At 33.4% G+C, this 121896-nt stretch overlaps 1 protein-coding gene across 1 annotated transcript; it reads left to right on the plus strand.

The window, feature by feature from the left end:
- The first annotated feature begins 67578 nt into the window (after nt 1-67578).
- Nucleotides 67579-121490, plus strand: LOC137924556 (multiple C2 and transmembrane domain-containing protein-like). The gene is made up of 18 exons (XM_068767946.1): nt 67579-67733; nt 76967-77064; nt 81442-81553; nt 82831-82985; nt 86488-86679; nt 111501-111652; nt 112497-112655; nt 113644-113830; nt 114673-114869; nt 115316-115529; nt 115965-116110; nt 117428-117573; nt 118161-118217; nt 118335-118411; nt 118475-118581; nt 119306-119415; nt 120099-120196; nt 121040-121490. Exons 1-18 carry the CDS (start codon nt 67616-67618, stop codon nt 121115-121117), a joined length of 2403 nt encoding a protein of 800 aa, XP_068624047.1. The 5' UTR covers nt 67579-67615; the 3' UTR covers nt 121118-121490.
- The last annotated feature ends 406 nt before the right edge of the window (nt 121491-121896 follow it).

The following is a 121896-nucleotide window of genomic DNA, read 5'->3' on the forward strand; positions in this document are numbered from 1 at the left end:
GTCCCCCAATAGAGGGGTTTATAGACATCCCCGAATCTTGACTATATCACCGCTCGAACTAGTGGGGAATCTTCCTACGCCGCGTAGATGTGGCTTGTGGTCGCCACTCAAGAACTTTTCAGCCCGAACGGTAACTTGCCAATGTAATGCAAATATGTAATGCAACAAAAATTCATTACATAATATCTGTCCTTCACACTGTCAAATGTTGCCTTTTGCATATTGCAAAAAGCCTGCCGTAGTCAAATAGAAAAGTAAGAAATTATGTAATTTTTCAGATTGATTACTTTATTTATTGATGTTTTATGGATAAACAAAGATTACTTACAAAAATAAGTCTTCGTTTTCATATACTGCAAGTGTTTATTAATATATTTTTTTTAGTAATGGTTATTCTCATTTGTGCACTCTTGTTAGAGTGTTCGATACTCCGGTCGGTTCTGGTGCTCTCGCTAAACGACGCCATGTAGCTCGATTTTTCGTTGTGATATGTACACGATCTTGTATGTTTGCCTATCCTAGCACGTCTACAACATGTGGAGCTAGATAAAAACTTGACCCGTAGTATGTATGAGAAAAGTATTGTTTTAAGTATGTCCAAATTCTTGTTATTTTTTCATTCACGCATTATTGTTTTTACTTACAAAGATTTTGTATTCCGTAATACAGGGTTATTTGTTGTGTGTGTAAAAAACTTTAAAACGGTAAATGTGGAGCATATTTGTTACTAAAAAAGGCTTTCTCGCTTATTTTAAAACACTTGTATGGTGATCACTATGAATTATGTGACAATAATTCACTCTTTTGGAATGCGATGTAATAACTCCTGGCAGTACAAAATCTACATTTACTGTTAGGTAACAATAATTAATTATAATTTGTAGAAATCCAAATTATGAAAACGCTTTTTCTTACAACATTATCATTATGTTATTTATTATTAATCCTATGGAAAATAAAGGGCATACCACCTATTTAAATATTTTACTCTTATTTCAAATCATTCTGTAAACTATTAATTGTTAAATAACATGTAAAACTTTCGCTTGTTAATAGTGAAATGATAACGAATATACGTGAACAAAAAAAACATGAGGAAAATTTGCTGAATAATGTATCAACACGGACTAACACGGAATACAAATGTTATGCGGTTTTTAATGTTGTACATGAGGCACGTTCGCAAAAGCTTACGGCTTACGAGTTTTGAAAGTTTTTTTTGTTACACTCTCCTTCTTTTATTACGAAAAATGTAATACCAACTTTTTAACTAAATCAGTAAGTTTCAGTAACTTTGCTTAAAACATGGATGGATGAATTGTTATTCAAGTTTGTATTTAGATTTAATCCTTGGAATGTGAAGTTAGGACGCGTTAATCTGATAACACAGAGATGTAAAACTTTGTGTGAACTCACTCGGGGTTGTGGCTTTACGATGTTAGCTTTGATTTATCACTTTGCTTGCTAAAGGTTATAGTGCTATCGAAACCGCTGTACTAGCCAGAAAGCGTTGCAAGGTGGGGGCCGATATAGAAAGTATAAGTACACATGAGATTAATATACAGATTAATCCTATGATATCAATTTACATAAACATGTTTTTAGCGACTTCAATTTCCATCAGCCTAAATTTTCAGCTTATACAATGCCTGCTTTCTAAATGTTTTAAGCAGTATATATATTCTAACACTGCAAATGAAGGTCCTGGGTTCTTAAAATAATGCACGAATGGGTCGTGCATATGTATATTTATCTCACGTGTGCCTGACATAGATCATCTGGTACAAAAAACCACAACAAAGCGGACATTTCTTTTCCTCATTTCGCTGCGCATACCTGAGGCAAAGTATGGCTATTTCGGTAGCACTCTAATATAATGGTCTTTTGGTTCAAATAAAATATTTGGTCCCTACCATAGTAGTTTTTTGATTCAGGTAACAATGAATTCATTTCTATGAAACTTCACAGCCTACCATCTCCGTTTCTCAGTAGGATGAGCAGGAAGTCATTCTCTACCACCCTAACACTGTGGATTACAAAGCGTTTCGACTTAACATTACTAATCCGCACAGCTCGAGTATGGTATCATCTACCGGCTCCCTTTTAGGGCCAAGATTTATAACCCAGGTCGCTTTAGAGTCAAAGTGAATAGGTATCTACTGAGTCCGTGCTTCATCTTCGATCACATCCACGCCTTCTATAGAGCGAGTTGGTGGTCAAACGTGTGTTTTGCTTTAAGTAAAACATTACGACATTAATATAGTAGTCATTTGATTTAAGAAACAGTTTAAAGTGTAGTGCTGCGAATTTTCTAATGAAAGATCGATGTAAACACGTCTATCGCCCGCAGCTATCGCTTAATATCCGGAGAGCTGTGTAATACCCTCAGTATGGCTTCTCTGCGTTATTTTAATTGAGATCTCATTTCTAACAATCGGAGCCGATTTTCAGTCGATATTTATGTCTACGACTTAAAAGACGATGATGATTTGATAAGATGATGTCTACAAATAAATATTTTCCTTTTCATATATTAGCAATAAAATTATTTTTACCATAACTTCTTTAGAATATATGTAAGATTATATAACACAAAAGTGTTGCTTTGTTATCAGAAAAACGACATTCATATGTTTATTGTTTCCAAAATGATCCCTTCACGTTATCATTTCACCTGCCTGGTTAGATTTTGCAATCATAAGTTGATAGCCTCTTATAGTTCGATAAAAATGTAATATACTAAGCCTATTGTGGTATGTAAGCTTTATACAAAAAGAAATGATACCTTTACAATTATTTATCCAATTTTTCTTTTTCTTATAAAGGCACATTTCTCAAGCTGTTATAAAAACATTTCAAAAGATTATACGAACTTGTCATGTAATTCTCGATATCTGCGCTTGATAACACGATCATTTTTATATCAATTTATATATATTGCATTAGGTATTGCATCCTTTGCCTCAAATTTCACATCCTGAAATCCTTTTCTAATGACGTTGTGTCATCCGTCATTCAAACACTTCACGTTATTAAATTATAAAAAAACACATTAATTATAATTAACCAAATACTAGACCGGAGTCTCGCACCAATTTCAATTTTTATGTAACCGTAAAAGTTAGTTGACCTTAAAAAAATTCCATCCGGATAACGCTTGGGTTGCTTTTTATGAGTCGCATTATCCTTTTGTACGGATAATTTGATTTGAAATCAGTAGCTGCCGAGAATTACCGGAATTTAAATTACCGCTACGGATGGCAATGCTAAACTTGATCGTATTTTTTAACAATAATTTCTTTCGGCCTTTGTCATCTTCATCACTTTAGATGTAAGACGTCCACAGCTGGATTAAGCGCTTCCCTATGATTTACAATAATACTGGTTATAAGCAGCCTGCAGCCGTCTTCTGGCGACCTCAATAAGGTCGTCTGTTCAACTTGTGGGCTGACATCCTTGGCTGTGCTTATTGTTCCGTGGTCTCTACTCCAGAACCTTAAAGATCCAACGATCATCTCTTGAAGGCGTTATGTGACTTACCTACCAGCACTTTAACTTGCCAATACCGAGCTACGACGGTTTCTTGAAGTCACGTGATCTCATTTCTGATTCGATCTCGTGAAGAAATCAAAATAAAAATATACTTTACTCGAGTAGACTGTTACAAACACTCGAATTGTCTATTAACACAAAATATCAGCATTGGCAGCCATCCAGGAAGCTACCACCAGCTAGGAATGCAGTTCTGCTGAGAAGAACCGGGAAACTCAAAAGTTGGTTTCTACAAATATAGTTTAGCAAAGAATCCATAACAATACTAGAATCCATAACAAGCTTCCTGAGTAAGCATCAACATTTTATTCAAAACATTAACATCAATTTTTGGATAGAATAATATACTTTTTTAATCTCGAGCATAGCTTTCTTCGTGGCTTTCTGAGATACTGTTAGCTTGTTAATGAGATCCAGAGTCAGAGATCACATTTCAAATTAATTAGTCTCATTCAAAACTCATGTTCACAGTCGTTATTTAAATGTAATTATGTAAATTAAAGTACTAATGTAAGCCGTGATTAACGGCCAAATCCTTTCCCTCTCGGATTAAGTTTGTTCCAAACCCTTACATTATATTTTTCAGCACGAAAAGCTTAATTCGCAGAGCGTTATATAAAAGTCGTTAACAAATTTTAACTTCCATTTGAAAAAAATACATGATTTTTTTTATTAATTTTGACACGAATGGCAAAATATCGGTATTAAAATCTCTTATATTTTTGTAACATAAAACAAAAAAAAACACTTAATGTAAGTATTTCTAAACTAACGCTCAAAATTAATGTCGTTTTAGTTGAATTTGTTTTATTTTAATCGTCGTTTTTTTGAAAATTTCGCAATGGGCAATCGCCCATTGCCTCCAATATCGTTTTAATTGTTGAAAGTAGTAGTCCTCTTGACATGGAGATATCTTCGTTTTTATTATGCTGTGCCAAGTGATTCTATCTTTGGCGCTGTTAAACATAGTATGAAGTTTAGATCAGCGATTAGATATGATAAAAATAAAGATAAATTATTGACATTTATTTATTTTCCTTCTCTTCAGCTGAATGCACGCTATAAGGCATAAGCCTTTCCCAATGATCTTCACGATGACTTACGCTGCCCGCATTTATCATAGTTGCCACTGGAGAACCTTTCGACCTAGTAGCCATCGGTTGCACAAGCGATAGGTTCCGCCTACAGCCACGTAAGAGGAACAATTGTTCAAGCTACTGATTCGATCTCCCAGCGACACTCCGAGCATAGCCCTCTCCATTGCTATCATCATCGTTGTAGATTAATCATAATTATTTAATTTAACCCTTGACATATGTCTAACCACGCTTTGGAAATTAATAATACCGTTTAAATGTTATTAATTTTATTATAGGCCTGGCTGCCCCGTCCGCTTCATATCGGTATATTACAATTTTATTATATAATAGCTCTGCCCGTATTTTCGTTTGCTTAGAATTTAACAAGAATTATTTACTTTATTAAGTTTTTATATTGTTTAAGTATTTTTCAAAAATAATAGTAGCATTAGTTACTCCTTATTACATAGGTTGCCTGCCAGTATAAGTTACTTTATAACCGATCCAGCCATTTCAGAGGTTAGCCGGAAAAAAGGGCAAACATTTAAAAAAAATGTTATTTTGGTATATGTACTCCATATATATATTCATATGCATGTAGTAAAAAGCAGTTATTTTGATGTTACAAAAAACTCTTCAATTTTATTTATTCGTACAGATATAGTAATCCGTTATCGGTTATTTTTAATTAAATACTCTTTGTATGTAATATATATTCATAAAAAATATTCTAGCCAAATTGTATAAGAGCTATGGTTTGAAAATATGCATTTTCAAAGAACGTTCCCATAACCCCGTTTCCGTGTGGAGTTTCGTAAAAACTGCTCGTAAAATCGTAGCTCTCTACATAGCAAAAGAAATTTTCCTCATAAATTCTTTTCTCTAAAAATTATGGTTCCTAAGAGTAAGTACATAGATTGAAATCCTTGTATAAAGAGATCACTAAAAAATTATAAATTAATGATCTTTTACTTTGATCGTGGTAGGTCAGTATAAAGATGGCAATCGTAGTTAAAGAGATTATTCTAAAAAAATTACTTTAATTATTTTTTTCTTAGAGCAGTGGTAGCCCTGCGGTCGAAGGTCGCGTGTTCGTTTTCCGGAATACATTCTTTTATAATTCACATTTTCTACATTAATTATATAGGGTTGACTCTGTTACAAACGAGTTTCCAGAGGATGGGCAGCAGTATCCTCCGTGTACCTTAATACCACACCGCGATCATCAATCCTGCCAAGCGTGGCTATGCCTTGCAGTGGGCGTCTATGGGCATAAACTACGATTGAAATGCTGAATCACACTGAATCGCTCAATAACTTCTATCAGTACAAAGTCTGTAGGGACAGATAATATACAATTATTAATTTTTGATAGTCAGAATTTAAAAAAAAAGTAAAAGTTTCTTAGTTACATTATTTATTGTTTCTGAAATTACTGATATTTGGACAAGGTGTACCATACATTAATTGAAGACTAATGTTTCTGCAAAAAGCTTGTTTCAAGCTACTGATTTAACTATATATCTATACCTATAAGAGCTACATATTGATTTTTGGATAGTGTGTCCAATATAATAATTGACACTTTGAGCTACACATTTACTCATTCAAAGTTCTTAAATCAATCACCCTGTATTCATTTATTCATACAGGTCAGTTGATAGACGCCCACTTTTTATTTAAATGGCTCCCGCTATTAGGGACCTCTCGTACCCCTATATTATGGAAGGACAGGGTCATTTCTTTTCATTCAATTATTTCTTTTATATATTTTTTGTATTTACGCGCTTTTCTTACATTCTCCTTATGATCTTACACTATTTTCTTTGCTTTCCACATTTTCTCTAACTTTACCTTTCATTCCAATTTTCCCTCTTTTACCAAACATTTTTTTCATCGCCTCATTCCTTAATTATTACAAATTTTAATTATTATTTATTCCACAGAGTTTACTTCACTTACTTATTTTATGATTTATAATAATATCGATTTTATTAACAATTTTCTAAAGGTTTTAACTTTTATTTCTACTTATAATTTGTACAACAATTTTCCTACCAAGCTCAAGTAATTCTGGTCTTGTCTCTTCTTCCTTGATTAACGAGGCTATAGTATCCTTGCTGATCTTTGTGCTTAACCTGCATTCGGAGTCGACCGAATGCTGACAGTTGCTACCAGGTGGACCACGGCCTGGTCCCTGACCGGTTCACAGAAGCAAGAAGGGTCAATAGACGCCCATCATAAGGTAGACCTCCCCCAACGATCGCCACAATCACCGGTCTTTCGCTCCCGGAATCCAGTAACTCTTTATATAGACAGATTAATTAAAAGAGTTTTCTTGACGTCATGATTTACTTTTCCAGAGCGGTCAGACACGCTCAGCGGTCGTCTGTCGAAGTCCGCGTCGGAGTTATCCTGTTCATCACCAGCAGCTACCGCACCCCCTCCCCGCGCCCGCTCTGCACATCACCACACGCCACTCTCCGTGGTGCACAGGACGCAACACTTCTTCACCAATTTGAAGGTATGAGGAACTGGTATTATCGAATGACAGCCCTACCCGAGATTCTCTCAAGGGGACACTTTAGCACTATATGCGTCTTCACACTATATGCGTCCGCCTAAACGATTTGAGAGCCCGGCAGCCTCATAATGCGGTGAAAAGTTAGTATGGTGTAAATAAGGAATAAAAGCTTTAGAGAGGGGAATTTATAGCTAATTCTCTCTGAATATGGAACACCCCATCCAACTCAATTGTTTCAGAAATAATAAATAATGTAATGATATTATATTTAAAAAGGAGTTTTCCAAATTCGTATTACTACAGATTAAAATTAATTATTCTTTACAATATGCTATTTTTGTACTGTGAAAAGTAATTGACCTGACACATTCGAACAAAAATAAATATTTCGGAGTGATCACTTTATACTGGTTGATTGTTAATAGTTGAGAAAGCTTAAAGCTTTTTGCAGACGAATCGAATTGATTGCAGCCTAAAATTAAGTAAGAAAAGGACCAATACACAATACCCGCCAGCCCGGTGATAAATGCATATGCGGCAAACAATGCGAATTACACAACTGCCTCCGTTAAATCACTCAACACATGTTTCACCCCTCTACGGGGCATTTTCAGGAGTTATGTTACACCGATTAGTGCTAAACACCGAGTGAAATCTACAGATCTGGGCTAGCGGGTGCATGTGCGGAAGTGACTAAATATTGGTCCTTTTCTTACTTAGGATGGACTTCCGCAAGGTAACGCCTGATTCCATTAAAAAAAACCTAAAATTACACCATACATTAGAAAACAAAAATCTAGAAAGAAATGAGGTTTATTCAATTTATTGTAATCGCCAGAACGTAAAACTCGAGCTTAAAATACAACCTTTTGTGGAAAAGCTTGAAGCAATACTTGAAGCGTATAGAATCAATAGCATCTAAATCCACTTCAGCAGATTTTTGCCAAAACAAAGCATGATAAACAAATAATCTTACACGCATTAATATAGATGATTTGGATTCTTAGTTAAGTTTTTGAATGAAATTTGTTACGGATGGAAAGGATACTAGGGAAGAATTCCTCTCATACTGTAAGGAAATAATAAAAAAGTGATACAAAAAAATAAAAATTAAAGAAAATATGAAAAGTTTTAAACAGGCAATAAGAAAAAATGTGATAAAATGTAACTCAAAATGTGATAAAAATGTAAACGAAAAGAAATAAAGATAAAATGTAACATGTAATGAGGGAGGAGTGAAAGGTCACAGAGTAAAAGGGAAAGATAGCAGAAATGTGGCATGAAAGAATAGATTGAAAGAATATGTGAAGAACGAAAGGAGAGAATGGAAATAAATAACTACGTGAAAAAATAAATTGCCCGTAAAGTCCCTGTCTCACCAAAGATGGGGATGGGACGGGAGGCCCCCAATAGCGGGGGCCATAAAAAAAAAAAAACAAAAAAAAATTGTTACGGATATAGCTGGTTTAGATGTTGAATGATTGAAGGAACTGTTCACAAGTTTAGTGACGTTCAGGTTGCCGTTCTGAAGTGAAATTTGACTCTATGTGGACTTAGCTCCTTTTGATTCTACACGCCTCACTTTTAACTACCTAAGATTAGTGTTAGACTACTGTCATAAAAACGCAACTGCAAACATTCGTTTAACAATTTAGGAACAGTGAATTTGTTGACAGCAGCGCGCCATAAAACAAAATGACGTCATAAATTATTCCGGCTGTGCTATGTTACAGCATTCCGATATGAATTATTTATCATCAACTCTGTTGACAGTCACATGCAAACCATATTCGCTTCATTTTTGATGTATGGATCAATGCAATAATATTAGATTATTAAGTAATACAGGGTGATTGTTTATAGGAGTAAAAGTTTTAAAGGGGTGAATGTATATCACATTCGTCAGCAAAAAGCTTAAAAATTTTTACACCTATTTTCAATCAACTTATATTTATTGAAAACTATTTTTACTATTGGAATGCAGTAGGCCAATTCTTTCAAGCAATAACAAATTTGCTAGCACAGATAGTTTACATTAATTGGTCTTAATATGTGATAATCCATTTTTGAAAAAAAATTCTTATAACCTATTACTATTAGCCTGAACCATTAATATTTTAATTGACAGCAAATAAGGTATAAATTCGTCTTTTGAAGCTTTTAAATTTTCAAAGAGAATCAAAGAAGATCGAAGCAATGGTAAAGGGTTATTAAGTTTTTGCTGGAACGGTAAGAGCAGGAGCGCTTTGTGTGACTCGGGTAGGAGTTAAATAACAAATGTCTGCTATTTTGCTATGTCATGGTCTTTAAAAATTTCGTTCCTAGTTCTGCTACGGTAGATACTCGTAAATTGAGTGACCGAAAGCCGCCTTGCAAGCTTTATTGTGCAAAAATTAAAATAAAGAATTGTTCCACAGAGCCGATGGCAGAGAAGTCGCAGCAGGGAACGATGTCCGGCCGGAACAATGTTCTCTCTCGCGCCAGGTCCGGACAGCAGCGGAACAGAGTACGCCGCAGACCAGAGCTCCGAACATAGCACGCCGGCTAACTCACCGCGCCATCGACTTAAGAAAGGTTACACACATCTAATATTCAACCCGCTTGTCTCGACTAACATTTTAAGCGAAGATATTAGTATCTCATGGGTGAGACTTCTAAGAGTGCGTAAAATGCAATAGGACACCACGTTGACAAAGTTAGTTACATCAAGCTTCTCATTCCCACAAGTTTATAAATATCCATATCATTCTGTAAATACAATCATCCTCTATGGAATAGCCACGCTGTTTACTACACAACAGTGTTTCGTTTCAGTTAGGATGGACAACTTCTGTACTACGGTTTTCTACTCATTACCATCCTATTATATTATATTTCTAGTTCTACCCCACCGCTAGATAATTGCGCTACTTCAAATTGGAGTTACTGTTTTTCAGAAATTTTAAGAAAAATAGTCTAATAATAAATATTTAAATTAAACTAGGCTACAGTATCTTGATAAACAAAAAAAGTTTCTATATATTGTCTTTATATGCATGTCTAAAAAATTTTCGCCTGTATGCTGACTCATCAAGATCTTTCTGGTACCAATAGGTTTAGAGATTTCAAATTTAGTGGAAATATTTCTTTTTTTCGTATAGAGGTCTACTAAGAAAGAATATTATTCCACCGACGAGGTACGTAGAGAGGGCTTTTTAAATACTCTTATATGTAAATATAAAAGTTGTCTAGAATTTTTTTTGGCACTATTAAAAAAAAATATTTTGATACAAGTAGCCCAAATTAAATTTCATTAAATTACAATCACGAACGGCAGTGCACACAAAGTGATCGGGCGGGGGACAGCTAAGCAATTAACACATAAATATGTTTATCCTCGAATAGTGCATATATCACACTCCAAGTTTCGAATCGTAATTGTATTACTAACAACGCCTATGATTAAATCATTACTAAATTATAACATAGAACATTTATTTACACTTTAACATAGATTATTTATTTGATTCAAATTTATTTAGGTGTTACGTTGTACCTTTTAAATTACAATATACATGTAATTTGCGAAACCAGAAAAGTTTTTAACTATTAAGTAAAAAGATGTGCAACGGATTCAGCTGATGGTAAATACATCATCTGCCTGTAACAACTTTTCGTACACTGCAATATATTTGCACAATGACTAGTCATCCATCTTAACAGGGTTGTAATTTCATTTATTACTATATGTTAAATAATACACAACAATAGTGTTTTCCACTGATGACCGATTAAATTGGTTTTGACTTAGTCGTTAGGTAGTCATAAAATTAAAGGTGTTAGAAGCTAATAGTTTGATAAGTCGGCTATAGATGTCACTTATACGAAGCTCTAGTAAATTGATTAAGCGCCATCTGTTGAGTACAAATTAAACACACAGCAATAAATTTTTACAGGTTAAAACATCAACGTAGCTTCTTAATTTACACAAGAGATGGCAGTGTTATAAAACACCGTTCAATATTTCTTCCAAAAAATATTTTTATTTTTCTCTCCGTTTGAGTTACATAAAATACTGGGAGTCAAAGACACTCTACTAAATTACTTCTCGTTTCAATGCTTCGTGTGAATTTTTTTTGTTGTTAAAATCGTTCACTTCTTGTGACAAAACTTAATGAATGTGGTATTTCTGAACGGATTTTATGTTTCTCGCTGCATACTATTTGTATATACGCTTGTCATTTTAACAGTTGAGTAATAAAACAATATTCATCATTGCTAATGGCATAGCTTATTTATGAGATTATAAAAGGTAAACATATGGAATAAATGACGAAAGAAAGCAATCGCGATGGCTCAGAGGTTTGGCAAGTGGAAGTGGCAGTGACCTGTTCACTGCCACCACCTTTAGGCTTTAAAGTTCTGGAGTGGTTACCACGGGCCGACAAGCGCAGCGTTGGACGTTCACCTGCGGTGGGTAAACGGTATAGGACGTGATATATACCCCGCATTTTACTCGTCCTATTGGAAATCTATCTATAATTCGTTGACCTTTTACCGTTGATATGGTAGTATAATAAAAGATTTGATTAAATTCTTTACGGCAGATTTTATCTTTAATATTTTAAAGAAATCTTAATCTTAAAAGGATAAAGCATTATTTTAATTGGGAAGATAGATTGCCAGACGAGCTTGTTAATGCCCTCGAAAGACACTGGATGCAGGACTTCCAAAAGGCCCTATTGAAAATTTTATTGACCTATGTCCAGCTGTGGAGTAATGGTGAAATGATTAATGAATTAAAAAAATTCATTATGTCTTTATTTGTGGTTAACAAACCCTTTATGAGTTAGATCATGGAAAGAAACAGGGACTTTCCAGTTACAGATCCTCTATTATACAGATACAGACCTATTGTCCAGTGGTCGAGCGTTGTCTTTAAGGAGCAGTAGGCTAAAGCGATTCTAATTATTTAGATCATTTGATAATGAAATTTTTATCGCCAGCGATGGTACGATTAAGAACATCTTTATTTTTCTGCCAGTTGAACAACGCAAAATTGCACTCAACGAGTCGAGTCTTTCGTATAGCATCCACTTTTTGAGTTTATTTTTTCACTTTTACGATTTGGTGGTAATTCATTAAGATTGTTTTTTTATTTGTTGCCATTACCAAAATACAAATTGATATACTTATTCAACCAATCATGTGTTTGGTTAAATAACCAATATATATCAATTAGGTTTATTAGTTTTATTCATTTATTAGGTTTTTAAATACATTTCTGTACATTTAGTATCGTTTTCGATAGTGCGTTTTATTATCTGTGTTTGGCACTAATCGGTGTAACATATCTCCTGAAGATGCCTCGTGGAGGGGTGAAACGCGTGTTGAGTGATTTGACGGTGGCAGTTGTGTATTTCGCATTATTTGCCGTTTGCGCATTTATCAGCGGGCTGGCAGGCGGTGCACTTTGTTGCACGACTACCACTGCATGTGCGGAAGTGGCTATACAATGGTCCTTTTCTTAATAATATACAATCAAGATTAAGTGTACAAAATAAAGTACATAAATAAACGTTAATCACTTAAAACTTACGTTAACTCTTGATATGAAAATTAAATTTGTAAATTTATTTAATAACAAATTAGCGTATAAGTAATAATCATTCTGACATCACTTTATGTAATTAAACCCACTTTAAATCACCACATGATCTAATTCTCAATAGGCGACAATTTAAATGACGCAATGGCAGTAATGGGACATGACACGTATAGGGATCAAGTAGTACATTTTCAAGATTTTGCATTAGTTATTCTGCAATTATTTTAGGTACTTAGATATTGTAACATAATGAAAGCAGAAAACAACAAAAACATGCCAATTATTTATAGTTTCATTTGTTATTTTACAAAAGAGAAAAAACGAAAGCACATGAAACTGGAAATTTAGTTCTGGACAAAATGTAGTTATTCCAAAGTAATGGCACTAATGTCTCCATTATTAAGGAGCTCAAGATCGAATTTTAAAATATTTTGTCAGCATCATGCAAAAGATGACGCTTTGGCTTTATAGGAAATTGTCTTCTGTCTTAGTGTGATGAAACCAGGATAGTCGATTTTTTATTATCAGGATCTACGTTCCATAGACATTAGCGTCCAAGCCTTTGCGTTTACATTTACTTTTAATATTTCTGAATTTTTTTTGGGCATGTTTTTCATGTTAGAGTGTTTAAGTAAAAAGTACGTTTCTCAAACTATTTTAAACGGGCCCTAATAATGTCCAGTTGTTAAAACTACGTTTCGTACGAATATTTCATGTGGATAGTTAATGTTGACTTGCAATGTTATGCGTAGCGTAGGTTACAAAGATTCAAAAGAAAATCGAACAAATCGATATTTCCAAGGCGGATCGTATCTTCAAGTATAGCGCGTAAAAGAGTGGCGTCGAATATTGAACTTACGATATTAAGTAGGCTCGAAAGTCGACACAACTTATTGTCTATGGTAAAGTAAATGTCTCAAATTCCTAGGTCACGAAAGGATTATATATTCTATACTTTCATAACTCTGGTAGTTTCGATAAAATAGTTTTTTTAGCGTAGATGCTTGTATATAGAGATAACACTTTAAATTCTACACGAACTGAAATGAAACGACAGCTATATGATACGTGTTTTGTCATATTAGAAAGACAAAGAAATTTTGTTTTTTTATTAATAGTCTGTCTCCAATTTGTGTCCAACAGGTGAATTTGTATTTATTCTTTAAAAAATTTATAAGGCGAGGATAAGATAATGTAAGGAGTATTTATATTATTTAAATATTAATATTTAATATGAGCTCTTTATAACTAAAATTTTAAACTATTCAACGATTGAAGAACTTAAAATGAAATGAATAAGACTGCTGATTTTCTAACGTTTCACTTCGACTTACTGCACGTACGTAATGACATGCTCGCTACTGCAGTTTCCAATTGATTGCTCTTTCCTTACACTCGGGGCTGACTTGAATGAAATAGGTATGAAACGAGAGTGCTTTGAGAATTGAACGCTCGAATGTGGAATTATTTAAGTCGACCTTTGTGTATGTAGGGTTTGCGCATTGTACATAAAACTGTGACACGATCTGCTAATACTAAATCTTGTACAGAGTTTTAAAATACAAAATGTGTCACATCGATTTTATAAACTTGAGACTTAAAGTGCGTCTAAGTTGCTAGAAAAATAATATGTGTTAAAATATATTACTATAGACATAGAATTTCATAATTGAAATATGTTTACAATAAGTTGAGTATGTAAAAATTGTAACTACTAATCTTACTTTCTAGTTTCGCTAAATATTCGTATAATTTTTTTGAATTCTGCACAAAAAATAATATACAAGGTATTATATTAAAAGGCACCGGTGAGTTATTAAAAGGAAACGATGTACTATATGACTTTAATAATGACGTAATAAATGTTTAACTATAGACACAGATAGTACATAATATAGCAATATAACTAAGATATTATGTCCTTATTGCGATGTTTTTTATTGAATCCTAACGTGCCTTTTTTGTTTTATTTGACGTGAAATGTTTGACAGTTAGTAATAATTGTTCTATTTTACTCTGTGGTTTATGTGAGAAAAGAAAGGAGTTGTTTATATTAATTTCATATTAAATTTTTATTACTTTGCCTCTCTTTAAGAACCTACCTAGTACTTTAGTAAAATTACGAAAACAATAGCCGAATATTAAGACATAGTTTTAAATAAAAAACGCATTCGTCGATTCTTTTTTCTTTACCCAGTTAACGAAGCTAGTGCATGTTAAACCAAGTAGTTTTGCTTGAAAATAAGCTATTAAAATATGTCATAGTTTATAACAAATACACTATGTACTATACAATGCATTGTTTAAAAGTATTAAATTTCTTTGAGTATAAAAAAGATCATTCTTTAGTTTAAATAATATCATTACCACGGTTATTTATAGAGACATTATCATTAAAAAAATTTAGAAAACCGTTGATTAAATTAAATTTTAAGAAATATATGACCAACCAATCTGCGCCGGGCTAACGTATTGAAGGCTCTATGCATGACAGCAATGACAGCGTTAAAAGAATAATTAAATGTAATTCTGTTTCAAAAGAGACAGCGAAAACGTCTGTAGCGTTCAACTGTCAACCCATAGCCTACGATTACGACGGTGTAAGTATACTTTTGAACAACCGTCTTTTTGACATGCGACTTGAACGCTGCCGTCACGGACAACAGCGCACTTCAAGGAATCCCACCGCAAAAGTTCACCGCGTTTTAATAAACGTCACCACAATAAAAGGCGTGCCATTCCAAACGCCCCACGACTTTCATAACTGTGTGATATTATTCTCGCGGGTTTTTAAATAGCTATGTTTTGTCAATAAAAACAATCCATATGAGATAGCCCTTCGGTTTACCTCACACAGCAACAGTGTTTCATTTCAGTTAGGATATATACCGTACTTCTAAACTTCTGCAGCATTACGTTCAGTAAATCTGTATTTATTTCCCATTGGGGAATTATTCATTAGTGAAACTGTCAAATGCTCCGAATATAACTCGAGGGTATTTGCTACATTAATTATTTAAATTATAACCTACATTAATTGAAATAGCTATAAAGGTTATATATTTTTCTTTATATATTATATGTTACCTATTTGCTTGTGCAGTTTTTACTTGTACCTCGATCTATTTTATTCCGTTATGAAAACGTTAGATTAGCAATTATCAATTGATTTTATATTTGTATAGTTCATACATTTACTTATTTTAAACTTCATGTACTATATAAATACAATACAGGTATAAAATACGTACCTAATACCACAGGCCTTCTCTATCAATTAAACTTTTGAGAAGTGTACAGAAAAATTAATGACTAGATATAATAAATAACAAATGATGACAAGACAATAAAAATCAAAGAAAATGAAAAGCAAGGTAGCATACTTACATAGTAAAAGCTTTTTATTCGCGCTTCCTTCATTCGCATTTTCATTATTTGCGAATTAAAAAAATGTGAAACAATTCCTATGTTCGGAACTAAAAATTTCTTTATTCGCGGATCTAATTAGTAAAACCGTCTTGGAGGAAATATTAAATTCACAGCCCATTGAAGAAGAGGCTGACGAGTACTGGAAAAGTGACATTGAATTTGAAAAATCTTAGTGAAGGTTTACGAATGGCAAATATAATAAATATATTTCTTGTTCATAACATTGATCCGGCTATGGAACGAAGTTTTATTTTTAAGAGTCTAATTTCTGATGCGACTGCCGCATATCAGTCTAAATTAAAGAAGCCTTTGAAAACTTCGCAGCAAGAGAATATTACAAAATTCTTCAAACCATTGTTAAAACTTTTAATTACCATTCCGTATTCGCGATTTCTGTATTCGCGAAATATTTATGGGACGTGACGAATGGACGAATAAAGTGCTTTTAATAAAGATAAAGGAAAAAAGATGTAAGGATATAAATGATATAATAAAAAGAATAAAAATCTTGCTTATTAATATATACACGCCTTACACTTACGTTAGTTACAAATAAAATCGTTTCTCACAGCCACCCTGTGAACGTATTTATTTTTTCTTTGTTGGCAGGGAAATAAAAGCCAGCTGTTATGGTATGGGTATATATTTTATTTAAATAAATACAGAGATTATTTACAATCGTGAAAATATCACAATTTAGGTGTAAACACAATGGCAGCGACTATCTCATTGCTGGTGTTCGAATTTCAAGCGTAACTAAAATATTACTTTTAAAAGTGCTGTATCCATAGTGGCCAGCAATATAGGGGGTACTCACATCCATGCCACTTGTATGTGTACATAACACCATAATATCTAATTATTGTGATTCTATCGGAACCTCTGTTCTGAACCCCTAACAATTCTTGGTCAACGTAATATTGAGTGGGAGCGTTCCAGTGAAGAATAAATTTTATTATTCATGAGAAATTAGTAGTCGATATGACTACTCTGTGAGATACTTAAGTAAAAGGTTGCTCGCAGAGCAAAGTGTTTACTTATGTTTACTACTGTGCCCATATACAATTCCATCACTAGATATAGGACACTAACTATATATAATTTACACACAAACTTCTAAATTTTAACCAACTTAATCTACAATTTTTTTATATATCAAATAAAAGCAAAACTTATCAATGGCTGTACGTCTTAGCGACTTTTGTCTTTTGTTACAAAATGTACATTGCCGATTTTTTTTTAAATTTAATACTATGTTTCACAGTGCTTAAAAATACATTTGAAATAATATTCAAATGTAACCAACTTACGTGCCGTATTTTAAACGATAATATGGTGTTATAAAGATTTATTATCATTATATTAATGTCTCTCTGTATTGCCATGTGACTACGCAATGAATTTTTAGTTCAAGGGAGAAAATTGTAGATGTTTAAGATACCAAGCCTTCTGTAAAAGGACAGTACCCCAGTCGACTCCGTTGGGAACTTTGTTTGCTACAGTCGTTTGCCCAGAGCTATTGAAAGTTGCTCATCCCTGGGTACATATACACCCTGCATATTAATATATAACGATGGTTCCAGCTCACGTCGATTCATTTATCTCGGAGCCGCAGCGAGTGGGAATTTTGGACCGCCGCCCTAAACACTCACAAGAACACCATACGTCATGGTTTTTTTATCTTCGTAAATAATGTACAAGGTATCACTTACAGCCATTCAATCTCAATACTATGTTATTACTGCATGATCTAATGTCCTCATTGCTGCATCTCTGTAATTGAACGTAGCCGACTGTTTACCTGAGTAGCAAGGTCGAAGTCATCAGTGAATTTACTACAACCGTTTGAGAACGCCGTGTCGAACAAACAGGTTTATCGTGTTTTGCTAAAAACCTATAACAACAGATTATTATTAGATTTACATATTAGTGAAAAAGATCTTGCGGTACAATGAGGTGCTAGTACGATTAAAGTTTACGAAATAAAAGTAGTAAAAAAATATACGGGACCATGAAAATATTTCTTGATTTACTTGCTGTTCTCGACGATGTCGCAGGTACTGTTTATATTATATTATGTTATGTTATGTCATGTTATGTCGTGTCGTGTCATGTCGTGTCATGTCATGCAGTGTCAATGAGCATCATTTTTAAAGCTGATCACTCGATTTAACTTCAATGCATTCTTCTATAAGAGTATAATATGCACTATTGCTACTTCAAAGAGAGAGCTTACAGTAACAATATCCAAACGTTTGTAAATTTTAAAGAAAATAATAATGCTCCGTTAAAAAACCGTGTGCAACTCGACGGAGAACATTTGGATGCCATACTCTTTAAAAAATTAAATTCGCATTTTCATTCTATCATACATCATTCTATTATTCATCGCATTCTATCGTACAACGCTTTATTGAAACTATATGTTAAATATAACATTTTTATTAAAGTTTTAAAACATAAATCTGCCGCCATACGCTTGTTTACAAGAGATATTGTGAAGATGACAACAAAAAATCAGTCTGCTATGATTCTGATATGTAGCTATATGAGGCATTTCTTATCATCCTTGTATAAAATAATTATCCTAACCAACACATCTTGTTCAGGTAAGACCAAATGCTTTATAAACTTCCCAAGTAGTTTATTATATAAAATAAAAATTTAAATTACGAACGGATGTTTTAAATAGCTATAGATTGAAAAAGATTTTTTTTATAAAACCAATTCATTTTGATAATATTGAGCTTAATAAACTAAATCATTCGAGTGTACAAACATTTACCTTTAAAACTTTACCAATTTATATAAGTTGGAAAGTTCTAAAAATAGTTGGTTATCGAGAAAAGTTATAAAACCGACCTTTTTTATACAATAAAATGGCGAGATGGATTAGATATTATTCTGACATATAGTACTCTATGTCTGTTAGAGTAGCAAATATTTTTTATTTGGTTGTATGAACGAAAATAGCATCACTCGTGTGTAAGTTGGGAACTTTGGCACGACAAAATATCGATCCGCAAAATAATGTTAAAAATATAAATGAAATGATTAATTGTGAAGTTATAGTACTTGTTATTTCACGTAGTCTCCACAACAATGGTATTAACAATAAGGCGTTCTGGATATAAACTACTCAAAACAAAATAGGGCCCACCGCAACTTTTTCTCTAATCGTGTTTATAAATAACTCATTTACTAATCATTGACAAAATGAAGCCCTACCACTTCTAGCACACATGTTTATTAGTTCATAATGATGTTTTAACAGTTAACTTTTTTGTTGATTTCAAGTGGGTAGACAAAAAAGTAAAGTGCTCAAAATTTATCCATTTCTTAAATTTTCAATCGTTTGTGTTCTCAGTCTTGCCTTAAGCGCAATACTTTGATCACACTTTGTTTAGCTGTGTTTTTTTCGTTTCGGCATTATTCCCGATTACAATGCCAGGTTCTCGTCGTCATATGGATGTGGAAACTTCGACAAGGGCAGTTCTTTTGCTTCAAGAGGGAGAATCGCAAAGATCGGTTGCATCTCGCCTTGGTGTGTCACGGCGAGCTATTCGAAACGTATGGGAGCGGTTCCAGGAGACAGGTAGTGTGGCTAGAAGACCTGAATGAGGAAGGATTCGAGCCACAACTGCTCAAGAAGACCGGTACATTCGATTGACTGCGCGCCGGGACCGCATGACAACCGCCCGGACCTTGCAATCCTGGCTAAGGCAATCTACTGGCACACGCGTTAGTGGTCAAACCATTCGGAATAGACTCCACGAGGACGGACAACATTCTAGGATGCGTGTTATTCGTTTAAAATTAACAAGGGCTCACCGGGCAACACGTTTAAGGTTTGCGCGTGAGCACTTGGACTGGATCATGGACAATTGGAGGACAGTACTCTTTTCAGACGAGTGTAAAGTTAAGCTTTTTAGCGACGACAGACGTGTACGTGTGTGGAGAAGAGAAGGAGAACGTTTTACTGAACCATGCATGCACGATACTGATCGTTTTGGGGACCCGAGTGTGATGATATGGGGCGGTATAAGCTTGTTAGGCAAAACAGAGCTAGTGATCTTGAACAAAGGGACGGTCACTGCAGCCAGTTACGTCGAGCAAGTAATCCGACCTTATGTCATCCCATATTCACAAAGAGTAGGTGATAATTTTGTGTTTATGCAAGACAACGCTCGTGCGCATACAGCTAGGGTCACTCATAGGGCACTTTCTGATGCCAATATCTCGGTTTTACCTTGGCCAGCAATGAGTCCCGATCTCAACCCGATTGAGCATTTATGGGATCAATTGAAAAGAAATCTTAAAGAGACCCATAGCCACGTTAACAGCCAACAGGACCTCACAAACGCGCTGAAACTCTGTTGGGAACGAATACCCGACCAAAACATCACTCATCTGATTGAGAGTGTTCCAGACAGGCTCAGAGAGTGCATACGGAGAAAAGGAGGTCCTACTCGATACTAAAGAAAAGCTCCCGGCAAGTTTATTAAAAACAAACAGTGACTATAAAAGTTTTTATTGACAGTCTACTTAGTGCTCATTTTCTCTAAAAATGTGTATTTGAGTGTATTGCAATAAAATTAAACAATTCAAACGTTATTTTGTGTTTACTTAATGTGTAAAACCCTAATTCAACATCGACTAATTGTAAAAATTTAGTAATCATGTATGCACAAAAATTAAGGGGCAAAATGATGGTGGGCCCTATTTTGTTTTGAGTATTATATTTCTACACAAACGCGTGTGAGCACGAAACATTAAATAGAGTAATGAGGGTACCAAAGAGGTTTATCTGGACTACGCAAAGCAGACTTTGCACCACCTGAAATTCTATCTTCCGATTAAAAATTTATGTATGAACGGAATTAGCTGTGAATTGAAAGATTCATATAATTCACGGTCTTGGTGTCAGATCAAACGAAATAGTTTTTTTTTTAAATAAGAATCTGTCATCTACATCTAGAAGTCGTACCCTGGATATGGGGTTATCTTCGTCTTCATTATGCTATGCCACCTATTCTTATCTTGTGGTTAAATAATGCAATTAAAACTATTAAAGTTTTAAACAAGTTGAAACAGTTATTATTTTTTCTAGAAACATTTTGTCACGATTATTATTTTCATTTAATATCTAACTTAGTTATGTAACAACAGGTATCTCAAGTCAGCATTCCGACTCACATTTATGAATATATTAATTAATATTATTAATGAATTAAATCATAAAAAAATTTAAGGATAATTTGTTATGATATTTTTTATCGTGGTGTTAAAAAGACAATATAATCTGTAATTACAAAAGCAAGAGTTTACGACTTCCCAATAATACTTCCGAAAGTCATTGCGTCTCCTTCAGTAAAGGTGATTCAATAAAGATAGCTTCGTCTCCGTACAAATGGATCAAGTAATTTCACATCGCAGCCAACGTAAGAAGCTCTAGTGTTAATACTTGCAAAACATTCACACACTGTATATTCAACCCTACACACTAAGCATAAAATCTAAAATCGTTTGATTTGATCTAAAGTTATAACACTCGTAAACTTCGTCGAAAAACTTAATTTGACATAGAGCATCGATCCGTGAACTTACGTGATTTTTTAAAGTTTAGTTGGGCTGCCTTTTTGTTGCAATACCCAGCTAATATAAACTTTTTTAATATAATATAGTGATTTTTAATATGTCATAAATCATTACAAGCGGACTATTTTATGAACTATTTTTTATATCACGTTGCTGACGATTCTTTCTGGATTTAAAAAAGTTTTTGACTTTCAAATTTTAAGCAATTATGCTATAAAGCTACCAGGGTTCCAGATGAGTCCTGATCCGAGATTGTGCAACTACAATGAGCTCGATTAAAAAAAGCAATTAATTCTCAAGCTTTACCTTTATGAAAAAAATTCCGTACACAAACATTTTTTTTACTCATTTGTATAAACCGATTATGTGTTTCATGCATCAATTTTAAAAACATTCACATGATAACATACGTCATTTGTTTCATTTTCGAAAACCATGAACATTATTTACTTCTTTGTATGAAATAATTATTTATTTGTTTCCCTATGTATTAACAAGTTGTTTACTACTACTCCGTATTACCTCGTTATTCATGTTAAGACTGTACTTGGAAGAAAATTGTAACAAATTTTAATTAGTTTTCGCCCACGCGCAATGAAATAGAACAAGGTTGACCCACGCTTTATGAATAAGTATTCCATTTATCTTTTTCCTCTTTGGTACGTAATAAATTTAAGTTATCTTGGAACATAATTTTGGGAAAGACTTTACAGGTAAACTGGCGTGTCTGTTCTGTCACAAGCAATTTAATTTTTAATATTTATAATAATTGTTATTATTTATAATGTACTTCTTGGAACATTAAATGAAGTAAAAACTTTTGAGCTTATTTCGTTGAATATAGTGAACCCTGATTTCACGATTTTAAAACTTACATACAACTTTTTGCAGTAAAAGAAAAATGAAAAACAGACTTTCCTCATTTCCAAACGACCAAGAAATACATTAAAACAAGCGGTGTAGATTCATTGAAGATTAAAACTTTGAATAACCTAACAGAGTCGGTTAGAAGGCAATTCATTCAAAATAATTAATTCGAGGAACAAACAATCAGGTCTTGTTTTCAGTCAATAGATGTTCACTGCAAGGAAAAGGTGTCCCCCAAAGATCGCACTGATGATCGGCCTTGTCCTGTCCGTATCCAGCGACTTCCCGCGACCTTAAATATGTTGTTGGTCCACCGAATGGAAGGTTAACCCACGCTGCGTCTACCTGCTCGTGATCGTCATTCGAGAACCGTCCATCCCGAACGGCTATCATTTTTAGGAGCCATGTGTTCCGCCCACTGCTAGTCACATAATAAGAATTTTGACAAGTATAAGATAGGAAGAAATTAATGCGTAACTCACTACGTTGGCCACGGATGTATTATAACTTTCGTAATATAAAAATTAAATGAAGAGTACATTACATCGTTATGATTATCATTACTTGTCTAGGTGATCACAATTGCTCATCAAGATCGTGTGATTTAACATCGTTAGATTTATTTTTATGGCGTAATTTGAAACCGCAGGTCTATATAAAGAAACACCCAACCACCCGTGAATTGAAGACGGAGATTCAACGCTATATCAACGAAATGCAGCCATATTTATGTAAAATGATCTTGGAAAATTTGGATAAACGAGCACTCGTCGTGCACTCGTATATGCTTGCAAAGCCGCGAAGCCTAATTTGCCGGGTGTGTTATTCTATAAATAACTCTATCCTGTGTACTTTATAGTTCAAAAAAAAATAACAATGAAAAGACTAAAAACTATATTTTTTATTTATTTTAAAACTTGACTTAATTTTTGAACAGCCTTTACATGTTAAAAGCGAGTGAAATAATATGATTCGAATAATATAAAGAACGATAACAAAACAAAGTAAGTTGTACCATATAAGAACCGAAGCACTTAGGTTCCTAGGTATGCCTGACGCACCGTCAAATATTGTTGATTATTGTAGTATACATAACAAAATGTATTAATTCAAATCTACGAATATAATACTCAACAGATATAGCAAATATACTTATATCGTTATATATTTTTTACATATTACATCTTAAATCTTAAGTAAATCGTGTAATATGTTAGACAGACTGGCCAGAAAAGTCAGAATAAAAACTTACACGCCATCAAATATTAAAAATAAATCAATTTTTTTCTTTTTTAAAAGTGGAATCCATGCAAAAAAGGAGTGATCGTGATTATTTCACTGCGCCGTTTGGTAGTGTGCCAACAGAATTTATTCGTTTAACTATATTCAATTTTAATGCAGCGCTAAGGTCGCATATCGTGCTTTTAAGTAATTTGGTAAAGATTTGCCCAATGAAAATTAAAAACGCGGTTGACTTAAATATGCCATACCACAATGAGTGTCTTAAACTATTAAGTCTCGAGAAATTCCAGACTTTGTACAGTAATTATCTAAAGAAGTTATGACAAAGGATAATAAGTTTTATAACAAAATAATTAATAAAGTAGACATTGCAAAAGCGAGCAGATATATGTCCAATATATGCACAGTTAGTACAACACGTTATTTATTTACTTGCATTTAGGAAAGACGAGGCAACAAAAAAAATTGCGTCCTGAATCATAATACCTCTATTACTATATAACTAATATTTAATTGTTTTTTTTTATAATTGTACAATATATGATTCAGCCTTAGTACAGCAGTATCTGGGAATAAAATTTCTTATTTCACACATAAAACATTATTATTTTTTTTAAATCTTCATTATCATTCAAGCCGTAGGATGTTCACTGCTGAAAAAGGCCTCATCTGTATGTTTTTAATATAGCTTGTTGGAAATTGCCGGCATCCAGCGTCTTCCGATGACGTTAATAAGATCGTCTATCCACCTTGTGGGTGAACGTTCTTTGCTGTGTCTACCAATCGATGATCACTACACTCCAGAATCATCATCAAGTCTCCATTAGCCATCTGTTCTATGACCTATATGGCTTGCCTACTTACAGTTTAACTTGCCAATCCTATAAGCTACGTCCTTTGCTATCGTTCGTCTACGGGTCGCCTCATTCTTGATTTGATCTCTTAGAGAAATCTCAAGAAATGCTTTTTCCATGGCTCGTTGAACTTTAGAGAAAAACATTAAGGCATCAAAAAGTCATCATCTAGAATAATTGTGCAACTGAAAGATTAATCATTCTTTAAAGTACCTAATCAGCGTACTAATGTCAGACGCAAGTCTCTCGTGAACTTACGTGACGTAGTCACCTTGATATTTTTTATGACTTCCAGAATAAAACCCTTATTATTCCAAAAAACTTTTGCATTATATCCTTTATTATTTACTGCACTTCTCTTTTTATTGATGTTTTTAAGTTTTCATTTTGTTGCTTGCAAAAGAAAAATTTTTACTGTTTTAACGAAAACAGTAAAAAATTGTTTATTATAATAGTAAAAAGTTGTTCTCATGAACCTAATATAAATAAAAATAACGATAAAAAGTTGTTCACGTCTTATTAATGTAAGTTTACAGATTCACTGTAATTTTTTCGTGTACATTTATGTTAACATTATTGATGCACACTAATTAGAAAAAAATCTGTAAAACGTGAAATAAAAAGTCGGCATTTTGCTTACATATGCCCACAGAAAAGTATAGGCTTCCCTCAAAAATATCTATGGGAGATATACCCTAATCGCTACGCTTGGTGGGCGGATGGGCGTTCGCAGTTTGGTAATATGGTACGTAGAGGACGCTACTGTCCATCCTCTGGAAATTTGTTTGTGAGCAGTGGCAATCTTATACGATTAAGTTACAAAGTGTGAATTATTAAAGATTTCATCCAGGTAATCGAATCCTGTGAACAGGTATGAACTGGGTTGAACACGCCGTCTACTGGGGCAAAAGGTCAAAATCAATGAGTATAATTTAAATAAGTGTGAAAATAATCCCTGCTAGTTTTCTTTTCTCTTTGGAGTCACAGAAACATGAACCTAATCAAACAGGACATTTTATTATGCCACCTTTTTTTAATTGTTTTTTTACGAGTATGATATACGATATGTAGACTACACTATGAGGCACTGTAAACAGTACTATGGGACACACCTTCGTTTATTGTAATTCCAAATAAATCACGTAACCGTATATCCTAAAAATTATTTACGTCTACTAAATTTGCTACGATCCGTAGTAGAGGTGCTACGATGTTGCGTAATGAATTATAAATAAAATATTATTTGAATTCTTACACGGTGTGGTTACATAATGCTAAATGAACAAGAAAGCTTACATATTTGTAAAACTTTATTGCTTCTGGTTACAAATACACATAAATGGATACATATGTAACCAAAATTAAATGAAATCAAGAGATTCGCTGAAGAACCAAGGTTACCAACGTATCTTGAAGAACTGTTCGTCTATAGTGGTACGAGCTGGTAAACGCAGCGTGGATAGGCACCCCACTAGTAGGATCGATGACATAGTTAAAAAATAGCTGCATGCTGGCATCGCAAAACCGATAATCGTGGCGGTCATTGCGGGAGGCCTAAGCTTAGCAGTGTGCGATTATCGGCTGATATTATCACGATTATGTTATATTTTAACTTACCCACTTCGACGTATATATGCATATTATAGTTTACAAGTATTAACATAATTATTATATATTTTATAAATAAAATCAGAATAATGTGAAATTTGAAAACACCTGTTAGTGTTTATCTATATGAATTTATTTTATATTTATCATATTCTAAGCTCGTAAACGGACAAAATCTGTATCGGCTAGACTCTATCTGTTCGTCATCTGTTTCCATGCTATGGTTATCGAAAAGATTTTGCCCAAGTAAATATCATATAGTCGATACAATATAATACAAAAAGTATTTTTTTTATTTTAATAAAAAATAATTAGCTCACAGAATACTGATCCGCAATTCCTAAATTCAACGAAAGTATAAAAGCCAGAAATGTACACATTGCCCAACACCAATCGAATAAAGCCTATTGCCTGGAGTGATAAGACCACACGTAGTCCTATTTAATATTAACTTATATATAACTTAAGGTTTTTCTATCTGATGTTAAGTGCAGAAAAGTGTATTTACAAATCAAAAAATAATCCACTCTATTTATAAATTCAATTTTATTAAATAATAACAATCGAAAATCAAATTACCGCAATGTTGCTGAGCGTTTTATTACTTTTTCCGTTAACAGCTGTCGATTATGGCCGGCTTCGTATATCGATGTGTGAAAGGTCACTCCAGATATAGACATAACTCTGTAGTATTTTTATTTTAATTGCGGGGCTATAGTTGTGGGCTGTTTAAACAGATTTACCAGTTTCAATATACAGGTTATAACATGTTATGCGTATAAAATAATTCTGGGATTCAAACTTACTGTCTCACATTACACGAATACAAAAAATAGACGAAATAGGACCCAGAAAATCGTTTATTAATTTACGACATCAGAACTCAGAATACATGTTGGTGCTTAGTTAATGGAATTTTAGAATGAAGTTACAAGAATAAGGTACATCGGCGTACAAAATAATACTAACATTGAACAATAACATAGTATTAAATGTTTTTAAAATATAAGTTACAAGCTTGCGGAATCTTGGGCTTGTTTACCATTCCGTTTGTTTATTACAGTTCGCCGCATTTTCAGTTTGTTTGAAAACTAACTTAGTTATTTTAAAATAACATCGTTACTAGAAAGACGCGATACTAAAACGTGTAACGAACGTACTGTGCTTCATGTCAAAAGTTAAAATGTAAGCTTTCTCCCATTGAGCTTCTTTCAAGTCGGTGCTTGGTCCGATTTCAAAGTGAAGAGCTTATAGAGCAAAGACTTTTCGTCATGCTTTTAATGATCTTGTGAAAATGTATACAATTTTTTTTAATGCACTCTTTAAAAATTATTATTTAAATATATCTATAGTTAATGTCATTAATAGAACGGAGACTCGTCTTAATAAGTCAGAAAGCCGTGTTTTACCAGTTGCTCTTTATAAAATACAGACAAGTAGAACTAGGCAACTATTTTCAAAACGCGAAGAGAATTCGGTTGAAATTGCAGGTATGTAACTATAGAAAATTAATAAAAATATCCTGGGGCATCTACAATATTTATAAAAATAATCAAAAAGAAATAAAATTTATGATGATGTTTTTTTTCTATTAATATGACTACAAATTTGATTTGACATTGATGAAAATGACTGACAAAAATTTATTCAATATTTGCCAAACGGTGCACCCAAAATTTCTACTACATTCTTCTATCGACCGTTTAAATATGTGACATCACTTGACTTCTACTTCACATTGACTTATGGGACATGATGTATACGGGGTTTTATTATCCAGCATTTTTGTTACATCACCCGAAAAGATGGATATCTCGTAAAGTTCGTGAATCTTATTAATCCTTATTGATACTAAATTCAAAGAAGAAAGTCCATTACGCTGGACGTACCAAGTACGCACATACACAGCAAAGAACTTACGTTATACATGCAGCTCAAAATTGCAACCGATGGCACAACGTTATAAATAAGGAATTATTCGTAGAGGAAACTCAAAGATATTCGCATTATGCTCAGTCCTCGCAACTTAGGCGGCTATTACAGCGTTATTGAATTGTATGGACGCGAGCCTGGGATTCGTTGGCAAGATATTTAAACGCATTTTAGATATTTTATAAGCGGTCGTGTGAAAATATTTATGACGTTTTTTCACATTTACTTATATATGTATTATTATAAACATCAAAATATCGTTATTAATATTAATTATTATAAACTAGTGTTAAAGTTGTAAGTTTTTCTAATTCAATCAAATAATTTAGATTGTTCAAAATGAAGTAGCCCTAGTGCTGTCAAGCTTGTATCGCAGAGATAATGGTGGTTTCAATTACATTTATTAATGTATTTTTATCCATATATTATGTATAGGTAATAAGTCAACATAAAGCTTTTAAGCTTTTACACCTATTTCTAATCACCACGTGTAAATAGATCACTTTAAAACAGGTGGAACGCGACAAACCAACTACATATAGTAGTACATTTTACCTTGTTAATCGAATATAAGAAGATTCTTCAAAACTGGATGTATCGGAAGTGTGTTGTTGTCACTGAAATTATTTTAGTGTTTAATAAAAAAATATGCAAAGCAATGGTAGCGTTAGAGTACTGAGACTTGCGATCATAGGTCGCGGGTTTGATTGCCGAGATACAATCTTATGCATTATTCACACTTTGTACATTAATTATATAGAATTGCCACTTACAGCAGTGTCCACTGCGTACCATAATACCACACTTCAATTGACAATCCGTCTACCAGGCGTGGCGATTTTGACATAACCACCATATATCTTTGAACGACGACGACGAACAAATAATAGCTATGTAAAATAATAAATTATTACACTTTAAATAATCACTGTAGAAATTTCTCTGACATACAAAGCTTTCTGGGGAAACAACATGGCGTACTTAATAGTGATGGTAGTCATTAGTCTTTGTCTCTGTTGTACAGCGTTAATAGCATGGTTGTGGTTTGTGGTTCTGGTTTCAGATAGTTCTAATTCTACATAATAGAACCATGTAACAATACGCGTTTTAAAATTGTATTTTGTATTATTATTGGCATGTGATTGATCCTTGTTGATGCTGAAATGTAATGCAATATTTTGACGTATTCTTTGGCATGCCGCACAAATAAATTAAAAAAATCTTAACCTATTACATACTACAGTTTCGCAACGAATCATTTACAGTATCCGCGAAAAAAATACTCTTTTGTGGAATGAGGTACTCGTGTGGCCTATAATAGATAAATTATTTTAGCAAGATGTAATCAAATATTATGATAAAATGATCGTCATCTGTGTGTGGTGTTCGTGTATATCTTATCACCTCCAATAAGTAAAACACTAACTTTAACCCTGTTTTTTTATTCGGGGGCCCTCTGGGGAAATTACAAGGTTATGTGGGGTTCCTATTCTCTAAAATCACCTCGGCTTGATAGTTGTCTTCTGTACCTTTGAAAAAGTCATTGGATCTCCTATAGAAAACGCAAGTACTCTTTAGTACATATCCCAAGGCAAATCCTGGGGAAAGACTGAACCTCCCATAGCATCCTTGTTGTTCCGCAGCAACATGAGACCACACCTGTTACTTTCATCCTCGGATTCATTTTGAGTGAATGATAAAAGTCCTATCTTCAACGTTCGAACCCGACGCTCCTTTTAGTCGCCTTTTACGACTGGATGGGGAAACCTTTGCTCTATTTTAGTAAACGAGAGCTAAACGATTAGAAATTTACTCCAACTTTATGTAACTTAATTCCAAAATTGAAGATTTATAGAACGAGTTTTTGAACTAAAAATATGTGTGATAAACGTACATTTAGATGCCACACAATTTGTCTGTCAAGTCATTTACTGTACATGATGTTCGTCTGTAGTAAAAGTTACCTGTATCGCCTGGGGTCACTTCAGCGACGATATCTTTTGACATAAACATTAAAGCAAGCGAACAAGGCCCATAAATTTTTTCTTTATTATGAGAACGGGTGCTTACCTGGAAATGCTTTGCGATCAGATTCATAAATACTGTGAATTCATATTAGGAAAAGTTAATACAAAATATAACTACACCGCGTACTTTTTAGCCATTTAACGACCACAGAGAGGAAGCAAACATCTATGCACTAACAACATTACCCATGGCGAATTGCATGTCAAACAAGTAAATATTTATGATTGGATTGAGACATGAAGCAATTTCTTTTTTATTGTTTAAATTAAATTATAAATTTAAAAAAGCATCTCGTAAAATTGGTTCACAGTTACATAGTTATAAGACGAAACTAGTAGAGGTTGTGTAATTGTAAGATTATTAATAAACCTTAATTTATATTCATCTTATAATGTAAGTGAAAATGAGCACCAATACAAACAAATTACTTTATTTGGTGCATTACCTAAAAACATTATATCTTTCTTTGTGATAAAAAATGAAAATAAACAGATTAAGTCTGTTTTATTAATAAAATGCATGCCTCTTACACCACCTGCGTCATGTTTGCACGGAAACTAAGAGGCAGACATGGACTTCAAATTTATATTTTGATTATTTATTTAATTTTAAAAACAAGCGTTCGACTGCGTTCTGGTCTGATTTACATCGTAGTGAAGCCATTTTTTTTTGATAATTTCACATGTTTAGTACTTATCTTGTCTTGTAGGTAATTGCGACATCATATTGCCGCGGAAAAACTGGTGCGGCATATTATTCAACACTCCTATGTTGTAAACATTAAAATGAATCCAAACGCTTAGTTTGCATGCGAGTACCATTACGATAAAGGGATAGTTGTCTTTACTTCCTAACAAAAATGAGAAATCGGTTCACAAAACATGTAATTTCTATCCATAACCTTATTTATGTTAGTAAAAAAAATATGAGGTAATCTTGTTGAAAAGTATTTGGTTTTATATGAACATGGTATATTTATATTTATCTACTACTAGCTGTCCTCACAGATTTAATACGGCTATAAATCATGGGTCAGGCGTATTTTATTAGATTTTTTATTTCACAAATTTCATAGTAATTACTTTATTTACTCACTAAATGTGAAGTATATAAAAAAATTGTAATTGGTAAATCAGATGTATTTAAGATAATCAACATAATAAAGTTTTAAAGCGTGAAGTGTAAAATGCGCTTTGAAACGAGCAGCCCAAAGCGCAATTATTTAATTATATTTTATTTTATAACCTGTAAGGAAACCTTTAAAAAATGTGAATAAAATTTGTACTCCTTGTAAACAATACTATATAAATTAATACATTATGTATATACTAGATTTTTGGTAAAACTGTAATATAAAATATGGGTCTTTATGGAAAAACAATAAAAAAAATAACCAATTAATGTATATTAATTAATATACTTACAAGTTGCATCATAGAGTCACAGAAACGATGTCTTGTTGGCAAACTTACAGTCTTATTGAGCCATGCAAACGAATTCCTCTACGGGATCGAACACGAACGAGGAGATCCGTAGACGAACGTTACCTTTACATACAGATTGATTTTGTACAAATGTAAAAACTTTTAAGGAATGAACGTAAAGTTCGTTCGTCGGCAAAGCTACCAATTTCTAATCATGATATATAAAGTAATCACTCTGAAATTTTTACAATACTTTTTTCTATTACAATACTACAGAGCAATAATTTATAGTACTACAAATTATAGTACTACAAAAGACAGTAAATAATAATTAACTTTTATACTAAGTATCCGAATTATGAAAACGCTTTTTCTTAGTATCATTTTTTTCACGTTATTTATTATTTCCGAAATCTACGATTTTGGATAAAGTGTACTATACATTCATTGGCAGCATATAAACTATAAATTCACCACTTTAAAGCTGTTATACCTACAACTAATCATCCTGTATGTATATTGTCTAACGGTTATCCATGTAAAGCACCCATTATAAACATAATTTTAGTGTGTAGGCGCCGCTAACGCAATTACTGAACTAAATTGACGCGTCATCTAATGTCGTCAGCGTTAAACGATTTTGTACTTATTATTCTGTGTACAGCACCATTATGCCCACTCGAGCAGTGGCAGGCTAGCGATAGACAATTCAGACTTGCGAACGAAGGTCGCGGGTTAATTCCTGAGTACAATCTTACATAATTCACACTTTGTACATGAATTATAAAGTATTGCCACGGCTGCAGCGTCCTCTGTGTACCATAATACCACACAGCGATCACCCACCCAGCCGAGCCTGGCGATTATGATATATCCTTAGTCATCCCTTCTCCTTATCTTTAACGGAGGCCTATGTCTTGTAGAGGGTGTCACGGGCTAAAACGACTGTACTTACTCCTTTAGGAAGTTTGGCCAAACTTTTCTGTGGTTTTTCATGTACCCTGCACCACTAGTGACACAATAAAACGATGAAACAAACATTTATTCTTTCGAATAGACTTTTTTGAGCACTTTCAAACAGTCGAGACTTAATATACATATAAATATACGTTTATTTATAAATAGTATTATCGGCCTAATTTTCTCCATATAGCCAGGTTCGGAATGTTATCAAGAAAAATGTGACAAAAAACTCGATATTAATTCTAGGCATGTTTGTCTCCTATGTAATATTTAATACTAACAGTGTGAGTAGGGAAATTAATTAAAATTATTTGATAAATTATAATGTAAATACAAACCAAGACCCTGTCCACCCATGACAGGGGTTGAACGGGAAACTCTAAAAAAGGGGCCATTTAAAAAATACTAATAGTGTATATAGGTACTAATAGTTGTTCAGTGAGAAACCACCCGTGCACGTACTAAATATATTTCCATAGCTACGGGACATATATCGAAATTTTAAGTGGATGTGTAGGGTGGATCTTCAACCACATGGTTGCTTTCTAATAGGTTAGTTGATCGTCAAAGGCGGACTAGTAACCGATAGAAAAAAATAATTGCCAGGTAATGGTAACTATTCTAGAACTTTAAGGATTGAACATCCAGCTTCGTGCTATGTGACCTGTCCACTACCAGTATAACTTGCCTGTTCACTGGGCTATGTCAGTTACATTCGTTCATCTACAAATCTTCGAATAACCCAAACGTAATGGCAGAGACTATATAGCAGTTGGCGTCCGAATTCAAATCGACATTCGAATTTCAATTCAAACGAACATTAAAAAGTATTTTTAACTGCAGTGGCCAGTAATATGAAGCGTTCTCACTTGAATGCTAAAAGTTAAAACGCAATTATTTTCGAAGTTGCTATCATAGGACAGACAGGTTTAATTTGTTGTCTCATTCACACAAGCAGGTTTGGTTGTCCGTCTCGTTCATGATTTCGTATTCAGAGATATATTCGATGTAAGAGTGTTTTACATAATAAGCCGTCACAGTAACTTTGGGTAAATATTTATTTAAATATACAATCTTAGCTTATCAAGTTTATAACCTCACTTAAAGGATATTTAAAATTATTTTTAACCAGATGATCTGACCGATGCCGTCTTAGTTATGAATAATCAATTGGAACCTTACAGTGTACTGTCTAGCACGCGAAGCAATAGCAAGCTACGCAAAGTTCAATGGTTATAAAATTTTTCAAGTTTTTGCGCAATTCTTAAAAGTTAGTACGAAGTTATTTTCCCGTAAGAACCTTAGATAAAGATAAGAAACTTATTAAAATGATAAAAAATCCTTAGCTTTAGAGGTAAATATATAGCATACTTGCTGTCAATTAATGTTTGGTACATCTCATTTAAGAAATGGTTTTGGAAATAATAGATAATATTCCAATCTTGCAAAGGGTGTTCGGTTGCAAAATTCACAGAGCTTTGTTATTCGTGATGTCGCTTTGGACAGGTGAACAATGCGCGTTCGCAATCGCAGCGTATGATGATGAGCGTATGATGATGATTCGTGTAGCATTTCTCGACGTAAGTAAGAAATAGCGTTTTCAAAATTATTTATTAATTATTATCTGTCCCTGCTAACTGTGTAGTGTACAACTTATTGGCTATTTTAATGTAACAAATTGTATTTATGACTGATCATTTTATATGAAGTTATCGGAAAAATGTGTAAAATGTCTAGAGCTTTTCGCTGACAATAAGCTGCATATCCTACCGTCTAAAAGCTTTTACAACTTTATATATAAAGATGAACACACTGAACAATCGATAAAGGGATATTATTTTAAATGTACTAAATAATGTTTTTTTTTTTCATGATTAAGCAAATTGAGACTCTTTTCAGAAACTTTTACAAAAACAAGGTTATCTAAATTCTATCAATACAAAACGGATGACTTTTGGGAACGTTATTCTGGGAACTGTCTCTCTGTAATTATTCACTAACTTCTTATCTTAATTCGGTTTATAGTGAACAGAACGTTTCGAAATTACATTTGTTTTACGAAATTAACAGGTATCCAAAAAAACTTTTCTCGTGGATGAGTTGCAATTTAGATACCATTACGGTATCTTTTATGTTGTATTTGTGTCACAAAAAAAATATTTATTGAGATAATGAAATAATTTTACGTCTTAAGGCGAAAAACGCAGTCGCGGTGCTGTTACATTTATTTTAATTCAAAAGCCTGGGTAACACAATTATGTAATGTACTGACAATATCATAAAAATTCTCGCAAGCATTTCGCTGTGTTAATATTTTTAATTTCTTTTTATGTTAATATTCTCCATATTGTTATTATATTAATCAATAATTTTAAAACGTTCTTTTTTATATAACACATCCATCTTTATAATGTTCATTATTTAAATTTATTTACGATTAAAATTTAAAAAAAAATTATATTGAATTCTATACAATTTAGACGATGATTAATTTTAAAAAATAACATTTTTAGTTTTATATTTAAGATGGAATTGAGTTTTTGGTTTTTACTAGTTTTTTTCCATACATGTTTTCATTTATAAAATTTTAGAAGGTTTATTATCCATATAGGATCATTTACGGTAACTACTTGTGTAAGTCATGACAAGAATATCGGAGAAGCCCAATTTCATAGAAATTAGATATAAAACTGCAATACCTCCTCCTCCTCCCGGTATCGATTACCTCACTACTAAGGATAATGGCCCTGTAAATCAAAAAGGATCTCCCGATAAACTGTGACTCTCAATAATATTTTTTGCATGTTCAAGGTATTTCATAAAGTTATTTCCATAAATCGTTCTCTTACTAAGTTCCTCCAATAAGTTATATAAATTCATGACGTAATTGCTAATAATTGAGATAAAGTACGAAGTTTTCAGTCGAAGTTTATTATTCAAGTCAATTTTCTCTTATCACGCAATATTGGAGGATTGTTTCCTTGATATATATATCCGAATATATTTGGTGGAATATTTATGAACTTTATATATGTCAAGTTCACGAATGTAACCTGAATTTTAAATAATAATATTGATTTTACTTTGCGTTCGTTTTCTTTGAACTTACTTAACTTTAATATAAGATCGGATAGGTAACTCCTCAGCATTCTATGAATTCATGGTGAAGGTGCCGAGTCCTAAACGTTGTAGAGAATGAAGCCGAATACGTCGCTAGGGGCTGATGATCCGCGTATTAAGTTAAGGAAGGTCTTCTTACAATTAATTGGCATTCACCAAATCCGATCAGACTCCTCTCTCTACCAAACCAAATCCTTTTATAATCTTACCAATACTGCTTTGAGGGTCCTCTTGACAGGACCACATCCTTCAGCAGGTTCTAGCGAGTTTTCACAGTTAGCTTTCACGTTAGGTCAATATTTTAAAATAACGTATTATGAAATAACATTATAAAACACCCATTCAACAATATAATAATCAACCAAAGCATTGTAGGGAATAATGCTGGGAACGTAACCTACATTTTTCAAATTTCGAATCCTAGCGAGAGAGGAGAGACCTCTAGCTATTCCGATTGGCAGTTAGCCCCGCGGCCTCGTGTGAGGAGGTTGTGTTCAGGAACTCGAGTTCTATTTCCCGCCTTTTTTCAATTGTGTGCAACCCGGCTTTTTTGTATTATCTGTGACATAAAATAGAGCGTGCACAAAGAGTTTTTATATGTAATTACCTGAATAAAGTGAATGTGGTGACGGTGTTTATTTAGTAATAAATGAAAATTTTATGAAGTGTTTATGTATGTGTTTGCGATTATAAAAAAAAGCAAGAGAATATATGCTTTGAAGTAATGTAATTTTAAAATGATTTAAAACAAATACAGGATGATTTTTCATAGATGTAGAGGTATTGCTTATTTATCAGTAAAAACGATTAGATAGAAAGCATTTACATGTATTTCCAATAACTCCGTATAAGTGATCACTCTTAAAATTGTTACATTAATTTATATTTTGTATTAGAATGCGATGGGCAAATAATTTCTGGCATTACAAAGGCTGCAAGGACAAATAGTAAACAACAATTAATTTAATGTGTAGTAATCCGAATTTTAATATTATTATTACGTCATTAATTATTTGATTTTTGGATGGGATTTATCAGCTCTCGTACAATATCATAATATCCGAAGCGATTATAAAATCGTTATATGAAAAAAACATGTATGCCCGTATGCATAAGGTCGAGCTAGACTTCTTCATAAATTTGAAACATGATATTACTTAGGTTGTTTCGGCATGCAAACATTTTAGGCTGCAAAACTAACTATTTATACAAAACTGTTTTAAAATCTTTCATTTAGACGTCTCTTTTTTTCTTATTTCGATATTTATTCATGGTATATTAATAATGTGTTATTAAATATTACTTTTTATCGACCTTTGTCTGTGATACACTTATGCAAAATTAAATGTTTAAAATAAATATAACAGGTGAAGTAAGTATTGGTGAAGAATGCTAGTTTAATCATTCTATATATATATTTTACGGCAAACGTTATTTCGCAGTTGTTCTTGTTCAACTATATACAGTTAATAAAAAATAAAGCTATTGAATGACTCAGCGATTTATTTTTCGTAGATAATAATAGTAACGATGAGGTTTAATCGGCATTCGAAACACGACTATAGACGATGGTCAATTGTTTTTTAATATAGCTTTGAAATGACTCTACAAAATGTTTATACATGCTTAAAATACTCAATAGATGAGTTGGTTAGGTGTAACTTGTTTAGATAAACACAATTCAAAATAAATAAAAATAATTATCTGCAAAGGCTATATTTCTAATTGAGCTTAGTTATATTTATAGCTGAGACTTAAATATAATTCAGTAACATCTATTCTTTTTTGGCCAATGGCCTTGACATTTTCAGATTAAACAAGTTGTTTAATTTTGATTTCGTTTACACAACAAAGGCTTTTATAAATTGGTAATCTTACAACATTTAACTATTGTATCATTTTTTATAGTTTATTAATAACTATTATGCTAAGTAAATACCAATATTTTAGCAAAGAATACCAAGGTCAAATGAAAGTCTATGATCATAATTTTAGACGAAAGACGTCCACTTCCGGACATAGGATTCCCCCATAGGTAGTCAATAAGACCATTTGGAAGCGGCCAGCATTCAATGTCTTCGACCTTTATAAAGCCGTCTGTTCACTTGGAGGGACATCGCTCCCGAACCTTAAGGCTTTGTGGTCATCTGTCCTACGCGACATGTGGCCTGCTCACTGGCCAGCCTTCTATTAAAACGGTAGACATAGTAATTACAAGTCTAAAATATAAATATTGCTTTGTAAAGCGCGTTGAGAGCGTCAAAAATATCTATGGGCGTTAAAAATCTTGTCACAGATTTTTTTATACTCTAACAACATCCATCAAAAATACATTAAAAACTCTTAAATTACGTCTTTGTGTATAAATAAAATGCTGTTTTCAGTGAACGTGCGGCAAAAAAGTTAAGTTCAATAATCAATACTTTATGATCATTTCAGTCGTAGGACGACCACAACTGGACATAGGCTTCGTCTATAGATTTGTATCTTTTCGTGTGCCTGTCTAGTCCCATTTACTTAATCATGTACATATATATACTTTTTATAGTGCCTGTGCATATAATGGGCACCACTAGTGCTTAAGAATGACAAATAAACTATGCACCAACAAGTTTCCATTTTCACTAATGACTACATAATTAGACATTTTGCTAACTTCCTCATTTTTTGCTCGCTCTAAGTTGCGTGTGTAGACGTTAAGTGTATGTGCTTTGATGTAAATTTCTTTAGTATTATGTCAAAGGGAGATAAATGTCCCATATAAGTTAGTTTTTTAAGATAGTTATATGTAAAAATCTCATAAATCTTACGCGGGAAATAAATTTAATGTCGGCAGCGTTCCAGGAAAATATTTGAATAAATTATTTGTTATGTCCATTGGAAAACATTTACTTTGCTTCTATCTCGAAACCTTTCAACTTTATACACAGTTTTTATTATATACAATATTGCAAAGGTAGCGAGTACAAATAAATAATTTATTTTTCTTATACAGACGGTTTTCATTCATTCCTGTTTTAACTGACGCAAAACTTGGCGCAGTCTTACGGTTTCGGTGTTGCTTGTGATTCTACAAACAATACGCTCATTTAAACTAACTTATTTAACATCAAATATCTTTTTTGTGCTTTAATGAATGACTTTAAATCATAATTAGATTCCTTCTTGGATCTAACCAGTGGCTTTTAAAGTTTATTTTATTTATTAACACTTTATTGTACACCATAGATAATAACAAAAAAAAACAATTTACATGTATAGGTACAAGGGGCGGTATTATCGCGATCTCTACTAGATAAACTTAAATGGAGATGAGACTCACGAAGGAGAGGTTAGTTTAGGGTATACATACACACAAATGCAAACATATTTACATAAAAACCTACATTTACTTATATATTTACTTCTGCATATACTATGTGTCTTCGTGGAAAAGGTATTACATAATACGAATAAATAAAAAAATATTACACGATATTCTATTTTAGAGGCCAAGGAAGTGATATTTTATTATCTTTTTAATGCTGACAGCAATTTAGCGCATATTATTGGTTCTGGTAATTTATTCCATAACCTGACAGCGACAACAGAGAAAGATTTTTCATAAATATAATATTCATCATCAGCTTGACTGACGTAACTGGAGAAACAAATTTAAATTCAAATAATTTTATACAATATAGAATGAACAACTTCTTATTCACATCGAGATGTGTATACCGATATATATACAGAAAAGGTTTCTGATTACAAACGCCTCAGATCTGAAAACAACAGGTGAAAGAAACGGCAAATGCTATGTATTTTTAAACGACAATAACATTACATATTTATTATTTGAAATACCCTGAAAGCAAACACATTTACAAGGCTTAGCAACATTCTATGAAGTCATTTACATTGTACACTTAAAAGACAAACGTTGTTTTGATTTTTTAAATCTTGCAACAGGGGCAGGTATTATTGACAAGCCCAAACCAAGGTCCCATCGTGGGGACCTTTGAGCTTAGTTACTCCATGGAGCGTTCACCGAAGCGATCTAAGAGCTCGGAGGCCTTCTAGTCCAGTGAAGTAGTAATATGTATTGTCCTGAGCCGAAACTTTCCCTGGAACCTTCGAGCTTTGCTACTTTAAAAGAGGTTTTTTTGCGCCCTGTCGCCCGCAGGATCTGCAAATGCCATATGACCAGCAGTAAGAGTCTATTCTCAAAAATGAATTGCAACAGAGGATTTCTAGACATTTAGAATCCTATTATTAAAGCTTATGCATTGCAAATAGAATGGTTTACTAACTCGATGTAGTCGAGACTTAGGTACACAAAATTTAATTTTGTGTACCTAAGACTCGACTACTTTTATTTTCTTGTATTTATATTTTGTATATAACCTCTTGAGAAAATCGTTAAGGTTTTTTTGTACAAACAACACATTTACATAGATCTATTGAGAAGCAACGGTCAACATTTTAATGTCATAATTTTTTTCTTAATGACACTACGACTTTAAACACTATAAAAATATTCAATTATATTAGGTGACGTAAAAGTTTTAAGCTTTTAAATCTTTGTAGAACTGTCGCCTTGTGGATTCGTATTCTATAATAGACAGCACGGGCTTATTATTATTTTAAAATATTATTAACTAACAAAAATAAAATCCTTAGTAAACTTAAATAGAACAAATTATCAAGTAAAATGTAAATTCATCATTGACATTATATCAGCCAATCGACGCCCACTGCAAAGCGTAGGCGTAAATTTAAATAAAAATAATTATCACTAATCCTTAATTGAAAAAAAAAACTTTCAAATATCTCGCATTTTGCAAAACAGGAGAAGCGGCATTCGTGCCTTGAAATAAAAGTGCAATATAGTCACGAGTAATTGGTTTTCTTCGCTAAACCTACACAAGGGAGAGTAATAAGAAATTCTCATTTTACTATGTCATTTCATGAAAACTTAGAAGCTAGTATAAATAGTGCTTCAAACTTGAAAGTACTAGGTTCTGTCTTTATAACTAGAGCAGGGGTGTTAAATTCGCGGTTCGCGAAAGTGGACGGGGATAAAATTTTTGCGGGTCATTCAATATATCCAAATATTAAATCTCACACGAAATAGGAAAAAAAGTATCAGGGATGCTAATCATTTTTTTTGGCACATTTAAAGTCGAGCATTGTTTATTTGGCCTAAATTAGCTTCTGAGTTTGACACCTCTGAATTCGAAAATGAAAATATTTAAAATATGATGCTCCTACCACTACTTATCTATAAATCCATGCCTTACAAAACAATATAACGTTATGATACATTACAAATAGGACATTTTTCACTTTCAAATAGGCATAAATGAATATTAAACCTATCCTTTGTACAGTAGAACGAATGTGTAGCTCAGATATTGTTAATTCCAGAGGCATTATAGTGAACCTGGATAGCATATAAATTCTTTCGCGTATCCAAAGCTAATAAATAAGCTTGAGACTTAAAATTTTTATATAGGCTTTGAAACTAAATATGTATTTTATCTATGTAAGTGGCTGTCATAATGAAACCATGTAGTGAATAGAAAGCAGCGACTTCATTGGTTAAACACAAGAAAAACCTTTTGAGACACTATTAATAAATCTACATTTTACCTCAAATAACTACAAACATTACTATTATCCAAATTAGAGAAATTCTGTGACTGTTACAAGTAGTAAAATTTGTTAAAAACTTCCGTGCCTATCAAAATTTTGTCATGTAAAAGAATGGTTATGATAAATGACTTATGATATACTATCACAATCATAATCATATCTATAATTGGAGGTCTACTGGGGAAGGTCTACTAAATATAGGGAAAGCCTTTGCCTAGCGATGGACATAGATTGCCATTAATAGGTTGGAAGGCTTGTCTTTTGGTGTCTTCTACCGCCAGTCCAAGTTGTGGGTGGATGTTTTAGCTTGCGCTTGCCGGTCTTCAGAACTTTAAGGCCCCAGCGGCCGTCTGATCTACGTGCTATGTATTCTGCTCATTTCCACTTCAAATTTTCAATCTACTAGGCTATGTTTATTTTCATTCAATTATGGATCTCCTCATTTCTGCTTTTATCTCGAATTTAGCCCTCCTACTCATTGAGCGTCTGCATGATTGCCAACGATATTGTTATTTCTTATCAGTATTTTATATAAATTTCATCACTGCTTTAATCTTTTTATATGCCAGTAAAAGAGCAAAGAATATATAAAAATAAAATGTACATGTGTATGGAAAATATATACATAGTTGCGTAATAGCAAGGGAAAAGTACAACGGGCGGTCGTGTTACACAAGGCAATTTCTATACAAGCATAGTATGGAAACAGTAGAGAGATAAATACGTGTAGTTAACGTGTACATATATATATATGCATATACATATACATAGACAAAACATGCACACAAATGTAAATAGCCTATGTACTCATAATAAATACAGTATAATACATAATTACAATAATAAATAAAAACATCAAACTGAATTGGATCGCTCTTGCCTTAGAAATAATAAAGAAACAGAAAGAGAAAATATGATTTCATCATACAATATCCTGTACAATATCAATATACTCTGTACAATTACTTACCGTGATAGGTTAGCTCGTGACGTCACGTTCTTATTAAAAAAATAGAAAGGTATGTTCATCTGGCTATAATTACCTACGGACCATAATAAAGATTCCAACTGGTTGTTCTAAGGCTTAAATAATGATAATGATGATGATAAAATAGTACATAGTTTTTAATATAAAATTCTAGATAGCTCTGTATCAGCGTTTACCATCTTACGTAATATTGTAACGATATATCTCAATTTTATCTTTAAAAAAGGGAAATGGAATCAGAGAGTCGGCAACATCAAAAGCATGAAATAAACTTTGTCAGAAAAACTTTGGGTGTTATTTTATGAATCTGCGAAAAATTTCATTAAGAGAGGTTTTTTTTGTAAAACATTTCAGCGAAATACCTCTCCATATTTTTATGTACACGGTGATTGGTAAGAATTGTAAAAATTTTAAATGGATGAAAGTATAGTTCATTTGCTATCAAATAATCTATGGTAAACCCTATCCAAAAATCACTGTTTTCATAAGTAATAAATTAAGTAATGAAAATATGGAAATTAAAACCGTTTTCGAAATTATGTATTGTTTATCATAATTCATTATTATTTACTATCTGTATCTATCTGTTACTATCTCTGGAAAATCTGTTCAGATAAAAGTTATCGGCCTGTCGAATTCCTACAGAACAATAAATTAATGTATAATATTTTATAGTACTAACTTTATATAAAATGATTGGGAGTATATGTTAAAGCTTTGAATATTTCTGTTGTTAAATGAGCTATAACATATAATTAACTACCTTGTATATTCAAGGCTTAAAGAGAGTAGTATATAACAAAAACATATTATTGCGAGAGTAATACGTTAAATCGAATCCAAATTAAAAACAAGTGAGACGTTTAATTGTACGGTCCTTCGATTTATGCTGTGGAGGCTATTGGGAAATAAAATAATTACCTCAATGCAGATAAACCTTATTATAGTAGAAGTTTCATTATCAACGATTTCTTTCAAGCTGGAATACAATAATAACCAGTCATAAGACTTTTACTGGACAAAGGCATCGCTCAAAGATTTCTATAAGGACCGATTGCAAGTGGCCTGCACCTAGCGTCTCCCATCGATCTTTTTAGTAGACGTCATGAAACAAAACATGATTTGGTGTTGTAATATAAAATAATACAACACCAAATCCGACGATCTTACCAAGATCATAGGTGGCCTCCACATAAAAACCTTTATGGCCGTAGCTGCTTGCGTAATACTATTTGTTGAAAATAAGTAGCCTCTAGCTAAGGAAGCCTAAATTAAGATTAAATTTTTAATAATGTTTGCATCGTTGCACCTTTAAAGGATATTCCATTCCGGTTACACCGCTGGCTTTATCCATATTAAAACAGGCAATGTATGTTATAATTAACAATATTTTCAAGTTAATTACGTTTTAAAACAAATTGAATTTTCTCTAAAACTTGTGTGAGTTTTAAAACAACATTGTAGGCATCTAACACGCGATTCATCGATTTCGGTAGCACTATCCAATTTCTAAAAGCGTAAGCGTTGGGAAAAGTGGCAGCAGAAGGAACTCCAGCAATGTTTCTACGATTAATAGGAAAATCTGTTTAGATTAAAGCTTAAAAAATACTACTAAAAAAAATAACACTAAAAGCAACAAAAAACATAACATGAAATAATACCTGCCTGTATATATGTTATTTATATATATTTATAAATGTATATCTATATATATATGTATGTATATCTCTATATATATATATATATATATATATATATATTTATATGTATATATATGTGTGTGTGTGTGTGTATTATTACGGCTACGCATTACACATAGCGGCTCGTTCACGATCCTACGCTTAATAAGTCCGCTAAACACACATATACAAAAACAAAAAATAACAAACATGTACATATCCACAAATGCCAATCCGTTCGTAACAACTAAGGAACATGTGTGTCTATTTATTTTTAGTAGTGTTTTATATATTTCTGTGTCTCCAACTTTATTATTATTATTCTTGTATGTTGTTGTATCGGTAGTATTAATAGAAGGATTGTCTGATAAAACAAATATTTATTTTTTCGAATAGGCTTCGCTTAACACTTTCGAAAAGGTCAAGACATTAATATTAGGGAGACCGGAATGTAATGTCGTTTGTGTCGACATATTTTACAGAAAAACCGATTGTTTTTTACCGATCCGGCATTAAAAATTTATATACTAGATTGCAAAAGGTTGTTGATAACGAAGGTAAATATATTATTGATAAGAAATAATAACTTATTAAAAATGTATTTGTGTGAATTTAACTTAAGAAAGCAATATTACTTTCCAGTCCCGCTAATACAATATACATTTATACACCTATTTACACATAAACCACTGCCAGGTTCAGAGCGTTGATTCTATATTGGATTCTAGAAGAACCTGACTTGATAGTTACTCTTTTGATGCCAATTTAACATTTTTTTCTGTCATTAATCATCTATTTATTACGTTGATATAAGCATGGTTCTAATCCAATTCATGTTTTTTGTTAGAATTTATTTTCGACAGATATTAGCATCTGTGGCTTTTTTACAATTAAAAATTTTCGCATTTTTTGCTGACGGTTTTGTATGTTACAGTGTTTAAGTCCCTTATACTATTTATTAACTTAAATCGTAAGTTAACTAATGTTATGGTTATTTTATTAAAATCATTGGTGTCTTCTTTGTTTCTAACAACGCCATAACAATCGGAGGTATATTTATCTGATATATAATCTTTAATAATATGTTTCATTGATCAATATCGTCTTAACATAAGTTTTGAATTTATACATGGTGAAATTAAAAATAAATTCAGTACTCTACATCAGTTACGTCTCATTAAATTAGTTATTACTAGATTTAAATTATATATTCAAGTGACAAACACAACAAGACATAGGGCTACCCTAAAGATAACAATGAGGGGCTACACCTTAATCGCCACGCTTGGCAGCCATATTGGCAAATCAGTGTGGTATGCAGAGGATGCTGCTGCCCATCTTCTGGAAACTTGTTTGTGAGCAGTAGTAATCCTAAATAATTAATGCAGAATGTGTGATTTATATAAGACTGTATCCCAAAAATCGAATCTGCAACCTACGATCACAAGGATCAATTCTCTACCGTTGAGCTACCACTGCTCTAAATACTGTACAGTACATTGTATTTTAACTGCAAGTATAGTACTGCATTTTAATGGATAGAGCATGTTACTTACGATCACGTGAATGCCCTGCTCGTATAGTGGTCCGTGGAATAAATATTCAGAATGTCAGTTTTCTAAGCAATTCTTTCTTTATACTACATTTTACGTATATAAATTTGTTCATTTCTGCACTATTTGGATATTTCCTTAGACGAGGCATGAGGAAACTATGGCTAATTAATAGTTTTGTTGCTACTCATATACAAAATAAACAACTTGAAAAAGTTTTTTGCAAACGTATCAAAAAAATTAAATTGACCTTGAAAATAATACAGGACGGCATTTGGATAATTGTAAATTATAATATAACCGTCTATTTATGAATTTTACTCTTTATTGTAGATTAATACAGGTACAAAATACATCGTATGATATAGAATAAAGATGAGGTACAAATGGCGGTCTTATTGCAAATGGCGGCAATGAAAATGGTTTACAAGGAAAAATAGAGCGGGCGGTCATCAGTGGTTGAAAATCCGTTGTACATACAAACATGTTATGTACCAAAAGTCCGATCATGTGTAGAATATTGTAGCCATTTTTGGAATGATTCGGCGAAGTAGCAGCTCAAAGCTTTCGACTCAATATAGAGACGAGCCAAGAGGCTTGTTGGAGCTTTGTTGAGCGCTTAGCCGCAGAGCCTGAAACGTCAATAAAAATTGACAGTTTACCGATGTTCTATTAACTGCATTTTGGAAAGTGTGCGTAGGAGTTACATGAATTAACTAACCCATCTCTCATCGGACATCAAAATGCACTGATTCACTACATACATACTCGGTTGAAATCGTTTTAACCCACACTAAACGTTTTGCGACTATTGTTGTAGTGGGAATACCAAGGAATGGAAAAACTTACTGTTGTTGTTTCCAGCTAGCTATAACTTGGAAGTCTTCAAGTCAATGGTGAAGTAGGTATCTTCTAGGCAAGCATATACCACCGTAGACCTCGTTGTCGCTTAATATCAAGTGATTCAAAGGTTCAATCCTCTAACTAACAAAAAAACATATTAATTAAACATTATTAAGGTACAATGTATATACAATATCACAGGAATAACTATTATATATTACAATTCATATATAAATGTACTGTGATAAACAGAAGTACAAAACTACAATGACAAGTCTCTTAGTTTAATATAAGTTTTATTGAACATACTGTAAAGAAATATTTTATATAATAGACATACTGAAGAATGAGTTTTTAACCTTAATTACAATAACAAAAATGATAAAAACAATGGCTTAGCGTCCCTATGATTTTACTATATCACGTATTTTCTGACCAATTATTTACATTAAAAAATAATGACGTAAACATATTATTGAATTAATATTTAACTACTTTGCATTGCCTAATTCAATTTTGATTTCTGTTTTAATAAAATTTTATCAATAATTCAAATCTAACGGACAGTAACTTCATTTCTGTGGTACTTTCATGTTGTTTCGATTTCCCTGTAACTGTATGCACGCATCTACGAATATTTTTTATTATCAAGATTTCAACCTTTCCCTTTAAAGTCTTCCAAAAGGATCGGTAGGAAACGACCTACATCTAGGGACTTCCAACGACTTTAACAACTTCACCTGTCAACCTTATTCTTGTTATTTGATATTTGCTATTATTTTTAACTGCATGACAATAATATTGTAAATGATCATTTATACTTTGCAGTGGGCGTCTATCAGGTGACATAATGAAAATGGTTGTTATTTACTGTGGATAGTAATATCCTTTCATGCCGTTGAACAAAGAAAATAGTTTAATTAACAGAATTTCCACCAGTACAAAAACATATTTGTATACGACAAAGTTACATCGCCACACAAAGGGATGCGGGGGACAATGATAAATGAATTGCAAAACTTATGACACCAGAAACGATGGTCCACTGAGTTTTCAATTTAAACTGGCGTAATTTACTGCTAACGATAGACCATGTTTTAAACTTTGTGATGTTTTTATATAAAATTTTAAAAATTAACGAGAATTTATCTTTCGGCAGTATAATTAGCGTAGTTATCTTTACACTGCTTGTATAATTAATAATATGTTTTTATATGTAATTTATGTATGTAATTATTACTATTAAGAATATATTTCTTACGTACCGGATGAGCCAAGAATTTGTTAACATTTTCAAAATTCTTTAATAAAAGTTACGTATATTTTAAATAGTATTTATTTATAGGAAAGGTAATTCGTTGTTAAGTTATTTTTAAAAAATACATCTCTATCATATAAGTGACCACCGTTTGGAGACAGCGACCCCGCGGTCACCTCTTCGCTGAATTTTTTACTTTCCGTTGACGTAGCTACCATGTGTTACGAATATAGGCAACAAATTTAAACCGTCAACGTAGAAAACTTGTGTGATGATCATAGGCAGCAAATTTCAGTAGCATTGGAACCAAGAACTCCCGTAACATTTTAACATACTCGACAAAATTAACAGTAACCGAACAGCAGCGAGTTCTTCGAAAAAGTAGGGTCTAATGATTCCTCTTGTGGAAATTGCATCCGATAGTTACCTTAGGAAAATGAAGTAACCTCTTCTATTCAGCTTTGGGATTTTTGCTCCCCCAATACGTGCAAAACTGTTTGTTTACATATACGTTTAGTTCAAATAGGCTGCTATCTACTATTGTTACGGCATACGACTTACTCAAATTTAAATAACTTGAATTAAGTTCTTACACTTCCTCGATCTTATACGGATGAAATTTTAAATCGAATTTTAAATACTAATACCGTCGAACGTTTCGGATCGATAAATCTATTAGATTGGGCCGAATAAAAGCGCAAACATGTAGCACGTTATCTTCGCTTTGAAAAGTCCGTCGGCCGTGGATTTGCTCCACATTTAGTGTAATGCCGTCTGTTCTTACATCTTCACGTATTTATTTATTAAAGATGCACTCGGACTCTGAATTAGTTAGTAAATCGTATTTAGTGTAAACTAAGCGTCTGACAGTAATAAGCGAAACTGTTGTTTAAATAAAATTGTCTCACACTTGCGCCTTCGGGTACCGTGAAGTGATCCGTTGCGAGTAAATTTATTAGAAACGACTTAATCAATACTCCTCCCCTCGCGAGTCTTGAGATTAAATGTTGACGAATTCTTAACCCACCTTGTATATATAATATTATAATCATTAGGCGTAGGTTTTCCATTGCTGAAGATAGGCCTACGCCAAATATTTTCGACATTACTCGTTGGCGACCTCGATGCAGCGTCTTCGAACGACTTTTCATCAAAATATGAAATCTTTACTCGACTTACAGTTATTAATTCCATTTTTAAAATCGTAAAATTATAAAAATAGTAACAAATTTACGGATACGTAAATAATGCTTCAAGGCACACTTCTGCTTTAAAGAGGGGATAATAAATTATACGGAATAGGCATCAAATACAAATCGAATGGGTATCGGGTCCAACGGAGCGCGAAATCAAAAGGCAATGCTCAACTTAGCAGCTAGGTCTTATTTCCATCTGATCGCGGAATATTTGAAAACTGGGACGAAGTTCTAAAATTGATTTTAACTTTAATAGGTTTATAACAATTTAATATTTGCGCTGCAAAACTTTCTGCATTGCAAGTCTTCGAAGTAAATTAACTGTTATACAGAATGATTGGTTATAGATGTAAAAAGTTTAAAATAACTCATCATTGGATTGCGACATTGTAACAGACAGTATAAGAAAAATTACTTTTTAATGTGTATTAATCAGAATTATGAGAAAACTTTGAAAATTTCATTATGTTATATATTATTGTAATTACATGTACATTAATTGACAGCAAATTCGATGCACATTCACTATCGAACATTTGCACGTTTTTATATTCGTTGAGGCGTGCAGAATGTTTTCATGTGAAGAAAAAATGAAATAATAGTAAATATAACAGTTTTTTCTATACAAATGACAAAGTAAATTAAAATACATGTTCGTGGACGTAGGGACATGTTTTTTTTTTTAATTGGCTACATGGTACAACATAAAGCGTTACAATGAAAATATAACTAAATCAAAAATAAAAACTGACATGTAAACTCTCATTTTATAATTTTATGTACGCAAAAAGAAACAATATAACTATTTATGTGTCTATTTACCTTTCTATTTAAACATGATCTTTCATATTGGTTCAAAGTAAATTCGAGAATGTCATATTTTTTCGACATTCCTCAAGGTATTTTTTCAGCTATACATTTTATTTGGGCTACCCAGACAAAATGTGCCATGAGCCATCGATGGATCTTGTAACCTATTATCCTAAATACTTCATCACTAACTCCACAATCAGTCTCTTATCACTATTCTTCACCAATTTTATTCGTTATTTTCCATTACATTCCTAGTACTATGTAAAAACGTTCTTATGAGAAAAATATACAATTTCCTGTGCAGTTTGCTCTTGCAATGTCGATAAATAAATCGCATAGGCAATCATTGAATATTTGCGCCCTCAATCTCGAAAATTCCATATTTTTCCTCCGACCAAGAATATATTGCGTTTTCCTGCGTTATAAAACGATCCGATTATTTAATTGCATTCCTGAAAACTTGTGTATTTAAAAGCATTACAATAAACATTATGATCTTGAAATACCTTTTTTAATTACACTATTTATTTACATACTTAATTCTGTGTTGTTAGTTACTACTGTGTGTTGTGAATCAGTCAGTGTAAAGACTTCTTAATTTTTCAATAATTTTTAATTCTCGTATAGAGGCATCTAATCTAGATGGATCAATTTACCATTTAGATGAACTTCCGACATCCCCTTGTCCCTATTGTCCTATTCAATATGTTACTTTACGGTCCATCTATTGTTCTACGATCCTTAAAAATGTCCAATTTTTTGCTATTACGTTTTAATTTAGTTATTAGGCTTGCGTTAGTTACCTGTTATTACTAGACTTCTGATCTTATTAGTGATCTATTTGATTATTTTCAACCTGTTGACCTTTGGTTTGTCTGTACTTTTGTTTCTTGTGTTTGTTTTTTGTGTAGTTTCACATTTCATTGAGAAGGATCTATTGAGCAAAAATGTTGGTACTAAAACAGGCATAATTTCGTCAAGAAACGCCAGAAGGGACGCTGAAGGTTTCGTAGTTACCAAGTTCAAACAACAATAGTTTCTCACAACACAACGGAGAATGGATACACTGGCTGGATTCTGCGCGACCCAGTTACATTTAGATTGCTCTATTTTCTCGAAGTCGGTTAAATTGAACCGTCTGTTGGTATTTTAAGGCTTCAAATAACATGGACAAACATTAACTTAAAATTTTAACATAATAAAATGTTACACACGTCTTAACACTAAAAATCATTTCCGTTAAACCGATGATTTACGTGTGCGTTTTAATTTCTGAACTGTAATATTATTTATTTATTTCCACTGCTGGACAAAGGCTTCTCACGTATATTTCCAATAAAACCTGATTAAATCGTCATTCAGCATCGTCTGACGAACTTAACAAGATAGTTTATCTCTCTTGTGGGCAAAAGTCTTACGCTTGCTGGTCCATGGCCTCTATTCCAGAATGTACTGTGTATGGCCTGATGATTTATTGCATTCTAAATACGATTTGACTTTGTTGTGAACACAGCCAGTGTATCAACAACGCCTCTATATTATCTGTCTAAATTGTATTTTTTGAATGATCACGAAATATATGTAAAAAAACGATACAACGCACAATAGAAAAGATAAAATAACTTTTAACATTTACGTTCGTAAGATGTGACAGCGTTGCTTATGGTGGTTTTAACGCCATTATAAGAGAACGCTTGTGCCAAGGCGTGGGATATAACCATACTATAGAATAATTTAGTCATTCGCGCAATTCCAGAGTATGCACATGCATTAGTGCAGGTAACACAAGTTCCTGACAGGACAGAATGTTGAACTATTGGATGTGCTCAACGTCCTTTCTGTTTGGCTAGTTTACACAGTAACAAATAAAATGTGATAAAAGAATAAGAGTATTTTCAATAAAATCCTTTGATTACAAAAAAAGTTGCTGTATCTTAAATAAAGGAAAACTTTGTTTATAATCTAAATAATTGAATAATATGTAACATTTCAAAGGTTGTCTGGTAGACATCGTCTGGAGATAAGATAACTTTTTGCTGTACCGATGCATAAATTATATACCCTATATTTGTTATATTTTTATTGCTTCTAGTTATATAAGTAAAATAAAAAATGACAACTTTATACTTAAGTACTTGCAAGTAATCTTATATGTACATATTAGTAAATTTTTAAATGTTTTAATATTAAAGTCTCCTATGAAAACTGCTCGACCAGTTTGCATAATTTTTATTGTAGTTGAGGTACGATGCAGGTTCCTATGGAAAGAATATACCTGGAAAAATTATTAGAAATATTTTAAGAACACTTTTCTTTTTGCATGATAACTACAGAGTCAATTGGTTGTCAAATATTTGGCGACAATCGAAACCAAAAGTGTAAGAAATATCAATTATTTTTTATAAAGACATTAAATTTATAAATAAAAGGATCACTATGAAAAAGGTTTGATTTTCTTTTTCAATATGTAAGCAGCAGGCAAATAATTTGGTTGTATTAATCTTCTAATTTTATAGCGATGGAAGGAAAGGAAATAAAGTATGTTATATATATACATATATATATAAATATATATATAAATATATATATAAATATAAATATATATATATATATATATATATATATATATATATATATATATATATATATATATATATATATATATATATATATATAATTTGCGCTTACAAATTTTGCTCAAAATATTATGATACAATAGTAAGAATTATGGTATATAACACAACAGTATGGACAGGTGAAAACCATTGTTAAATTTCCCTAAAAGTAAATGTCTAAAAAAAGAGGTAAAACGGACATTGATTGATATCGGGGTATTGTACCCTTTTAGGCATTAGAAATATCTACATTTTTCTCTAACCAGAAAACGAACAGATATGTTCTGGGTGCTAAGGCCGCGTGCGACGGTCTAATAAAAAATAATTTATATTAAATCGAATATGTACAGTACTGTAGTACTGTTACGGTTGCAAAAACCTGCTCCTAGATAATATAAATATCTATAAAATAAACTAATGTACTCTATGATAATAAATAGTTTATACGTTATAATTTTCATAAATACGTATCATTTAATACTTATAAATTTGTCCCTCTTAATTACAATTGGATGCAATTTAATCGATTTATCAAGTTGAAGAACTGGCAATCGGCAGGGCATATAGCGCGCAGAACCATAGACCCCTGGGGTCTTTAAGTTCTAGAGTGAAGATTACAGACCGGCAAGCGCAGAATAGGATGCCCACGTGAACATGCCCATGTGAACAACCTGGTTATGGCCATCGCATGACGCTGGATACAGGCGGCTGGCATCCCAATAGGTCCTATTGGAGTAAAAGTTAAAGTATAAAGGAATTTAAATGTAAAAATAAAGCAAAATAAATGAACGTATGAAAATAAAGAAAAATAGTTGCAATATAAGAATTTGTAAAGAATAAAAGATGATTGAATAAAGAAGAGAGGAAGGAAAAAATATGAGACTTAAATAAAAAAATCTGTGAAATTTTTTTTAAAATAATCCCTGTGTACCCAAGACGGTCTTGAGTACGAGGTTCCCAAAAAAGCCATAAAAAACCAATTCCACTGGAAATATGTGAGGAGTCCTGTGTCTAGCAGTGGAAGTCAAACGGCTAAAATAATAATTATCAGGCAATCAATAATATAGCAATAATACTTTTCTTTATTATTCTATTACGAAGAGTTAATCTGTAATGATGATAATATAAAAATAAATTCCTTCATTTACTTTGCTCGGACATATGGCGTAATATCATTTACCTAATTCCAAAATTGAACAATTTGATTGTGGCATTGTAATTCAATTGGAACTCGCAACGGGCACCATAACGCTCCAGCGTAGCCCTGTTGGAATAATTTAACAAGTTACTCTTTGTTATATCTGTTTCTCGTAAACCTCCGTATTTTGAAAATAAACTCAACCGCCTTCAAATTAAGCATGAAATTCGAATAACAAACGTAGAAACACAAAATTGAATTGCTGAATTTTTCTTACTGAAACAATGGAGACGAATATTTTATAAACGTTTGACTTTTTTTTGTTTGATTTTTTGTCTTTTGTTCTAGAGTTTACTTTGTTGCAGATAAACATTCCAACTCAACGAAGCTAAAAATGCGAGCAAGTATGGTTTCTCACAAAAATGTTTCATTGCTAATTCTATTATCATTTTTAATTATATATCAGAGATGAAATTATCACAATAGAACAATCAACTTTAGTTTAGAAATAATCTAGGACAAACGGACAGCGTTCGAAAAACTAGGAAATATTTCTCATCATCCCTCGGTGATTAAATCACGAAGGTCGACCTGACCTAATGTATATTAAGTAATGATTTGCGTCATTTAAAGGTGGTGTCTCACTCTGAGTCTGGCAAGATCATTAAACAGGCATGATGAGGGCTATGCCCGAGATTTCTTTACGAGATCGAATCAGAGATGAGGAGATCTGTAGACAATCGAAAATTACTGACATAGCCCAATGGATTGGAAGCGGTCTGCGTTCAACGTGTGGGCTAATGATAGCTGCGCTATCTGGCCCGTGTTGAGGTCTCCGAAGCATTGAGACCCCAGCGATCGTCTGATCTTTGCGTTATGTTGCCCGCCCACTGCCTATCGTTGAACGATTGTGAGTTTGCCAAGGAAGTCCAGATCGAAAGACAACAATAACAATCTCTTGACCGATTTTCCCATCTCATTACACTATACAGTGATAATACTGTAAATGATTGTTTTGTTAGCTAAGTATTCAGAAATAATTTAGCGGGGTTTTGTTATGCTAAACAGGCAGTCCTTATCAATTTTCCGCCAGACACGGATTTCCTATTAATGCGTGCGATTAGATATGTTTTACATCGACGTGGTATTTATAAGCCAGGACAGCGGTATTCCATCATATGATATTATCCCGTGTATCATTTACAGTGATCACACGTCATGAGAAGAATGCCAAAAGACACCAATTTCACAGTAATACGACTTATATTGAGCTTCTGTAAAATAGAAACAAGTGTTTCAAACGCGGCTTGAACTATAAAGAGCCAATAATAAATTCCAACAGATTTTTATAATCGCCTACATAATATGCTTAATACAATAAAAGAGTTATTCATTATTAAGCTTTCTCACTTAAAAATCTTTCTCTGGTATATTTACAAGTTTTTGTTTTATAAACTTATCAAATTTATTAAGTAATAATTCAAAGACATTTAATTGGAATATATTCGACTATGCGTTGATTCTCACAAAAAAATTGATAATTTTATGAAGTGTTGATGAAAGTTTAGCAAGCTTATATTAATTTCTAGTACTAAAATAATGTAAGAAGATCGACACAACAACGAAAACGTCATAACAACAATACTATTCAAAAACCGATGAGATAAGATATCCTAGGCGAACTGTCACATTCTAGAAATAAATAGCGGAAACATATACGACTTAGATTAATCCACTCCAAGATTTATCGCTTGTATGCTTAGTTTCGTAAAAGAACATAGACCGTCAGTGGTAATCCTAAATGCCTAGCATCAATTTTTTTTATCTGGAAATAGAAAAACCGCTGTAACTTCGGAAGGCGCCGATAGATGGCACTTATCATTGGCGTCGCCCTATTTTTTGACACGGGTTCTGGCATAAAAGTAATTGTGAGTAGTGGTAAGTGGTAGCACAGCAATAGAGGACTGATAATTACGAACACAGGTCGCGGGTTGGATATCCCGGTTTACAATCTTATGTAATTCAAACTTTGTGCATAAATTATACGGGATTGATACTGCTAACAAAGAAGTTTCTAAAGGTTGGGTAGCAGCGTTCTCAGCGTACCATGATACTACACAGCGACTGCCAACCCGCCTGCCGAGCGTGGTGATTAAGATAAATCCCCCACTCCATAAGTATTCAGTTGGTAATAAATTAATATTAACTAGAATTAAAGAAGACCCTTTAAATATATGTATTATTTAATGTATTGAAGCAAACGATCAAAATGCACTTATAATCCTAATTATTTACTTAAGGAAGCGTTTACCAATACATATTTACGTTGAATAAAATCTCTTTTAATTTTATTCTATTTCATATTTCTCGTGTTTGTTATTTTTACTTTATTTTCTCTGAATCATCATGAAATAAATTTAAAAAAATACTAAAACAAAAATTACAAGAAAATCGGTCTAAAATATTTTTAAGAGATAATAAATGGTAGGATGATAAGAAAATAAATCTTACGTATAATCATTTCAGAAGGTAGATGTCCACTGCTAGACATACTCTTCTCATATATCTAATAAGACCGTACTGGAAATATACGGAGCGGTAAAAACATATCTCATGTACATAGTAAATAAACCATAGAGGATTTAGTACGTAAGTTGGTCATAGATATACAGAGACAGAAAAATGTAGATTATTTTTTTCTGTATTACACAAAAGTAACTTACAAAAATAAAACAAATAAAACACACGTTTATTAATTGGAAACGATTCCAATTAATAAACCTCCCTTCGAGTTTACTTGATTACGTTAGCCAATTCTTCCACAACGTTTATTCTCTGTCGCTCCAAATAATCGTGAAAATGTTTGTGACCCAAATCTGGTTGTATTATGGTATTATCACGCTTGATATAACAAAATCTGTCGCTACTGTATTACAATTCGGAACCCCATTCTATTCATGATTAAAATGAAATCGTCGTCTAAATAGGCTAGTACAAGAGTGTTATTGTAATTAAACGTTAAAAAACCAAAAATGCTTACAAAAAACTTAGTACAGGTATAAACAAAAATTAAAATGTTTGTTGGCTTGTAATGCCCGCAAAATGGACAGATGACCTTGAAAAAGTCATCGGAAGAAATCTATGGCGCAGGGCTATGTTTAGAAGTAGACGTTTTATGGTTAAAATAAAAATGACGATGATGTCAATATAAATAAAAAAAATATTCACCAAACGTGTTACTAAGCGCAAAACTCGACTTCGCAATCAATTCGGCAATTTTTCTTCATGTTTAGTGTAGAGAAAAAATAAAATAAAAACTACAAGAAAAATTGTATTTATAACCTTTATAAAATTGACAAATATTTGACATCAATCGAAAAGAGTGAGGAAAAAAGTCAAGTAAGGAAAATTTATTTTTACTCAACGACTTCGCCTTCGCGGGTGAAAATGTAGAATGTCTTTTTTATTTTAGTGTATACATAACAAGATGTTTGTCGACTGTTCTTTAAGCTCTATAGATATGACTTGACCCTTATTTTGTTTTTTGCATGTTGAAAATAGCTAAGAATGAAATATATGAAATTACAACCACAGATGGGCAGTAGTGGCCACGCAGAGCGGTCGAAAAACAGCTAGTCTTATATACATTAAAATTAAAAAAAAACAATCTACAAATTAACAGCTGCGAAAGCGAAGTCGTTCAATAAAGTCAATTTGAGTTTAAAATTGCATAAAGAGCTAGTTTACCTTTGCTGCTGCAATTGCCTCTTGGATACATTATTGGATATTCGTAAAACGATGATTAACATATAAAAAAGCTATGCATGTAGACTTCGTACTGCCAGGAGTTATTCGCCTGTCGAATTTCAATAAAAAAAAATTGTAACACTTTTCAGAGTGATAACTTTTTTTACACCTGAAATACTCAATAAAGTAATAAATTATTCTTTCAATAAATAATGACAACTTAAACGAAAATATAAACCAGCAAACATGTGATGTTCATTACGAACTATCATATTCAGCAAATTATAAGGAAAGTTTTAAAGAAATATAAATGAAATCGGTAAAGTCATTCTCAATTTATATCGTGACGAATAGAAACATTTTTGATTTGCACTATCATATATATAATTGGTTACAGGCGTAAACGCTTTAAAGGGATAAATTTGTAGCTCATTTGTCAATAAGAAGCTTTGAAATTTTACATCATTTTCCAATCACCATGTGTAAAGGATCAATGTAAAATACGTTACATTAATTTATTTTTCTTTGGGAATGTGAAAGGCCCATAGCTTTTGCCAGTCTGTAAGGACAGATAGTAAACAAAAATTAATTTTAATACATAATAATCCGAATTTTGAAATCGGTTTTTCTTACTACTGATATCGAGTAAATTCAAGTGTGAGAAAAAAATTCAACTCCTCAAGAGTTAAGACTATTATAAATCACATCGTGTCGATCTTTGAAAGAGGCCCAAGCCTTGTAGTGGGCGTGTATCCATTGCTCTAGTGATGATCTTTAATAGACACAGTTGGCCTTAGTTATTCTTTACACACACGCACAGACACTTACACATATAGATAGATACATAGATATATATAAAGATAGATAGATAGATAGATATATAGATAGATCGATAGATCGATAGATCGAGAGTGAGAGAAAGATAGAGACTAAGAGAGAGAGAAGTTTTGCTTGATTTGTCAAATATAGAACCATAATGTTTTAGTAGATAGCATTGTTCGCCTCTACATGAACATGGAATTCAAAATGACATTAACCACAGTGACGTAACTCCATTTCAACATTGAATTTCCGAGTATAGTTCAAGCGTATCGTCTACAATTTACATGCGAAGGGAAATAATGTCGTCTAGACTGCATTATGTCCTAGACACGACCCACATTGTTTATATGCGGCTAGAGCATCGACCTCCATTATTAATAAAAACATAAAGAGTAACGACATAATGGTTTAAAATCGATATATTCCTTTAACAAGAACGTATATAATATATTGCTATCGAAAACGTCATACCACCCTTAGGAAAGCGCGGCGTGGTGGGGGCCCAGAAAAAAAAGACCACGAACGCGGCGTGTGTTGACGAACTGACAGGACGGAGTGGCTGACACCCCCCCCCCCACTTCCCCGTACGTTTACCTAATGCGCGGCACAGCGGTTTCAGTAGGACTATGATAAAAAGTTATGATATATTTTATTTGATGGATGAACACGTTTTATTGATATTTACAGAATTTGCGTATTGAAAGCGACAATTCGTTGGCGGCCGATAGTCTTGCTTTTTAGTATGTAAGCTTCAGGACACCTTCAAGTTTCTCGACTCAGGACGTTATATAAATTTCTTACTGGGTTTTATGCAGTAACGCAACACATGAAATTTGATGTTTAGATTTTTGTATAATTTCTTGGTTGCTGAGTCGAAACATTCACCTATACATAAAAAAAATAAAACTTCAATTAAATCTAACAAATTACCCAAACCGACAATTACATAGTTAAAAATAACATGAGAATGATGCGACTGATTTCTTTCATCTTTTTTAAGTTCTTAATACTTTGTAGCAGGTTCTTATGAAATAAATGTTAGTGTTCTATGGTCCAAGTGCTGCAAATTTAATTTTTTTACGCTGCGCAGATAAGTGTTTATCGATTATAAGGTAATAATATTTATTCACATTTAATCAAATATATAAAGACAGTATATATAGTGATCACTCTGAAATATGTTACATTCTATTATTTAAAAATCAGAACGCAACAGCCAAATATCTTCTTGTAGTACTAACCTTATCATATATAATACCTAATCATATAATAACCTAACAATATTATCTATACATCTATATCTTTTATTTTTTAACAAGTATTTTAATCCTAAGTTATTAATAAAAAATGTTACTTTAATAAAACATTGAAAAATGACGATCACAAAAGATATCATTATATACACATATATATATATATATAAATATATATATACATATATATATACATATGTATATATACATATATATATATATATATATATGTATATATACATATATATATATATATATATATAAGCATAGATTACGTAAGTGTACGTTAGTAATTAGTTCCTTGGATTATATACGTTTACCATTAATCACCGTTTGAAATACAGTAACAGAGTAATATTTTAGTTTTATTACGAGTATACTCTCGTGCCATCTTCGCCGACTCATTCGTCTTACAAATGACAGATCTTAATTATAACTTTATTAATTAACCTGCCGGCCCACGTTCGTGCTACTCTTGGTTTAATGAGGTACAAAATGAGAACATTTTCTCGTTACATAGTCATTTCAATTTATTTATTGAGGGTTTATTACTATATGATTAAATAACCTTTGCAGAAAATTTGAATATCTTTCATATACTAAGATTATCATCATTTAGTCGTAAGATATCCACTCCTGGAAATAGAACTCTCCAATTAGTTAGTCCTGCATCCAGCGTAGTCCGAAGAATTTAAAGCTTAATGCTTGCCAGTCTGTGGTCTTTACTTCAGAACCTTTTAGGCCCTCTGGCTTAGGCCATCTGTTCTGTGCTACGTGACCAACACACTGCCTTACTACCTACTTCAACTTGGCTATTTTCGTTTTACTGATCTTCCATTTTCTGTTCGTATATACATAAATTTATTTTATGAAGTAATTTACCTTTTACACCCATTAAAGATGTCATATAAATAAACAAAAAAAAATAATTAATTTTTAATAGCTGTCTTTTAACTTTGTTTTAAATGCGGTCAATGATGCTATGAAAGAATTTCTCTGATCCTATTTACTTGTAAAGTAATTATCAAATGTAACTTTATCCATCAAATAAGCTATCAAGTATAGTATCAAGTTAATGAAATGGGTCAAAATGACGAGATTAGATCCATTCTTCTCTAACTGGACTAATCTTTTCATGGTAAATGCAGATCTCTTTAAATTATAGTAAATTCTTCTAATAACACACAAAAACCAATCTATCAATGGAAATTGTAAATGACTAGTTTTTAATTAAGTAAACTCGGTCGTTAGTCGTGCCATTATCATCATTATCATCAGATCAGCTGAAAGAAGGCCACCGTAAGGCAAAACCTCCCTCAAAAATCACCACGATGGCCGGTCTTACTCACCAGCGACTTCCCACGACCCCGACTATATCGCAACTCCCTCTAAAGGAGTCCCATGTCATTATTTTATCATTATTAGCTCGCGGATTTCGGATCCGCGAGCTAATGAGTCCGATGAAGCTGTAAAAGCCAAAACGGCTAACAGCACGCATCAACATTCGAATATAGCCATTAAATTATGCCATATTTCGTAGAAAAACTACATACAACGAAAATCATCAGTCGAATTCATACCGCAGACAGCTTAACAATAAGCAATCCTGCAATATAAGTACACAAAGTCCATTTGTGTACTAATCAAAATATAGCGATATAAAACTTTCTTCATTTGCAACAGTTATACGATCCTTCTATCCTATTATAACTTTTATTTTTTAACGCGTAGGAAAAGTTTTTATATCTTTTTCTTTAGATCGACAAAACACGTCTCTATAACTTTCTACGTCGCAATACGATAAGGAACGTTTTCGTTAATATCCGCAGTCATACCAAACTGCTCCGTCCCCGGGAAAAGGAATCATCTGTTTTTGCGAAAGAAATATATATCAGAACGAGTAGCACATCATACTTTTAGTCTGGTAATTCAATAGTAAATTGCCATGATGAGAAAAGCGAGTCAATTCTTAGCCTCCTAATGTTTCACTGAGTCATTTTTCACATTTTTCTGTAGAAGTTTAAAGAGATAAATTATAACATCAATATTATTATCATAAAAAAATTACGGAGCGTTTTTATTTATTTTTTTCCTAATTTATTAACTGCTAGCGAAATTTTTGTTCGCAGTTAAGAAATTAAGAATAAAAGTTGTGTCGGGATGTGTAGTAAGCCGAAAATAGGTGACAATGCAAAATCTCAGAGTACTTTCTTAACTCTCTGAACTTCAACAGAAAAATTAGGTATTCTTTTATTAATAGTTATATATTTATTTTTATTCAATCATAAGCTTATGTTTGTACATGTTACAAAGCAAGGAAGCAAAAACTGGCCACTATTGTCATCTTTGTATTGATCGTAGATATTAAAGATATTTTAACCAATTTTTGCAAGATACACTTCACTTCTCTTACTAATGCTTAAACATTTTCATAGCAATTAAACGCTACAACAATAGTAGATTGGAAACAGTAGCTATAAAGGTACACAACAACTTTACCGCTCTTTCAATGTTTGTGTGTGCGTCAGTGTGTTTATTCGATGGGATAACAAACGCTAGTTGACGACTAGAAATGTCGTCTGCGAAATTCCTTATATCTATGTTTTGAGAATCTTAATAAAAAAATATGTAAGGGCAAATCATATTTAATATTATGGGTAAATAAAAACCAAGCTTATGCTAGTTATTACTTCCTAAAAATACTTGAAAAATCAAAAGGCATATTTGCCTTAAAATATCATTGTTACATATGACTACAATTTATTCCAATAATTTAATACATGATCTAACTTAATATAACATTTTAAAAGCCCTAACTCCGTATACCTTCTATTGGTTATCTATGTTTCCTTTTATCTGAAGCATAAAACTTACTTTCTTAATATTCCATGGCTTCGCTGTACGTGTCGGGTCGATCGCGTTATGTTGACACTGGGTACGGTACTTGGGGTCGACAAGTTGGCAGGTTTAAGGCTTTTTTCGCAATTTATTGCTGTTAACTTTAACCAATTAATCTCCGCTTCTTACTTAACCATATTTCTAGAGCCACGCTCGCTTTAGAAATCCGCTGACATTCGGGCTTGTCAGGCTTATTGTCCTTCAGCAGATTATAAAGAAATTTCTCTGTTATACCACTCGTTCCTACCTCCGCCGCATACAAAATCTCTATGATTTTTTTCCTATTTACTCGTATTTTGTTAAATATGAACAAGTACTACAACTTGTTCATAGTATGGTCTTTTGGTGTGTTTGCTTTCCAAGTTAGATCAGCACAACATGTTCCAATAATGTTTAAAATGGCAAAAAATCCTTCTAGAAGACATCTCTGCCACATTTTCATAGATTTAATTGTTTCTCTATCGTATCCATCATAATTGTACGATCAGGAGCTGTTTCTAAGACAGAATAAGGCTTTAATAAATAAGTTTTTACTACGGAAATGATGCACAATCAAAGGAAGGAAAACAAAATGATTTATCGCTCAATAAATTGTTTACTTCGTTCCCTTGAATTAGTACAAAGTATTTTCGCTGTTTGTTTACGTTTCAGTTAACAAGAAAACACATCTAACGTTATTCGGTAGTTACTTTATTGTTGTATGTTTTCCATCCAATCAATGTTTATTTTTGTGTCAATGTTTATCGAATTACTTAAGGAGACATAGTGGACGTTCCGTTTTAAGTATACAGGGTGGTTGTTAATCGTTGTAAAAGTCAATTCAATGTAAGTAAATAAAATTAATGGTACATCTCACCGAAAAATTAAAGATTTGAGAAACAATAAAAAAGTAATGATAATATATAGTATATTATCATGAGTAGGTAAGAAAAAGTCTATACGTTAGCATTCAAAAAGAGTTTCAGTGTGATCACCTTATACAAGTGACTGGAAATAGATGTACAAGCTTTAAAATTTTTGCCGAGGAATAAGCTACACATTCACCCCTTAAAACTTTTGCGCCTATAGCCAATTACCCTTTATGAACGAAGTTCATTTTTAACACTTCGTTGAACTTTGACTAAGTTATAATGTAACTATGTATATCTTTAACGTAACAATAAAAATTGTTAAATTAAATACTGAAAAATCAAAACATTTTTAACTGAAGATTATTTCCAAATCCGAATCCTTTCCAAAATTATGGATTCGTTTTAAAATAAAAAAGTAAACGTTTAAATTTCGAATTGTTTGTTCTATTTGCGGTATATTTCCCCGTTATACGCAGGTCACGTAAGTCATTTGGTAATGCATTAGGGATAGTTCGGAAATTTCCCGCCATAACGTCTGTCTTCTTTACTATCGCTTCGTCACGAAAAGCCACTTCGACAAAGTAGAAAAAGCCTACGCTTTTACGAAATCCGTAAACAAAACAATTTTGTAGCTACTATGTTGAACTAAATTACGAAAACTTCTGTATGCATACGTTATATATAAAACATAGTTCCTTCTTCTATTAAATTCATCATCATTATTTTAACTGTAAGACGTCCACCAGCATCCGTCACCTTAACTTCATCATCTGTCAACCCTGTGGGTAAAGTCTTATGTTACGCTTGCTGGCCCTAACTACGGCTTAAGGCTTTAACAGACTCCAGCTATACGTTCTGCGCGCTATGTAGCCTGCCCAGTGCCATTTCTATATCAAACTTGAAGTTAAAAAAGCTTTACTTTATTATATCATTACAATCATCTATAACAGTCAACTTAAAATTAAGTTTAAGTTAAATCGTAGCGCGCCACCTATCGAAAACACCTAATAAAAAACTCAGCGAGATTTATAATATTTTTTTTATTGTATGTACTTACCTTTTTAATATTAAAATTAGAACAATTTATTTACAAACATCTTCATCGTGAACATATTCTGAAATAATTATATACTATTTGGCAGAGTCTGGGCTTAATAAATTTCTTGAATTTACTGAGAGATAAATTTATCGCGTCATTCATTTGGTACTTTGTTATAAAATCGCATACATCTACGAATGTACTAGACTTCAGCTTGCAAATCCGCAGGGCTATGTCGGACACTTTCGTTCTTCTACGAATATCCTTTTATAGATTTGATCTCGTCAATTATGATATCATATAAGCTTAACTCCAACCCCTGCCCCCAAGTTTGTAGTAATTAAATCTCAATTAAGTCTCCATCCAAGGGTCTCAATCCTTACTAAATCGATACCAGGTATCGCGATAGCATTCCAGTTTCAAGTTACCATATTTACTTTAAAACAAAATTTATTCGAATATTTTCCACCACCTCTATACACAACTCCCCATGATCGTGTCTAATAGTACCTACCCTGGTACAAAACTACTCTATCAAGAGTACACAACTAAGAAAAAGAGGAAAAAGATGGAATGTCTCCTCAAGCAAGCAAGGAGTATAAAGGCCCCCGATCTAGAAGAATATGTAAAGCGACATCCCTAATAAAAGTTTAGACTCAGCTATTTATCGCCTAATCTCACATACTGTTGAACTTGTAAATACCAACGGGGAAAACAGAGCTAATCCATAACAAAGAAAAACGTTTCTCATTAACAAGTTATCAGCGTTTTATTGCCTTTAATTAAAACAAGCCAATTAATCGAATTGTTTTTTAATGTGTTACACTCTCAAATAGCAATAGCACACGCAATTTAACCATCAACCGAAGTAATCTCTAAGTAATTAAAAAAAAAACTTCGCATATTACGTTTTAGTAATTAACATTTATATGCGATCTATTTCATCTGTTGTAATATGAATAGTGTTACCTTATTTTTATTTTATTTTTTAAATATAATTTGATGGTAGAATGTGACCTGCATCAAGCGTCTTCCGATAACCTTAAGGAGGTCGTCTCTCTACCTTGTAGGTTGACCTCTTCCACTGCGCTTGCTGGCCCGTAGTCTCTACTCCAGAACCTTAAAGCCCCAGTGTCCATCCTTTCAGTGCGTTATTTGGCTTCCCCGATGCTTCTTCACCATGCCAATCAGCACGGTAAATTTCGTTAGTCTATAAATCGCCTCATTCGTTATTCGATTTGAAACGTCGAAAAAGTCCCTTGAAACTCCATGACTCGTCGGGTGACTGTCAACTTACTAATTAGTCCCAGGAGCCCTTGAATTAAAACTCGCAAATTACTACGAGACCTCGCTGTGTTTATACATTATACTTATCTTTAAAACTGCTTGTCATGTTTTCAGCCAGTTTTAAATGAAATTCAAATTTAACTGTTTCGAATTAGTCATACGTAGAAATAAGAAAAAGGGCAGTAAAACAACAATTAAAATTATGTGTATATTATTTGCGAAAAATAACAGACACGGGAAATTCATATTTTTTATTATTACTATTTACCTGTAATAAAATATAATGGACTATGGCTAGACCCAGTTTAGATGTACAGGCTAGTATTTGTGTCATGTTAAATAAACTAAAATTTAGTCTAGTTTTAAATATACAGACAGAATTGTGTTATATTTACATTTGTAGTAGGCGTAAAAGTTTTCAGGTATGAAGAATGTATTTCATTTACTGTCAATTAATGCGCCAAAATCAATGGTTTCAAAAATAATAAATACCGTAATGATAATATACAAAGGAAAAGCGTTTTCAAATTTCAGATTATTACATATAAAAATAAATTACTATTAACGATAGAAGTTATTCGCGTCTCGCATTCCAAAAGAAAAAAATGACATAACTTATTTCAGAGAGATCACTTTATATTCTTTTTCCTTTCCAGCTTTTACACCTAAAACCAATCTACATGTATATCCACAAACTATACTCGTAAATATCCAATAACTCTGTTATATAATTTGATACAAAAACATTAAAGTGATAAATTAAAAAAATAAAACTTTAAATGCATAGGAATAGGTCTAGAATAGAATGTAAAAACTAAATATTTTACTTTGTTTTTCTTGCCTTAAATATATTAATAGTACATTTTAAATATTATATTTGGTATTTCTCTTTTTTAAAACAATATTTTCGTACTAAAAATCATTTTATTACTAAGCTTAAACATAACTTACATTACGAACAAACTTTTAATGTATATATCAGTTTGTATTTTGTTATTTTAAATTACCGTATTTTAAGTTTATGTAATTATAAAAAAGGAATTCACGTAAATTCTTTTTAAATCTCGACCGCTGAAAACCCCTTTTTGCCGCCAAAAATTCGTAAACGCGTCCTTGACACTTCTGGATGCGTTCCAAAACCGTGAGCCATAACATTTCATTTTTATTTCCAGATAAGGAATTCTCCCTTTTTAGCATTACTCCGCTTTGATTTAGTACATATTTCGTGTTTTATTAGTGTCGATGGGTATAACAATCAACTTTTTAACAAACTTTACTATTACTTTTCTGCGTTCGTGACGGCTGCGAAATTACTTTGATGGAACGAGTTTTGTTTGGCTTCAAAATCAGGGTATTATTTTCTTCGTATAGCACGAAGAAAGAAAATAATACATTATATAATATATATGTATACAGGATGCTTGGTTATAAAAGTAAAGGCTTTAATGAAGTCAATTTACAGCTCATTTGTCAGGAAAATTCTACGATACTTAATATTTACAATCAACCTTTACAAAGTGATTACTCTGCAACTATTGGAATGCGACAGGCCAATAACTTTTGGTAGTATAATTCTGTAAGGACAACCTTTCTGACAGTGATTAATTAAAGCGCGTAGTAATACGAACTCTTAAACATTTTTTCATACCGTGTTATCATTACGTAACTTATTAATTTTAAAAGGCAATGATATTTAGATAGGCTGTACCATACAATAATTTACAACGTGTGACCTACACATTAACACCTTTAAAACTTTTACACCTATAAACATTCATCCTGTATATATTATGTCAATGTCTCTTAAAATTAAATTGCAATGTTAAATAAATTATTTATTTGTTATCGACAGTCATAAAAAAATCAGCAGTATACAAAAATATTTAGACACAATATTCGGAATGGAAAAACTAAATTTATTTACATAAAACCTTTTTTACATCAAAAGCTTAACAATACCGCAGACAATTAACCCGCGTCGAAAACATTTTCCGAAAGTCCCTTAATGAGCAGGTATCTGATTAGCAAATTAAAAAAAAATTCTACGTGTGCTTCCGTTTGTACATATGATTATACAAATCAAGATATCATTTTAATTTATTTAGGTTATAGCACGAATGATGTGTACAATGGTTAAAGTGTAATAATGGATAGCGCTATAGACGATAACCAAAGAGACTGTGGACGATAAATGTGCTCAAAATGGCGTCGCAGAATATCGAACGCATTTCTAAACTGTGTACTTATGAAGAAACTTAAGACAGCGGTAAGGAAGTGGCGAAGTATGCGCCTCTTCCGTAAGAGGGACGGTAAGTTATTATACAAGATAAATAAATATAATATATCACCATCATGTCACCCGATAGATCAGCCTTGTGCTGGCAGCAACCACTGACTTTATGGGACTATAATTATGTCAACGGTCCATCTAGTGAAGTCCCATGCCGTGCTACCGGCACGCCGCAAGTATTTATTATATGTACATTTATATCCTGTAATATCACTATAATGAGAGTATAAAATTTTTAATATATTTTATTTAATACACAATTGATTGTTCGAGTCTTGTTTTTGAATTATTTAAAGAGCTGCTTAATATTGTATTTCTGATTTATTTAGATGTTTAGTTATAAGCCAGCTTCATTATATGGTTTTGTACGCCATCAACAAACAAATGTATTTTAATATTATAATTTATTATACAAAAGTAATGTAAAGTTATATTATGTTTTGCTATTGGCGTGCCTATTTAGAATAAATTAAAAAATAAATATTTAGGTAGTTATGTGTAATACCTTTAAGAATATTTTTAATAAAAAAATTGTGAATATAATACATACTGACAAGGCTATTTCCCTTTTGCAAATGAAAAAACTAAATCGAGAAAGATATTTCAATCTGTCACGAACTGTCTGAATAAATATACTTCAGAAAGATGTTTTAGTACGATTCTCAGGCGTTGCAAAGTTTATTTTCACATGAAAATATATAATATTTCGACAAAAATCAGCTTATTAAAATATATATAATTCATCCCATGTTTACTTAAAGTTATAATATGTTATATAAAATCATTTCAGACCATAGATACCCATTAAAAGATATACACCTTTCCCAAAGATATCTAGGAGGCGAAATACTATAAAGGCCACGCTTGGCAAGCAGGGTCGCTATCGCAGTATGGTATTATGATATGCAGAGGTCGCTGCTGCACATTCTCGGGAAGCTTGTTTATGAGCAGAGGCAATCCCATATAATTAATGCACAAAGTGTGAATTATATTAGATTGTATTCCGGGAATACCTACGAACGAAATCATTCCTTACCGCTTGGCTACCACTGCTCGATGGTTTAGGAAATGTTTATTAGCCATTGACCTTTGCAAACTAAATTGCCGGAATGATATAAAATCAAATACTGGAAATGAAAATGCGAACTTGTTGAAAATACCCATAACTTTTGGACAGCCTGTATAGTGCCATTTACTGTACGGCCTACGATCGCAATCATTCCTTACCGCTTGGCTACCACTGCTCGACGGTTTAGGAAAGGTTTATTAGCCATTGACCTTTGCAAACTAAATTGCCGGAATGATGTAAAATTAATTACTGGAAATGAAAATGCGAACTTGTTGAAAATACCCATAACTTTTGGAAAGCCTGTATAGTGCCATTAACTGTACGGCCTACGATCGCAATCATTCCTTACCGCTTGGCTACCACTGCTCGACGGTTTAGGAAAGGTTTATTAGCCATTGACCGTTGCAAACTAAATTGCCGGATTGATGTAAAATTAATTACTGGAAATGAAAATGCGAACTTGTTGAAAATACCCATAACTTTTGGACAGCCTGTATAGTGCCATTTACTATACGGCCTACGATCGCAATCATTCCTTACCGCTTGGCTACCACTGCTCGACGGTTTAGGAAAGGTTTATTAGCCATTGACCTTTGCAAACTAAATTGCCGGAATGATGTAAAATTAATTACTGGAAATGAAAATGCGAACTTGTTGAAAATACCCATGACTTTTGGAAAGCCTGTATAGTGCCATTAACTGTACGGCCTACGATCGCAATCATTCCTTACCGCTTGGCTACCACTGCTCGACGGTTTAGGAAAGGTTTATTAGCCATTGACCTTTGCAAACTAAATTGCCGGAATGATGTAAAATTAATTACTGGAAATGAAAATGCGAACTTGTTGAAAATACCCATGACTTTTGGAAAGCCTGTATAGTGCCATTAACTGTACGGCCTACGATCGCAATCATTCCTTACCGCTTGGCTACCACTGCTCGACGGTTTAGGAAAGGTTTATTAGCCATTGACCTTTGCAAACTAAATTGCCGGAATGATGTAAAATTAATTACTGGAAATGAAAATGCGAACTTGTTGAAAATACCCATAACTTTTGGACAGCCTGTGTAGTGCCATTAACTGTACGGCCTACGATCGCAATCATTCCTTACCGCTTGGCTACCACTGCTCGACGGTTTAGGAAAGGTTTATTAGCCATTGACCTTTGCAAACTAAATTGCCGGATTGATGTAAAATTAATTACTGGAAATGAAAATGCGAACTTGTTGAAAATACCCATAACTTTTGGACAGCCTGTATAGTGCCATTTACTGTACGGCCTACGATCGCAATCATTCCTTACCGCTTGGCTACCACTGCTCGACGGTTTAGGAAAGGTTTATTAGCCATTGACCTTTGCAAACTAAATTGCCGGAATGATGTAAAATTAATTACTGGAAATGAAAATGCGAACTTGTTGAAAATACCCATAACTTTTGGACAGCCTGTATAGTGCCATTTACTGTACGGCCTACGATCGCAATCATTCCTTACCGCTTGGCTACCACTGCTCGACGGTTTAGGAAAGGTTTATTAGCCATTGACCTTTGCAAACTAAATTGCCGGAATGATGTAAAATTAATTACTGGAAATGAAAATGCGAACTTGTTGAAAATACCCATGACTTTTGGAAAGCCTGTATAGTGCCATTAACTGTACGGCCTACGATCGCAATCATTCCTTACCGCTTGGCTACCACTGCTCGACGGTTTAGGAAAGGTTTATTAGCCATTGACCTTTGCAAACTAAATTGCCGGAATGATATAAAATCAAATACTGGAAATGAAAATGCGAACTTGTTGAAAATACCCATAACTTTTGGACAGCCTGTATAGTGCCATTTACTGTACGGCCTACGATCGCAATCATTCCTTACCGCTTGGCTACCACTGCTCGACGGTTTAGGAAAGGTTTATTAGCCATTGACCTTTGCAAACTAAATTGCCGGAATGATGTAAAATTAATTACTGGAAATGAAAATGCGAACTTGTTGAAAATACCCATAACTTTTGGAAAGCCTGTATAGTGCCATTAACTGTACGGCCTACGATCGCAATCATTCCTTACCGCTTGGCTACCACTGCTCGACGGTTTAGGAAAGGTTTATTAGCCATTGACCGTTGCAAACTAAATTGCCGGATTGATGTAAAATTAATTACTGGAAATGAAAATGCGAACTTGTTGAAAATACCCATAACTTTTGGACAGCCTGTATAGTGCCATTTACTATACGGCCTACGATCGCAATCATTCCTTACCGCTTGGCTACCACTGCTCGACGGTTTAGGAAAGGTTTATTAGCCATTGACCTTTGCAAACTAAATTGCCGGAATGATGTAAAATTAATTACTGGAAATGAAAATGCGAACTTGTTGAAAATACCCATGACTTTTGGAAAGCCTGTATAGTGCCATTAACTGTACGGCCTACGATCGCAATCATTCCTTACCGCTTGGCTACCACTGCTCGACGGTTTAGGAAAGGTTTATTAGCCATTGACCTTTGCAAACTAAATTGCCGGAATGATGTAAAATTAATTACTGGAAATGAAAATGCGAACTTGTTGAAAATACCCATGACTTTTGGAAAGCCTGTATAGTGCCATTAACTGTACGGCCTACGATCGCAATCATTCCTTACCGCTTGGCTACCACTGCTCGACGGTTTAGGAAAGGTTTATTAGCCATTGACCTTTGCAAACTAAATTGCCGGAATGATGTAAAATTAATTACTGGAAATGAAAATGCGAACTTGTTGAAAATACCCATAACTTTTGGACAGCCTGTGTAGTGCCATTAACTGTACGGCCTACGATCGCAATCATTCCTTACCGCTTGGCTACCACTGCTCGACGGTTTAGGAAAGGTTTATTAGCCATTGACCTTTGCAAACTAAATTGCCGGATTGATGTAAAATTAATTACTGGAAATGAAAATGCGAACTTGTTGAAAATACCCATAACTTTTGGACAGCCTGTATAGTGCCATTTACTGTACGGCCTACGATCGCAATCATTCCTTACCGCTTGGCTACCACTGCTCGACGGTTTAGGAAAGGTTTATTAGCCATTGACCTTTGCAAACTAAATTGCCGGAATGATGTAAAATTAATTACTGGAAATGAAAATGCGAACTTGTTGAAAATACCCATAACTTTTGGACAGCCTGTATAGTGCCATTTACTGTACGGCCTACGATCGCAATCATTCCTTACCGCTTGGCTACCACTGCTCGACGGTTTAGGAAAGGTTTATTAGCCATTGACCTTTGCAAACTAAATTGCCGGAATGATGTAAAATTAATTACTGGAAATGAAAATGCGAACTTGTTGAAAATACCCATGACTTTTGGAAAGCCTGTATAGTGCCATTAACTGTACGGCCTACGATCGCAATCATTCCTTACCGCTTGGCTACCACTGCTCGACGGTTTAGGAAAGGTTTATTAGCCATTGACCTTTGCAAACTAAATTGCCGGAATGATGTAAAATTAATTACTGGAAATGAAAATGCGAACTTGTTGAAAATACCCATGACTTTTGGAAAGCCTGTATAGTGCCATTAACTGTACGGCCTACGATCGCAATCATTCCTTACCGCTTGGCTACCACTGCTCGACGGTTTAGGAAAGGTTTATTAGCCATTGACCTTTGCAAACTAAATTGCCGGAATGATGTAAAATTAATTACTGGAAATGAAAATGCGAACTTGTTGAAAATACCCATAACTTTTGGACAGCCTGTATAGTGCCATTAACTGTACGGCCTACGATCGCAATCATTCCTTACCGCTTGGCTACCACTGCTCGACGGTTTAGGAAAGGTTTATTAGCCATTGACCTTTGCAAACTAAATTGCCGGATTGATGTAAAATTAATTACTGGAAATGAAAATGCGAACTTGTTGAAAATACCCATAACTTTTGGACAGCCTGTATAGTGCCATTTACTGTACGGCCTACGATCGCAATCATTCCTTACCGCTTGGCTACCACTGCTCGACGGTTTAGGAAAGGTTTATTAGCCATTGACCTTTGCAAACTAAATTGCCGGAATGATGTAAAATTAATTACTGGAAATGAAAATGCGAACTTGTTGAAAATACCCATAACTTTTGGACAGCCTGTATAGTGCCATTTACTGTACGGCCTACGATCGCAATCATTCCTTACCGCTTGGCTACCACTGCTCGACGGTTTAGGAAAGGTTTATTAGCCATTGACCTTTGCAAACTAAATTGCCGGAATGATGTAAAATTAATTACTGGAAATGAAAATGCGAACTTGTTGAAAATACCCATAACTTTTGGAAAGCCTGTATAGTGCCATTAACTGTACGGCCTACGATCGCAATCATTCCTTACCGCTTGGCTACCACTGCTCGACGGTTTAGGAAAGGTTTATTAGCCATTGACCGTTGCAAACTAAATTGCCGGATTGATGTAAAATTAATTACTGGAAATGAAAATGCGAACTTGTTGAAAATACCCATAACTTTTGGACAGCCTGTATAGTGCCATTTACTATACGGCCTACGATCGCAATCATTCCTTACCGCTTGGCTACCACTGCTCGACGGTTTAGGAAAGGTTTATTAGCCATTGACCTTTGCAAACTAAATTGCCGGAATGATGTAAAATTAATTACTGGAAATGAAAATGCGAACTTGTTGAAAATACCCATGACTTTTGGAAAGCCTGTATAGTGCCATTAACTGTACGGCCTACGATCGCAATCATTCCTTACCGCTTGGCTACCACTGTTCGACGGTTTAGGAAAGGTTTATTAGCCATTGACCTTTGCAAACTAAATTGCCGGAATGATGTAAAATTAATTACTGGAAATGAAAATGCGAACTTGTTGAAAATACCCATGACTTTTGGAAAGCCTGTATAGTGCCATTAACTGTACGGCCTACGATCGCAATCATTCCTTACCGCTTGGCTACCACTGCTCGACGGTTTAGGAAAGGTTTATTAGCCATTGACCTTTGCAAACTAAATTGCCGGAATGATGTAAAATTAATTACTGGAAATGAAAATGCGAACTTGTTGAAAATACCCATAACTTTTGGACAGCCTGTATAGTGCCATTAACTGTACGGCCTACGATCGCAATCATTCCTTACCGCTTGGCTACCACTGCTCGACGGTTTAGGAAAGGTTTATTAGCCATTGACCTTTGCAAACTAAATTGCCGGAATGATGTAAAATTAATTACTGGAAATGAAAATGCGAACTTGTTGAAAATACCCATGACTTTTGGAAAGCCTGTATAGTGCCATTAACTGTACGGCCTACGATCGCAATCATTCCTTACCGCTTGGCTACCACTGCTCGACGGTTTAGGAAAGGTTTATTAGCCATTGACCTTTGCAAACTAAATTGCCGGAATGATGTAAAATTAATTACTGGAAATGAAAATGCGAACTTGTTGAAAATACCCATGACTTTTGGAAAGCCTGTATAGTGCCATTAACTGTACGGCCTACGATCGCAATCATTCCTTACCGCTTGGCTACCACTGCTCGACGGTTTAGGAAAGGTTTATTAGCCATTGACCTTTGCAAACTAAATTGCCGGAATGATGTAAAATTAATTACTGGAAATGAAAATGCGAACTTGTTGAAAATACCCATAACTTTTGGACAGCCTGTATAGTGCCATTAACTGTACGGCCTACGATCGCAATCATTCCTTACCGCTTGGCTACCACTGCTCGACGGTTTAGGAAAGGTTTATTAGCCATTGACCTTTGCAAACTAAATTGCCGGATTGATGTAAAATTAATTACTGGAAATGAAAATGCGAACTTGTTGAAAATACCCATAACTTTTGGACAGCCTGTATAGTGCCATTTACTGTACGGCCTACGATCGCAATCATTCCTTACCGCTTGGCTACCACTGCTCGACGGTTTAGGAAAGGTTTATTAGCCATTGACCTTTGCAAACTAAATTGCCGGAATGATGTAAAATTAATTACTGGAAATGAAAATGCGAACTTGTTGAAAATACCCATAACTTTTGGACAGCCTGTATAGTGCCATTTACTATACGGCCTACGATCGCAATCATTCCTTACCGCTTGGCTACCACTGCTCGACGGTTTAGGAAAGGTTTATTAGCCATTGACCTTTGCAAACTAAATTGCCGGAATGATGTAAAATTAATTACTGGAAATGAAAATGCGAACTTGTTGAAAATACCCATGACTTTTGGAAAGCCTGTATAGTGCCATTAACTGTACGGCCTACGATCGCAATCATTCCTTACCGCTTGGCTACCACTGCTCGACGGTTTAGGAAAGGTTTATTAGCCATTGACCTTTGCAAACTAAATTGCCGGAATGATGTAAAATTAATTACTGGAAATGAAAATGCGAACTTGTTGAAAATACCCATGACTTTTGGAAAGCCTGTATAGTGCCATTAACTGTACGGCCTACGATCGCAATCATTCCTTACCGCTTGGCTACCACTGCTCGACGGTTTAGGAAAGGTTTATTAGCCATTGACCTTTGCAAACTAAATTGCCGGAATGATGTAAAATTAATTACTGGAAATGAAAATGCGAACTTGTTGAAAATACCCATAACTTTTGGACAGCCTGTATAGTGCCATTAACTGTACGGCCTACGATCGCAATCATTCCTTACCGCTTGGCTACCACTGCTCGACGGTTTAGGAAAGGTTTATTAGCCATTGACCTTTGCAAACTAAATTGCCGGATTGATGTAAAATTAATTACTGGAAATGAAAATGCGAACTTGTTGAAAATACCCATAACTTTTGGACAGCCTGTATAGTGCCATTTACTGTACGGCCTACGATCGCAATCATTCCTTACCGCTTGGCTACCACTGCTCGACGGTTTAGGAAAGGTTTATTAGCCATTGACCTTTGCAAACTAAATTGCCGGAATGATGTAAAATTAATTACTGGAAATGAAAATGCGAACTTGTTGAAAATACCCATAACTTTTGGGCAGCCTGTATAGTGCCATTTACTGTATGGCTATTAGTAAAGGCATTCTACCGCGCTTCTCTTCTTATATAATACAAGTTAAGAATATGTACAATCTGAATGTTTAAAAAAATTGCGGTGTTTTACGAATGTTTATACTACAAACGTATAGACTACTCTTGCTGAAACTTTTTTGGCATCGACCATGTGTTATTATGAAATTAAATGAAATCAGAGTTTCATCGTCGACTGTGTTTTATGTCTTCACTTGAAGCATTCAGTTTTATAAATTGCGTATTTATATAATGTTTATTTATAACTTATGTCTCTATTTTTATAACTCGTCTTGATGTATACGTATATCATCATTTATATAAAAGATAATAAAAGAAACTAATTTAGACATTCGTTGACGAAAATATATAGCGAGTAGAAGAATGCAGTGTCCCACATTCAGTTCTGTATCTTACACACAAAACTGTATACAACAAAAGCTGCAAAATAATGTGAAATATTGTAATGGTTTGGTTAAACTACCGTAAAAAGTAATAATATTGCGGTTACGTGTTTAATAAAGAGTAGGAACATAAGTTCACTTTTGTAAACAATATAAAACTACAGTTTTTTTAATAAACAAAGAATAATTGTATTTTTTTTTTAATTTATATCATCAAATGCCCCGGATCTTTGCGAACATTCTTCCAAACATACCTGAAGTTTTCCAAAAATAACCCTACAAGTTATAGCTTTTGGAACCGCTGCTATTTTTTCCCTTACCATCATCATCATATCAGACGATAGAAGCCCACTGGAAGGGTTAAGCCAGGATTTTCCAAGCGTTTTTTTTTATATTAAAGCAAAAGGGTTAAACTCGTATCGAATCCACTTTCAAATTTTCAACAATCAAATTTTTCCCGTGATCGTTATTATGGCCCACCCTACATAACAAATTATAAAATAAATTGTTATTATTTTGTATATATGTAATAAGCTTTACTAAGCACTTTTAAAATGTCAAGATATTTATATAAAATAAATTTTAAATTGTGTTTATACATAGATGAATTTAGGTTCGAAGTGTTGATAATCTTTTTATGTATATTATACATATTTTTCTGTAATAAATAGCCTATATGCCACATGAATATACGGCTTCGTTCGTTTTAAAGATTTCTATGCTTTTTAACAATATACGAATCTTAAAAAGCAAATGATGACCAACAGATCTGTCAACGACGAGACAGTTATCGACCGACCAAGCGCCGTCGACGTCCGGCACGCCAGCTCATCTGCCACGCCCGCTACCCACAGAACTACAATTGGTGAGCAAAAGCATTACATTGCAAATTCATAAACACAAATATATATAAATATTACCCCAACCCTTTATAGTATTACCCAACAGTTCAGCCATGTTTCACCTTGAAGCGACATGCTCGTGTCTAACACTCATAAATATGTAAAATGTTTTTACGCAGGAACAAAAACATAAAATATACACATCATGCGAGTATCGTTATAAAAACTCATGTCAGATTATTTTCCTTTTTTAAATCGTGTACTATACATATACTTTTACTTAATATTACGACCAATATAGTACTTTGATTTTAGACTAATTTTAAGTTGCTATAAGCATATTCATCGTTATTTTAACCAAACGAAGCCCACAGCTGGATGTTTACGTCCCCCATAGATTTCCAGTGAAACCGGTTGGAATGGGCCTGCATCCAAAGTTTTTCGACGAAATAACAAGGTCACTTGTCCAACTTGCGCAGAGATGTCCTGCGCTTACCGGTTCGTGGTCTCCACTCCAGGACTTACCGCCTTAGCAATCATGCTATGCAATCTTTTGCGGGATACATAGCCTGCCCAGTGCGATTTCTAATGCCAATACGCTGGGTTATGTCGGTCACTTTCATCCATCTACGGATCGCTTCCATTCATATCGCATAGCTCTCTCTTTATAGCTCATTGAACAACTTTGAGTTTTCCAATGAGGCTAGAAAGGGACCATGTTTCTATACCTCGTCTGTATTCTGGGTGTGGAATCTGTTGTTAGCCTTGTGAGGCTGTTACAACGTCGTCGATTTCAGGGCACGCGGAGGACCCGCGAGCTAACAAAAATTTTCTAATGCTATACTATATTCGCCTCCCGGCGCGTCAGTGCGTTGTGTGGGACTCAGTGTGTTGCTGTTGTCTCCGCTGATGTTCTCCGTTGTTGGTATTGGTGTCGGCTTCGGTGTCGTCTTCTTTCTTCTACCTCCTGTTAGCTACTATTCGGTGGGCCCTCTTGCTTGGTCTCGTCACTTTGTGTGTGACCTTCTTTTTGGGGGCCCCCTTGAATTTTTTGGAGGGCGTCTTTTGATCCCTTTTGGGATCGGTGCGTTCTCGTTCGGTATTGCGTGGCGTGGCCTACGCTTTTCTGTCGTCGGGTTTTCTTCTGGTATGTAACTGGCCGCTTGGGCCACCAGATGGTACGGGTGAAGTACGGCGTCTTGGAAGTATGTCTTTGACGCCTCTCCGAAGAATTCCTTTATGTTTGGGAGGTTTAAGTCGCTGTGAATGTTGACATTTCTCTAGTAGGGCTCCGCTCCGGTTGCTTTCCTGGCGAAGCGGTTTTATATCGTTTGCAGGCGATTCAGTTTGGCCTCACTGACGTGGTTGAAGATTACGCTTGCGTAGGACATTATTGGTCTTACGAGAGGTGGGTTTTGTGCCTCAGAGCTAATTTGCTGGAGACACAGATTAGTAGGTGTAATTTACCCAATACGAATGCGGCCATGTTCCTCACGTTTTTAATGTGAGGTGTGAAATTCTGTTAGAAGTCTAGGGTGACTCCTATTTGACCGATTTTTTCCATGGGATTGGACGGTCGAAGAGGGTGATGGTCCTGAGTTTCCTTTTCTCTGGTAATAGCTTCAGTTGGGGCTTCTTTTTTCTTACGAAGCCTCGATGGAAGAGCATGGCTTCGCTCTTGTCCGGATTGATGTTGGTTCTCCACTTCTGGAACCATTCGCCTAGGCGGTTGGCTGCGGTTTGGAGTCGGATTGTGATTCGGCCCTGATGCTTGTCCGAGTAGAACAGGGCCGTGTCGTCCGCGAACATGGCTTGGAACACACACACTCGGACGCGCTAGACACGACCGCCCGGCGGGCAGTCTCGTCGAACACTAAGACTTTGCACTACTCGTTAGCACTGACACTGGCGAGCAGCATGGGTTGCTGAGTGGCGGGCTGCTGGGTGCGCACGTCCGTCCACGTCAATTACCGAGCTAGCCACGGTAACACGTTACTTGTAGATCCCTCCCCCTCCCCCGAAGGCACTGAAGGATATTGGACGAGAAGATGTTTCGTAGTTTAACGATCGCTGTTCATTTGTACGAATTTTATTAATTATAGTTTTACCTATGTCCAGAAATTTAGGGGCAAAACATTTTAAGGATACCGGATATAAAAATCTCGATAGTAGAGGACATCTACTTATGCGTAAATCACGTCGTGTAATATACCTCGTACATTTTCATTAATAAGGAACATTAGATAAGTAATAGCGAAATATACTAATTGCTCTTATTTTATTTTTTCCGTCAGCTATAGCATTGTTAGGTTAGCCTAAATAAAAAAATAAATACATCGGTAACTGTCAGACAAAATTACGAATACAAAACACGAAAAATTATAACGTAGTTTTGAATTGTGAATATACTGTACTGTACACAATGACTTAACTTTTGTAACATAACAAAATCAAATTATCTAAAGGTACAGTATTTTATATTATTAACTTAATTTATGCTGAAGTATATTCAGAATGATATTAATACTTACGACGTGGCTTGCATTATTGTTTGCCAACAAAATCATAATGCTTGCAAATGAAGAACCACACAAAGGCAAAACATTGGTATGAAATCGCAGTAATATTTTGAAATGTTTCCCTGCCAGCAGTCGTATAAGTTATTTATAGTCGGAATAAGAAATAAGCGAAAGACATTATTTCTCACTGAAATGGACCTGGATTTTTGATTGTCAAACTCAATCTAGTTATATTACGAAAATAGTGGCATTGTTTGTGTGCAAGTTTTCTTCAACTTCATCAACCTACGTTTTATTTTTAAGTTTTCTTAATAAATATGTACTTTTTATATGTAAAGTACTCAGGTAAATCTTTTATTCATTGTCACAAGTGGCAGGCTTCGGGTATGACTTAAATCTAACCAACTCAATTAAACTTCTTGAGTAATTCCAGCAGACACTTGATGATGCCAGTAATCCTGGGGAGACACTCCAGAGAACCGAAGTACGTGTCTCTGTGGCGGCTGACGGGAGTACCGCCCCTGTAGTGGTATTTAATTGTGTCTACCCGTAGCGCGCTCCGACATGAGAGATCAAGCCTTACTCATTGGTAGAAGAATGATTTGCACCGGACTGTAAACAGTCATACCGAAACCTCTCCTGTCCAGTTCATACGTAGCCTCAACCCTGAAACCGCTATAACCTTTTTATCCACTGTAGTATTACAAGGTTGTCTATATAATATTTCTTTTTTAATTTAATTTTTTTTTAAAAAAAAGCATAATTACAGATTAGGATTTTTGAGGATCTTATTGTTACACTTTTTCACAGGCTAAAAGATCCTTGTTTTATATATTTATTGAAAAAATTAACACTAAAAATTTATAGATAAAAAAGTAACGTAAATGTATTAAATGTACAAATGTTTATTACTAGGACTTTACACCAGGTAGCTCAAAATTCGACTTCTAACAAAAATAGTCAAACAGTATCTAATTACGGGGTCTAATAAATATCTCCTCATAATCAGTTTTTTATCTAACCCAGTGACAATTCAGTCAAGGTTTGCTTGTTAATTCAATTATTCTTAATACTTGTTACACATGAACATATTTCATTCGCAAATTCCATTTTCGGCGCCATTTTCATTTGGAGGATAATCCGGAATATAAGTCTCATACACAAATCAAAAAATTCAAATACAACGTAACGAATTGTGTTATAAAAATAGTAATACGATTCGTATGAATGTGGCTACAATTTTAATAATAATTAATTGAACGAAATAAAAAAGAACAACGAAAAAAAAATATACCTTTTTCAATTAACAACTCACAAGTAAATATCGTTATTGCCATGGGATAATGACTGGATCTTCTTCATGATTTATTTCTCTCATATTATTCACCCCCAGATCTTTCGATAGCGTCAGATAAAGTCTAGAACAACAAGAACTCGTACTTTCTAACACAACTTCACAAGGGGAAGACTCCTTGGAAATAATACGTTTCTTTTTCTGATCACAATGACGTCTTTTTTAATTATTCTTAAGGTTTCGCAAGAGATGTAAGAATCTGGTTCGTCGAGTTGCTTCTTGTAAAAAAACGAACAAAATTAACCGATCACCATAGCCTAGCGAGTTACTAAGGTAACATGCCAGTGCGTAGAACAGATGGATATTTAGGTTCTGCAGTTGAGACCACAGACTAGTAAACTGCGAACGACATCCAATCACAAAGTACACAGACAAATTTTTTAAAGTCGCCGAAAGACGTTGGATGCAGACAGCTTCAACTGGTCCTATTGGAAATTTATTAGGGAGGCCAGTATCTAGCAGTGAACGTCCTACCGCTTAAAAAAAGAAATTATTTATTAATAAAAGAAAATTGTCTTTTGTTTTAGGAACCAGACGAGGGTCAAAAGTTGAGAGAACAACAATTAAGACAATTTGCGTTCTTTCAACTAAGGATACATTTAAAGAGAGGCCAAAATCTAGTTGCCATGGATAAAAACGGTAAACTCACAACTGCTCATTACTGAACACCACACTGACACAAACATGTAGGCATTGGCTGGCACGAATTGACAGATATCACAAGCTATTTCATTAAAAAAAAAAAAAAACAAAATTGGCTTTCTTTGCACCTCTGCATAATAAAAACGAACCTATGGAACATAAGTTGTTTTTTTCTTAAATGGAAACAGCAATGGTAACCTCAAGGTAAATAAATAATTTCTTTTTTACATTTAATTTGTATTACCGAAGAAATATAATTCATTATTTAGCTTTGAATTATTCAACTCAAACTTCCAAAATTGTATACATTAAAAATAATAATGTACACTGCTGTAAAAATTTACTGTAAATAAAATATGTCTTTTATTATTAAATCACGCAATCCGGGTTATTCCAGTGATCCGCTAAATCGCGTAATATTACATTACTGTTACATGTTTCCTCAAAGCATTTCAAATTTTAATGATAACGTAAATAAACATAAAAAATGTATTTTTTCAAAATATTTTATTGTACAAGAGTTACACAAATTCTGCTTACTCTATCACATGACAATAAACACGTAGTAAAAATACCTAAGTTATATTTGAATATTTAAGTTTTCTTTTGTTTTGCACCTTACAATTTTTATTGCGTTTAGTTAGTGCTTTTGCTTTTGTAGAATTTTATTATAAAATATTAATTAAACACTATTGGCATTCTAATACTAAACTATTTATATGAACAGAATTACGTAAGTTTTATATTCTCTATATTATCTTAAATAAAAAGCATCTGTAAGTTAAACCAATTAAAAAACTCATACCATAGACATGGGCTATGCTCGGATTTTGCTGCGAGATCGAAACAGAAATCAGGAGTTCCGCAGAAGAACCAAGGTCGCCGTACTAGCTCGAAGAATTGCTCGTCTGAAATGGCATTGGGTGGAGCAACTTCCTCATGGCCGATAGACACGGCTTTGGAAGGCCCTCCATATGGTGAACTGCCGACATAGTCAAGGTCGCGAGAAATCGGTGGATACGAGACCGGTCGGGACCTTTAGTGCATGCCTATGCCAGTGGGCGTCTATCGGCAGACGTAATGATGATAATGAATTAAAAAATAGTTTCTTTGAATTGACTTTGATAAATATTTTTGCATTGAACAAAATTTTCTTGTATCTATTCTGAGAGATTGTAAATATTAAAGATTAAAACAGTAGAGATAGAGCTTAATTTTTACCGTTTATTTTGGCTTTTTAATCTGATTATACACTTTGTGGGGTCGAAAACCAGGTTTGTTATCAGGCACCAGTGACCCCTACGTGAAATTCAAGGCCGGGGGCAGACTGCTGCACAAGTCGAGAATCGTCTACCGCGAACTCAATCCGGTATGGGACGAGTGCTTTACGGTACCGATTGAAGACCCATTTGTACCAGTTCAACTCAAGGTATACCAATAACTCTTAACTCATCATATCATCATGATCATTATTATTTCAGCCATAACACGTTCATTACAGGACTTAGGTCTCCCCCATAGATTTCCAATAGTATCAGTTGGAACCTTGCATCCAACGTCTGCTCACATCCTTGTCCAGGTTATCTGCCTCCCTTGTTTATACAGTTATTTCAAAAGAAGTAAAACATGCAAATAAATATGAAGTTATTCTAGCGTTTAATTTTTTGGCAAGAGATGATAAAAGAGAATAGTAACTAGTGGAGTAAGCTGAGGCTCCTAAGGATACCCTCGGCTCAAGCCGCTGCTATCTATAAAAGAGCTTTAGGCTAAGCGCTTTCTACGAACCCGACTTCGAACCCGCAGAAACTAAATGCCATTTAGGCAGCAGTGTTAGTGTAGTAAAAAGAAAAACAAACCCTGAATAAATGTCTATTCTTTCAAGAGAAACTAGTTCATATATGTTGCAACTACACTTTAGTTTCATTGCTGAATTTAAAACAGTGAATTTATTATAGCTGATATACCTGGACGGTTTTCTTTTTTGAAATCTTTGCAGATAATGTCACCAGGGTGAACTTTCTAGATTTAAACTCTAAACCGGGCACGAGGCTAATGGAAATAGTTTTCAAACAACTTTATCTAGCTCGTTATATTTTCATAATTTTGAACAAAAGTTTATGTTTTGCATTATTATGATATTTTGTCATAAACTTCTGAAAACTTATACAAACTATGTTAACCAGTTTTAATTTAGACAAATGCTTGTATAACAGGTTACAAGGGATTATGTTCGGAGTTTTTCTAAGATATCGAACTAGTAATGGAGACAAACGAAAGAAGCCGATATAGCCCAACTTATTTCCACGTTGATGATCACTGGTGTCTATAGGTTCTGGAGTGAAGATCATAGACCGACCAGCTCAGCGTTGTCAAGTCGTCGCTTAAAAACGTCTAACAACAAGTTAGACTGGCGACATTGTGAAGATCGTCAGAAGACACTGAACACAGGCCACATCCTGCTGAGCCTATTGTAGAAGGAACCATAGGGAAGGTTTATGTTTAACAAATGGACGTTCTACAGCTAAAATGATGATGATATATAATATATACAAATTGGATAGCGATGCAATTTGACATGTTTATATAGATACTGGTAGCACTAACACAGATTCAAAATAAATATTCACAATAAAAATAAATAATTTGAACAACAAAAAGTTATTATTGTGGATCGAATAAAATGATGCCGTCCAACTAATAAAAGGTTATTAATTATTAAAGTGCCTTAAGACGAAAGTTTACGACTAATACGATATCTGAGCCTCTTTGCTAAGCTCATAATCGCTTAATAAGCCGTGTAGATGGCTAAGTTCAGGATTTATCGACGAGATCAAATCATGATGAAATGAAGAGATAGTCCTCGTGTAGACGCCCAGTCTAAGGCATACGCCTCCCACAAAGATATCTATGGTGGGATATACCATAATCGCTACGCTTGGCAGACAAGTTGGCGACCGTAGTGTGGTATTATAGTATTTAATGGAATCTGGCGTTATTTTGCGGAAGTCCATCCTAAGTGAGAAAAGGACAAATATTTAGCCACTTCCGCACATGCAGTCGTAGTCGTGCAACAAAGTGCACCGCCCGCCAGCCCACTGATAAACTAGACTCTGCACAGCTTTGTGTTTGACACTAATCAGTGTAACATAACTCCTGAAGATGCCCCGTAAAGGGGTGAAACACGTGTTGAGTGATTTAACGGCGGTAGTTGTGTAATACGCATTGTTTGCCGCGTGCGCATTTATCAGCGGGCTGGCGGGCGGTGCACTTTCTTGCACGACTACCACTGCATGTACGGAAGTGGCTAAATATTGGTCCCTTTCTTACTTGGTATTATGGTACACAGAGGAAACTGCTGTCCATCCTCTGGAAATTCGTTAATGAACAGTGGCAATCCTAGATAATTAATGCACGAAGTGAATCATATAAGTATACCCAGCGAATTGACCAGTTCTGGGATTAAAGCCACGAACTGGTACGCACAACGTACAACGTCCATCCACAAGGGTTGTTAAGGTCTTGTTAAGGTCATTGAAAGGCGCATGATGCGCCCTGATGCCGTTTTGATATTATAAATCTATGGAGAAAGCCTATGTTTAGCATTAGACGTCTTATGGCTGAAACTACGATAATGACAATGAATTTTAATTGTACAATAACGTTTGGAGAAGTTATTGGTTTAGAAATATTATCTTCTGAACGTTATTTCCACGTGACTCTAATCGTATAGAAAAATTGGTTATAACTGGCATGTAGACACTGATGGTAGCCATTTCTTAATTAATCTTTTAAAGACATCAGAAAAACTGCAGTGCAAACTCTAGATTATACAGAAACTTTAGAAACATAACCTTAGAAACTTCATAATAGTGAAACTATGACTTCGTGGAGACCAATTTAAACAACGGAGAAATTTCACGATCACTTGACAAAGACATATAGAACGTGTGACATAACTTCCTTTTGCTGGAACTATTCTCTTTAGTTATAGATGAAAAGAATTTGCAGTTTAGATACAATGAAATCCTTAATAAATATTAGCATTCTCCGTCACATATTGTAATAATTTTTATTTTATTTTATTATTTTCGTTCGTGACAAAGTATTAAAGTAATTTACCCCTGGGACCCGCTGTAATGGGCTAAACAAACAGAAGGTCTTAATTAAACAAGTTAAGTTTACTCCCTTAAACGCTGTCAGGGGGTCAGGGTTAAACATTAACATACTTACAAGCAACTATAACAAGCATTTAAAAATAAAATGCTAACAATGATAATTGTCTAATAATATTACAACATGATATCAGCATTTAACATTTAGTACATTACGAATTGATTACAAAAAAAATATTTACCACTGTCTGTCTGCCGCCCGCTTTGTCAGGTCCGCATTGAGTTTTATGGAAGTAATTGATTAAAATCTTTTCTATTTCAAACGTACTCAATACACATTTTTTAATAAACGCCCTCCACAACTCATCTTGTGGATAGTATTTCGTAAAATCCGTTCTTAGCTGATATTTACCTGATAAAATAAATAATTGTACCAAATTTCAAGTCTCTAAACCTTATGGTTCTAAATATATCGTACGTGTAGATTATTTCCGTCTATTAGAAGTAATTTATACATAAATTACACAGAGACAAAACTATATACAATAGGCATATTCCTACTTAATTCTTATTTCTGAAAGCCTAATGATTCCAGAGATACAAGTATAGAGATATAAGTCAGTGCATAGGCGGAAATCTCTTTTACATAAATATAGACACATGTACACATGTGTAGATTACTTCTGGTAGAAATCTTCTAATCTGAATCTTAAGTGAATAAATCTCTTTTACATCCTACTTTTCACCCCACAAGAATTCCAAGCATTGTATTAATTGAATACTCTTCTTAGTCATCAATAATACTTTTAAAATATCCAGGTTTTCGACTACGACTGGGGTCTACAGGATGACTTCATGGGCTCTTGCTACCTGGACCTCACAGCGTTAGAACTAGGCCGCACACAGGACCTGGTGCTCTGTCTTCATGACCCCAACAAACCGAACCAGGACATGGGAGAAATTGTGCTGAACGTCACCCTATGGCCAAAGTCTCAAGAAGATAAAGAACAGGTATTTCTTTGTGTTTATTATCTTAATGAGGATTTTTCTTGAATAATATTATGGTTTGATAATGGTAGTTAATCTACGGAATGAGGAGAATATCTGTAGGGAAACGAAAGTGAGTGAAAACGAAACTGATAAGAAAAACGTGGTCTTTCACTTCTCATTGGCCTTTTTCGAAGGTTTACAGTCGCTCAACGAGCTATGAAGGTAGCTATGCTCGGGATTTATTAACCACGTCGAACTAGGTAAGAGGAGAAGGTGAACAGGTAACCTTGTAAAGGTCATCGAAAGACACTGGATGCAAGCTGGTTCCAACTTACTTTATTAGAAATCTATAAGGGAGGTCTATTCCTAGCAGAGGACGTCTTACAGCTGATGATAAAGATAATAATGAACTACTGTCTTTTGTTACGTACATGGATGTAAGATTATGCTTTTCTGTTGAAATAAATATTTTTGTGGTCACTTTTGTTTCGTCGTCCATCGTCATTTCAGAGCCTATTTACCAAACTCACAATGGCTCAACCAGCCGTGTAGATGGCTATGCTTAGGATTTTACTACGAAATCAAATCATGATGGAATGAAAAGTGATGTCGTCGTTTAGACGCCCATTGCAAAGCACGGACCTCCTCGAAAGATATCTATGGGGGGAAATATCATAATCGCCAAGCTTGGTAAATAGGTTGGTGATTTTAGTGTGATATGGTACGCAGACGACGTTTCTAATGCTGCCTACACTCTGAAAACTTGTTTGTGAGCAGTGACAATCCTATTTAATTAATGCACAAAGTGTGAATTATATAAGGCTACATCCTGGTAATCTACGATCTTAAATCACAGCCAACAACCTCTACTACTGGGCTACCACTGCTCATTTGTTTACAAAGCCCTAATTGAATTTAAGTTATTTTTAAGAATGCTCCTATACAAAAGAGAAAGAACTTCGAATATGTAAAGTCACTTAGTTTGCCTTATACAATACCTATAATCCTGGTAACATGCAATGACATCAGAAAAAACCTTGTGCTAAAGAGTAAATTCTAGAACTTTTGAAACCCCAGATTATATCCCGAACATAGCTTACGTAATAGTACTTTTGCGAGCTGTGAATATTGCAGTGATATTATGTGGAACACATAACACACTACAATACTAACAAGCACACAGTCAAATGCTCCAAATCTCTTGAGCCAGTATATGCATAAATTTACATTTACGAAATACATTTACATTCTGTTTACTTTGCTGTCTATGTTCCGGCCGTTGTTAAATTCCATTTGTTTCTTCACATTTAACGTTCATAATGATTATAGACCACAGCTTTTAAGAATAAATGTATGAATAATAATAACATTTAGTTTAATGACAATAAGTATACGCTGTTAAAACATCATAAAAGAAATTAAACATTAGTTATTTTTAGGTACACTATACTGCGAAAAAAAATTCTAATCATAGACTATAGAATCATTTTAAGAGAAAAACAATGATATATTTTTAATCCGTACTACATATGTAACATATAAAAGAAGTAGAGATATTTTATATGGTGTTAATATTCCGTTACGCCTCTCAATTTATATGCAAAGCGAGATGCCGGTAAACCTTCAATGAAAATATGGAAATTATATCCTTTAGAACAATTATTTAAATTTTCTATATATTGCCATGAATTTTTAACTTTAAAAGTTTTTACTGGTTTTATATTTCGTTATTTTTTTATTAATTACGGCAATATTTTATCCAATGCTTTATTTACTTGACTCAGGAAACAATATTTAATGTTTGCAATGTTTTTTTTTTTTTTTACAAAAACTTCAAAAATGGATTTGTCACTGAAAGAACTGAAGTAGTATGTATAAAAAGCGTTATATATATAACTCTTATATCATCACTTCGTTAATCACAACATACTTCCAATACATTCGTAGTTTTGACGAATCTTCTTATATTCGACCAATAGCCTAAAATCTTCAGAGATGCGAATTTCCCCGCGGTTCAAGCTAAAATTCTATATCTTGCTTGTGCCGAAACTGCGTAGTTGTTTATACACCTCAACAAGCATAACAATATTCATCCATACTCATAAATTATATTTTTACAATTAACTGCTTACTAAATACATGTTTACCTGACAATAATTAATTTAAAACTATCAAGTTATTGGACGTGATGGTTAAGCTTTTAAATTAATTCCTTTTAAATTAATATCTTTATTCAAATAATAATTTAAATTGTACCGTTTGCTATCCACAAGCATTGGAATCACAAAAACTACTAAATTCCATCATTAAAAGAATACATCTATCCCTCGATTTACACGGTAGATACGTTCCAGAGAAAAACGTGTAAATCGAAAATTAAAAATCTTCAAGTCAAAACCGTGTAAATCGGAAAGCTTGCAGAAAAATGCATAATTTTGCTATTTAACAGTTGTCATGTTTTTCAATATTTTTAGGTGTACACATAAATAAAAATAAAATGCGTTGACAAGTTAAAATATTTAATATATTACGGAAACACAATTTTTTTTTATTTATATTAACCTAAAATATGCACTCACTTGTAATTTACGAATATGGAAAATTAAATCTTTCTGTAACTGTGTAACTTTCATTCAAATACAATTTTCCGTAGATAAAACTTTAATTTTGCGCGGAGAAATACAGACACAGTGTGCGTGTGCAGCAAATGCAGCACATGAGCTCGGGATTCCCCGTGAAATGTTTACATAGCACACGTGTTCAATCACAGTAGCATTTAGTAGAATGCGATAAAAACAAAAAAAAAAACTTATTTGGAAAACCGTGTAAAAGCGAAAACGTGTAAAACAAGTACCATGTAAATCGGGGGATAGGTGTATTTAAATTTGATCACTTTCATTTTAAGCCAATGTAATTTTCTTTGTATAAAAAATGACAGTTTTATTTTTTAAACACAATTGAAGATGCACACCAAAGAGTATGCGTACCAATATGAAAAATACAGATAACAAATGGCCCGGATAACTTCCGTCAGTGTCGAGCACATGACAAATCGATTATTAATGCGGGCATCCATTTTGACGACATTCTTGGGATTATATGTATACGAATATTTGCACATTTGTTTGCTTATTTTAAAAAACTGAATTTTAGATATTTTTTTTTTGTTGTAATGAAAAAAAATAAAAGTAATTAATTCCTGAAGATGAAGGTCATTGATCTGTGTGTGTTGCCGGTGATGACTAATCGATCTGAGACGTGGTCGTTAATGATGGGCCTTGTAATAAGACTCAAGGTTAACCAGAGAACTGTTGAGAGGGCTATGCTTGAAGATTTGGTGCGATATCGAATCATAAATGAGGAGTACCAAGATCACCGACGTAGTTAGAAGAACTGGACATCTGAAGTGGCAGTGCCGCTGCAAACGGGTGCATGCGGCGTGGCTAAGCCTCCCACTACCGAAGACATAGTTCAGATCGGAAGTCACTGCTTGCAAGCAACGCAAGAGCGGTCATCGTGGCTTTCTTTGGGAGAAGCCTATGCTTGCAGTGCGTCTATCGGATGAAATGATGATGATGTAATTATTTTTAAACAGGGCTAAAACTCACCATTTTATCTTAATTGTGCTTCATTTGACCTCGTCGAAGGATTGTGGGTATAAAACATCGTTAATTTGATGCAAATTTCGACAAGGGCAAAGGTTTCAAACCAGAAATAAGGAGATTCGTAGAGCACAAAAGTAACGAACTTATCCCAGCGAATCAGCAAGTTGAGGTGACAATGAATAATGAGCTGACAATAACGCGCGGAATAGATGGCCACTGCGGATTTAAAACACTAGAGCGGAAACTATAAACCAGCAAGTATAGCGTGGGACGTGGGAGAAGGGAAAGTTGACCTTTTGTTAAGATCTTCGGAATTCTTACGGCTGAAATGATGATAATGATAAAAGGATTCGGTTTCTTAAGCTTATACGGCAGTAGTGATAAAATATTTCACAGTACTTTGTTGTTAAGTCGCCAATGTAAAAACTTTCTGCAATACAAAAAAGTACTTGAAACAGTTTCCCAAGTCGTCAGTTTGAAACTAAGTCCTTACTTTACTTAATTTACAGCTAAAAGTTTCACATTGGAAACTTATGTAATTAACTTTTTCGTCTTTCCGCTGATTGTTCTTCCTTAAGCTAAAAAAGAAAATTTGAATTAAATTGTTCGCTTTGAGCTAAAATAAATGTGTTATCAAACTTATCGAGTTACTAAAACATGGTCAGTTTTTTAAAGTGACGAATTAATCTGTACATTATACAGGGTGATTGGTTACAGGTGTAAAAAATTTAAAATTGATAATGTGTAGCACATTTTGCGGTCAATTAATTTTCAGTACAAACTATTCGAAATCAATGATTTCAGAGGTAATATATAACATTATTATTACATAGTAAGGAAGAAGCGTTTTCATAATTCGAATGGCTACATATTAATAATTATTTATTGATAGAAGGTATTGGCCAGTAAGAATCCGATAGAAAAAGTAAATTACAATAACATCTTTCAAAAAAATCATTAATATGATCTCTCTGAAAGGTGGCGATTGGAAATAGGTGTAAATGCTTAAAAGCATTTTGCTTATATATGAGATAATAATTTCTACCCCCTAAAATCTTTTTCACCTATAACAGATCACCCTGTAGTATAAAAAAGTAATTGGAACTAAAAGCATATAGAATGTTGAATTTGTGACTATTTCTCATTAGAATATAAAACAGTCCGAATATTATCATCGTGTGCAACCTTTTCGCAGCAATCAATAGTTTAGCGCTGGAACACTGAAAATAGCGGCCAACCCCTATACACATTAATCCCCTGGTCAATGACCCACTTTCATACATTTTTATGGACATAAAGCGAGAGTACACGATAATAATTAAGTGATAAGATATTTATTATATTAATTTATTTATTAATAAAAGCATTTATTTATTAAAATGACAAATTAAACGCTATAACAATTACAAATTCTGGTACACCTGCTTATTTGCAACAGCGATTTATGAGATAATTTATACACCCATTGATTATAAGAGTCTATAAACATAATCTTTATACCAATGTATGCCTATGAAATTTAGTTACGTGTACATTTATTAGTGATAATATTTTAGAATACAAATTTTCTAAATATTTGCTGTCACTTAAGCAATGACAAACTTACGAAAACGCTATCTATATAATGACTTTTATTATCTGTTCTGTGCTATAACGTATGTTATAACATCTATAACTTTAAATTGAATACATACGTAAGATAAATAGCTTTTATCCCGCATCTATATATTAGGTCGGGTAAAAGGTGTAAGCGAAAAGTTTTCGTAAAAATTTTTTCGTTTGCACTATTTGCTGCTGACTAATTAAGATATTTGCGTTTGTATCTGGGTTACAAAGATGGCGTCTTAAGTACAGAGAAGTAAAAAGTAAATCGGCTTGGCAATTTTTCTTTAATTAAGTTAGAAATGTTCGCACAATCATCATTATCATTTCAGCCGTAGGATGTACGCAGCTGGCTATAAACCTTCCTCATAGATTTCCAACAGAACCAGTGATAAGACGACTTCAACAAGGTCGTCTGTCCGCGTTGTAAGTGGAGTTACTACGCTGTGCTTGCCGCTCCATGGTCTTCTCTCTAAGAACCTTAGGGCCAGCTATCAGTTCTGTAACCTATATGGCCTGTTTAATGCCGCTTCAGCTAGCCAATATAACCTCCTTATTTATGATTCATCTTATAAAGGAAAACCTATTACAGCCCAACAATAAATGACACGTCCTACGCGGAACAATAGTAAAAGTCAAAATACTAGTAAGGAATATATTTTTCATAACACGGTCTGCGTTTGATTTGATTGAAGTTATGCTGCTAGCCTATTTAGGCTTTATGCAGCTTCGTCTAAATTGAGCACACGGTCTATGAGCTAAAAAAGATTGACTTCGGACGATCGTATTCCAATTTCGATAAAATGATAACTTTCGCACGATGAGGGACTATACCCGTGTCTGAGACTTCTGGGTGGTCGGGGAAGATACGGACCACTCCTGACCATCCTCGCTTGAACGCGAGCCAGGCTAATGCGGCCGACGATGTCGTGAGTAGATTGATGGTTGTATATCGAAGCGAAGAACGTAGGGGAGAATTTATTTAAGTTCCTCTTTAATAGCGGCGACAAGTGCCGAGAGCTCCACGATAACCAGAAAGCTCTCCGAAGATCCGGAAGTTGTTCGGAGCAAAACGGGGTTAGAAACGCAATGCTACTCGTATAACTGCATAAATACATGAAGCATTAATCTAGTCTATGCGTGTTGGCTCTGACGGCGTCAAAGGTATGTAAATTACTGGGCCATTAAGACGTAACATCGCATGACTAAAAGAGATCATTACAGATATGACGTTGCGTAGGAAGGATATTGCAAAATTTTATGTAGAACTAAACTGTTATTATTATTATTATATTAATAACCGACTATCACCATTAGATCAACGCTTTATTATATTACACGCTATGTTAGATTACAGGTATAAATAAATAAAAATAGCACAATTTAATATCCTGAGAGTATAATTCAATTAATACTTTGACTGTCTCAACAGTATTTTTCTTTCCTAATGATAATTTTTATTATTAATCATAATTATGTCATACATATTATTGGCCATCGTTCAGTGATCCATTGTATACATCACGAAAAGTTAGAGAAAAGTCCAATATAATAGAATCTAGAATGAAATTGAGATTCCCTACTACGACTTCTTTTATGTATTAATTCATTCATATTATTATTCACTTTGCAACATTTAGTGTTCACCAGCGTACGTAAAAAAAAGAATGTCAGTATAGTCCAATTTGTTATAAACTATAATCAAATTAAGCTTCCCCTATTATGACCTTCATTTATTTATTCATATTATTATCCACCCTGGATCATTTGTGAAATTTGTTGAAATTTGATTAGAACTAGAATCGAAAATTGAGCTTCCTTATAATGGCTTTATTTATTCATATCAATGACTTTTTAATTTTAGAATCGATTTTTTTGCATCGATCACTAAACATGTCCGGAAGCTGGCCGTAACTTCAAAGTTAAAAAAAACATGAACTGCTAAACCTCAACAGACTACATAGAATGTAGGTTAAAAAAAACATTCCCGTACATTACATCGCATCGCAGTAAACAATGCCGATATTTTAGTGCTGAAATACTCAAATTGTATCGATACAAACATAAAATTGTTATGCAAACAAAATGATTGAAGGCGGCATGTGTTTCTTCGAAATATTACGTACAGCGTCACATAACGGAAAGAATAGAGTTTAGGTATCTTGACACAAGTACATAGATTTAATCTTAACAAACGTAATAACCTAAAAAATAAAGATTTATCAATGAAAACTTTTGTATAATATATTAATTGATAGTTTAAACCAACACATTCACATTTAATTATTCATTTCTAATACGCACAGCCCGAACATGACACGATCTGCCGGCTTCCTTGTTTCCTGAAAATTATAACCTAGGTTTCTTCAGCGTCAGAAGGAATCTGCGTGCTATATCTTCGACCACATTTTCGCTTTTCATCATGCGAGTTGGTGATAACACGCGGAAAAGAAAGTTAAAAATGAAAAAATATTTATACCAAAACCATATTTTTTTAAATATGCATTATTTCTCAAAATATGTCAGTTAATTTCCCGCCCCAATATTACACCGCTGAATTATTTATTGTGTGGCCATAAAAAGATTTAGCCTTAAACGTAAAATCCATGACGTGAATTAAACAGACCAGCCATTTTACCAAAACATGATTAGAAATTTTTATAAAATAATCGTCATATGCATCGCGGTAAATATCAGTCGAATATAATTTTCCCTTATTGTTAAATCATAATATTTTCAATAAAACAAAAGATTTTTAATTTAAAAAAAAAGACAAGAAAACTCTTCTAGACGAAATACACAAAGTAAAACCAAAATATATAAAAATTATAATCGGTTCCAGACCTTCGACTATTGGATGTCATATATTTTATTTGTCAACAAGCAATGGAAGTGAAAGTACGTGTCTTCTGAGTATACTACAGAAAACAAGTTTTCTTAAAAACTACTTTTTCTATAGGAAATAATAACAAAGAGTTTTACTTATGAAACAATAAAAGAGGATAATATTCTTTTTATTGCTTGTAATCGTCGGTTCCTTCAAGCAATCATTATATGGACAACAAATTTACTTGTTGCGACCTATCAAAATATTGGTTATATTTTTACAACAAAAGAAATGTTTTTGCTCTCTGTATAATTTAGTTCATTTTTATAGAAAATATATTTTAAGTTGATAATATCACAGCAATCTATTGTATAAACCTTTTAAATCTTAAATATTTAATAGAGATTTGTTTTTACTTGGTGTTCTTTGACAAACTTATAAAAATTATTGGCATTCTTATTTTAAATAATTCGAAATCGGTGTGCAGCCGTCATTACTTCATTCAGAATGACGGTAATTTTTCTAATAGATTGAAACCGTCCACAGACTAATTAATAAATAATACAAAGACATTATAACATCAGCTTGAACAAAATAATTTGTGCATATTACCACATAATGATATTTTATAATATAAATAAGAAATTACATTGGCTTTATTTATTTACTAGTCACGTTAAAACTTAATTTATAAGTATAAGATAAAAAAATAATACAGTACTGATAACCCTGTTCACGAAGTAAAGGTGTAATAAAATCAGACGAAAATAGTGCATTATGAGAAAGCTATTAAAGGTAAAAAATTTGAAAATATAAGAGTTGATCACTAAACAAAATGAGCTGTGAATAACAATCATATGAACTAATGACAATTTATGTAGAGAAAATATAGTTTCCTGGTCATTTATATAATAAATTACTAATGATGATTTAATATTTTCTTACAGACCTGTGACCTTGGGAACAGAAAAGTGATTTAAAATTAAATATTTTTTAAAGTATTTACATTATTAAATTCTCATTGACACTTATCAAGTACACATGATGATTTGACATAGCTCAGTTTCAAAAGCTTTAAAGATTTTACAACTATTCCCAATCATCATATATATATTTATGTTATAAAAAAATATTGTTCGAGTCGATTAAATAATTCCAAACGCCTAATCAATGTTTCATAAAGATGTTATAAGAAATTAAGCAAATGATATATTTAAAAATATTCAATTAATTCACATTAATAATTACCGGGTACATAAAAATTGTACGTTCTCTCTGTGTGCCCTTATTACTCTGTTAACATTTCTATAGTTTATTGCTCATTGCAATTTCGACGTGTTAGTAAGAGGTCGCGACTGGCGCGGTGTGGACGCGCGAAAAAAGATAACCTCGAATGCGGAAAGTAAACATAAATGATGAGTGATACAGTGCAAATGTGAAGAAAGATGTGAATATTAACCAAATATAGTACAAATAATTATCAAATTTAATAAATGTTTATACAGGAGCTTAACTTTAAACAATAATTTAAAAACCGTTGCACTGAGTTCTTTGTTTGTGTTTTGTTGGTTGTTAAAAAATAACACAACTTGTAAACTGTTATAACTAACGATCTTCACAATTATTCTAGATTTGTACAATACTGCTGTATATGCGGTTTGATATTCAGGTTTTAAGAGAACAGTTAAGTCATCGGTAGCGTGAGTTATATGTGGCGGTTTTTTTATTTTGTAAATGTAGTGGATCCGGGTTTGTTGTTTTGTGTGCGAGTAACAAATCGTTCCTGTTGCTGGTAAAAGTATCTAACTAATTTTAAAATATAGTTACTAAATCATTTTGTTTAAATTATTTCTTATATCATTATTAACTGATGTTAATATGAGATATTTTAATTCTCTTAGTGTTGTTGACAACTAGCACTTTGGTAAATAGCAATATCAAGTCAAAACTTATCCGAAATATTATTACACTGAATTTTTTTGTGTTGTTTGTTAATTACTTGGAATACGAAAATAATTTATACTTCGGTAGTTAATGACGAATTTTAATATCGCGATCTCAATTGTTTTTACTATAAATGATTAATATATGACTCCTATATGTAAACATACATACCTTTATATAGGTTTTTGAGACACATTAGTGAACATGATGAAATTTATGGTGTAATATTAATTATTTTATTACTATTACGTTTCGGCTATTTTAACAAAATTACATTTACTGTTTCTTAAGGATTATTTACTATATAATGATTTATTCATTATTCGATGTTTCGTTATATATCTATATGAGATTCGTCGCTATTATTTTGAAATGGTCTTTACTATCCCCATCTTAATTAAAATTAGCAAAACTCAAATTTCGACATTTAAGTAATAAAAATCGTTTAATGCTTTCTACTGTCATGTTTTTCTATCAATGTCATAGAATAGTTTCTAGCTAATTCCACAAAAATAAAAAATTAATTTAATATTTTCTTATTCTGTATATCTAATGTTATTTTAATCTAAATTGATTACCATACCTTATATAAAGCACGAACTTGCTACATAACTTCTCGGTGACCCTAGTATAGATATATTTAGTACTTATACTGGTAGTATCTATCTTTAATACAGTTAACCTTAGACCATAAACCTTTAATAGTAACAGATCGAAATAAGCTTTGGCGTTCTCGGGCAACGTCGAATCGAGTGACATTCCAAACCCAAGTCCTCCGTCGAGGACCTATGTACTCAGTCAGTTCATGACGCATCTGTAAAGGGAAATAAAAACTTGGCGGCCTCCCAATGCAATCAAGAAAAGATCGTATCAGGAATGAGGTGGATCCGTAAACGAACGAAATTATACGACATGCCTCAGGATATTTTCAAATTCGAGTGACAGTGGATAGGCTACATAGCGAGCTTAACAGATGGCAGTTGGGGCATTAAGTTTCTGGACTGACGACCACGGACCAGCAAGCGCTGCATAGGACGTCCACCCACAAAGACAGTCGATCTCATTAAGGTGGACGGAAGACGTTTGATACAGACCGCTTCCAACCAACTAATAGAAACCTTTAATATTTAATGGAATCATTCGTTATTTTTCGGAAGTCCATCCTAAGTAAGAAAAAGACCAATATTTAGCCACTTCCGCACATGCAGCGGTAGTCGTGCAACAAAGTGCACCGCCCACCAGCCCGGTGATAAATGCGTATGCGGCAAACAATGCGAATCACACAACTACCACCGTTAAATCACTCAACGCGTGTTTCACTCCTCCACGGGGCATCTTCTGGAGTTATGTTACACCGATTAGTGCCAAACACAGAGTGTCTCACTCTGGCGCTGGCGGGCGGTGCACTTTGTTGCACGACTGCCACAGCATGTGTGGAAGTGGCTAAATATTGGTCCTTTTCTTACTTTCTTAATAGAAACCTATTATAAACCTATGAGGAAGGTCTATACCAAGCCTTGGACGTCCTATGGCTGAAATGGTGAGGAAAGAAACATTTAACGGCCGATGCGTAACTCCCGGACGTAACGCTCAAGATTATTATAAAGAAGTTTAGGCTAAGCTCTGCTACGCTCTACTCTAACCTGATGAAGATGTAAATGCCAATGGATAGGAAGCATTTCTTAAAAAAAATTAAAAGGCAGCATCATCGCTTGTTTCTACCGCCAAAATGGTCTCATCTAGTTTTAGTTTTGCTCTTTCAACTCGTCGATCCGCAAGCCTATATACGACTGTCATTATGTCTTAAATAGTATACCTTGACGGAGCTTTTATTCAAGTATTTTAAATAGGCACGCCGATAGCAATACATAAGTTTGCGTTAGTTTTATTTAAATAGTTCAAAACTTATATCGGCTTAAATCTAAACCTTAATAACTAACAATATTAAACGACTCTAAGTATTAAGAAAACAATAAAATAATTAAGATTGTATTCTTTCGTTACGGTAATCTTTTAAGAAAAAAGAACATGTTTTTATTTGTTTAAAACCATATTTATTCATTAACTGATTATAACCAGGTTATGTTTTGCTAAATTATATTGCAAAGAAATAACATTCTATAAATCTGATACCTTCGCGTTAATTTAGGTTTGCTCTTTATAATTTAGCAAATGAATCTAGGTCACATTTGAAGTGGCCATTACTGTAATTAATATTGTGTTACTTTTAAAGCTCATCAATAAGACCATTGACAAGTCGCATCCCGTCGTAAATCAGTCGTCGCTTCATTAAAATGTCTGTAGGTTTACTTAAGACAACGTTCATTTTCAATAACGGAAACATTTAAACCGAAAATTATCCGTAATATTTAAATAAATGTGTTATCAGTGATGACGTAGACAATAAACCTAGTCTCCATTTCCGACCCTCAATAACAAGCTCCCAGTCGCTCAATGATCATTGCTGAGGGCTATACTCGGAATTTCTGTACGAGATCGAATTAGGAAATTAGATTTAAATACGAACGAAAGTAATCAACTAGACTTTTTGGTTGCCACTTGAAGTGGCAGGGGGCAAGCGATATAAAGCGCAGAACAGATGGCCGTTGGGAGTGGAGTGTTATGGAGAAGGTTCTGGAGAGATCACAAACAGTACAGCGTAGGATCTCCACCCATAAGGTGGAAAGACAACATTGTTAAGGTCCTCGGAAATCAGGATGTGAGCTGCTTCCAACTGGTCGTACTAGAAAATACATATAAATCGATTTGTAAATTAAATTGATTTGATTTTTAATTTCCTTTCTTTATATCTTCTAGAATCCTTCAGCATAAACATTATCGTATAATTTAGATTTGAATATATTAAATAATACTTCAAAACCTAAGATTTATTTACTACTCCTTGCTCTGCACGCTAGATTATATATACATAGTTGCATTATAGTAAAAACAAACGGGCGGTATTATAACATTATCATAGTATGGAAACAGTAAAGGGCTAAATAACGGGTACTATGTCATCGGTCCATTTGGTAGGAGACCTATCCATGCCACGTCTACCAGCTCATAGCCGGCACTTGAGAACCTTTCGGCCCTGTTAGATTATGCATCTTAATTTATAAATTAGAATGTTTAAAGTAGTTGAATACTAGCTAACTTATCTAACTCATCGAAAACAACGTCATTTCCGGTCATTTTATAACGTTTAAGACTAAAAGGTGCGGTTTGCTGATAGCAAAAGTGTATTCTACATTTGAATAAATACATGACATTAAACTATTTTACAAACGTATTTGTTTGTGAATTTAAATGTTATTCTTCACCTAGAAAAACTAATAAGATAAAAATTAGTATTTACAGTAGATAAATATTGATGAATCGGTTCGTGATGCTGCCATAGCAAGCTGATTCTAAACAGCTAATGCAATTCGCGTATTTTAACATAATTAGCGATATAGCAGATCTAGACGTGTTTTAATAGCTATTTAATACTTCAGTTTGTAACGAAAAATTCTGTGCAACACTGCGTTATATTTTTTAATATTATTTATTGTACACGTAACTGAAAAAAGGGACGTATAATAATGTTAAAAAAGTATTTATTTATTAAAGGTGGGTTTGAGACGGATTTAGGTTCTTCTCTTCTTATGAGGGTAGCGTAAAACCGGTCATCGTTGCGAGCTTTAGGAGGACCTATGCCACACAGGAGGCGTCCAACGGCTGACATGGTGACCATGGCTTAAGGACCAAGGATGTGGAGTACATGAAAAATATTGAGTACAATAAAGCAATATATTTAAAATTTAAATTGCAACGTGTTTCTCAATTAAAGAAGGCTATAACACAAACCATAATGAAATTACAAAAAAAAGTATCGATTTTTCTTCTTTCGATTAATATTCTATATTCAAATTTATTCACAATTAAATTAAAAAGTCGCAATTGTTTAAATCAATATTATGAGTATATGTATAAATGACGACTTAAAGACATGTTTTGTATACTTAAAAATGGATCATTGATGACCATATTTTATCAAATAATCTTATTTCACATTATAAAATATTCCAATATTTGTATGCATAGATGTACATACATTGATATATTTTTTTAATTAAATGAAACGAATATTAAAGTAATTGTTAGTGAAACTAACTGATTTGAAAATCTAAAATATCTTGAATTGATCTTAAAATAAGGAGACGTAAACATCAAGAATTAGATGTCGATTTTACGATGTTTCATTTATAAAAAACGCACTCTTAAAACAAAAAAATTATCTAAAAGTAAATACTTAATTTGTTACACGTAGGTACTTATTCAATACATAAGTCAAACTAAGTTGTCAGCTCCGATCAGAGAAAACTACACGCTGATGACATTTTTCGGTAGCAACAAAATTCCCGGCGATATTCTGCCTAGGGTGAATGTATAGCTCATTTGCTGTCAATATAGAGTACACCTTATCCAAAATGAATAGTTTCAGAAATAATAAATAAAATATTAGTAAGAATAAGTGTTTTCAAAATCGACGTACTACATTTAAAAATTATTTATTGGTGACTACCTGTCCTAGCAGAAATTTTACTGCTATAAATTGTAGGTTTGTTGCGTTTAAATTTAAAAATATATATATTTTTAGAGCGATCACTTTATACAGATTAGTTCTAAATAGGTGTAAAGCTTCAAAACTTTTTACTGGCAAATGTGCTATATATTACTTCTTAAACTTTTATATATACTTTTAATTATTTTGGAAGGATTAAACATTATTAAATTATTATTAAACATTATTATTACCCATTCGCATAACCCGCATTGCAACTTTGCGGCGGTCATGACGTCACTTGCATTTTATCTTCCATCTGACACCATAGTTCCAAGGCCTTTACTAATAGCCGTACAGTAAATAGCACTATACAGGATGTCCAAAAGTTATGGGTATTTTTAACTATTTCATACATTTATTTCCAGTTATTAATTTTACATCATTCCGGCAATTTAGTTTACAAAGTTCAATGGTTAATAAACCTCTCCTAAACCATCGAGCAGTGTTAGCCAAGCGGTGAGAACTGATTGCGATCGTAGGTCGCAGATTCGATGCCCGGGATACAGTCCTCTATATTATTTACATTTTGTGAATTAACTATATAGGATTACCACTGCTCACAAACAAGTTTCCAGAGGATAGACTGCAACGTGCCCTGCGTACCATAATACCATATACTGCGATCGTCAACGCACCTGCTAACCATGGCAATTATGGTATATTCCTTATGGATTCAGGCGTTATTTTGCGGAAGTCCATCCTAAGTAAGAAAAGAACCAATATATAGCTACTTCCTCCAATGGTTTTTGATTAGTGCGAACTCTTATTGACTTTGTGTTTGGCACTAAGCGGTGTAACATTACTCCTGAGGATGCCCCGTGGAGGGGTGTAACACGTGTAGAGTGATTTAACGGTGGTAGTTGTGTAATTCGCATTGTTTGCCGCATGCGCATTTATCAGTGGGCTGGCGAACGATGCTTTTTATTGCACGACTACTGCTGCATTGACAGAAGTAGCTATATATTGGTACTTTTCTTACTATGGTATATTCTCCCATATATAACTTTGAGGGAGGCCTATACCTTGCAATGGGCGTTGTTTCACATGACTGGTTTTTAGAACGTCCTTAACATTGATTTTGATTTGCGATTGATAACGATTAGGAGACAATTAATGGAAAAACTAAGTTCCTTAGAAAAGTTTTTCTTGATCTACGATTTGTCAAACTTTTTTTAGCTAATCAGTGATTTTGACTAATTAATTGAGCGTTCCAATCCATTACGGGTACTTTTAAAAAAATAAACCAATAAATTTTACGTTATTCGTTTCTTTTAAAATACTATTGTTTAGTATCCGGAAGGCTAATCTATTTTTAATTGTTGTTTAACAGGACTTGGGTTGTTTGTTGAACACAACTTTGTACGATGGACTAAAATTTAGTTTCTTAAAAAGTTTTTCTTGATCAACAACTTCAGTTTATTAGCAAATTTATCTGATTAATTTTGTTTTAATTGTCGTAACATTTTTTTTTCAAAACTTTAATCTGTTTTTATTAGAATAATAAACTTATTTCCATTATTACGTTCCAAAATTATTTAATTATTTTTTAAGAATCCTTCATTACTCATTCGATTACCGGCTTACTAAGAAAACTTTTTAATATGCATAAATAGTTGTTACTACATATGCAAACATATATAACAGAATGGATATTAGCAGCAATATCAAAAATACATTTTATTCCAAAACACAACTATGATAGGTAATTTTATCTTACACTTTTATTAACTAAACCTTATACTTCTATAAAATTGTTACATAGATAATAACAAAAAAAAAACGAATTGTTTCTTTTTTGTTATTATCTATGGTGTACAAAATAGTATAAATAAATAAAAAAGTCGAAGAAATCTAATTGCTATTATATTATTAATTACAAGAGTTTTCATAAACAATTATAGTCGTGTATTTATATAATTATTTTCCCAACATAATAATGGAACGACCTGTATATTATCAGTCAACAATGACTAGATAACTACGTAAAAAGCGTTATAATGCCCGGCAGTGGTCATATATGTATCCTTTGTATCGTCGGGCCTTGATGTGATAATAGAACAATATAAATGTTTTAAAGGACAACTAATACATCCAATATCGATGTGTCATATGCGGTTACGGCCAATGAACTCATCGATTATAACAGTGGTTAAATATACTTATTTTTGGACTCTGTGCAATTTAAAAAATATGTCATTATCATTTCAGTCATAGGATGGACACAGATGTTTTCTATAGATTTCCAATAAAATTATTTGGTAGCTGCTTTCATCCAATTTCTTACGACGTTAGTCTACCTTGGGAATGGACATCCAACGCTGCGCTTGCTGGTTTCATAGTCTCACCTTATCTCCTTATCTCCAATTTAACCGTTGGACATCCACTGTATTTATTATAAGTCTATATGAATAAATAGAGGCTATGAACATATTTACATATGTTTGTATAAATGTATAATATATTTTGTCTATATGTAACCGTTGACAACTCATTATTTATCCTTATACCGTTTCCATACTATGGTTGTCTGAAGGAAATTATATGATAAGCCGGCCCGTTGTGCATTTTTCTATACTATTATACAACTATGTATATATTTTCAAACGTGTTCATTAAACAATTTTAAATTATATATATATATACATATATATATATATGACATATATATATAAAAAATTAATCCAAAAAGGTTTCATTATTTTTATCTACGTGAATTTGTTAAATATAATTACCGAATTTGTTAATTTGTTTTTGAGGCGCTACTTTAATAATACCAAAAAATTTTTAGATAATTTAAAACTCACAAAGCTGTATTGTTTACGTAATACGAATGGTCATATACATGAACTTTCCAATTGCATTGTTATCAAGCTATTGAAAAGTTACTGATTAGATTAATTCAAAATTACCCAAATATTCACATGTTATTTCACTAAGAACGAGGAACGTTATTATAGTTATAGCATATACGATTATTTTCTCTTAAAAAATTATTAATAAACATGTATATAAATATACATACTGGTAGTATTCTGCAAAGATAAAAGCTAATTACGACCGCTACAGCCGGAGGATCAAAAAGAAATTTACTTATAATTATTTATTTTAAGAACAAATTAAGTAATCTAACTATCCACTTCGAGTGTGAAGATGGAGTGTCATCTTTAATATCTATTCCTTACAATGCCTCTGGTCACGTAGCAGCATCAGTAGTTATCTCCTTGCGATGCCATGCCGTGAATGTTGGGATCAGGTTGCATAGCACGTTGATGATACGTATGCAGATTCCTTATACGATACGTATGTAACACCTCCTCCCACTGTCCAGCAATTATTTTAGAACGTTAAGTGAAAATGTTGCGGGGAATTCCTCAACAGCCTTCTGTATATCTGTGATTTACTTGCTGCGTTGATGTTGAACTTCTTACTGTAGTTTCTTCACCATTTGTAACTGAGATTATGTATCTATTATATACATATACATGTACATATATATGTATACATAGTTTATATATATTTATATTATAATGAATATAACGGTGCAAAAGGACATCGTAGTACGATATGTCTGACGGTACGCGAGTAACAAGCGTAAGAAGGTTGGACCAATAGTCGCTACAATAATCGCTATTTCTTATTTTACGCATATAAATTAATCCTTGTTTCCTTAGGCCGTGTTATAAATTGAATAAAACTTTTCCGATTCCATTCATCTTTATTATATTTTTCCTAAAACTTTGCAAAAGGTTTTTATGGTAAAATAGTTTCATTACTTATCCTTGATAAGTCTATAAATAAGTCGAAAGAACAGTCTTGACGTGTTTGTGGGATTAATCTCGGAATGTGTTTTTAACATGGCCAACTAATTATGATATAAAGTATTGAAAAATAATTGTTAGTTTTTTATGTGATCCGTTGACGAACGAATGTAACCAACATAGCCCAGCGTATTGGCAATTTGAGTGGCAGTTCGCAGGCCACATTGCGCGCAGAACAGATGACCGCTGAAGCCTGGAGGTTCTCGAGTGAAGACCATGCAAATCCAACGTAGGACACCTACCTACAAGCTGCATAGATATCATTCCAAAAACACTAAGACCTATGTCCAGCTTTGGACGTATTCCGGTTAAAATGATATTGAAACTTTTATTTTGTACTATTATTAATGGCGTCAGCTTCTTTTATTTACCTTAACGTAACAATCCATTGTTGCAGAATAATTAAGTTTTATGAATTACTCAGTGGTTTATTGCCAAATTAAATCGCATTTTAGGACTCAATGTATTGTTTATTACTGACTACCATGCACGCGTTACTACGCCGCCAACTGTAATAACTTGAAGGAAAGACATTAAAAAAAAATTCATCACATTTTAAATCATTTTATTGGTTAAAAAAACAACCAAATTAGAAACATTCGTGGACTTACAACAAAACTTTGCTAAAGATCATCACATGATCGAATAGATAGTTTACGATTCTATAAAGGACATACAGACAAACATTCATTTTTATATATATAGATATGAGAAAATTTATGATTGTGATTTGAACTAGTTATTTTTCACATAACATTTGTTTCATTTCGATGCTAATGCTGTATTAATTCAAATAAACAGAATCGTTTCTTACGTTCGTGAAAAAGAACACATTGCTCCAGAGGCCAGTCGTTATTCTAAAAATAAATCTGTGTACCAAAATATTGTAAACAGGTTAACCTTCATTGTAATGGTATATAACATTTTTATATATCATCATCAATATTTAAACCGCAGGACTATAACTGCTAGACATATGCCTTCTCTATAGATTTCAAATAGGACCGAATGATAACAGCCTGCATTCACAACCACCTTCGCATCTTAACGAAGTCATCTTACCACCTCTATACTAATGTCGATTTAGTCCCTAGACGCCCACTGCAAGTCATAGGCCTTCCCCTAAGATATCTATGGGGGGGGGGGGGTATACAGTAATCTCCACACTTAGCAGGCGAGTACACAATAGCAGTGTGGTATTATGGTTTATGGTACGCAGAATATGCTGTTACCCATTATTTGGAAATAAATCATCATCATCACGTCGTTGAAAATAAAATATCGAGACGTTTCCGCTATTTAAAAGGTCGAATCCAAGTTTTTTATTTGTTTATTTATTTACATTAACTTTCATTATAGTGATTAAATATACACACCGAGTTTTTCTATATTTTTCACAAAAGTCATTGTCATTAATACATTTGCCTTGATCCCTTTAAGCAATGGTGATAGGTTCAACTTGCCTGTACATGTATGTACTGTTAATGCCACCGATCAGTAAACTTTGAAAAGTTTACAATGTTCTAGTTTGACCAACATTCTATATATATCTAAGAAATATAATAATAGGTAATATCTATACTTCTACTGTTTCCATACTATGGTTATCTGTAAGAGATTGCCTTGTGTAATAAGACCGCCCTTTGTACATTATTGTTTACTATAAAGTTTATTATTATAAAACTATTTAAATCTATCTTAGCGTGTACAACAAAGAATATTAAATAAAAATAAAGTAATACTTTAAGTCCCAAAGTTTACAACTCGATCATGACAATGCCCGTGACTATATGGAGGAAAGAAAAGAATAAAATTTAATGGAAATAAGGTCTGTACGTGTTAACTGACCTGAATTTTGTATCGCCGGTCTAAACCTTCATAACCACTAATAAAACATTACGCAGTCTCTTACCATTTTTCCCTATGTCTGTTGATAACATCGAAAGATACCGTTGTTTTTACGGTTCGTTCTGTTACGGACTTTATAACAGAACTTTTTCATTCTCCTAGAAACGTAGCGAAAGAAATTTTTTAGATATTTAAACAAGTCTTCTGTATCTATACAATAACGTAGGTAATATTCCCGAAAATGTTTTTTTACACGTACGCTTAAAACGATTTGTTTACGTTTCACTGTAATAGCGTATACAAGTATTTCAAAGAAAATGAAAATGGGTCATATAACCGCAAGGAAACAGATGAAATAAACAGTAACTGAGTGCAGACGTGTTTTTATATTCATTTATTATTGAAAATGTTTTTTACTTTGTATCTTAATATATCTCTCAATAATATAATGGATTGCTACCTCTGTACTGAATCTTCACGATATCTTTGGAGCCATAAGGCTTAGAGACATGAAATTTAGGAGGAATATTCCCTTCGTCGAGTAGTGATAAGACAGCTAAAAACGGATTTAACGACATTCTGTGGGCAAGCTAGGAAGGGGTCATTAAATATCCATATTTTCAAAATATAGTTAAATATCATCAAGTTATAACATTTTTTCAAAAAACAAAATCTAGTTTTGTTAGCAAAAATTGCATAATAATAAAGTGTCTTAATTAAAAACAAGTTGACGTTACTACAAGTGAAACAAATATGTCAGAATTAGAAAACAAAATGGAGCGACTTAAAAATCGACTTATCAAAATTCATGGCAAGATCCAAGATACCGTTGAAGATTTTCAAGATCAAGTCCAAAGTAAAATAGAGAAATCTAAACTGGCAAACTTCGTCTCACATCTATCTGAAGAAAAAGATTCAATTGAAAGTAATTCTATGGATTTTGATAAAATATCAATAGAATCTAATGAAAATAAAGTAAATAAGAAAAATATATCGAACAATATACCATCTGTCGTTATTAATGAACCTGAAAGTGAAGGCAACGAAACTTACGGAGATCTGTGCAGAAATTTCATAAGAATTGAAAGCAACAGTGTAATCTACAGAAGTTTATCGGATTCAGATCTAACTTTTGAGAACGACACCAACTATGACAGCTCCAGTGACTCCTGTCTTTCTTGCTTATCGTCCAACGATGAAAGGTATTGAATAACAGTAAAGTCTTATTTTTTCCCTTACAAATAAAAAATCTCTTTAATAGGTCCACGTTCTATCTTGGTATAAGAAATCAAATTAAAACTATTGGCATCTCTGTTTCGCTCATTAGAAGTAACATCTATTTTTTTACAATGGCAAGTGTTGATGTGGTGTTATGCAAGAGATTGTCTATAAAGTCCCTTTTAAGCATATCACTTTTGAACTTGCACTATCAGATGAAAAGTCCTTCCTCCACTCGAAAAATGTGCTTTATGAAATAAAATTTAGAAAATTTCCGCAAGGTTTATAACATTTTTTACTAAGAATTTCTTTGCCCAAATTAATAATTAATCTAGCAAGGGCGCTTGTTTACTTTCTTGGTTTTTCAATTATTATATGGTTTTCGGTAATGAATTTTAAACATTACTATTAAATTCATTTTATTTCTTTCACCGCCATATTGTGTTACTAATATTACTTAATACAGTTAGTTTGATGGATCAATAGTAAGGTCTACGTTGCTAAAAAAGAAAGTTTTTACTAACATCACATTTCTAGACTTATCATTTCAATTAAAATAACAGAAACTACGAGATAAGACCAAGAGCTGGAAGTCTTCCGCCGGGTCAGAAGCTCGACGTGCCCACAGCAATAAACAGCTGCAGTGACCTCATAGAGAAGATAGGGAATCGATTTCCAAGACTCAAGAGTAAGGGTGAAAGGATACATAGGGTATTATGATTTAAAAGCCTTTGCAATTTCGGTGGTGGCTTTTGCATGAAATTGTTAGCAAAACGGTATTTGTAAATATCAATGCTCTATTCTTGTCTGTTAATATTTTTTGTTTCATACAATGTGTAACTAACAAAGGTGTGTACGTTTCTTGGTGTTTGTGATTCATACTTACAGGTATTAATAACATTTTATTCTCATCCAATACACAAAAATGGTAATTTTTTTTCTCTCTCAGACCTAAACCTAAACCTTTAAAAAAATTACAAATCTAAAACAAGATTATTCCGTCAATGAAATAAAAAAACAGATATTTTCTCTAATGTCATCATTTATGAATATTATATTGAAACGTTTTATTACTGTGATGCATTTTTGCAAGCTATATATTTTTTTTAAAACAATGCAATCGCTTTGTTGAGCAAACTAATGGATATTTACATTGAAAGGTATTTCTTCTTCCTTAGGTTGAAAGCAATTGCGTAAAGAGCAATAATAAAAATAATGTTAAACAAAAGGAGGGGAATAACATTCACTTAAGAAAATAATAAAAAAAATTGTGCTTTGACGAATACACATATTTTTTTAACAAAGCGTGATTTTTTTTTTAATTAAATCGTTAAGGTGTCCTCCGGAACTCCGGGAACACTTCCAAATGACACAGGTTTTAAAAAATACGCCTAGAAGTTAAAACCTATAAGCTATCGGACCCCCGCCATTTTTACTCGAAGGTTTTGCTTTAATTCAGCACATCTTTTCGAAGAGTTACAGACATCTCTGGTCTGGAGATATCTCCATAAAAAATCTCAAGGCAACAACCCTGGAGTTCGTAGTGACAACATAGTGTCAGTGTCAACTTTTTCAATATTACGTTTCTCAGGAACATTTTTTGTATCTTTTTGCTGGCCTTAAATATGTGACAAGGATGAGAACGTCCTGCATGAGGAACCTAGTCATAAAATTGTATTCTTTGAGCTCTTGAATATCCAAAAAAAATTGACGTTATAATAGCACTATTGTAATAAAACTGTTTACTACCGAAATGACTTTTATAACGTCACTTTGTTTATTCTCTTTAATTACAAAGAAATTACGATCGCTAGCCGAAAAAAAAACAATTTACTTATAATTATTTATTGTAAAAATATATTACAAACTAAACTTATACCACTTCGAAGCATGGGTGTAGTGTCTTTCTTGATAACTATTCCTTATAACAATATTTCTGGTCACGTAGTGCTCTATCAGCGGTAATCGCCTTGAGTTCCCGAGTCTTCAGTATTTTGGATCGGGTTACATGGCTTGTTGATACTACGCAAGCAGATTTCCTATACAAATCGTATGTTACAAAGATGTAAACAAAACAGCATTGAAATTTAAGGTTATTAGCCCTGCTTTTCTGTGACCAGTCTTACATTGCGGGTTGTTTGATTATTTTAAGTCAGTGAAATCGTTAGAGTTTACAATACTGAATTCCTGAGACAACCATATTAGTAACTTTATGTACCATTTGTTTGTTCAACACAAAAATAAAAGCGATGATTGTCGTTCAACATACAACGGTTAGTCATAAAACGCACCAGTTGATTGATGTCCAATTTTTTATAGAAATATTTAGAAAATCTGTGAATCGCAAATAGATTTTTTTTTACCGAGTCTGATAAAAACCTTCCGTACTTTAATAAATTTATATTGACATCGCATATTAATATAACATTAAACTATTGGACATAGATTTATTGCGTAACTCTTTCTTTTTTGTTATTTAACTTCAAAATATTGTATTGTATTGTTTTAGGTAGATGTTTATGCTGTTAGTAAGGCTAACAGCACAAACATCTTTTACAGGCTTTTATAGCTTCGAGTTCACGGAGCGGAAGGGTACGTGACTAAAAAACTAACTTTGAAATAATCAGCGATTCCCTTTTACATGCAACTGTCCGTATGAAATAATAGCGCGAGGCAACCGTCAACTAACGCCATCTACCCGCGCTGTCCGAACTGCGATTTTTCTGTTCTAAGTTTCTAAGAATATAGTTTATAGCAACAAAGCCTAAAAAAATTCTTCTTACATTATATTTTAACAAGTTTAAAAAGCTAATAAACAATCTATAGCATCATCTCTACGGGATCTTTTAATACAAACAAAGAAACTTTTTTTTTAGTCGCTCACCACAATTAACCCTTAAGTTTATAGTTTATGTTTTAAAGAATTCGGAACGTAACTACTGTTATTTAATGTACTTATTTAAATGGGGGCTTATATATAGGGTGTAAAAAATCAGAAACATTTATTAAACAAAATATTAAAAACTAGATTTATATAAAAAAATTATGTCGTCTGAATGCTGACCATCACGTTGGGCACACTCTTGGTATCTGACCCTAGCACGTCGTGCCACTCACTGAGATAGCAATAACCTCGCGAACGAGATTTCCTTTGGGCGCTGAGATGGTCTCTGGGTCTGTAGACTTCAGATACCCTGTATAAAAATATTTGTTTAATAAGTTAATACTGTATTTTAACACATAACGCCATTAACTAAATAATGTGTATACTAACATTGTATACTATCCTTAGAATAGAAATATAATAAATGTTACTAAAATATAAATAATATTTATAAAAAACAATTTAATACCAAATTCATTAATTTCAGTACCTTTTGAAAAATACGAGGCTAAGTGACGTGAATAAGCGGCTCAAAGCACAAATCTGGAGCTCCGTGGTTACAATCGTTCTCGTGGAGGCGAAGAACCTTCCGGCGATGGATGTGGAAACCAGGTCCAGTGATCCTTATTGTAAATTTAGGTAAGAACACAATTTGCGAATGAATACTATTTCTTTATATTTACACTTACAATCAATCTATACATCATCGTCGTTACAGCCATAGCACTTCCATTGCTAGACATAGCCTCCCTATAGATTTCCAATAGGTTATAGGTCAAATACTTCGTAGAAGATTGTTATTAAATAAATAGTATTGCGCAATTGAAAAATTTCAATATTTTTTAAAAATTTTGTACAATTGACTGTTCACTACGAACTTCGTGCGATTGACAGTTCACTATGAACATCGTCCGTTTGACAGTACTCGTGCTGGAAATATGAATGCTCTGAAACATGTTACATTTTTTCTATTGACATTCGAAATGTCTTTAACTTCTGGCAGTACAATCTTCTGAGACAGCCAGTTAACAATAGTTATTATTATTATCATAAAGAGTTTTCATCAAAGATTGCGCTACTCCCTATCACCGAAGCTTTAATATCAAAATGTTACAAAACATTTTTCATCAACAAAAAGTCATTGATTAAAAAAACACGCAAATAACGCCTGAAACATGTGCCTTTTCTTTTTAAATCTTAGATCCTTGCAGGAATCCCTCACTACTGAGGATTGTGTCTTTTTTTTAAGTTTTTTTGCGCATTATGTTTACGCCAACTATACAGGTCTACGGCGGTGTGTATTGTATCGAGCGTGGTCTGTATCTAATCGTACAAGTGCCCGATTATATGGCCTTAAATTGCCGTCCATCTATCTACCTTTTCATTGTGATCGCTTTCTCCATATACGTGACCTAAATGCTCAAAAACTCGCTCTGTGCTTATAGTGGATAGGCCAATTTACAAGCATGTATTCTACTTTTAGATTAGGTAACGAAAAATATAAAAGTAAAGTTGTATGGAAGTCTCTGCATCCATCGTGGCTGGAACAATTCGACCTACACCTTTACGACGATCAGGAGCAAGTGTTGGAGGTAACCGTGTGGGACAAGGACAAACAGACGAAAGACGACTTTTTAGGGAGGTAGGTATGTTTCATTTCATTGTAACGGTAGTTCAATAGCTATAAAATTAGTTTAGTTCATCATTATTATTATGTCAGCCTTAAAACGTTCACTACTGTGCATAGGCTGGTCTCCCCTTAGATTTGTAACAGGATCGATTGAAAACGACCTGCATTCATCTTTCGGCGATTTTAAGAAAGTCGTCTATCTATTTTATGGGATAATTAAATTACTACACTATATAACGAGTGGACGTCCTTCCCCGCACTTGACAGTGCGTGATCTACCCACGAGAACCTTAAAACCCAAATAACAAAACTTATAAATACCCGGCCAATTTCAATAATTACGTTTTAACAAAACCTACAAAATATGTATCTACCCTACAATAATGATTTTACTACAAACACACGATTTCACATTACAATCTTGCCGACATTATTCGCATGTAAAAACAAAATGAGCTTTTGACTTGTCAAAACACCCGCTCAAATAATAACATGATCCTATGGCCAATTTCATTAACAGGCCCTGTAATAAATGACAATTACGTCAACGTCCTTATCATGAAGTAGTTGTTCCGTGTTAAGGTAACTGCATTTCAACCGTTATCATGGTTTAAATCTATTAATATATTCAAATTTGAATCATCTAAAAATTTGCTAAGCGCAAAACACTTGGCAACTTTGATATTTTTTTCTAATTTTAATTAAAGCCTATTTTAATTAAGTATTAAGTAGAAAAAGTTGCGTGTTATACCTTACATAGCAGTTTAAACAGAAACATTTATCTGTTAATTTAATTTATTCATATTATTGTCCTCTTAAGATTTCTTACAGTGATCACTTATGTACATCATGAATATAAAATCAGATTGAGTTTTCCTATAATCACAACCTTCAATCTTAAAGCTACGAGGGTTCCCAACGCATCTTGATTCAATAGCTCACAACAAAATATATATAAATCAATATTATTTTATATGTGTATAAGAAAATAAATTTTCAGATGCACTATAGATTTGTCAAAATTAGAAAGGGAAAAAACGCACAGCATATGGCAAGATCTCGACGAAGGCAATGGACAAATATTTCTGTTACTAACAATCAGCGGTACTACACAGTCGGAAACCATTACTGATCTCACAAGTTACAAAGAGAATCCACGGGACCTTGAAATCATAGAAAGGAGATATGTAAGTATATTCAGTGAATTATTTGTCTGGAGTAGCAGTGGACGGGGTTCATTGCTATTGCAACCGATTGCCTTGGGGTCGAAAAATTCTCGAGTGGCGACCACAAGTGGCATGGGTAGGTCCCCCACTAAGTGTATCGAGGACATGGTGAAGGTCATAAGGAATCGCTGGATGCAGGCTGCGCAGAACCAGCCATTAAGGTGATCTTTGGGGGAGTCCAATGCCTTGCAATTTAAATTCAAAACATCTTTATTCAAGTAGGCATGAGCTTTTCAATTGTCGGCCATTTTACTATTGCAAAGCAGCAAGCTATCAACGGCCTGGAATGCTGACTTATTGAGAAAAGCCGGCTCAACCGTTGCTCTGTTAAATGAAATTCAACAATATTTTTCATGAGTAAAAAAGAAGAAGGACATAGTATATTCGTTTTAAAGAACTGCAGAAAAAACTTAGATAGTATCGTCGTAGAACTATGTATTGTCACACTGTAACCTGAGCATGACTTTGTATTATAGAAAATAGGCATTAATAGTACTTACGTAAAAGGGAAAACGTTATTTATTATTAATCATCAAAATACTGATATTTTACATTTTGGCGATAGACAAGATCGCAGCTACATTCGTCAGATAAAAATAAATTCTAAATGATATTTTTATGTCGTCTTATAATTAATTCTTTATTTTTTGTACATCAATGCACCTATTATTAATATTTGATTAAAAAAAATACTATACAATGTTATTGCAATAAAAACAAACCTGTCATATTCTAATTTCCTTATTGTCGATGTTCCAACGGTCTAAGAACTGCGGATAACTTAGCTGTAATGTATTTTGTAGGCATGGTACCGGCTGAACGAACACTCGAGCGGTGTTGGTTGGCTTTGTGTTAAGGTATATGGTGCTAAGGGTCTCGCTGCAGCGGATCTGGGCGGAAAGTCAGACCCCTTCTGTGTGCTGGAGCTGGGTAACGCGAGGCTCCAGACTCACACCGAGTACAAGACTCTAACCCCTAACTGGATGAAGATATTCACTTTGTAAGTGCAGACCTTTATATAAAAACTCAAATACGCCGGTATGTTGGTGATTTTTACATATAAAATTTCTCTCCTCCGTTCCGTTCCGTTTCGTTCAATGTTATATCTCAACTATTGGAAGTATAGTAGTATAGTGAAAAATGTTTAAAATTTTTAGAAGGATTAAATATTCCTACCTGCCCTTTTTTGAAGTGAAGTTTGAAAATGTATTGAAGTTTTTCGTAAGATTTACTCATTTTGACTGAAATTAAAAAAAAAACAAATTCAAAAACATAACTTTACAATCTTGAATTTGAGATTTAATACAAATTCATACATACAATTTTCGACAATGTACCAGTATTATATTTTCTTTACGAAACTAAGAGAGAATTGATTATATATAAAGTTGCCAAAACATAATTACATTTTTCATATCGCGGCTGAAAGATGTTTATAATTTTCAGTACAGTAAAAGATATCTCATCAATATTAGAAATAACAGTATATGATGAGGATCATGATCATAAAGTGGAGTTCCTGGGGAAACTGGCGATGCCGTTGTTGAACATTAGAAATGGGGAGAAGAGGTGGTTCGCACTGAAGGACAAGAAGATGCGGGCGAGGGCAAAGGGGAATTACCCGCAGATATTGCTGGAGATGACGGTGATATGGAACCCGGTAAGTGAATTTCATTTAATCAGGTTCCATAGAACAATTTTGATTTAAATATTCTAAATTCATATTTAAGGTCACGTGTTTCATGCGATGACCTTTGCTGGTCAAAACATCTAAAGCTTATCAAAAATGCTTTGGTTTTGCAACTGATAAGCTTACCAACAGAGGCGGTACCGCCCACTAGATTATTTTATGTGTAAAGACTAGAACTTGTCTATTGAATGATTATATGTTGAGAGAAATATTTTCGACATAATGAATTAAAAAAAACTTTACTTACAATCTTACGAAAGTTTTACACGTCCGAAAAAACAAAATGTCCAAAAACTTTTTCAACTAAACTATTTAAAATCAGAAACTATGCAATATAAATATTTAATGTTATCTTGTAAAATAAGTATTTAAATAAATTTTAACCATTAACCTTTCACGTTCAAGCTCAAAGCGGCCATCAGGGTTATAAATCCTAAAGAACCAAAATACATGCACCAAGAATCAAAGTTCAAGAGGCAGCTGTTCATTCGCAACGTGATGAGATTAAAGGCAATAATTATGTGGTTCATTGAAGTCGGGAAAATTTTACAGTGAGTGTTTTACTTTAAAATTTATTTACCTGCAATTTATTTTTTCTAATATTATTTTTTGTTTCACAAATTGAATCTAATAGATTCACAGTGAAGGTAGTTACTACAGATTTAAATGAGATAACGAAAGAGCAGTGTTTCCGAGTTTTTAAAGGCAACTTGTGTAGGTAAAGGTTATGTTAGAAGGTAACCGAATATGGTTTTCTTTGACCCTGATAAGTTTTTTTTTTGATCGTGTGACAACTACTCCAATATCTCACACAAAGGAGATAGCCTGGAACAAGGAATGAATTATATAATCGAGCCAGTCGGGGCTGACGGCGCGACTCTATTGCATCTGGTAGCATTCACTGCAGCTGGTAGACTGATAAAATAAAATACGAACTACAATAGAGACTCGTCCTTCAGATTGCTTTATTGTTTCTTTGCCTCAACATCCCGCGAGGAACCGTCTATAAATTACCTGCCAGCAGTATTTAAAGTCGAGTTTCAAGGGTGGGAATTTTTTCATCTGATATCTCGTCAGCGATACATAGAGACAACAAAACGATAGTCGTCATGTTATGGGGTGTCGAAGTGATTTTGAGTTTGTAGCGTGAACGCTTCAGGTGTTCGCGGAGCTACATGGCGATCGCCCACTTACAAAATTGTGAGCGAATAGTCAGTTTACTACCGGGGCAATTACTTTAGACCCGTAAATACACACATCTTTTAAGTACAAATGGCATTTTAATTGTAGCCCTGCCTTGACACGTACAAATAATATATATACATATATAGGTCAACCAATTTCTATATTCTGATAAGTCTTGATCCAACAGTTACATCTATGCTATAAACTAGATCTTCCATTCACTTTAACACAGTAATATGTGTATCAGATAGATGGTGTAAGCATTATTTTAAAAACACAAGTTAACCGATATCACGTATAATTATTGTAACTACAAGCTTTGACACGGTTTCGGGAAATCTTATATTTGACTAATAGCGTAACAACATCTTGAAAGTTCTGTACGCATCAGTGGTTCAAGCTACAACTCTCACTTTTTTGTTCTGTTGGTACGTCATTGTTTATACCCACCAACAAGATTTAGAAACATTGGTTCACTCTCAATAATAACTTTCACAATCAGGAGTTTACAATAATATTTTAAATAGATGTGTGTCCTATAAGCCACCACTATTGCTAACTGTTGGAATACTTTAAATTAATTCATGAATATAAATTCTAGAATATAATTTATATCTATTTTAATTACAATGTTGTTAAATAAATGTTATGGAAAACTTATTTATTCAAGTTTTCTATTTCAGAGACTGCTTCGAATGGGAATCCAGACTGCGATCGTTTATAGGTCTGCTAGCATGGCTAGCCTTCTGCTATTACTATCAAATGTGGATGTTGCCATTTTTACTTCTTGTCTTTTTCTCGAGGAATTGGTTGATTTATAGACTCACAGGTAATTATTTATTTTTGTCTATTTAGAAAACATTTGTTTAGTAAATATGCAAATACAATGTCTGTATATTTGGTAAGAGCAAAACTGATATGATCATTTTTATACCCTTGAAAACTTTCGATTCGTGTCTCATCGGCAAGGTCATAGTCGTTCAGCGAGATATGAAAACGGATATACGCTCGAGATTAGTCTATAAGATATAATCGCAAATGAGCTAGATTTCTATACGAGGGATAGTAATCGATATAGCACAGCAGATTAAAAAGTTGAAGTTGTTATGACAGGCCACAGCGCTCAGAACGGATGGCCGTTTATGTTTTAGAGTAAAGACCACAAACTGGCAAGTCCAGCGTTGGACGTCCACCTATAAAATAGACGGACAGACGTTCTTATTAGGGTCGTTGAAAGACACTAGATGCAAACCGCTTCCAACCGGACCTTTTGGAAATCTATGGGAAAGGCTCAAACACAAGACACAGTACGTTCCACTGTTGATTCAACTTGTTCTGAGTGGAGCGCAAATATTTTATTATTTTTACTATTTTCTTTGTTTATTATTATAAACACGGGTATTTTTTATTTTATAGTTCGATTAAAGAATTTCCGAAGCAATCCGAGGGAGTTTGCAAAAATAATTTTCGACAGTAAGTCAGTTTTGAGGATTTTGTGTTGTGGCAACATTAACGGCATGATGGGTGTATATTAACAGATTTCCTGGGGTTCTGTCTTCATTAAGTATATTTCAAGTATTGATATTTCAGGAGGTAACCCATTATTAACGCCGGTTGACGACGACGATCTACAGGCCGAAGAAGATGATGAAGAAGAAGTAGATAAGGTTTGTATATTTCGCTACATGATGATAAATTTATTTCGAAATATAATTATATTTATTTTATAGGAAGAGAAGAAGTCATTGAAAGAGAGGTTGCAGGCGATACAAGAAGTCACACAGACGGTGCAGAATGCGATAGGCTACGTTGCTTCTGTGGGTGAGGCTGTTAAAAAGTAAGTAGTACTAGGCAGGACACATAGCGTTTAAATAGCCGCCGCACCTTCAAGATTCTAAACAACCACGTGTATATATATATATATATGATATACATGTGGGTGTATATATAAGATTTATACAAAACTTAGTTCGTATCAGTACTATAAAAAGATAACTGTCTATCTAGATTTTAATGCGATGGCCAAAGTTATCCATAAATAATAATAAAAACTACACTGAACAGCATCTGTCTATCTTAATATCTGTACTCACTGTACTTTGGTAACCAAATATAAAAGGACAGTTAAGAATACAGAATCTCAATAATTATATAATAAGTTAATAATGCGTTTATACGCAGCTATTTTTTAAGTGCACATGTTTTCATTAATGGCTATTTCATTTATACATCGTCTTCTCGATAGACTAAAGAACACGCCAAATAGAATAAATAATCATGGATTAAAATATACACCTAAAATTGTAGTATAATCAGGAATAATCGCTTAAAAACAACAAAACGTGTTTGCACCATACAAACGATAGATGTAAACGTATCTTTAACTTTTTGTCACTGACTAATGAGATTTATTGTACATTTTATTCGTCCATCGAATAAAGTATACGTATATTTTAACATTTTTTGATGAATAATAGTTATATGTTCAGTAATTAGACCAGAAATCCTTTTGTAAGTGAAAGCAAAACTCGACAATAAACCCGTGCATTATTTTGTTTCAGCCTAATGAACTTCACGGTGCCATATCTAAGCTATCTAGCGATCTTGATGTTGTTCGGGGCCATGATAGTCCTGTACATGATACCGTTGCGTTATCTCCTAATGGCATGGGGTGAGTTTGTTTGTTTTTTACTACAATTATAGAAGACAATCTATCGATAACATAAAAGTTAGTACTCGAATAGATTTTGCTGGATTTATTAGAATGTTTTTATTTGCTGATTCATAAAAACAAAGCTTATAAAATTTTAGAATTGTTTTTTAAGACCCTACCTGCTACCCTAAAAATAATGGGCGACTCAAAGAAAAGTTTATTTTACTTTGATATTCTTTTTTAACTGAATATACCTCAGGATATTTATATTGCCCGTAGCCAAGCTTAATGATATTCAGTTAAAAAAATGTATAGCATAATAATGTATGGTACACCCTGTCCAACAATCAAAGGTTTCTGAAATAATAAACAACGTAATGACAAAAGTGCATGAAAAATCTTTTCAAAATTCGAATTAATAAATAATCAAGTTATTGTTTACTGCCTGTTCTTGCAGACTTTGTACTGCCAGAAGTTATTGGTCTACCATATTCAACAGTAAAAACAAATTAATGTAACGTATTTCAAAATAATTACTTTTCATGATGATTGGTAATAGGTGTAAAAACTAAAGATTTTTGCGCACAAATTAGCTGTATATCCACACCAGCCTTTTAACTATCTATTCCATGTTACCTTCAATACAAGAAATATATCCACATTTTCCGTCGTAGTGTTTCAATTAGTGCGTATGTTATCAGGTATTAACAAATTCACAAGGAAGATACTTCGGCCGCATACGATACCAAACAACGAGGTGTTAGATCTATTGTCCAGGGTTCCTGATGATGAAACACTGGTAAGTCCAAGGTCTCTTCTTACTTATTAGGGAGAAATTGACTTTCATTCAATCATTATCATTTCAGCAGTAGGTCGTTCACTGCAAGGTATAAGCTTCCTCCATAAATTACCAATAGGAAAGGGCTGTTTCCAGGGTCTATCTTCTTACAGGTTACGGTTTTCCCGTGATTTAAAAATATAGTATTTTTTCCAAGTGAAATAATAATCGTTTACAAAATACGTGTCTATACTGCAAAAATGAATTCTCAATTATTACACGATTTTCGCATCGCAGTCTTAGCGACAGTGCTCGCATTTAACAAGGAAATGAGCTTTTGATTTATTACCAAAACGATCGCTCCATTAATAATGGTCCTTTGGCCCATTTCATTGTGGTGAACTTCCTATGTTGTACTTCCCGGTCTAGCTATCTTGACTTTAATGCCATAAATATTTTTTAACTTTTTGCAAACCATAGACTATATTTGATGACTAATTAAAAATACAAGATGTTGGCGAGCGTGTTGACTCTTTAAACTGATTAAATATATAACGGTAACAAATAAATATAACTATATAACAGTAAAACAATATACTCTCAATAGACTGTCAAAACAAACTAACAAGCACAAGTGTCAAACTGACACAATATGTCAATGTAAAAAATATTAAAAACAAAAAAAAAATGTAAAAAGATTTTAAATGACCCAGAGACGTGGTGGAAAATATATATGAAAATTCAGTTACTAGATTAATCATAACCATAAAATTTTGAAATCTAAAAGATGCACGTAGTACACCGGTTTGACAATGATATGCAAAACAAAGTCTACAATACTAAATTTCTGAAATATTTTCACAGCTGGACTGCAGGGAGCTTAAACCGCATCCACAAAATGAGGCTCGGCGAGACGCAAGGAAGAAACATAAGGCCGCGTGATATAGACGACCATAGTCAAGATTTTAGATGAAACGTTGAAAATACGTACAAAATAACATCACTTATTATATGATAGGAATTGTAATTGGTATAACCAGAGGTAGGGATATTAATAGAAATTATTTATTATCATTCTCATGACAAATTCCTTTACAAATAACCTCCAAATGTAATATTCAGTAAATGAAAAGAAAAAATTTATATAAATAATTAAAAAATGTAATAAAGTAGTTTTTTTATTTGATTTTATACGATCATCTTAAGACAAATAGCTGTTTATAAAATTTTATATGCACAATGTGTCAGAACTGGCTTTTATGTCGGTGTTGCAAGGTAAATTCTATCCACAAACCATACTGATTTTTTCCGCCAAAATTCATGCAATGCAATGCATGTAAAATTTACGTAATGCTTTTAATGTTTTCATTTGATACGTTATACTGGATACCATGTAGAAATAATATTATAAAATACCAGTCAGTAGTCGAAGATATAAAACTGACAATATTTTTATAATAATATTTATTTTGGGAAATGGATGCAATATTAATAACATTGTACAATACCCGACGATAAATCTTCCAAATCGACCTTTGGAAAGACATAATTGGCTAATTTCGTAGTACACTATCTCTGTCGCACACAACCTATGTGACCTTGAATAAATAATAAACACCGTATAATCCTTCGTTCATGTATGTGACGTTTTGTCAGTCGCTGTATTTCGTGCCACAGAGATAACGCTCTACGAAGCCGAAATTAGCCGATTGTCTCTTTCC

This window comes from Battus philenor, unplaced genomic scaffold, assembly GCF_028537555.1.
Source record: "Battus philenor isolate CCGP_79_NKW_IND1 unplaced genomic scaffold, ilBatPhil1.0.hap1 SCAF_24, whole genome shotgun sequence".
Taxonomy (NCBI): Eukaryota; Metazoa; Arthropoda; class Insecta; order Lepidoptera; family Papilionidae; genus Battus; species Battus philenor.

What these genes read in the sequence shown, in the direction of transcription:
- LOC137924556 (XM_068767946.1), top strand. Translation starts at nt 67,616, where the DNA reads ATGTGCTCAAAATGGCGTCGCAGAATATCGAACGCATTTCTAAACTGT. An exon ending in AGTTGCCATGGATAAAAACG is followed by an intron (nt 81,554 to 82,830) that starts GTAAACTCACAA and finishes GTCGAAAACCAG; the next exon opens with GTTTGTTATCAGGCACCAGT. An exon ending in GATCCTTATTGTAAATTTAG is followed by an intron (nt 111,653 to 112,496) that starts GTAAGAACACAA and finishes TTCTACTTTTAG; the next exon opens with ATTAGGTAACGAAAAATATA.